This window comes from Colius striatus, chromosome 2 (genome assembly GCF_028858725.1).
Source record: "Colius striatus isolate bColStr4 chromosome 2, bColStr4.1.hap1, whole genome shotgun sequence".
Taxonomy (NCBI): domain Eukaryota; kingdom Metazoa; phylum Chordata; class Aves; order Coliiformes; family Coliidae; genus Colius; species Colius striatus.
Window position 1 is genome coordinate 78588777 of NC_084760.1, and position 140477 is coordinate 78729253.

The 140477-nt window shown below is 47.6% G+C and overlaps 4 protein-coding genes across 7 annotated transcripts; 2 read left to right on the forward strand and 2 right to left on the reverse strand.

The window, feature by feature from the left end:
* Nucleotides 1-9894: 9894 nt before the first annotated feature.
* AARS2 (alanyl-tRNA synthetase 2, mitochondrial) lies at nt 9895-29796 on the reverse strand. The gene is made up of 22 exons (XM_061991254.1): nt 29551-29796; nt 28587-28775; nt 27775-27920; nt 26847-27041; nt 26173-26317; nt 25575-25720; nt 25191-25299; nt 24556-24594; nt 23760-23871; nt 23117-23244; nt 22234-22384; nt 19551-19720; nt 18523-18636; nt 17712-17852; nt 16923-17060; nt 16406-16515; nt 15223-15331; nt 13671-13793; nt 12587-12697; nt 11036-11119; nt 10808-10918; nt 9895-10447 (listed from the first exon to the last, which is right to left on the reverse strand). Exons 1-22 carry the CDS (start codon nt 29779-29781, stop codon nt 10274-10276), a joined length of 2976 nt encoding a protein of 991 aa, XP_061847238.1. The 5' UTR covers nt 29782-29796; the 3' UTR covers nt 9895-10273.
* Nucleotides 29797-29814: 18 nt separating this feature from the next.
* Nucleotides 29815-43275, forward strand: RNF8 (ring finger protein 8). 2 transcript variants are annotated; one of them, XM_061991259.1, is made up of 8 exons: nt 29815-30105; nt 32833-32961; nt 34832-35572; nt 36386-36448; nt 37282-37371; nt 38366-38473; nt 39262-39473; nt 41290-41412. In XM_061991259.1, exons 1-8 carry the CDS (start codon nt 30016-30018, stop codon nt 41327-41329), a joined length of 1473 nt encoding a protein of 490 aa, XP_061847243.1. In that variant the 5' UTR covers nt 29815-30015; the 3' UTR covers nt 41330-41412. The 2 variants fall into 2 exon arrangements, with proteins under 2 accessions (XP_061847243.1, XP_061847242.1); XM_061991258.1 differs by having other exon boundaries at nt 29816-30105; nt 39262-39466; nt 41290-43275.
* Nucleotides 43276-44912: 1637 nt separating this feature from the next.
* CMTR1 (cap methyltransferase 1) lies at nt 44913-72933 on the forward strand. Of its 2 annotated transcripts, none has more exons than XM_061991255.1 (24): nt 44913-45058; nt 46618-46752; nt 49079-49221; nt 51246-51404; nt 52820-52912; nt 53586-53657; nt 54310-54404; nt 54509-54581; nt 54773-54971; nt 57426-57544; nt 57782-57878; nt 59061-59193; nt 59729-59908; nt 60306-60362; nt 61328-61385; nt 62843-62911; nt 63086-63217; nt 63707-63829; nt 64877-64968; nt 65591-65659; nt 67034-67081; nt 67666-67778; nt 68308-68416; nt 70119-72933. In XM_061991255.1, exons 2-24 carry the CDS (start codon nt 46623-46625, stop codon nt 70249-70251), a joined length of 2496 nt encoding a protein of 831 aa, XP_061847239.1. In that variant the 5' UTR covers nt 44913-45058; nt 46618-46622; the 3' UTR covers nt 70252-72933. The 2 variants fall into 2 exon arrangements, with proteins under 2 accessions (XP_061847239.1, XP_061847240.1); XM_061991256.1 differs by lacking the exon at nt 70119-72933 and adding an exon at nt 69253-69321.
* Nucleotides 72934-73366: 433 nt separating this feature from the next.
* On the reverse strand, nt 73367-85852 carry CCDC167 (coiled-coil domain containing 167). Of its 2 annotated transcripts, none has more exons than XM_061991261.1 (4): nt 85784-85852; nt 78623-78717; nt 76353-76405; nt 73367-74231 (listed from the first exon to the last, which is right to left on the reverse strand). In XM_061991261.1, the coding sequence occupies exons 1-4, from the start codon at nt 85820-85822 to the stop codon at nt 74128-74130; spliced, it is 291 nt and encodes a 96-aa protein (XP_061847245.1). In that variant the 5' UTR covers nt 85823-85852; the 3' UTR covers nt 73367-74127. The 2 variants fall into 2 exon arrangements, with proteins under 2 accessions (XP_061847245.1, XP_061847244.1); XM_061991260.1 differs by lacking the exon at nt 85784-85852 and adding an exon at nt 84847-85038.
* Nucleotides 85853-140477: the final 54625 nt, after the last annotated feature.

The window sequence follows — 140477 nt, forward strand, 5'->3', positions numbered from 1 at the left end:
CATCCAGGTTACTCAGATGCAAAAAATAGTGCAAGAGCTTTTCATCATCCACTGAGGCTGTGCCTCTCAGGAATCACATCCCAGGACACCGGAGACAAAGGTGGATGGCTGTTAAATCTGTCCGGTCCATCCCAGACTCTGGCTCAGGGACAGGGTATCCTCAGCCCTGCTGTTTGCCCCAGGTCCTTGTTTTCTTTTTTTGTTCCCCAGATGATATGTTTTCTTGCCTGAATGATGAAAACCTTCCTGTGGCAGGATCTCTGCCCGGGGATCTACTGGGTCCCGTTTGTAAACACCTCTCTCCGTGTTGCTGGGGGCCTCTCTCCTCCCCTCACTCGAGATCCCGCCAACGTCAGGCCAGAAGACTCAGGTCCCTCTGCTGCATCCCACTCAACTCTTTGCATTGCATCCAAGTGCCAGATGGCACACTAGGCTCAGGCAGGAGCTGTGCCAGGCTCCCCACCCTTTCTCTCCACCCTTCAATCTACAGAAACAAGCTGGAGAACCAGCACTGCCAGATTTCAGGCTGCCGTGTTTGCCACAGCTTTCCTGCTCTTCAGCCCCAGGCACAGTGGGATTGATGGGAGAGGCACTGGCAGAGCTCCAGACCAAGGGAAGAGAGAACCTGCTCTGAAGCTCTCCCCTGTGCCCAGCTGCCAGGCTATGCTAAAATTAACAAGCAATGCCCAGGACAGCCACTGCTTCCTCCATGCTCCTTCGCCCCACTTACTGTTCAGCCAGGGTTGCTCACTGCCACTGGGTAGTTCCCTGCCTGCAAAGCTCAGGTCTGAAGGTTCAGTGAGCTTTTCTAGGGCAGGACCCTCCCTCAGTGCCCCCTTATTGAAATGAGGAGGAGGCAAAGCAAAGGAATCATCCTGACAGAAAATGTGTCTCAGAGGCTGTGGGCAGCAGAAATGCCTTACTTGTTAGCCCTGCTGGGAGCATGGAGCAGTGCTTGTGCAGCAAAAGGGACCTGGGGAGGATTCATTCAGATATTCCTGGGCTTTCTGCTTCAGATGGCTGCATGAGCACAACGCCTGCTGCTTTTTGCTTCTGAAATGAGCAAACCTTCCTGTGCTGGAACGACACTTGCCGTGGCTTTTCTTGGTACCCGGGGATGGGCATCTCCATCCGCACTGCCTGAGCTCTGGGATCTCCACTGTCACTGAGACTGATTGTGTCACAGCAATCCCCACAGCTGCACGTGTCCTGGAGCACGTGTCCTCTCAGCTCCTTGGAGGGAATGGGGAAGGCATCTTGCTTAGAGTCCCAGAGGAGGCATGCTTCGAAGCAGGGTTAGCTGAGTAGGTCAGGCTGTGAAGGAGGTGACCAATGCAATCACGCTTGTCACCAAACGCTTCTGATAGCCCTCCTCCTCTGCACCTCTGTTGCTGGGAAATGGGGTGCTGTCTGGTTCTTGCCAAGGGTGCTGGATGTGGCCAACTCCCCTGGGCCACACTGGCCATATCCCTCTCTGCCCTGCAGATGGGGCCACCGGCTGCAAGGCTCTCTGGTGTGGATGGCATCACCTCAGTGGACAAACCTGGCAGCCCAGCTGAGGTGCCACGTGGGAGAGGAGAGCTGTCTGCCTTTTTGCTTGGAGGAGGGAAAGCATCTAGTTAGGGACTTCTATTCCTGTCTGGGTTTATTGCAGCCTTCATGACATTTAGAGCAGGTGTGAAGATTTTCCTTTCCCAGGCTGGGAATGAGAGTTAGTAGGAGGCTGTTTTCCAGCACTCTCATGGAGATGCTCCCCTGGTTTTGCATGGTCTCTTTTTTTCCCTGGGGTGGTCCGTGTTTTGCATTTTAGCTTGTGACTCTGCGTCATTGCCTTCCCTGTCCCAGTTTCCACTGCTCCCTGTTGTGCTCTGTTTTGATAAACCCAAGGTGCTTGCACAGGGGTAAGTGCTCTAGAGGGATGTGGAGGGTGATCCAGTCCTACAGCACAGGTGATGCACAGGTAGATTCTGAAAAGCCCAGGGCAGGCAGTGCAGCATCTTTCCTTTGTGTGGCCACCAGAAAGCAGTTCAGCGGTCCAGGGGCTTTGTTGTATTTCAAATGAGGGCATCACTCTTTCTTGCCTTACTTACCTGCGAGGCCACACTTGGCTGTGATACTCTTGCAGAGGAACACCTAATCCCCTTTACAGAGAACCTGTTCTTACCCTTGAAGGCACAGAGCCTGACCCCCAGAAGAGGGAGAGCAGTGGGCAGGGAGGTGAGCTCTTCCTGCACCGCTGGAACAGCGGGGCTGGGGAGGTGGCAGTGCCTGGGGAAGAAGGTGCCTTTTCCATCTCTCAGATCCTTCGTATCCCCCAGCAGCAGCTCTGCACACACTGTATCAGCAGTTGCAGGGTTTGGCATAAGGCAACTCGAAGCGGCAGAAGCGGTGGCCCCATCCAGTCCATTGCAGCAAGGACATTGTCAGGGCAATGGGACAGCCTGGGGGCTTGCTCACCAAGGGCTGCTGAGTTGACATTATCCTTTGGTGCCCTCTTCCCACCCAGCAGGGCCCAGCAGCGGCAGGGCTGGGGAGCTGCCAGCTGCCATCAGCTGTCCCTCAGAGCCGCACTTCGTGACAGATCCTGGCCTGCCACTGCTGTGTGCAGCTCCCGGGCACCCTCTGGCCTCACAGTGGGGTAAGGGGGCCATGGCAGGGTGCCAGCCACGTTCCTGTGCCCTGCCAGGGCTCCTCTGGTGGAGCAGAGGAGCCTGGGGAATCACGCTGCGTGCAGAGGGAGCTGGGAGCACGCTGCCCAGTGCAGCCATGTGCTGTGGCCCATCTGTCCATCTCTGCCATGCTGGCAGCATTGGAGAGCAGCCCAGGGACGACATCTGGGCTTCCCTTTGCCTCACGGCACCCCACCAGGACTGCACTGGTGAGGGGCCCTGGGCTCAGCCCTGGCACACTGCAGGGTCTGCCTGCAGCTGCTGAGCAGAGCTGCCTGGAAACCACAGACTTGGAAGCCAGAGCTTTCTTGCCTGATGCCCACAGGGTGCCTTTGAACATACCAGGAGTGACCTGGTGTGTTCCCGAGGACTTCTCAAGTGCCAGCAATGTGCCAGGCCTGCAGCTGGGTTCTGCCCTGCAATGCTTTCTCCAGCCTAGTGGAAAGCCTTCCATCCTGGATTTCTAAGCCCAGCTGTACTCCTTTGTTGTCAGGCCTCCCGCCCCGTCTGCTGGCCCAACTCATCAGGATCAGCTCTGCTTTTTGGCTGTCTCTCCTTCTTCAGTCTCCCTGGCTGTGTGGCCAGGATGATGCTGCTCCTCTCCAGGGCTGGGGACCTCAGCCACAGAGCCCTTTCCGGCTCTTTTCTCATCAAGGAACTGCTGGTGTTGGAGCAACCCAGCCTTCTGATGTGGATGGGAGGGTCACTTCTCCTAGAGTCTGGCTCTGGCAGGGAGTGGTGTGCCGATAGAAGCAACACCCCATACATCCTCTCCTGTGCTGCTGCAGCAGGGCTGTGAGAGCCAGCAGCTTTTGAGGCAACCAGAGCACTTCTTGGAGCTCTCCCGGCTCTCCAGTCCTCCAGTCTGTTCCAGGTGGGTGAGTCCTGCGTTTCTAACAAAGCAGGAGAGGAAAAGTAAAAGCTTAAGAGAGCAAAGCAGCCAGGCTGAGCCAGGCAACATCAGAGATGTCTCTGCCAACACCATAGCCGAGGCAAGCAGGCAGGCAGGCAGCTTCTTAATTATTGATGGTGCTTATAAATAAATGCTGGGGCAGGGAGGAGAAGGTCACAGTGGAGCAGAGGAGTTGCTTCGGTGTGGGGGAGGGAACCTGAGAGCTCACTTGTTTTAAAGGTCATTTAGTTTTGCATCTCTTTCCCCTTTTATCCACAAAACTCAGTGATATTTGAGTTGATGGATTATCTTCCTTGTGTGTCTTTTTCTTGCACCTGCCTAACCAGGCCAGACGGGGGGGGGGGGGGGAGGAGGGAGGAAAGTAGGGGCAGCAAGGGAAGGAAAGGGGAGGGAGGGAACACCGGCTGAAATGTGGGACAAATAGGCCAACGAGGAGACAACAAAATTAGTAGAGCAGCAAATCCCAACCCAAGTGTAAATAATTCCTCACCATGTGAAAAGAAGGTCTACGTAGGCTCAGATTTATCTTCCTGTTCCCAGAGCTCAAGCCCAGGTGACCTCTGATGCAAAGCAAGAGAGAAGTGTGTGTAATGAGGCTGGGCAAGGACAAGAAGGAGATGCAGAGATGTTTGGGGGAATAGTAACCCAGTGTCTGTGTAGCCTTAGGGACTTTCACAGCGGGCTCAGGGTAGAGCAACTCAGAAAGACCAGACTATCTGATGGCAGCAGGTCTTAGAGATCCCACAGCTGGATGAAAACATGGGAAGGGTTTTGGATTAGAATCGCAGCAGGACTTTGAGGTTGACGACCCCATGGGAGTCTTAAGTGATTGCAGATGGTAGGACTTCACAGCTCAAGTGAGAAGCTCTGCAGTGCCTGGCTCTCTGGATGATGGGTCTGGATGCAGATCGGGTAATGACACAACAGCCTCGCTGGCATGACCTCTGTGCTCACATCCTGGGCCCCCACCAGCCACCCTCTGCTAGCCTAAGACCCAGAATGTCATCAATCAATCAATCAATCAAAATTCACGCCTTGATTCCCCTTCAGCGTGTTGTGCCCCAGCCAGGAGGGTGAGCTCAGTAGCAGGGTGCTCCTGTCAACAGCTGGGATGGTGGTGAGGAGGACAGAGAGGGAGTGGTGCCTTTCTCCCAGCCCCATGGGTTTTCCTGGAGCTTTCTGGAGGAGACAGGAGCTTGGGATGCAGCTGAGCAAATGGTGCCTCTCAGCCAGTTGTGATGCAGGCTGAGGAGCTGCTGCCAGGCACCGGCACTGCAGCCTGAGGTGCACAAGGCAGAGGCCAGCTGCCATGCTCCCTGCCACACGCTGCTCCGGCCTCCTCACGCTCTCAGCCTGCCACTGCAGATGGCCCTCTGCTACTCTGGAAAGATGGCTTGTCCCTGGTACTGCTCCCCACGAGCTGGGGCCCCAAGGCTGCAGGGTCATTCCACCATGGGGCTGCTCCTGCCCTGCCCACAGGTCCTAACATGCTGCCTGATGCCTGTGCTGAGCACCTCTAGAGCATAGCCACCCCCTCCTTTCCCAGGCAGCTGGGATGCAGAAGGTAAACAGCAGCACGAGGTGGCCCTGAGCTGCTCCCAAGGGATAGCACATCCTGCCTTGCCACGGCTGCTCTGGGTCTACAGTTCACCACTGCAGCCTGTTGTGTGCTGTGTAGCAGCTGCTTGTCAGGGCACTGCTCAGTATGGGGAGCGACAGTGGGATGGTGAGAGTCTACCCAGAAACCTACACATGTGGGTGACACATGCTCACATGTGATCTGACTAGCCTGCTGCATGCTATCTCTAAGCAAATAGAACAACAGAATGCTTTGGAAAGAACCTTTAAAGGTCATCCAATCTGACCCTCTGCAATAAGCAGGGACACCTTCCACTAGATAAGGTTGCTTAAAGCCCCCATCCAACTTGACCTTGCATGTTAAATGGAAAAAAAAAAGAACATAAACGTAAGATCATAAATTTAAACATAAGAAAAAACTATTTCACTGTGAGGGTGACGCAGCCCTGGCACAGGCTGCCCAGGCAGGGTGTGGAGTCTCCTTCCTTGGAGGTCTTCAAGACCTGCCTGGACGTGTTCCTGTGCAACCTGATCCAGGCAGACCTGCTTCTGCAGGAGGGGTTGGACTAGATGATCTCTAAAGATCCCTTCCAACCCTACAATTCTGTGATTCTATGATTCCAGGGATGAGGCATCTATCATCCACCTCTCTGGACAATCTGTTCCAGTGTTTCCAGGTGACATGAGGGATACCACATGTGAAATCATGCAAAGGGAGATCTGTGTAAGTGCAGGTGCAGATCCTTACAGCAGGTGCTTGTGGGACTTGCTGGTGTCTGAGGGTGTTGCTGCTTATGTAGAGATTCTGCTGCTCCTGCCTGCTGGTAGGCTGGTCCCCAGGTGTACACCTCCACCTAGAGACTGGGAGGCTCAGTGCCATGCTCACCTGTGAGCCAGGAGTGCACAGGCTGCTGACCCTGGGGCAAAGGAAGGTACCAGTGGCCAATGAGGAGACCCCAGCTGCTCCTTGTGGCCTGCTGGCCAACTCCTGAAGACACCCATGGCAAGGATGAGGTGTCCCAGCAGGGAAGGAGCTGTGCTCTAGTTCCTTGAACCAACCCGAGTGGTTCCTCCTCCCTGCAGAGCTTGAAGTGGACATACTGTGTTACAGAGTGTCTCTGGGAGCTGTTCAGCTCCAGCCATGAGACCAAAGTGACTCAGCACACGTTTGGCATCCTCTGCATGCCTAGGCTCTGCTAGCACAGCTACAACCCCAGCACCCTCCTGCAGGGAGTCCCATGGAAACTGGGGTGCAGCAGCTCAGGTCCCTCTGGCAGCCTGCCCCAGGGCTGGGGGTGGTGGTGCCTAGGGAGAGCTGAGCTTCTTGCAGGTGCTGCATGCCGGTCTCTCGCCCCACAGCTCAGACTAATGAGAGTGAAGCTCCTGGAGCAAAGTAGGTGAGAAGAGACTAGCAAGTACTTTCTGCTCCCCTTTCGCCAAAGTCAGGTAGATGCTTGGGACTGGGGCTGGCAAGGCCTTGCATTGCACATGCCCTTAAGGGACCTGGGGGTCCATCTGGACTTATGGAGCTGTTGCCAACCTGACAGCACCTGTTCCCAGCAAAAAAACCCACCATCTCTTAATCAGTTTCCCGCTTCCCGCTGTCCCTTCTGTGTGCGTCTGCTGGAGTTGCAGACGTGTGCCCAAGGTACTGCTCACACCTTTGATCCTTGATGATCGTAAGGGAATGTAGGCTGCTATCTTGGCCTGAGAACTGCATTTAAAACTCATGTGTCACATCCACAGGCCCTCTCAGCATTGCTTGACTCAGTGCTGAAACACAGGATGTACCAGGCAGAAATGCAACAGTTACTGCAGCTGCAGCAGGGGATGTGAATGTGTTGTCCTGTGGCAAGGAAAGAGGACAGAGGTATGTCTGTGCGCTGGGGGTTTGCCAGGAGAACAGCAGGCTCTCTCCTAGGATCACTGATGGCCTGGTATGGTCATGGCTCAAACCCCAGCATTTCTACTGTAGCAAGCCACTTTACCAGCCGGAGGTAATGTAGGCACCACAGATGACTCCACAGAACTACTCTTCGGTGGGATAAAATCCTTTTACTCCTTCAGTTATAGAGCAGGTTTAGTGTTACTGAGCTTACAAGATCTAGTGAGATCATGACTTAGCTATGCTGAGACCTCATTGATGACCCACTTAAATCCTTACAGGCTCAGAAAGAAGAAATGTTGAATTTGATGTCCATAAAGGCCAAGAGCAGCAAAGGAGGAGAAAGGAAACAGACTCTAGTCTGGAAGGTTCCCCCAAGGTTGCTCTGGCTGAGGCAGGAGAATCAGCACCAGTGGTGGCTGTGGTAGCACTAGGATAATGGTTGGACTTCATGACCTTAAAGGTCTTTTCCAACCTAAATTATTCTATGATTCTTTCACAACAGGCTGCAGCCCTGCCCCACGATCAGGTGTTTTTAAAGGTTTATAGGAAGGTGGTGCAGGAGATGCAGCAGTCCTGGGCACAGGGGGTGCTGGGACTGCTAGAGATGCAGAGAAGGGGCTGTACTTCCAGCTGGAGGTACAGAAGTTGAGAAACATGGATACCAAAGCAGATGGTATAGGAATGGCTAGATCTCACATGATGCAGGTGGCTGCAGAGCAACACCACCCCCCTCAGGCTGAGCAGGCCTTTGGGCTGACCCCACAGGTAGCTGTGGGCATAGAGATGCTGAGGAGGACTTTGCAGGTGGTTGTATGCTCCCCAGTCAAAGATGTGAGGAGTGTCAGAGGGAGCTGGGGGTGTTTAGCCTGGAAGAAGCTGAGAAGACACATGATCATTCTCTACACTACCTGAAAGAGGGTTGTATTGGTGTGGAGGTTGGTCTGTCCTCCCCAGTTATGAAAAATAGGACAGAAGGAAATGAAGTTGCACCAGAGGAGGTTTAGGTTGGAGACTGGGAAGAACTTTTTCACTGAGAGGGTTGTTAGACACTGGCACAGGCTGCCCAGGGAGGTGGTGGAGTCACCATCCCCGGAGATATTTAAAAGCCGTGTAGCTGAGGTGCTGAGGGACCTGTCTTAGTGCTGGGCTTGGCAGTGGGAGCTGAGTGGTTGGACTCTATGATCTTAAAGGTCTTTTCCAACCAAAAAGACTCTATGATTCTTTGTGCTGATATCACCTTCAGAGCTTTCTGATGAGCTGTGGTGCTCATCAGCCTTCACTGCTCATCACTTGGTGCTCAGCAGCCTTCTGCCACACTGGGCCACTACTTGGAAAGCTTGGCTGTAGAGGCCATCCGAGACCACCTACAGACCCCTACAGACACAGAAGGGCCACACTGACACCCTGCTCTGCTTCAGGACCCCTGTAATGCTTGCTGGCTGGCACAAGTGCAGCATGAGACTGGTGGGCCTTCCCCATTGTCCACCTTCCCTCATCACTTGTCCAAGCTGTAACTATTGTCATGTAATTGACACCTTTCAGTTTCCCAAATGGCCTGGAGTTGGCTGCAGGATCATTAACCTTTTCCTAGTGCCCCTGCTTGGTGGGGCCAGGTCTGTCACCCTGACACCAGGCACTCTGAGAGCAGGGAGCCACTTTTCCCATGGGACATGGGAAGAGAAGAGCAGAGCTGGGGTGCTGAGCCATCGGGGCTTTGCTGCTCACTCACTGCAGAGTGCTGACAGCCCAGCAGCTCCCATGGCAGAGATGGGTCTCCTTCCAAAAGCCCCAAGGGCCACCACTTGAGGCGCCTCAGCAGCAGCAGCCTCTGGCCCTCCAAGGGAATGAGGATAGGGGCTCAACTTCCCCATCAGTAAAGGCATTACATTTAGGTTAGCACACAGACCCTCATCCCTTACCTTAAGGGGCTGGGTAAAAGTCTGCAAACGGTCAGTGGTTTTTAAGCTAAAAATCAGGCCAAGGGGTTAATTTTGTAAAGCTATTGCCTCCCAGCTCAGGCTCTGCTTTTGGAGCATGGTGCAGGAGCAGCTCAACCCAGCATTCTCCCAACTCTCCTCCTCCTCTTCACACCTACTCTCCAGTACTGAAAGCAGACATCATCTCCTGTAGCAGCTACTAATACAGTAACACTTAAGTACCCTGAGAAAGTGTTTTCCCAAAAGACAGAGCACTGTTTTCCCTCCCTGAACCTGGTACCACTGTAGCCCAAGTGAGATGCACGAGCTGTGCACCACCCTTCACTAACACTGCTTTCAACCCAACTGTCCCCTGGGACTCCCCACACCCTCTCCAGCACCCTACCAGCCTCTTCATGAGGTCCCTGGAGCACTGGGCTGGGTATTCCCAGCTCTCGCCTGTGCTCAGGTCCTTTGCAGAGATGTTTTGAGCACCAGCAGCACTTCTGCCTGCAGAAATGACAAGAAATCTGAGAAAGCACCAAGTTGTTCTGCTGCAACGTACGGGCTTACAGGAAAGGTTTGGAGTGTGGGAAGGAAGGAGGAAACAAGGCCGAGAACATTCATCCAAAGCAAAGAAGTAGAGGCTGGGATAATATCATTGCCTCTGTGCTGCAGTACTGAGGACTGGCTTCAGCCCTAGCCCTTGTACAGCCTGAAAGGATGAGTCTACAAGCAGGGTGGGACTTAGCATTTCTAAATTCCAGTAGCATTTGTAAGCAGAGGAGTGTCCTGCTTCTGCAGTAGGATGGGAATGCATAGACATGAGTGGGTGCAGACTTTCAGGGCTGAAGGGACAGAATGAGCCCCTCTCACCTCTGCCAGAGCAGAGTAGAAGAAAAGGTGGAATTAACAAGAAGCACTGGGGGATTACATATCTGTACCCTTTAATGGCTTTACGATAACACTGTGCCCTCTTTCCATGCTCTCACAGAGCCTCTGTGCTGGTCTTGTGGCAAAACTGTGTTGTTCCTGGAGAAGCAGGATCTGCTGCTGCAACTGGTGCTTTCTGAGGCTCAATCCCTACGTGTCTATGCTGATAACAGGCAGCATCATGCTGTCAGTGGGATCAGGAGTGGGGTCTCTGCTCATCCCTGATGTCCAGAAGCCAAATGCTCCAATGCAGTGGCTACAACAACGTTCAGTATGGGAGCTGCTAGACTGTTCAGATCAGAGTGTTAGACGTGCTCTGCATTGTGTCCATCGAGCGTGCAGCTGAACTGCATACAGCTGTCCTGTCATCAGAGCATCAGAGTTGGGTCAGTTTCCTCTGAGCGAACTGCAGGGCAGCAGTCAGGGCTCCCTGCATGCCCCTGGCACTCCCACTGCCCTTGGCGACCACGGGAGAGCCTCCTGCCTTCCCTTCCATCTGCGAGCACACAGCCACGGCCCAGTCGGCAGCTGATACCAGTGGGAGGCGGTTCTGGGGAGGAGACACACAGCAAAGTCATTTGGACTGCAGAGCACTCTGCAGCCTGTAGGAGGAAAGGTGGCTATGTTCCTTCCTCAGCCAGCCTGGGCCCTCACTGATCTGAAGCAGTCTGGACTGGGAGAAGCACAAAGGCTGACCTTACATGTTAATGCTGTGCCGTGCCCCTGGGCAAATGTGGCCTGGAGGATCCAGGGTTTCCTGTGCCCAAAGACTGAAAGTACACCTGGTCCCAGTTTGTTCATCTCAGGCATGATTAACCACCAACACTGGGTAGAATCCCAGGGAAAGTCTCACGTGGGACCTGCTGAGCAGTGGGTCCAGCCCCCCTTTGCAGGTCAGGGTTCTCCTTACCTTGGACACCTGACAGGCACAGAGCACCTCACCAGAAGCCTGAGGGCTGAGCAGCAGTACTGACGTGCCAGGAGACTTATCACACAGCTGGTTGACCACCTTCATTAGGATCTAGAATAGACAGGGAGAAAGATCAGGCTACAGCAAAGGAGACGTGCCCAGCAGCTCCCTCCCACTGTATGCGGCACCTGAGGCACCACTGGATCAACAGGTACGGGGGTTACTCACAGAGAGGGACTCAGCTGGGACAGTGTCAATGATGACAGGTTGATTGCAATGCTTTGCTAGCAGGCTTTGTGCCTTCACTTCAGCCTGGAAGAGGAAACACAGAGAGTTTATGGCGCTACAGTTGGCACAAGGTGGGCTGGATGAGGCTGGATGCATGCAACATCAGTACACAGGGAATGGAAGCGCTGCTCTGTGGGATGGAGCAGGGGCAGATGTTAGCAGAAGTGACCAGCAGACTGAAAACCTTCCTTCCTTAAAGCAAGTAGAGATGAACCCCTTTACAAAAGTGGAATAGACAGTGTGACCTGTTGGGTCTCCAGCCTCTCTCTTGGACCTGCACATCGCCACGTGTGTCAGGTAGACTCCTGAGGCAAGGTGCTCCTACTTAAAGAATTGTTCTTGCTGAGAACGCTAAGTCACGAGTAAGCATTTTCAATGGGCTTTCAATGTCATAACGTAAATAAGCAAGACACAAATAGAGTGGGAAGCCAGAGCAATATCCGTAAGGCTGGCAGAAAGGTTCTCTTCTGCCACTGACTTGCTGTGTGACTTGTGGAGCCTATTTTCAGGGACACCTCATCTTCCCCACTGAGCCAACAATGTGCCCTTGTGGCCAAGAAGGTCAATGGTATCCTGGGGTGCCTCAAGAAGAGTGTGGCCAGCAGGTCAAGGGAGGTTCTTTTCCCCCTCTACTCTGCCCTGGTGAGGCCTCATCTGGAGTCCTGTGTCCAGTTCTGGGCTCCTCAGCTCAAGAGGGACAGAGAACTTCTGGAGAGAGTCCAGCACAGGGCCACCAAGATGATCAGGGGATTGGAACATCTTTCATACAAGGAAAGGCTACAGGAACTGGGGCTGTTTAGTCTGGAGAAGAGGAGACTGACAAGGGATCTTATTAACACTTACAAATATCTAAATGGTGGGTTGGGACATCCCTATTTTCTATAGTAGCTAGTAACAGGACAAGGGGTAATGGGATGAAGCTGGAACATTCCATTTAAACATAAGAAAAACTATTTCACTGTGAGGGTGAGGGAGCCCTGGCACAGGCTGCCCAGAGGGGTTGTGGAGCCTCCTTCCTTGGAGGTCTTCAAGACCTGCCTGGACACGCTCCTGTGTGACCTTATCTTATTGGACCTGCTTCTGCAGTGGGGTTGGACTAGATGATCTCTAAAGGTCTTTTCCAACCCCTACCATTCTATGGTTCTATGATGTTATAAACAGCTATCTGACACCTATCCTCCACCTGTTAGTGTTTGCCAAAACTGCTGCTATAGGGCTCTCCATCCTCACAGGCAGATAGACATGGGGATTTTATAGGTGCCAAAAGCCCAGTCAGTCATTCATTGCATTTAAAAATTATGGTCCTGGTTATGCCAGTGAAATCAACCCAACGCAGGGCACTATGGTGCCTTTGTACTCATTTTCTTCTTTCTTCTAATGGTACCCCAGTGACTGAGTGGCTGTGAAGTGGGACAGAGATAGCAGCTCTGCTGATGTAGGTCACACAGTGCTATTAGCAGGCTGGAAGTGAGTGTGGGGCTACCACAGTACCTGCTGTATCTCCAGTTTTTTGACGGCTGTGTTAGCTGTTCGCTGTAGCGCTTTGAGGATGGTCTGTAGCTCTTTTCTTTGCCACTGGGGCATTGCAGTGTTAGCCACCACCTGCAACACAATTTGCTGTGTTAGGACACTGAAGTGTACATAAAGCTCTAGTTCTCTGGGAGATCAGCAGTTTGGCCTCTTCCTGTACGTCCATGTGATCAGGCCATCAAGTCACTGTGATGTGCAGCTTTCTCTTTTCAGCTGAGAATCTAAAGCCTGGAAATCCTTCTTCATTGCTTTACTTTCCCCACCACTCCTTTCTCTCACATTTGTTCTGGTAGCAGATTCTCTGCAACAGAGGCACCTAGACACTGGCAGAAATCTTTGTGATCAAAGAGGTAGCAGCGGGTAGCAACTTGCCCTTGCTGTTGACCAATATAAGATATTAACCCAGTAGCGAAGTCATGTGGCCAAGAAGGTGGCTTGTATCAGAAATAGTGTGACCAGCAGGACCAGGGAAGTGATTCTCCCCCAGTACTTGGTGCTGGTGAGGCCACACCCCAAGTGCTGTGTTCAGTTCTGGGCCTCTCACTACAAGGACATTGAGATGCTGTAGCCTGTCCAGAGATGGGCAAAGAAGCTGGTGAAGGGTCTGGAGAACAAGCCTGACAAGGAGCAGCTGAGGGAGCTGGGGATGTTTAGCCTGGAGGAGTCTGATAGGAGATATGATCACTCTCTACAACTACCTGAAAGGGTCTGTAACGAAGTGCAGGTCAGTCTCTTCTCCCATATAATGAGTGATAGGACAAGAGGAAATGGGCTCAAGTTGCACCAGGAGAGGTTTAGATTGGAGACTGGGAAGAACTTTTTCACTGAGAGTGTTGTTAGACACCAGCACAGGCTGCCCAGGGAAGTGGTGGAGTCACCTGTATAGCTGAGGTGCTGAGGGACATGGTTTAGTGGTGGGCTTGGCAGTGTGAGGTGAGTGATTGGACTCTATGATCTTAAAGGTCTTTTCCAACTGAAATGATTCTATGATTCAAGTGTCTAGAGCCCATGCTGGGATCTTTCTGTAGAGATGTATAATCCTTACTTTAGTCAGCTGGCCCACTTCTTTGGAGAGCTTCTGCATCTCAGGGATAGAGGTGCTCCCCTGCTTCATTCGTAGGGAGGCAGAGTCCACTTCCATAGCCAAGCACTGGCCCACTTCCCGGGCCTGGAGAGAAAGAGCAAGAGAATGCTTTGAATTTAGCAACAGAAAGAATGAGCAGTGATGGAGAAAGTGGAGAGGCAGCAGGGTTGTAACACTGAAGAACTGCTCAAGATCCAGTGGGAAGACACCTACAGAACCTTTAAGAACGAGTGTCCCCAAGAGACTTTGAAATAGAATGTTTTTCTCTAGATTTGCAGCCAACACTAGCTGGTCACACCCAAGGGACCAAGCTGTCACGCACTTGTTTCCTCAGTATCTCACACCAAATCATCAGGATTTCAACGAGGAAAAGCTTTGGAGCCCCATTTACTTCTTAATTTACTTTACTTCTACAGCTCTTTTCATTAGCCAAAGCAATATTGAAACTACTGCATGAAGAAACAAAAGAAATAGTAAAACTAAAGAAATGTTATCAGCTGTTCAAGCATATTTCCTGAGTTCAGCTGGCCTTGGTGTATTTCTTACTGTTTTCCCCTAGACCAAGTTAATATAGGCCTTCTTCTTCAGTGACAACCCTTATGATTTGTAGCATTTCCTTCCTGACAGATCTTCATGCCCATGATGGTCCTGCGAGACTTCAGCTCAGGTCAGCAGAGAGCATATAAGCAACCCTGTGGACAGTGAGGACTGCTGTGCCTAGCTAGGACACACATCCCTTGTGTGCAGCCTGCCTTGGCTGTTTGACACATGCACACAGCTCCTCTCAGGGGCTCCCCGGGTCAGCACTTCTAGCAAAGCGCACCCGTGTGCCCTGCAGCTTCCCACTCCTCTGCACAAAGAAAAGCCTCGCTAGGGACACAGATGCACAGGTGACAGCCAGTCAAAAAGCAATACGTTTGTAGGGGTGGGCTTTGCCTTCAGTCTTCCCAGGTCCACTGACAGTGCTCTCCTCTGACTGCAGCCGTAAAGGAAGCGGGCAAGCTTGCGGGGCCCTTGGCAATTTCAGATACGCAGAGGACAGAGCAACCTCATGGACACAGGAGGACGTTGTTTACTTTTTACACAGACCCAGCTAGACCAGAACCACAGATTAGCAGGAAAGAGACTACAGAAAAGAAGCAAAAGGGCTGTAAGAATGAGGCCAGGCCCTGTAGTCATAAAGTGTGAATCCAACTGTGAGAGGCAGGAGGCAAAACTGAAGCACAAAGGATCACACCTTTGAATACCTACCGAGGGACTGAAATCTATAGTCCAGAGGCTTCTTGATATTTTGCATCAAGTTCTTATCTTGGAAAAGGGGGTCTAAGGGGAGGAATGAAGGTCAAGGAGACAGGGGACTAGGACAGGGAGAGTGGGGGTGAACAGTGAGGCACAGCAATCCAGGAGTGAAGGAGAAAGCCAGAAGAGACAAAACTAATTGCAGGAACCTACAAAGTTGGGCCGTTCTGTCATTGCCTTAACACAGCAGAAGCCTTGGTTCTCCCGTTCTTACCTGTTTGGCTTGTGCCCCTGTCACTGCAATGACACGGCTAATCCCTTTAACAAGCTGACGCTCACCGATGATGGCCACATCTTCCACAGCTCCTGTTCGCAGAAGGTGCCTGCAAAGTCAGCAGAGAACAGAAAAGAAAACAAGATGCTCTCTGGGAACAGAAACCAGACTTTAGACAAGTCTCAAATCCAGCACCCCCTCCCCAGTACCAATAGCCTCAGTTCCTTCCCATCTCTAAAACTCTGATACCACCCTGTCTGCAGAGCTGAGGCTGCTCCAGCAGAACCTCTGTGCTATCTGCCCAACATGCTACTGTCAAATGGCACACAACAGCCTAGTTCTGCCTTGCTTTCCTCTCCTTTCCTTCAGCAGTGGGATGAAATGGCATTTTTCTCTTCTACTCAGCTACTACTGAGCCTCATATACAGCAATTTTTAGCTCCAACTCCCCTACTCGCCAGCAGACTCCAGCCACAGGGTAGCTGTGCAGTCACAAGACACCGACCACCTCTCCTTTCCTTCTTGGCTATCCAGCACTGGAGATGAAAATAACTACAGTGTTTTGAGTTCTATTACCACAAGTAATCACTTCAGAAAGCTTCACAAGAATTGATCATCTCCACTCCCATGCTGGTTTTTGTCCCACTACTCCCACAAGAATGTTCTCATGACTAGAAACTTGCTCATTTTCAGCAGTGTCTGCTCAAAGGCCAATTTGTTCCTCTTTGGGGTTTTTTTGTGTATCAGCATTGTCCTGTTTCTACTGTCACTACTGCCAGAAGCAGAAGAGGGTGAAGATAAAGAATTAGAATAATCAGAGTAGTCCCAAGGTCTCACAAGCATCTCAGAATCTCCTGCTGGGTCCCCAGCCCTCCTGCAATCCCAAGGCCAAAGCACTGTAACTGGTGTGACAGGCCACACGCTTCTTTCCCATACTCTGCTGGTGCTCTGTGGCTTCCAGGTTGTTTTCAGACCATGAACAAGAAAAAATGTTTTGCATGTCACTAAAGTTTCCTCATCTGAGACTTCCAAAGCTTCATAACTGGTCCATCCTGTCCTCACAAGATCTATCTGGTGAAGAAACCTATTTGTACAATGACAGGGAGTGGAGCTTGCATGAATGCCTCTACCTCAGCCACTAGTGCCCACAAACACACCTTCTCACTGCAAGTAAATTCACTTACGTCCCACAGCAGAGCTCCACAGAGGTCTGCATTGCAGCCTTAGAGTTGCGGGTCAGCACACTCTCCACAGGGACCCCCAGGGACACTATCCTCACTGGATCTGGATACTCCTGGCAGAGGAGACAGGGATCAGCAGCTAACAACATGGTCCTCCAGGGGCACTTGCAGACTCACTACATGGCTTTGGGTGCCTGCTTCAGTTTGCCAGTATTCCACAGTAGCCCCAGACTGAGGGACAGCGCGGCTTCTCCCCCACAAGCAGCCACCGTGGGGAGAAAGCACCAACTGGGTGACACCACAAACTTTTAATCCAAAGAAACAGCAGAAATCCTATGCACCACCAGCTGCCACGTTTTACAACACAGTGTCTCAGATCTCATCTCTGTCCTATTCTCCTTCCTGAGCTTTGAAAGTCAATTTCCTTGCAGAAACCTGTTGTGTCAACGTCTCTTGTGACACAGACGGTTCCTGCTGAAGGAGAAGGCTCACAGAGATGCACACTGCCACCCTGTCATACCTCATCCATCATGCGGAGTCCCTGAACTCTTCTCGCCAATGTGAGGGGGACCTCAGCCATGTGCACAACCTCATTTTGTTTGATCACATCCTGGACCACTTGCTCCACTTGCTGTAGCTGTTCCACAGTCACAGGGCCCTGAGGAAGTACATCAGACACCTTCAGGAGAAGCTTCCCGAGAGGTACAGAACAAAGGAGAGAGAACTGGGGCAGGGCCCTCATGTAACTCAGCTTGGGGAAGCCACTTGCCAACTGTGTCTCATCTTCTCTACTTGTAAAATGGAACTGTGAGTATCACGACCCTCGTGTCCCCTTCTCCCATGAGGGATGTGGATTTTTGATCCAAGAGCACCAATCAAACTCTTCAAGAGAAACACTGCAATGAGTGACAGGTTACCAGGGCCAGTGTTTAGCCTGACTCAACAGCATTTAGTTCCGAACCACTATCACCTAGGTGACCAGCACACACATCAGATATGTGCCATAGCCAAGCTGGGGAATAGCTCAGAAGGTCCCTTTACACTACTCAGGTGAGCCCAATGATCACTGGCCTTGCTAAGTCCTTTCCCTTCTGGCCTCCCATTCATGTCCTCAGCAAGTCCTGCTGAGAGTCAGGCGTATGGAAAGCAGAGCCAGTCACATCCAGAGGAGCTGGTTTCATTGCTCAGAGAAAACACCATCTCCCTCTAATGGAGTGATTACAGTGAGAGGAGAAAAATCTCTAGAGAGAAGGCCAGTAGTGGGGATGTAGGTACTGCTGAGAAGAAGAAAAGAGAAGTGCTGAGTCACCTTAGTGTCGAAGTCAAAACGCAGGTACTGTGGTGTCACGTGGGAGCCGCGCTGCTCGGTACTGTTGCCCAGGACGTGGCGCAGAGCAAAGTTGAGCAGGTGGGCTGCGGTGTGGTTGGTCATGCAGGCCAGCCGCTGCGCCTGCAGGCACACACAGATGCACCTGCTGCTGCGCCTGCAGGCACACAGATGCACTTGCTGCTGCGCCTGCAGGCACACAGATGCTCCTCCTGCTGATGCGCCTGCAGGCACTCAGATGCACCTGCAGGCACTCAGATGCACCTGCAGGCACTCAGATGCACCTGCTGCTGCACCTGCAGACGCAGACAGATGCACCTGCTAATGCACCTGCAGGCACACAGATGCACCTGCTGATGCACATGCTGCTATGCCTGCAGGCACACACAGATGCACCTGCTGCTGCACCTGCAGGCACACACAGCTGCCACACACCCCTTGGGGAGCAGAGGGGCACAGAGGGGTGGGGGAAGGCTGTCTGTGAGAGGAGGGGTTGGGAGAAGATGGGGGCAAAAACCAGCAGGTAGTACAGCTGTTAGATTAATTTATGTCACAGGGCAGATCTCACCGCTTTTCCCCTGGGACTACCTCTGCAAAACAGTGAAGGGCAGGATGGATACTTGTGGACAGACCAATGGCTGACAGAAGATTCCAGAGTCACTTGTGAGGTCTCCCTCCATAGCACTATGAAAGGTGGGCTCAGGTATACAAGAGACAAGGGTCTGCTGTGCCCAAGATATCACAAGACTCTCAAAGCAAGGCTGGCAAAAGATTAAGAGCAGCAAGTTATCACCTCATCCACAAAGAGCTGCACTTGGTCCCCAGCATGCAGGGCTTCCATAGCAGTGACCTCGTGGATCACGTAGCCACCACAGAGGCGAACTGACTCTATGGGGAAGAGCGTTTCCTGAGCAAAGAGACAAAAAAGATGAGTTAGGACACAAGGAGAATCCTGTGGTAGGTGCCTGCTTGAAACACAACCCCCAGTGATCCCTAAAAGCAGAGATGGAGTGGGAAAAGCAGGGAGAAACTTAGCATGAATGCAACCAGAGTGCCTCAGATCTTTCCTGCACTCAGCCAATGGCTGCACAACATGCTGAGGCTGTCAGTTTGCAGTAGAAGGACAGTAACACCACCCATGCTGATGAACTTTCCTAATCAAGGATGCTTGTCCATGAGAACATGGTCAGCAGCTGCCAAGGCACCTGTCTCAAGCATCTGAGGTGCCATCTCTGCCTCACTGGTCTGTCAATAGAAACTTGATCCCTACTTTGGCTTAGAGAGAAGTGCTGAGCAAGGCACTATCTCATTCTGCAAAGCTAAAAAGGCAGCATCAGTGCCCAGAGGTGGAATGCAGGAAAGAGAAAAAGCTGCACCGCATGTAACTTCCCAGGACAGAGCCCAAGCTCTCCCTCTGTTAAGGCTGAAGGAACATAGTGCAGAAACTGAGGTTCTCCCTGATGCTTTGAAGAGCAATAAGAGGTTTTGCATTGGGTCTCAAGCAGGGCAATGCTTGCAGTCATCCAGGACTGGCCACAAACAAGTTACTCAGCCCATGGACAATCAGATCATTGCTTTGTCTTCCCAGCAAGATGCAAAGGGCCGAGAGAGAAAACAAGAGCAGCAAGTACATCTCTGTGAAGTTACTGCTGCTTCTCCCTCTCCCCATTAACCCTGATGATGCGAAGCCTTGGGAACTGTCAAGAGTCAGCAGATTTAATATTAACACAGAAAAACAGCCTTTGGGGGATCCACTCAGGGAATTTTTGCCTGGCCTCAATACCCTGGGCAGCCCTGGGTTCAGGCAGCAAAGGGTCTTACCTGCTGTCCTAAACGTATCATATAGCCTTGGTCAGAGTCTTGCCCACCCTGCTCTGCATAGAAGTTAGTCCTGTCCAAGATGACACCACAGCGTTGCCCTGCCGCAACCTCCTGCTGTAGAGACTGATCTCTATACAGCATCAGGACAGTGGCCTGACACGGGCTGAACTCTGTCAGAGGGGAAGAAGATGGCAGTAATTAGTGCATGCACTCTGTCAGATTGCGACAGCGAAGGAGGAGTCACTTCCCCAGGCCAGTCCTGCCAACACCCAGTCTATACTGACGGCTGGCATTTTCCTTTGCCTGGGTAGGAGAGGAACAGCTGTTGGCAGAAAGGACGAAGGATCTGTTATTTGGAACTAAGTCAGCCCTCACTTCCCTAGTGACAGGCACGCTGAGTAGCAGGAAAGCAGTTGGATCGGGCTGCATGTGAGCCTGACAGAAGCAGATGTGGCACAGACAATATCTGCATCTTGCTACACTGCAAGCCTGGGAAACCAACTAACCTTCTATGAAGATATGACAGACTTGGTAGACAAGGGACTATGAGGATACCACCTTCCTTGACGCAGCAAGCTTTGATGCTCTCTTGTAGGCTCTTTGAAGCCAAATTTGGGCGATATGGACTGGACAGGGGGACCACAAGGTGGGTGTATATCCACCTTAGGTTGGGTGTCCTGGCTGGGCAGAAAGTGCCACAATAGTTCAAAGTTCAACTGCTATTCAGTTACTATCAGAGCTACCTGGTTGCTGGTATTAGGGCCAACACTATTTAACATCTTCACTAATGCCTATGCAGGTCAAGATGGGATGTAACCATATCCTGCTTGTGTATGGCAATGAACTGGTGGGAGCTGGAGCAAGCTAAATCTAAATCAGCAAGGTGCCTTCTCACATGGAAGGCTGCCTGTCTGCTGGGCTGCCTGTCTGCTGGGCCGCCTGTCTGCTGGGCTGAACATAGTCAACAGTTCAAAGAAAACTGTTACTTACCCCTATCTAGTATTTGTGAGATTACATCTAGAGTGCTGAAAATTCTGCAAAAAAAAGCTTTTCACACTAAGAGTGATAAAGAACAGGGAACAGAGAGGCTGTGGGATCTCTGTCCTTAAAGACACTGAAATGGATAAAGCTCTCAGCCACCTGATCTGACCGTGAAGTTGATGTTCCTTTGATCAAGAGACTGGACATCCAGAGATTCCCTCCAACCTTAATTATTCCATGATTCAGAGACTGAGGAGGTGGGACAGTTCCAACTTGGACATTTCAGCCAATGTCACTGTCGGGCTTTTTCCTCCATTGTGCTCTTGTCAGAGTAGAAATAGCTTGAATTGTCTCACTTTCTGCTTAGTGCAGGTTGCCACCAGCACACTGGGTAACAGGGAGCTGGTTGTACACAGCTATCTCTTAATGGTTTGTGGCAGCCACACCATCTCTTCCTCTCTGTGTTTTAGCTTTACACTCTCTCTAGAGCATCAGCAACTCATTACCCCAAATGGTAAGAAGCCTGCACTGGCATCTAGTGGCTTACCGCAAAATAGCAAGTGCACGGCTTTAGACATCTCCCTAAAACTTTTGCATAATTATTCTTCATTCTCTCTACCACTCACACTTAGAAGCCTAATTGCTGGGGACAAACTCATCTCTAGCAGAAATCAACGGTTCCTGCTTCACCACTGCACAGTAATACCAAAGCATAGCTCACAGTCTTGTCACTAGCCCAGAGCCTTCCTGTGGACACACCAACAGCAATTAGAGCACATACTTTGGGATGTGCTGTAAGAAAAGATGCAGCAGCAAGGTGGATGGTTTTGAACCACAAAGTACATGTTCTACATATGTGAGGTTAGATAGTAAAAGTTTCATAGAATCATAGAATCATTTTGGTTGGAAAAGACCTCTAAGATCATTAAATCCAACCACTAACCACACACTGGCATAAACCATGTCCCTCAGCACCTCACCTAAGCACCTTTTAATTATCTCCAGGGATGGTGACTCCACCACCTCCCTGGGCAGCCTGTGCCAGTGTCTGACAACTTGCTCAGTGAAAAAGTTCTTCCTAATCTGCAATCTAAACCTCTCCTGGCACAACTTGAGCCCATTTCCTCTGTCCTATCATTCATTACGGGGGAGGAGAGATCAACCCCAACTTAACTACAACCTCCTTTCAGATAGCTATAGAGAGTGATCATGTCTCCCCTCAGCCTCTTCTCCAGACTAAACATCCCCAGCTCCCTCAGCTCTTCATAAGACTTGCTCTCCAGACCCTTCACTAGCTTCGTTGCCCATCTCTAGACATGTTCCAGTACCTCAGTGTCTTGTAGTGAGGGCCCAGAACTGGACACAGTATTCAAGGTGCAACCTCACCAGTGCAAATTACAAGCGGACAGCCACTTCCCTGGCCCTGTTGGCCACACTATTTCTGGTACAAGCCAGGATGCCATTCGCCTTCTTGGCCACCTGGGCACACTGCTGGCTCATGTTCAGCTGCTGTCAATCAACACTCCCAGGTCCTTTCCCGTGGGCAGCTTTCCAGCCACTCTGCCCCAAGCCTGTAGCGTTGCCTGGGGTTGTTATGGCCCAAGTGTAGGACCCAGCACTTGGCCTTGTTAAACCTTGTTTGTGAGGGATTCCAGTGCCCTCAGGCAGAGCTTTGCCTTACAGAGAGGACATGGCCACTCACCGTACTGCCCGTGCTGCCCCAGCCTGTAAGCGTACTTCAGAGAGTCATCTGTAGCAGGCACGTTGTTGCTCTTCAGCTGAGCCAGTGAGTGCACATCCAGGTGTGTATTTGTGTCCTCCAGCTGTCCTGCCTGGGGGCCACCAGCCTTCCGCTACAGCAGAACAAAGGCAGAGGTCAGTGGGAGATACCTGGGGGCACTTGGATGATAACTGGAGCTAAAAGGCTAAGAACAACTTCTTGTACATTCCTGGAAAAGGCCTGTTTAGATCCACGCTGATGGAGGCTACTGCTAAACCAACCCCATTCCTTCAAACCCCACAAGCACTCAGTGACACCCTGTACTGGCCTTGAGGCAGGCCTTAAGTAACAGCTAACACAACCCTCTTGGCAGAGCTTGCTGTGTAGCTGTGAAACTTCCAGGCCACTAAAGTTCAGGAAAGCAAGGCCTCAAACTGATTACTGCATGGAGGGGATACTGAAAGTCTTCCAGCACTAGAGATCAAAATATTTTTCAGACTCTTCATAAACAACATGCTGTTTGGGCTAAGCTGACTGCTTTGTGTGAAAAGTTGGACTACACAGCTGACAGAGGACATTCCTAACCTGTATAGTTCTATGATAACTTCCACTCCAGCAACAGTCAGCACTACAAAGCACTTCTATCTGAAGAGAATCACCAGTCAATACTTCTCAGTCCCACATCCATAAGCCAGAGGCACTGTGACTCCACAGCTGTTTCAGATGCACCCCTCCTTTCAGAGAAAAGGCACGTGGCCACATGGTACATCCAAAGAGCCTCAGCAATGAAATGAGTTCTGTCTCCATGCTCATGGGAGACAGGGGAGGCTCTGAATTATTCTGACAAAGCAAGTCTCTCTCTTACCTTTGTGTCTTCCAAAGCAAGTTCATTAAAAGCAGCTGTATCCAAACTGATTCCCTTTTCTTCAAGCATCAAGTCAATCAGATCCAGAGGGAATCCCAAATTCCCATAGAGAGACCAGGCTACTTCAGCTGTAGGACAAAAAGGATGTGAACTCTGTGTGAGTACAGAAAGCAAAAGCATCTCAAGATCTGCTTGGACGGCACCAATCTAGCATGTGCCATGGTAACTGCATTCATCTGCGTTGTGTGCAGCTGCAGTGGTAATGGGAAAGGGAAAAAAGCCATGCAGTTGCTCTTGTACGGGACTGGGGAATTAATGATGTCTCACAGCCCCATCCCTGATAAAATTCTGGGCAGCACATCTAGACAGGCAGCTGTACTGGTTGGGTCCTCAGTTCCTGTGTCTTGTAAGGATCTATTTAATCAGTCAATAAAGCAGCAAGGAAATGTTTCTAACTTGCCCTGTGCCTAGTTTGTTGTGAGAACAAAGTGCTAGGAAACAACTGCAATCTGGAGAAAGGAGCAACATATGCTCCTCTGCTTGGGACTAAAAGCGTGGGGGAGGCAGACATCCACCAGTTTTGACTGTAATGCTTGTGAGGACCTGGATCAAACGATCAAATCATCAGAGGAGGGAAACTCACCTGGGAAATGTGTGGAGGGCTCCATCTGCTGCACTGTCTGCTCTATGATGTGCCTCCCACGCTTCAGGGTGGACAGAAAAGCTGCCTCGTTCTCATTGATGATATCCATGATCTGCCCAAGGATCAGAAGGGTTAGCCACAACAGCTCAGCTCAGAGCAAATCAAGCAAGTGTCTGACAGAGGTACTGTGTCTGCATGAACCAGCCTTTTTGTTTCTTAAGTATCCATCACAACATGGCTGTGATGCATTACTAAGCTGTGCCCAAGTCTTTGTGCCTCCTATCGCCAGTCCTGTCAAGGAAATATTGACCATTCACCTGGGGAAGGCTGGAGGCTAACAAACACTCAGACATCTGTGTCTGTGACCCAGTTAAAGTTGCACAAATGGACAGCGAGAGAAGTTGCTCAACGGTTGCTGTCAGCAGATGCAAGAGAGGAGTGGCCTTAAATCACCAATCCACCATGGACAAAGGGTACTCAGCCTAAGACAGGCTGTACTTGTACTGACAAAAGAGCTACTTTAGGTATTTTAGAGCAAGGGCTGCTTTATACTAGGACGAGCAGTCCCTGGTAAGGATCTAGTTGAGTTCCCACAAGGAAATCTGCCAGAGACACTTCTCATGCCCAGAATACATGTTCCCAGCACATCTCAGCCCACCCATGAGCACATGGTTATGGAGGAGGCTATACAAACCCCTCCAGCTAAGTCCCAAGGAAGGGCTGACTTCAGCCTTCAAGAGCTGTGCTACACAAATATGAAATAGGGTTTCTGTCCAGGGAATTCTACATTGCTCACCTGCTCTGTATTCTTCATCAGTTCTGGATAGGCATCTCCCTGTGGAGTGAGCTCAGTTAGTGATAATATCTTCAGCATCCTCTTCTGGGGATCTCATAGCATGCCACGAGCATTATAGGGGTTTATCACGCAGGTGAGTGGTGAAGCAAGCCTCAGCACATAGCTCCAGGGACAGCAGCACAGGGGAAGAATCACACATGGACTTAACAGCTGCTATCTTCCTGTGACCTGCCTCTGCTAGCCCCTACACAGCATCTATTGGCAAACACGCCCATTCACCACAGGAAGAAAGTACTGTCTTTAGGATGAGTACTGACTTACAAAGACCAATTTCAGATGGCTTTAACCAGTTACGACAGCTTGGAAGCCACTGCCCTCAGGAAACAACAACATGCACTTGCATACACTTCCACACACGCTTGTGCTGGCTGTACAGCTGGTCACACCAAGCCCTCCCATCACAAATGATCAAGAGATGAGAGATTTTCGCTGCTGCCATGCACAGCACCAGACACACCATCCCAGAGCTCCTTCGCACCCGAGACTCTCTCCTGACAGCACACAGGAAAGGGACTTCAGGCTGAATATGACATATATTATACTCTTTTTTCCTTATGGCAGTAGTTTTTACTCACCAGCACTTCCACAACAGTAGGCACCAGGGAGGCCAGGAGGCCAGGCGGAGCGTGAAGGACTTCAGAGCAAAAGCGAACAGCCCTGCGCAGGATGCGACGCAGCACCAGCCTGAAAGCAGGGCAGGACTGGCCAGGGAGCCATGGGAGCATCCCTGCCCAGCTCCCAACACACACAGCCTCTCTGGCCTGATCTAATGACACGGGCCAGCTGCACCCCACACTGTACACCAAGGATCCAAGGATGAGCCTGCAGACTGGAACCTCTCCCAGGCTCTCAGCTTCCTGCCTCCCCAAAGCTCACGGACTCCTCATCTCAGACTGTCGCCAGAAGCTCTCCCCTGGCTGTCCTTTCTGGACCCAACTTGCTCCACGCCATGCCCTTACTCTGCTCCAGAGATGCCTGGGTAGATGCCATCGGTGATGCAGACACACAAGGCGCGCACGTGATCTGCCACCACCCTGTAGGCCATATTCACATGCCCGATGTCAGCGGCCCCAACCAGGCCTTGGTACTTGGGCCCCCTGCAGCCCTGAAAGAGAAAGCAAGGAGACAGAACAGCAGAAATTAATGGCTGCAGAAAGGAAAGTTTTAATGCAAGAGGCAGACACTTAATAATTGACATTACGCTTCTCTGCTGCCTCTCAGCCTTGTGCACATAGGATGTACTCATTAAATCCTTCCAGAGTACTACAGACCAAGATGTCTGTACCTAAGGCAGGTCAGCCAATGCCCTGATGCTGAGGAATTTAAGAAACTTTGGAGGAAAAACATACCAGTAGTGCCAATAACCCAACAGATTTCTAACCTGGAATCTTCCCCCAGTTTCCCTGGAAGGCTGTTCTAGACTTGGCTGCACATACTTCCCGTATCAAAATACCACATAGCAATGTATGTGGAGAAGGCTGTACTATGGTACCAGGCAAGCAGGCTGCCTTCTAGGAGCTTTTGTTTAGCTTTAGCTCTGAGCAGAAGCAACATCACCTTGTGAATGGCATCCAAGATGGGAGTGAAGAGATCTGTGTCGTAGTTGGAACGTTTGTTCTGCAGGACTGTCACCAGCCTCTCCAGGCCCATTCCCGTATCCACATGGTGCTGCGGCAAGGGAAGCAGATTCCCCTCTACCTCTCTGTCAGCCAGCCAGGAAAAAGAAAAGGCAAAAGAGAAGCAAGAGTCAGTTGAGGGGGAAAGAAAAGGAGCATGTGAGTCAAAGAGAATGGGAGAGTGACAGGGGACAGAAACAGCAGGTGACCCAACAAAAAGCAGCTCAGAGACAAGACTAACAGCAATCTGCCATAGCACTGTCAGGCAGCCAGGATCTGACAATCAGATAGAATTGAGTGCAACACAGGGAAAAAGGCCCTCCCTGAGAGCGGCCCAAGGCCTCCTCCTCCTTCTGCAGGCTTCTCTGAGCCACTGCAGACCTGAAGAGACTGCTGGGATGCAGCAGTGAGGGAGAACAGGCGGCTGAGGTTAGTGGGACAGGACAAATAAAGCAAAGGGGATCAAGAAATGCACTGGACACATCTCCACAGCTTCCCGTGTGCTCTTGCACTGCCCCTCCTGGAAAGCAGGGAGATGGTCTGAGAATACAGACCTACAATTTTGGGATTGGACAAGGGGGAAAGGCTCTGGAGTTCAGACCAGATGCCTGGTACCTGTTATACTGCATGAAGACCAGGTTCCAGATCTCCACCACATCAGGGTTGCCCTGGTTCACCAGGGCTGCAGCATTTCTGCCACCGCCCACGTAGTCATAGTGAATCTCTGTGCAGGGACCGCAGGGACCCGTGTCTCCCATCTCCCAGAAGTTGTCCTTTGATGAGAAAGGAAGCACATGACTGGCAGGCACCCTGGAAAGGCGAACAGAGATAGCAGCGCTGGAGCATGAACACAAAGCACCTAACAGCCTGCATCACAGGAGCTGGAAGTAAGAATCCTTTCTGGCTACTACAAACTCAGTTAGCCAAACACATTAGGATTCCTTTGCTCTTGTCACACAATTACTCTCCTTAGCAGGAAAAAGATGGGCCAAACAGACAGGATCCTACCCAGCTTGGCAAACTCTGTCTCGTTCCTGCTGACAGGAACAGGGTCTCCACCAAGTTTGTGTAGCTTCCTTCCTCCTTGGAGGAAATTTTAGCAGAGCTCTGACCCGATCACAACAGGCAAAGCTGAACAACAGTGGCATAGAACCCACATACAGCATAGAACAAGCTCCCAAAGCACAGCAGTGCTCTCTACAACTGCTGCATCTTCACTCTGAAGTAGTCATTGCTAGTTGTCAGAAGAGAATGTACTCTCTGCAGCCCATGATGGAGAGGAAGCAAAGGATCAGAGAACCTTCACTCACTCCATCCAGGCCAGTCAGGTACATAGCCCTCCAGACTGACAACATCCGAGAAAGCTTAGATGTCAAATGCCCCAGAGTGCTCCCAGTCCAGATGACTTTTAACAGCCCAACCAGAAATTATCTTAAACCACAACTTTCGGCCCCTGTATCTGATTTCTAAAGAACAAAGGGGAGACTATAGAGACTGAAGTGTCATCATCTGCTGCTCAGCAGCTCTCCTCTGACACACTTACCCCAGGCGGAGCCACACGTCCCTGCACTCCTCATCTGCGCTCAGCCCCAGCGATGAGTCTCCATCAAAATAGGTGATGTAGAGACGATCTCTGGGGATCTTGTAGACCTCTGTCAAGAGCTCCCAGGCCATGCTACATGCCTCTTCCTGAGCAGGCAGGGAACACAAATGCAGCATAGTAATGCAGGATGCACAGTAATGCAGGAAGGCTTTTTAGAATGGAAGTCAAACACCAAAGTTGTTAATTTCAGCTGCTCTCTCCCTTTCCAGTGTTAAGGCATGTTGCAAAGAACAAGATGAGGGCCAGGCAAGTGAGACAGCTCACTGCTGCCTGTGGAAAACTGACATTACTAAATTGTGGGGAGATACTCGGGATCACAGCATGTTCTACATTCACGCACTTACTAGCAGAGTTACAGGGATTATTTTCTTTCCCAGGAAACATAATTATCCACTAGCAAAAGAAACTAGCATCCTTTATCCTTCTTTCCTTTTCACACTTTCTAGTAAAGTGCTTTTCCAGTACCATCACATGAACTGGTAATCTCTTTTCACCATGCTAAATGGTCAGCACTGTCATTCACACAGGGAACTTCGATTTGTATGTGTTGTTCACAGCTTTGAGCACTTGGAGAGCCTGGAGGGCCCATTCAGTGATTCAGCACTAAGGGCTGCCTGCCTCTGCTTTGAGCCACAGAGCTGCATGAAGCAATTTGGAGCTTATCAAAATGCCTTCTGCAGACAGCCCTACAGCACAGCTCTAAAAGAAAGGCCACATTTGCCCCTGCAGAGGCTTCACTCCTACAGCCTCACCTTAAAGTAATCCCCAAAGGACCAGTTGCCCAGCATCTCGAAGAATGTGTGATGGTAAGTATCTCGGCCCACGTCCTCCAGGTCGTTGTGCTTCCCTCCCGCACGCACGCACTTCTGGCTGTTCACCACGCGCCGGTGCCCGGCCAGCTCGCTCCGGGGGTGCACTGTGCCCAGGAAAATGGGCTTGAACTAGAAACCAAGGCAGAGAGACAGCTGCTATTGCTGTCGCAGACACATGGGAAAACACAAAAGACAAAAGGATACTGCTGTGGCTGGGTGAAGAAATGTAAAGGACAGAAAATGGAGAGAAAACAGGTGGTGTCTCTAGCCCATCTCTGGCCTACACTGGATAAGCTAAAAATTAACTTGAAAATAAGACACTAATATCTCATATGTACAGCCTAAAGGAAGTGTTTGGCCAAAGGATGCTCCAGAGATCACTATGAGCCACCAAAGACTCCCACGGAAACCCCTCAGCGACCTGAACCACATGTGTAATGATCATGCCAATACAATAACTAGTTCTAGGAAAAACAGTGACTATGTATAACTATTCTGGAAAGTTTGACACATATGTATGCAAGCGAACACCATAAGCTTTACCAAACGAAGTCCACAGTGTGCACGTTAGGAGGAGCTATCGCACCCGGACCCGAATAAAGTAATGCCCCCTTTACAACCCCAAACTAGCGCTGAGCAGTTTCTTCCCGCTTTCGGCGACATGGCCAGGTGCCAGGCAGCGCTGGAGGCTGTGCTGCGGCACAGGTCCTGACACACAGCCGCTGTGCAACGAGACGCGACGGGCAAAGCGGCGGCAGCGAGAGTCCCGACGGGAACCCACCGCAGCGCAGGAGGCCAGGGGTCACCCCGAGACGGGACGAAGGCGCGGAGGCCCCGGGAAGCCGGCGGAGGGAAAAGCCGGAGCCTCATGCGGCAGGCGGCCGGCGAGGGCGGGGGAAAGCACCTGGTTCATGCCCGCGTTGACGAAGAGCAGGCGCGGATCGCCGCGGGGCCGCACGGGGGCCGAGGGCAGGCGGCGGTGGCCGTGGCGCTCCTGGAAGAAGCGGAGGAAGGCAGCGCGGACCTGCCCCGCCGTCGGGCCGCCAGCAGCCCCGCGGCGAGGCCCGCAGGGCCAGCGCAGCGGCACCGCCAGCAGCAGCACCCAGCGCCGCAGCCGGCCGGCCACCGCCGCCATAGCGGTACGGGGCGGAAAGCGGCGCGGCGGCTTCCGGAAGGGGCGGAGGGAAAGGCACCGGGGGCCGGAGGGGCAACGGATGGCCCTTAGTGTGCGTGCGTAGCAGCTTCTCGCGCTCGGGGTTCGACTGGCTGGGCTGTCGGGCGGCCGCTGCGCCGCCTTCCGTCCCGTGGGAGCGCCCCTGCTGCCGCGGCGATTGCTCCTGCCTGGCGGGCCGGGGGGTCGGCTGGCGCCATGGCGGGCCACGGGGCCTCGCGGCTGGCCTGGTGCCTCCGCCGCGTCGGGGCCGGCGGCGACTGGCTCCTGCTGGAGCCCGGCACGCAGGTGAGCCGCGACGGGCCGGGCTCCCCGCACGCTCCGGTCCTTCGCCGGGGGTGGCCGTGGGTGCTGCCCGGGGGAACTGCAGCAGGGAGGCGCCGGCCGCGGAGCCCCGCAGGGCGGCTCGCTGGGGCTCCCGGAGGCAGAGGCGCCGCTAGAACCGGCGCGTCTCGGCACCGGTAACGGGAGCCGAGAGCGGGGCGCGGGCCCGAGAGTGGGCACCTGAGCACATCTGCCAAGCTCTCTGTTGTTAAGAAGAGGTGGTTTTGGGGTTGGAGTTGCTCGTGTGACACGGCAATGAAGAGGGAGAAAAGTCCTTGCCTAATTATTCGGGTGATGCTCTAGTGAGGTTAACGGTCTGTAACGTGCTTGAGTTTTGTGGTCTAAGTTACTCAAGTGTAAACGAGGTCATGTTTTAAATTTGCTCTAGTTGTGTTTCCTTATGATACAAGAATGAGCCTTTTTCAACAGTCATAGTTTTTAATAGAAAAGCCCAAATGAGTCCTTGTACTCTTCTTTTTAAACCCAGCAGAGCAAAGGTTTTTTGAGGCTGAGGTGCTGTAAGAGGACTACTGTTCTCTGGCTGCATCAGGCAGTGAGATGATGTGGGTTCGTGCTGTACCTCATTCCTATGGTACCTATGCACTGCAAAAAGTACCGCTCTTAACTCATCTTGTAATACTAGGCAACTCTTGAAGGAAATGTACCATTTCATTGCTCTTCTATCTCAGATTTGAAGCCTGAGGGTATGTGAGTTTACCCCGTGAAGGACTTGAGTTAGTACACCTGAAAAACAAGCAGCCAGGACCCCGTCAATTTTGCAGAGAATCTTGTTTAAGATGTTATTCCTCTGATTGTCTGCATGGTGCTACAGTCTTGTCACAGGCAGTGTGGAGACTGATGGCCTCCTGGCTCTGCAGGCTTGCCGGGCCTCAGGCTGGCACAGACCGTTTTCACCAGGGATTGAAATGTCAGTGGCAAACTGTACTGCCAAGGTGTGGGAATGTGCCGTGGCCTGCCAGTTCTGCTGTGGGCAGCAGCCTGCTCCAGCAGGCCAGTGGTAACGTCTCAGCCCTCCAATGTTTGGTGAACACTGATGTTTGGGAAAGCTTTATGACTGGCCCTACCTGGTCTTAATTGTATCAAGATGTGTGTAACTGTTAATAACAGCGGTCTTTGTCTACCTGAGTCTCTGTTCCTCTAACATATACAATCCAAGTTGAAACAACACTAATATATATGTGAAGCATTTAGGAGGTAGGGACCTACAATGGTTAAAACTGCTTTCACAATCTTAGTTTTCTTCCTTGCATTTAGTTATGAGAGTCTGAGTTCTTGCTTTAAACTTGGATGGGACCTGCTTAGGTAATGTGCAGCCAATGAACTTCCCTTGAGAGCAGCATCTTTCCATCTTGTAGGAATTGGAGAAAGGAGAAAGCAGATACTTCATACCTTGAAATTTCTGAGATGCCGTAGTTCAAACAAAAAGCAGAGACAGAAAGGTTCCTAGAGCTTCCCTGCATATGCAAAGGAGAAGACTTTGCAGTTTTAAGGAAATCTGATTAGTTGAGAACATTAGTGGAGGATGGTGAGGCACTGGAATGTGTTGCCCAGAGGTTATGGATGCCCCATTTCTGGAAGTGTTCAAGGCCAGGTTGGATGGGGCTTTGAGTAAAATGGTCAAGTGGAAAGTGTCCATGTCTATGGCAGGGGAGTTGGACTACATGATCTTTAAGGTTCCTTCCAACCCAAACCACTCATTTGTGCAAATGAGTTGGGATTGCAGGGGAAAAGAGACATAGTCTTCACCTAAAACATAAAAAGTAGAGTCCACCTTTATAATATTCTTCACCAGACTTAACTGTGGGCTTCTGCTAAAAGGTGTTTGTCCTGCTTTTTCTACTGTATTATGTTTGATCTGTGCAGTTGTCTAATTACATGGTAAGTTGACTGAAAACTTGTGCAACACAGGGAACAGTATGTATGGTTATTAGATGTTGCAGAGGAGGCAGCGGAGGGAAGGAGAACAGAGCTGTGCTTTAAATGGCAGCCTGCAATTTGATCAGGTTTAATAAGGTACTGTGAAACAGTACTATTAAATTGTGTCCTTTCTTCCCAAAGATGCTGTTAGAGCCTAATCAGATTATTAGATCACTTTCACTACTGAGTATGAACTGCCTGTAGCTTAGTTTCTGAGCTGTATGATTGGTGGTGTGACTTACAAAAGTATTACAGGTTTAAGGTACAGTTACATGGGCATTTGGGGCTATTTTTCCCATTCCTTTCTTGTTCAGACAGTTGAACAAATGCAACTAGGGAAAGAAGAGGGTAAGAGCTAATCTTGAGACCCACGAACAATTGTACTGGTTGGAAGCAATGGTGTTTAGTTAGGTAATGACTAAAGTGGGGCATGGATGGGTTGCAAGCAGCTTTGAGCAGCTTTGCTGCAGTGGAAGATTTCCACGAAACTGGGCTGTAACCTGCCTTAGAGCAATAAAATTTTCCTCAATGGGAGGAGAAGGAGAATACTTCAAACTTGACAGGTTTCTGTTTTCTATCTACTCTTTAATTTAAATACTAAAAAAAACCCCCAAACCACATTATCATTAACTGTTTGGAAATAGCTATAAGATGCTAATCTAGATAGATTCCTGCTGTACTTAAAATGAAATGACATAAATGGAATTTACCATGTTGTTGCTGATTGCAGTTACTAAACTACTTTATTTTTAGGTGACTATAGGCCGAGGATTAGATCTCACGTACCAGCTGGTGTCAAAAACCTGCCCCCTGATGATCTCTCGTAAGCACTGTATTTTCCAGCAGAATGCAGAAGGGCAGTGGACTGTCAAGGATAACAAGGTATAGAGACTGTTTAAAGACCTTGTACTCTAATACTCACTGAAGAGGATGCTCTGCTCAAACACGTATGGGCTGTGGTATAATATTGTGTAAGTGTGATACAAAGGCAAGGTGTCTTGCTTGTTGTGCACTTCCAGCAGTAGCTGCAATTTGGATGCAAACCAGCTTTCTTTATGTAGATGTGTCTCTGGGTTTAGCAATTTTCAGACAGTTGTGGTGTTGCCAAGGGCACTTTGCAGTCTGTGAACCTATTTTTTCTGTTGCTTTCCTTAAAAAATATCCTATTAATTTTGGCAGTATTCTAAAGGATAATGTTCTTGTGTTGTTAATGAAAAGATAAACTGATATTCCTTGTAGTGACACAATTGGTTTAATTATAATCAACTACAACAAGAATCTATTGTTAGAAAAAACATACTGCATGTTATGCTCAAATGAGTTTCTTCGGGGCTTGAACTGCTGAAGAGCAGCTCTACAGACAGAGAGCTGGGAGTCCTGATTGATAATAAATTAAACATGAGCCAGCAATGTGCCCTCGTGGCCAAGAAGGCCAATGGCATCCTGGGATGCATCAAGAAGAGTGTGGCCAGCAGGTCAAGGGAGGTTCTTCTCCCCCTCCACTATGCCCTGGTGAGGCCTCATCTGGAGTCCTGTGTCCAGTTCTGGGCTCCCCAGCTAGAGAGGGACAGAGAACTTCTGGAGAGGCTGCCCAGAGGGGTTGTGGAGTCTCCTTCCTTGGAGGTCTTCAAGACCTGCCTGGACATATTCCTATGCAACCTGATCTAGGTGAACCTGCTTTTGCAGAGGGGTTGGACTAGATGATTTGTGAAGGTCCCTTCCAACCCTACCATTTTATGATTCTGAAAGCCCTCAGCTGATAGAAGTGTTGACATCAGAGTCCTCAGCTAGCTCTCGCTTTGCCTTCAGTAACCTGATTTTTATACTATGATCTCTCCACTTTCTCATTCAGGCTGAAAACTGTAAAACCAGCAAATTGCTTTAAAGCAGCACTGGTAGAACAAAACTGTTCAACATGTCATGTAGATTTGAAAGATGTTTGGGGTCAGCAGAAAATGAGACGGAAGGAATGGAGTACCTACTATTAAAATTATACTATTAACCAAAGCTCTGTACTTATATAAACTTGAGAATTTACAGTTTTTAGATGACTGGAAACATCTATGATAGATGCAACTAATGCTTCTGTGTTATCACTACCACCATTTTGTCAAGTCATTTTATTGAATCTCTTTGAGATACACCAGTTGTCAGTGTTTCTGCAGTAACTTTTGCTGTTTTTCAAAACTCTTTCTTGAGCTAGTGTCCAACTTTAAACTCCTTTTTCTGCTTTGAATGTTATCTCTGGAAGAACATTTCCCTTCCAGTTTAAGTTTTCTCTGGATTTATGGAGAACTGTCTCGTTTGTCATTAGTCAGTATAAGCCATGCTCCTTCTTTTTCTTCTCTAGTTTCTTCCTGAATTTCAGGTTACATTAATTGTAAAGAATAATTACTGCAATGTTCTTGACAGTGATCTGTGGTGAAGTCTTGTTATTGACTAGTCCTTTTTTCTGAAGGTTTTGATCAGGTTTTTCTTCTCTTAGAGTTCATTCTTTTCCTTCTGCACAAGCACATATATTAATATTGGTCTGAGTGCTTGTGCACAAAATCTGTAATGCAGGAATAATGCAATAACTGTAATAAATGGGACACTAAGCTGAGAAATTGAGTATTGCAAGGTTTATTTAAAGAGGTGGCTTATTCTGATTGCAACACTGAAGAGGTTGGATATGTTTACAGTTGCCAGAAATAACTTGCAGAGGAGTGTGTAACTGCATATTAAATTTTGCTGATTCTCTGTTCATTTGCAGAGTCTAAATGGAGTCTGGCTTAACAAACAGCGCCTGGATCCCTCAAAAGCCTATCCTGTCACTGAAGGAGACCGGATCCAGTTGGGAGTGCCTTTGGAAAACAAAGAGACTGCTGAATATGAATATGAAGTAATTAAAGAGGAATGGGAGAAAATCAAACCCTTTTTAGCCCAAAGGAGTGACCTAGGGAAAGCTAAGAGTTCAAGAACTAAACGTAAATTTACTTTGGAGGAATTGGACACATCTGAATCAGAAGGCCCTTCAAACTCCAGATCCAAAAGAGACAGAGTGTCCTGTGACAGTGAACCCTTGGGTAGATCACGGGGAAGGGCAGAAGAGGCCAAACAGCTTACAGAGAAGATGGATGTCGAGCTGCCTTCTCCTGGACCAAGTGAGGAGGATAGTGGTGCAGTGCATAGCAGCCCTGCGCGCTCCGAGAAAGCACTGTCTGTCCCCCATAAGGACCAGAAAGCTTCTGGTCTTGCACAGTCATGGACTGGCTTAGAAATGGTGAAGAAAACTCTGGTAGATATAATGAAGTTAAAGGTGAAAGTGCAGGAGAAGCAGACAGCAGTTCTGCATGTGAAGCAGAAGCGCAGGAAGTGTGCTCAGAAGGAGGTCCTGGCAATGGAGCAGGAGCTGCGGGACTTGCAAAACCAGCTGTGTGTGGAACAAGAGCATCACCAGCAGCAGGTGGAAGAGCTGGAGAGGACGTTCTCTAAAGAGCAGCAGAAGCTAGAGGTATAATGGTGGTAATCTCTTAGGCATCTGTCTTGTCATGTTTCTGGAATGCCTAATCAAGACATTGATCCAAAATAAGATCTTGAACAACACAGTAACACAAATAATGTCTGTGTGAATTATTCTTGTTCAAACTGTCATGAAAGTATATCCTAGTATATCCAAAAGAAAGTGCAGAGACTGAAGGGATTGGGCTGTGTGGGGAATTAAGAAAAAGTTGCTGAATATTTTTAAAATTATTATTTATTGGCAAAAAGGTTCCCTACGGTGAGATAGTAAAGCATTTCAGTTAGTAAAAATTGTGGTTTTAAATGAATCAAAAGTCTCTGCCTGATCTCCTGTGGCTACAGAGAGGACTTGAGTGTGAATTTGTCTCGACATATTTCTCTATTCTTGCTCAGTTTGCATGGCAAATATCTTCCTTTTCCAAGCAAACAAATTACTGTTTGCCTTAATCCCTGGAGGGAGGGACAATTGTTTTTCATACTTTAAAAAATCCTTTCTTGTCTTCAAGAAGTACGTGTATGTTGATAACTAGCTTTTTTAGATAAACACTGAAGTCTTTCTATTTGACTTTGCTCAAAATCTGGCTTAAAGGAAATGAGAATTCATCTTGGAGTGCGTTTCATAATTTGTCAGTTATTTCCTTTAAAGTCTGCTGCTAAAGGCAATGTACCTCTGTCAGAAGTACAGAAAGTCTGGAGTTGTGTGTTTAGGCACAATGGGAAGTTCAGCTGGAGCTGTAGGTATGTCTGACCATAGAGTGTGCAAAGTAGTAATTTTCTATCCCTTACTTTCCTTCCCCCACCCCAGGGAGTTAAATGGCAACATGGAGAAGAGAATCTGAAGGAGCAGCTGGCCCAGGTCCTGCAGGAGGCAAGTAGTTAGGAGTCTATATTTGGTCTAACTGTGTAACTCAGATGTTTGAATCTTTCTTACTGCTTTGGTCTCTTGGTAGAAGACTTTGCCTTAGGTGCGGATTGTATGAAATCCACCTACAGACCAAATTTCTATCAGAAAGTGACAGACTTTGTGTGGTCACTACCATCCCAGACCCACTACACTTTGCTTTGTAGGAGTTGCCAGTTGCCTGCAGATATGATGAGAATATGCACTCAGATTGAAAGCATTAAGTAGCTTTTAAAATTTCATTTTATTTTCATTTGGTCCTTGGACTGATGGGCTTTTTTTGCAAGGTCTGTCTGCTATGGATCTGTTTTGGGGAAGTTGTTTTGGCAATTTTAAGCAGAGGAAAAAAAAAAAAAATCAGCAGTGTGATTGAAAGGAATTGCAACACACTTGGGTTTCATAAGCTTTTTCCAAAAGGCCTTTCCATATGGAAAGCTAGTCTGAAAACAGCTTCAGGTAATCCTGCAGATAGTGACAGGTTTTTGTGATCTTTGTGTGTCAAATACACCTTTATACTCAAATGTGTCAGATACATTCAAAATGGTGACAGTAAAACCTAACTGAAGTGGAATAGTGACAACGGAGAGGGACTGAGGAGTGCCATGGCCCTGGGAAGGTCATAAATAACTGGCCCTACATTCCAATTTTAACTGAAGGCTAAAATGCCTTAACACCTCAACTCATATAGACCTGTTTCTATTTTAGGAAATTAGGAGAAATGGGGATGATTATGGGCAAATACATTTAATAGGATAGTTTATAATGGAGCTCTTAAAATTTCTGTGATGGTATTGTTACAGCATCATGCTTTGATGGAAGAACTGAGCCGTAGTAAAAAAGATTTTGAGGAGATAATTCGAGCCAAGAACAGAGAACTGGAAGAAACCAAGGTAAGGAATAACTGAATTCTTGGTTTTGTCGGAAGTGAAGCATGATATGCTGCAGCAGAGGAAATGGTTTATTTAACATTTGTCTTGACTGTACTTTGCCTCCCATAGTGAAAAAAATTGATTTTGAGGTTGCAGCTGACTCTAGTTTCCAGGCCTGGGGAAGGAATCGCCTTGCTCTGTTCATAAACGAGCATTGAACAGTCATTACTAGACCTTTCTCGATCATAAAGAAAGCCCAGAGCACCTGAACTGTGTGTGTGCAGGAAAAGTGAGCCCAGTCCACCTTTTCTTTAAAAAAACCCTCAAAAATGAGGGGGGAAAAAGAAGAGTGTGTGTTTGAGAAGTGAGTTAACGTGCATTCAAGTAAAACTGCAGTGTTCCAGCAGTCCTACAAGGGAGTATGGGACTGAAACAACATGGAATTTGAATAATGGATGAGAGAAGCCACATTTCTTCTTGCCCTTGACACAAGATGATGAGTGGAAAATAATTAAGGAGATTCTTTCCTGTGCTCTACTCTTGGAAATTACTGGATTATCCACCTCTGTCTGTTTGTCTTTATGGGTTTTTTTGCTGTCGTCTTTGCAACTCAATTGCTGTTTCAAGTGTAGCTTCAATTGGAAGAATTTCTCTTTTATTTTGGGAAGATAGAGCAGATATCTCAAATCCTAATTTAACTCTGAACAAACAAACAAAATATCAGGCAGTTAAACCCAAGCTAATGCTGTAGTTTCTTATGCTTCCACTTTTTAATATTTGAGATACTTTCTTTTGGATATTTTGCTCTTTACATCAGACATCAAAAGAGGCAATCATTCCATTGACTTAAGCCAAACTCATGGCAGGAAGAGGCTGAGAGAGATTATAAAAAGACTGATCCAGCTGATAGTTTCTATTTGTATTACCTTCCCTTCCATACACCCGTCCTGACAATACTACACAGAGTAAAACCTTGTTCTTTTTTGATATGTGACCATATATTCTTTTCCATTAGGAGGAGAAGGAAAAGGTGAGAGCCCAAAAAGAGGAGGTGTTGAATCAGATGAATGATGTATTGGAGAATGAGTTACAGTGCACGATCTGTTCTGAGCACTTTATCGAGGTATGTTTAAACTGATATGGGTTTGGCAGTAAGGAAGAGACTTGAGAAGCTTTCCCTGGTTCTATTAAAGCAATAGTCTATTAGTCTATTATAGTCTATTAAAGCAAGTTTCTTTCTTGACTTTGTTAGTTTAACAATCCCAACAGACTCACAGTGAGTTGTGGCTAAGGGTTGGTCCAGAAATAACAGAATCACAGAATGGTAGGGGTTGGAATGGACCTCTAAAAATTATCTAGTCAACCTCCCTGATCAAGCAGGTCCACCTAGATCACGTTGCACAGGAATGCATCCAGGCGGGTTTTGAAAACCTCCAGAGAAGGAGACTCTAGAGCCTCCCTGGGCAGCCTGTGCCAGGGCACCCTCACAGGAAAAAAGTTTCTCCTTAAGTTTAAGTGGAACTTCTTGTATTCCAGCTTTTGTGCATTACCCAAGTCTTGTCACTGGACATTACAGAAAAAAGGGCTGCCCCAACCACTTGACATACACCTTTTAAATACTTGTCTGCCCTAGCTTTTCTGCTGCCCTGAAATCTTTTTATCTATGTTTCTGACTTGCTGTCATCTATGGTGAATCGATTAACCAACTTGTAAAACTAGTCTGCCCTCCAGTATTTGAAAGTTTTTGTGTATCCCCTAGCAAGGCTAAAGAAAAGGGGCTTTGGTCTTCCCCTCCACCCTCCTTCCCTTATAGGAAGTGTTGATCTAACGTTTTTCTGGCTTCAGTATATTTTCCTTGGCACTGCTTGTGTGAGCATGCTCTGATGGGTGTCCTTCCGTGTAATCCTGCAGGCTGTCACTCTGAACTGCGCACACAGCTTCTGCTCCTACTGCATCGACCAGTGGACAAAGCGTAAAGCTGAGTGCCCTATCTGCAGGCAGGAGATCACGTCAAAGACACGCTCTCTGGTGCTGGATAACTGCATTGACAGGATGGTAGAAAAACTGAATGTGGAAATGAAAGAGCATCGCCTGACCCTTATCAGAGAGCGGAAAGGTGAGAGGTGGGTGGATGTGGCATGATGAGTATAATCTCTCATTCCATCTATTTTGTACAATTTTCTTTGGCACCTATATACTCAGGAGGTGCTTGGGGAAGGCAGCAGAAACACTAGAAAATTATTTTAAGTTATGTTGTGTAACTAGCTTTACTGCACAGTAAAGTAAAATTAATAAAAAGTTTGGAAGAAGACTTCAGTATGAATTCCACAGCTGAGTGGGACAACTTAACCATGCTAGAGGTTAGGCCATTTCAAAGAGATACCGAAATAAAAACAAAACTAAATAGAATAGGCCTTGAAAAATTTCCCATCCACCTTTTTATTGAACTACTGACAACATCACTGCAAAAACTGAGCAGAGAAGTGCCTGATGAGAAACTCTGAATTCTCTTCTGTGTGCTAGACTTGTGTAGAAAGTCTCTAAAAGGAAAGCTTATGTGTCATGTAAGTATATGGCTGAACTGGCAGTTGCTCTGCTGTGTTAATTGAGGTGGAAATTAATTATTTACTAAGCACATTATTTATTTCTGAAGCATAAGGACTGTTTAAATGCATAACTTCTTCTCTAATTGTAGCTAAAAGACTGCATGACAGAGATGGCTCCAAGTAAAACTCTGATGTGGGGTATTGCTATTGTGCTTCCCTCTTCCAAATTTGTTTCTTAGAGCACTTGACACTGGTATCTAGGTGCAGAAATGTAGAAGTCTTTTCCTGATACCCCTTAATGAGGTAATTGTCCTGTTTTCCCCTCCTGGAACTGAGTGCACGCTCTTTCATTTTGCAGTGTGTCAAGCTTTTTACCTAATGAAAGGTGCATTTGAAATGTTTTGGATTCTTCATGGTGACATAGAATGGCATCGCTAAGCAGTGTTAGCTCAAACCTGAAATGATAGCCTATTTAACCAACTTGATATATTCCTTCAGGAAATGCTATACTGCTCAGAGGCTGCCAAGCTCTGCTTTGTGAATTACATTCACTTCTGCAGAAGTGATACTGCAGAGAATGACATAGTACTGTTGAAGTGTCTCATCAGCTAGCTGGTGGTGATTAGATGAAGTGGTGCCTTCACTGGAGCCCACTTCATTCCTCTATGGTAAACCCATGGTCTTCCTGGTTGGTTGAACAACAAGGAAATAAGTTCTTAGCTTGCCTTCACATGCAATAGATGCTCTAATTATGTAAATGATTAGTAGTAGGAAATCATATAGCTTCACCATGAAACACCTCAGGAGAAAGGATAAGTTGTTTCTGTGCAGTAATGGAAACATTGGATTGATACAAGTAACTAAGTATCTGGTTAAACGTGAATTCCTAAGAAAAAAACAGCTGAAAGAAAAATAAGGATGCAAGTGGCACTTGAAGCTCAGTCCCAAGAAGCCTTTCTACGGGCCTTGGTAGAACAGGCACAAACAGGACAGCTTGCACTCTTAAATGTGTGGAGGTTTTGTTGGGTAACAACCATTACTTCTTTGAATGCTCCTTACCATGTTTTGTTCTTTTCCCCTTCTTTACCTGGCAAGGCAATGTAATAGTTAACCACTTCCATTGCCAGTCGTGTGCCATTGAAGGGATGGAGAATGTCTCCATCTCATCTGTGGTATGGTAACAGGAAAAGGCATATAGGAAACTTAAGAAAACAAAGAAAAAATCCCAACCCTTTGTTCTTTTAATGCTGAAAATTGAAAAGAAAAAGGCCTGTGCCCTGCAGCTTGAAAGCCTTACAGTGAGAGGCTGTAAGTTTGAAAGACAGCAGTAATTTAGTTTCTGTGGGTACGGTGATTGCTGCTAACTTTTGGGTCTTTTGTGTTTTGAATGCAGAGAAACAGAATGTGTTGGTGAAACCAGCCACAGACAATGACGGCAGTGTCATTTCTTCCATCTACTCCATCTTGTCAATGAGCAGCTGTGACAGTGAGGACTCTGAGGAAGATGTTTAAACAAAAGCAACCACTTTATCTAAACACTGTTCCTGCAGACTCATTTGCCTGTGGGCTGCCCAGAGTCAACCTAATGGCGTTCGGTTGACTGCTGCTTGGATGACTGGGCATTTGGAAGGAGAGACTGTGAAGAGGCTGGAGCTGAGAATTAGCAGCATTCAGAAGAAAGACCTTATTTTTTTTAAAACTAATGTACAGAAGCTTGATCTCTGAAAGAAAACTGGGACTGCGAGAGAACAAACTGCCATTAGGCTAGATGGCTGACATCCAAAACCTAGGCTTCCATGATCGCTTGTGACCTGTTTGGTGTAACATAACAGTTTGTGTGCATCGCTGCCCTTTCCTTAGTGAACGACGTGCTTAAATGTGTACATCAGCTCCCTTATTTCAATCAGCACAGGGAATGGCCCAGGTTATTTGAGAACTTGGCCATCCCCACCAGCAGGCAGGAGAGGTGTGTCAACGTGAGTTTTGCTCTCGAATTTCATATGGCAGCTAGAGTCATCCCAGGCCTCTGGCAGTAAAGGTAACAAAGGGTGGGTTACAGACCCTGTCAGCCTTAACTGCTTGAAGGCAGTGTAAGATGAGCTGCTGGACATCAGCTGCAGTGCTCTGTTGATATTACTCATTTTCTGTTAGATAGGGATGAAGAAGATTAAACCTTCCAGAATTATGTAGCTAGTGCTCTTTTTCATAAAGTGTCTTTGGTTTCTTCCCACTTCAGGCTATTGCATAAAGGACTTTAGAATGGGAAGTAGTCCTTTGTCAGCAGCGGAGACAAACCTTTGCCTCTTCAAAGTGCTGCTACCTGAGTTAGTGAAATGTCCTGTTGGCAAGGATGAAAGCTGCATCTGTAGGCAACCACGAGGCACAGGAGGAAGCATTAGGTTTATTGTTTACAAAACACTGCTGTTGAGCCGTGGGTTATACTACCCTCACAGCAAATCAGTCATCCCCAAGAGACTGAGCACGTCTTGCCTCATCCCATCATGATTTAGCAATGAAGTTCCATTTCCAGTGGCGTATGCTTTTGACTTAGCTGTTACATGGAAAGAACTATTTTATACTGTGAGAAGAGGATGTGGGAAACCCTTCTCATATGTAATATTTCTATGGCTTTCTGTTATGTACTTTCTACATTTATTTTGTTTAAGAAGGAAAATGCAAATCCATTTCCGCATTACTCTTCCTTGGTGCAATCACTGAAATGAATGTCTTTCTCTTAGTTGTCTTATACTTTTTGAGAAAACACGGACTATCTCATTTTAATGACTTTGCTTCATGTTTTGGTTGCTGTAAGCAGTTGTGATTATTTTAAAGTTATTCGAAAGATTTATGTACTCAGGAATTGATAAAAGACAATCCAACTCTTCAAGCCTGTAGCTATCCTAAGGGTGGTTTAGTAGGTACAATCCATACCTCTTATCTTCTTCCATTAAAAAAAGACCCCATTAAAGAGGGGTGTGAATGCTGCTGCTGCCCTAAGGAAGCAGTGTATTCTGATTGATTTGATTGGTAGGACTTAAATAGGAGAGGTTGGTCTTACCCGTGAGCCAGGCAGCTTTCTTGAAAATCTTAGTGCAAGGTTTCTTTTGTGAAGTGGTCATTGCATCTTTAGCTTTCCTTTTTGCCTTTTAATGTTCATTTTCCGTATATGCTTTTAAAGGTTTCTTTGATGAATATATGCTCTCAAGGATGTCTGAGAAAAGAGGGTTTCTCAAAGTGCTTGTGAAATTCCTGGCTGAAGAGGAGGAAAAGTACTCTGGTTACCTAGGACTGCAAATTCTTCTACTGTGTATCACTTCCATGTTATTGTGCTTTTTTTGCTTGCTTCATTTTGCTAAATATATTTTTATCTTGATTTTTATGCATATTGCAGAGAAGGACAATGCTTCTCCTAGTAACAGAGTAGTTCTCTGATGTGATTTCTGCATGTGTCCTCACTTCACTACAATAATGAGAACATACAGGGTACTAAACCATTTCCATGGTTACCAGTAGGTGCATAGTGTGTGAAGTTCTGAGGAGGGATGTTAGGTAATAATACTGTTCACTTGCAAAAGCACTTCGCTGACAAAAGCAGACCTCTCCTCCCAGTTCACTGAGTTCCTCAGTGAAACTGCTGTCAGATACAGAGATGATGACTAGGCATATAGAAGCATCATGGAAACTTGAGCTTTTGGAAAAGCTGTCCATATTTCTGATAGTGTGCTCTCCTTCAGTTTAAGGTCCCGATCCTTTCTTCTGCTTGATTGTATGTCTGAATGTCCCTTTAGAGATGTCATGCCCTGAACTATTATCTGACTTGGGATGATATCAAGTCCTTCCAGTCCTGCATCCAGGATTTAAACAGCAGGTTTGATGTAAAGTTCAAAACTTGCTGCTTTCTGATGGAAGACAGCTGTCATGTAATGTGATAATCAAGCACTTCAGAGCAATATATTATTTATTACCATCAGTGGGAATAGCTGGGAAGGAGAGGTAATGGATCGTGGAAAGACCATCACAGAGGGATGTTGTGCTGTTTAACTCCTGCAGATCTATGGATTCAAAATCAGTCTGACAACTGCTTTTCTTTTGCATATGTAATCTACCATGTTAATGCCCAGTGAGCCTTAACAACAACTGTCATTTAACTTTGTAAAACATCTTAGGCAGTTTAATAATATAGCTGTGCCCCTCAACTTGGTTTTTTTTGAAGATATGGTATGACTAGTCAACACTTTGCTTCCTGCTCATCATCTTTTTTCCCTTCATCCAGTCCCTTTTACCACAACTTACATAATTTGGACCTGACAGCAACTTGATAACCATAAACTATCCTTCTCAACTAGTATGCTCGCATCCCTTGGTGTGAGTGTGTGGGTCAAGCATTCGTGCCTGGGAGCCAAATGCCCTTGGCTTTCAAGCTTAATGCAAAGTACAGGACACCTAAATTAGCATTTGAAATCCTCATGACCGAGAGGCGTTTGTTAGACTTTTATTGTGTGCAAAGCTTTATCCTCGCTGGCCTAACACGACTGATTCTGTCTCTGCTCAAGTTCCAGAGCCGTAGTTAGTTACTGAAGTGCCTGGCACGGAGCAGGCTCCAGGCTGTCCTCGAGGCAGACGGCGTTTAGGGGAACCTGCGCTGCCCGTAGGAGTAGCGGAATCTCCAGCCGGCACGTTTTATAGACATTTGTATATACAATACATTTACAAAAGTCATATACATATATATGACATCGGACGTAGAATTCCAGTATGTTTTTTACCCCTCGCTCACCTCCCGAGGTAAGGTCTGGCGCCGCCGGCTACTTGCTTCCTCTCCGCGCCGGGCCTTGCCCTGCGTGAGCGCGGCGGGACGGCCCCAGCCCGGCGGCGGGAGCCAGGGCCGCCATGCCGCCGCTCAGCTGCCCGTGGTCGCGTCACAGAACCCGCGGCCGGGTTGCGGGGACCGGGCGGCCGGGTGCCGGCGCGAGTGGCGCGTCACTGCCGCGCGCCGGAGGTCTGGGGAGGACCGGCGGGAAGGGGCGGAGCGGGGGTGGCGACGGCGGCGCCTCCGAGCTGGGAAACGAAACTGCTGGTGGCGGAGCAGGACCGGGCCCGCGAGCGTTGCGCCGGGCCTCGCCAGAGGGAGCCGGCCGGAGGAAGCCGCTCCGCCTGCCGCCGTGAGTGCTGCCCGCGCCGGCAGAGCGCTGCCCGCGGAGCCCGCGTGGGGGTCGGAGCGGGGCGCGCGCCGGCAGCTCCCGCGGGTCCCTGGCGGGGGAAGGAGGGGGTGGGCAGCGGCCCACCGGCGGCTTGCGTGGCCTCTGGCACCGGGAGCGAGGGGCTGCGGGACCCTCGGGGCGGGCAGCGCGACGGCCAGCCGAGGAGCGGCCCGCGGGGTCGGCCAGCGCCGGGCGGAGGGGTGCTGCGCGGCCGCGGAGCGCGGCGCACGGCGGCCCTGGCGGACCGTGTCGCGGGACGGATTCCGGAGGGCCCGGGTTCCGCCTCACGGGTGGCTAACGCGGCGGGGCTTGCTGTAGCGCATCTCTTTTCCTGCCGCAAGAGACCCTTGGTAGGGTCGCGAGGGTGGAAAGCTGGAGAGGAAGCGAGCAGTGGTGGAGTAACAGAGTGCTACGCTAGTAAGAAAATGCTACAGGAAAAAAAAATTGCTCGTAGTCTGTTAGAGATAAGCAAGCGGGGGGGGGGGGGGGAAACCCTCTCAAACCAACAACCTTAAATTGGTACAAGAGCAGATAAACGTGAGTTGGCTGTAAATGAACTTCTGAGGGAAGGGAAAAGACTTCTTAGCCATGCCGAACTGAAACTGGGAGATGACTTAGTGGTCACACTCGTGGATACTAATAAAGGAACTGATCTTAAGCTGCCGTTTATGTGTTTGGGGAAGTAAACGTGATAACGGAGAGTTCAATTCAGTGGGCTGGGGCAGCTCCTCTAGCCCAGCATTCCTTTGTAGGAATAGGCGTTTATTGCTTTTTATCAATAGCAAGGAGGTTTAGATAGTACTCCAAGTATCTGTAACTTTTGATTTTCATCTACTCTCCTGTTCCTTTGTTCTTGTCCTCTGCAGGCCTTAAGTGTTAGTCCTTTCTCTGGGTCTGGGCAAAATTTATCAGCCACGTTCAGAAGCTTGGTAACCTGCCAGTGAGTCCTGGTGAAAAACACAAACACCCCCAAACCCGAGCATATGTATTTAATGAAGTTCTGCTACAGGACATGTAGGAAAGCTCCTCTATTACTTAGCATTTGCAGAGGTGAAGTCAGAGGTGTTCCAGGTCTCCTGTGAGAAACTGTTTCCCCCTTTCATGTAGAAATAGTAGATTGATCTTACTTAATCTTTTTGTGTGTGTGTTTGGATGAAATGAGTCTTTCAGTAGTAGTAACCAACTGTAGTACATTGATCTAAGTGTGGATGTCTTGGTTGTCTTCATCTACTAGTGTTTAACGCTAAGTAGGTTGTTGAAATGATTTGAAATTCAAGTCATCAGCAACAGGACTGCTTCTGCTTAGATTTCATGTTTGTTTGGTTAGGATAGCTATTAAAAAAAAAAGATAGGTTCAAAAGAAGCCAATGCCTTTACCTAAAGCACACTCAGGTTGAAAAACAAAATACTGAATAGTCCATAACGCAGTCTCTACCTGCACACTGCTGCACCTTACCCCTCAGCATGCAGGAGAAAGTTAATTTGCTTTATGTTTACTGAGTGCAATCATTTTCTTTCAGCAAAAATGAAGAGAAGGACGGAAACTGAATTTAACAGCCCCCAAAAGAAGCAGAAGAGGAGGATAGAAGACTTGGGATTAACCCTCAGTTCTACTTCAGATGATGAAACTCAATTTAGTAATCACACGACGCGAGGTAAGGTTGGAGATAAGGTGTATGCTGCTGCAGGGGATCTAAACAATAACTAGGAACTGAACGCACATCTCCTAAATCCTAACTGATAGCCTAAACTTCAAGGGCATGCTCTCTGTTTAGGAGAAAAACTGTTTTATTTCTGTTTACAGCCTTGGATTGGTGTGAATTTTTTGAATAAAGCTCACGTAAACGAGTCTGGGAATTATATGAATTCAGATGTAGAAAATAGAACTTGAGGTAGATGATGAGTGTGTGGTCTAAAGTCATAAAGATTCTTGCAAGTAGCATTCATCTTTTCAGTCTCTGTGGTTATTTCATTTTTTGGAACTTTTAGTAGTGAGGGGTTGTGAGTGTTGTGCTGTAAAGAGGCATCATAGTCCCTCACTGTTTAAAAAATGATAAAAAGCACAGTAATCGGGACATTTTTGCAGATGGAAGAAACTGAGATGAATAAAAATGATAAGTTAATTGGGACTCCTCCATTGTAGCAACATATCTTTTGCTGACTCATTGTGATTTTGGGGGCATGGGGGAGTTGTGAGAGCTCCCAGGTGTTTGGTTTCTGAGAGAAGGACTGTTCCAGAGTTAAAGAAATACATTGCCTACTTTTTCCAAGTTGGAGTGTGGTTTTCTACGTGGAGCTAGGGATGTACCAAAGATGAGGCAAGTGCCCTACACAATTGGTATAGCTGTTGCAGAGTGCTTTAAATGGTACTTCAGGTTGCCTCATGCCTGCTACTTCCAAGTCTTAGGATTTTCTCTGGTCATGTAGTGTTAGTGAGAAAGGGCCTGAACCTTCACCTGAGGCCTTCATCTTATGAAAACGGAAGGCATGTGTATAGCAGATGAGTGGCCCACCTTGGGTTTGGGAGTAGTGGTAGTGACAGGCTATGGTGTGTGTGTGTCTGTCGAGGCTGGAGGTGAGTGAGGAGGTTAGAGCTGCAGGGTGTGAGAGCTGGGGCAGGGAGTGCTGTGTGCACTCAGGGATGAGCTAAGAACTTCAAAGCACTATTTCACTACTTTTAATTTTTATTTTCTCCTTTTGATGAGTGAGTTCATACATGGGTCAAAACAGGCTGTGAGCCTTATTGTTTAAGAAACAAGTTGATATAGTTCAAGGACATCTTTTTGGATAGAGTTAGGATTTAGTAGTCTGTTTCACTTGTTGTGGTTTCCCATGAATGAAAGAAGGTTGAGGGAGAGGTGTGATTTTGAGATCTGATCTCATAATAAATGTTAAAAGCAAGAAGAGTTGTGAAGGGATTTCCTTGAGGTTTATATAGTGGGTATTGTGTTTGAGGGACATCATGAGGCTCTGGAAAATAAGACACAGCTCAAAAGCAGGCAGCAAAATTAATTGAAGCTGTATATCAGGGAAGAAGAAAGCAGTAACTGACTCTAAAACAGAAGTCCTTTGTGATCCTGTTCATATCTATGAACTCTGTTGGGGGGAAATAGAAATGTAGCTTGTGCGACCAACATTTGAAGATTGAGATGGGTGTATAATATTGGAAACACAAGTTAAATCATAGCCTTCCATGTCTCAAACTGGAAGCCTCAGAGGTTGATACTGTAAAACTCTAGCATAGCAGTTATCTGGGGACACAAGTCCTGAATCTTGAAAGCTGATAGTTCAGCAGCAAGGATTGAGCACATGTTGAAGGGTTGTAACTGCAGTTGTACGTTTTACTGTGGTGCCTTTCATTTTCACTTCACTTTCTTTTAATGGGCTTTCTTTACTAATTCTCAAGTTCTCTCCTGATACTTCACTAATACTTAGTTTTCTGTGATAGGAAAATACAGATTTGTGAGTTGGGAGAGAGATAATCTGTGTTTAGTGGAGTTAAACTGAAGTTTAATAAGGGGACTGAGGGATTCAACTCTCTCTTCTTTCTACAGTGTTGACCATTGGTAGATGCCTGTGTACTTAGTGTGGATTTTTGGTTAAGTTAGTGATACCTATAGTCAGGTAGGAAATTGAAGAACATCCAGTATGTTTTATCAAGGTGTCAGTAATGGTCATTATTCCTGAGATGCATCTCTGGGGACTTTCTCAGCTCCTCGTTGCAAAAGTCAGGCACACCACAGTGTACTGTCATGGTCGTGCTGGGGTTTGCTCTGCTACTGTAACGGGGCCTTGTTCTGGGGCCTGGAATTGATTGACTCAGAGGGATTGTGTTGGTCCCTGGGACAAAGGGGCAGATAATCAGGTTAGTCCCAGGAGGTATTTTGTACTTCACCTACATACTTTCTGCAGCATTCTGAGATGTCTTTCTTCCAACTTCTACTCATACTCACTTTTCTCACTTCTTTTTATTTTTTTCAGAGTCTTCTAGTAGCAGCAGTGGGTCTGACAGTGAGAGTGATGAAAAAAGACCAGTCTTCAGCAATGAGTTCAAACAAGACTCTCTTGTGGAGGGTACTTCATCTCGCTACTCAATGTATAACAGTGTCTCCCAAAAGCTCATGGTAGGTCAAAGTAGTTTTGCACCAAGGAGGGAAAAGTGAAAAGAGCAGTCTGTTTTGAGAGATTTTGAATCTGATCCTCCTTGTAAGCAGGCTTCTCTGCTTCTTTGAGCCAGGTACTGAGCGATTGGAGGAGGCAGGAGAGCTTGGTTGAAGTGGATCTATTAAAACAGAAGTTTGATTCATATTTAAAGCCTGGGAGCAGGGAAACGAACGTGGAGGGAAGGATCTCTGGGTCAGGCAACTTACTGAGCTTGAAAAAAAGAAAGTGAGAATTTACTGTGTGTTATTTTGCAATGCTTGAATTAATGCCTTGTAAGAAAGGCCTTAACATGTTATGTGGTTGACATTGATTTGTTTGGTCTTGGAGGCTGGCTGACATACTCTTGTAGAATTATTACCTTAATTATTAAGCTGGGGTTTGGTTTCCTTTCTTTCAAGTAGTGCCACTCTGCTTTATGTAGAGCCATAAATTTCTTGGAAAGGCAGGGAGTTGTGAGCAATAGCAACTGTGACAACTAAACTTTGAAGGTGTTTGCCAGACCTTTCATTGCACAGTGTTGGTGTGGAGAGGAAGGTACTTTCTGGAAGTTCTAAGAAAATGGTTGGCTGTCTTAGTCTCGTAGTAGTCCCAAGTTCGACAACTTGCTCCTGAGTTTAGAGGTAACAGTAGAACGTAGAGAGGACTCTCAGTGAGTGCTGTTACACTTCTTTCCTGATGCAAACTTTCTGTGCTGGTGGGCCAGCTTGTGCCTGCCTTTGCCACATTAGAAATTCAATCTTCTGCTAGAAGCTGGGAAGTGCTAGCTGCGGTTAGGTGTGGGAACAGGGAGATGCTCCCTCTCCAGGAGGTGGAACACTGCTGACCAGCAGGATCATACCTCTGCATGAAAAAAGAACCTTCAGTTCTTGCTGAATTCAAAACTCAATGGGATCCAGAGGTTGTGAGTTGCTGATTATGCATCTCTGTAGCTGAATCCTGTTGCTGATCATTGAGAATTTGCCCACGTGCATTTTTGGCGCTGGGCTGCAGCTTACTGATTCCAGCACAAGACCATCTTCCACTTGGAGAGCTCTCTCCTGAGCCAGTTAGGATGTGTGCTTTCAGTTGCCACTGAATACAGGAGCTTTTACTACTGAATTCACAGAATCACAGAATTTGAGAAGCTTTTGTTTGTAAGGCCTCATAAATTTGAATATAAAGATTGATGTGATGTCCAGTCATGTTGAGTGATTTTTTTTTTAGTGTTAGGTAAGTAAAGGAAAATAGTCCTCAATAAGTAGATGTTCCAAATTCTCTCCTGTAAAACAGGCTTGGTGGCTGTCACATTTGGTGTACATATTTCAAGGTCTGGTTCAGAGCCAGGTAGCAAAAACAATGAAAAAACACTCTGTACCTTTGTGTAAAACCGATCAGATGTTCTTATGTTGTTTCTCACACAGATTGGTAATAAACAATGTTTTTGTTGGTTCTCCTGTGAAGGAGTATATAGAAAAGCTATCAGTTAATGAATATATTTCTTTTAACCTAAGAGATGAGAATGTGTTTCAGGACCAATTTGTCCTGCATTCCTCCTCTGAATTTTAGGTGAAGTTTTAACTGATGCTTGAGATGTATGTGGGTGCGTGTTCACAACAAAGAATATCATCACAACATGATTTTTTTTTCTTGTGCCAGTATCTTTTGTTTTATGAACCTTCTGTGCTTACTGAGCACTATTATGAATGGCTCCAGGCTCTTCACTGCTTCTCCCTCTGAGCAGGCTGTTCCTGCATTACCAAACCTTTTGTGATTTGCTTCTGTTTCAAAGATCATTCTTCAGATCTAATGTTTTTTGTGTCCTTCCTCAGCGAAGTAAACTCACTGTTAAGGCCCAAAAGCCCCAACTGGGATTAAAAATGCTTGATGCCTTCAAGTTGCTTCAGGGTGGTGTGCCATTTTCCCTGTTAACCTTTGACCTCAGTAGTAGCACATAAACTCGAGCCCACTTGCTTCACTCAGTGTGCTCCCTTTGCTTTCTTTATAGGCCAAGATGGGCTTCCGGGAAGGAGAAGGTCTGGGAAAATACGGCCAAGGCAGGAAGGATATTGTAGAGGCCTCCAATCAGAAGGGACGGAGAGGCTTTGGGCTGACCCTCAAAGGATTTGATGGGGAGCTCAATATTGATTGGCAGGATGAGCCAGAGGTAAGTACTTCCATTGTTGAATCCCTGTTGTGTGGCTGTGTTCAGAATTTCCCCTCTGGGAATGCTTTTTAAGTGTTGTTTGATGGTTACCATTAAGGCTATTTGCTGGGTAGACCCAGACCTTGCTTTGTCCCAGAACCATGTGGCAGAAGTGGTTTTCTGTCACAGGTATTCAGGCTCTCACACAAAATTGGTTTCAGATGGATTGTTGCTGTGGCCTGTAGTATTTGTTTCTGAGTTTGCAGTAGTGAATGTGATTGAAATTTGTTATCAAACTCTTTTGGGTTTACCATTTTTATTTTACATGTAATTTTTCCTGCCTGTATAGGTGATTTTAAAAACACCCCCAAAATTCTATGTGCCTTTAATAGTCCCAGGTAAAATGCTCAGATTTTCTATTGCTGGGTCTTGTCAAGCTCTTCAACAGGGAATAAAAATGTGGAATAGGAATAGGTATTGCTGTGAAAGTAAAGCCCAAGTTTGATATGATTTGGTGCAAAATAAGTGCTGTATGTTTGTATTAAAAAAAAAAACCCAACCAACCAAACTGCAGCACCGAATCCTAGAGATCTGACACTGTAGAGTTAGCCAGAGGGTTACTACTTAGCCTAAGCCAGAAGGTTACAGCCAGAAGCTGTGGGGTAAGCTGACACTGTTAGTCAAGGGCAGCAGTGCTTGCCAAGTTGTGGATGGTACTTTGCTCTCCATTCTTTGTTTTCAGCAATTGAAAATAGTATCAGATGGTATTCCTTAAGAGGCAGGAGTTGGAGACCTGCTGTGTATGCTTACTGGTTGAGGTCTCATTTTCCAGTGTGTTTCTACAGCTCACAGCAGTTAAGTGTTATGTACGATTAACCTTTGTGGATGATATTACTGTAACAAATACAAGAAGGTCAGTAGATGGTAGCAGCCTCCCTTTGTGGATGAGTGGCATCATTTTGATCTTAACTGCTAAAACAGTTCCTTCCCAAGATTATAAGAGTTGTTCAAGGTGTGAATGAAGTTGTGGAATGAGGGAGCTTTTCAGAAGGAACTGGGGATGGAATGTGCAAAGCACCATCAGGAAGTGTGGGTGTTTTGACAACTTTCTCTTTCACAGCGTCTTTAAAATGAGACTACTAGGCTTTTGCTCAGTCTTGATTTTTTATCAAGCTTTAATGAGAGGAAAGAGGTGTGGGGGTTTTTGTGGTGGAGGGTTTTTGAGGTGTGTTTTGGGAATTTTTTTATTCTTTAAAAAAAAAATGCATCCAGGCAAATCTAAACTATTTCAAACTGGGAGACAAAAACTATGGTTGCCCCTCAAGTTATGGTATAACCTTAACATTAGAACTGGGAGGTAAGCTGTTGAGAAGGAATGAGTAGTTGTATTTTGCTAACAAAATGGTTTTGGCTCTTCTTGTGTCTTGTCTTTTCAGCCCAGTGCCTACGAGGAGGTGGACTGGTGCCTTGAGTGTACCACAGAAATCCCTGACACCCAGGAGCTGAAGGAGTGGATGACTGTGGGGAAGGTAATTTTTCAGATTTTGGTACTTACCAGCCTAAGATGACACAGGACTACTTGGCCTGAAACAATTGCCTTATCAAAGAGTTGGAGAATAACCTAAACTGGAGGGAACCTCTGGGGATTGCTAGTGCAGCTTCCTGCCTAAAGGAAGTTGCTGAAGGCCTTGTTTAGTTGAGTTTTGAGTATCTCCAAGGATGGAAATTTCACAGCCTGTTTGTACCTCTGTTGCAACGTTTGACAACTCAGTTGCCAAAAGAAAAATTCAGTATGGCTAACTGGCATATTTTTGTTTCGTAGCAAATGCCCATTGTTTCTTGTCCCATTGCTGTCCATCTCTAAGAGTCTCAATCAGTCTTTCCTATTTCCTGACGTTAGATACTTGTAGGCAGCAGTGAGATCTCCTTGTACATCAGGTGCTTCTGCACCTTTGTCATCTTGGTAGCCCTTTTTCTGGGCTTGCTCCAGTATGTCCGTCTTGTACCGGGGAGTGCTAAACTGGATGCTGCATTCCACATGTGGTCTCAAGATGCCTAACAGGGGAATCATTCCTTAGATTATTGCTAATAACAGCCTAGTATGTGGTTGGCAGTCTTCATCCATTACTGGTACCTGTTGCAGTCTGAAATGACTGATAACACATTTGCTGATTGTTATCTGTGTTCTTGTCCTGTTTGCAGAGGAAGATGGTGATTGAAGATGAAACAGAGTTCTGTAACGAGGAGCTTTTACGTAATGTCCTGCAATGCAAGGTGAGTCCCTTTCTTTAGAGAGGAACTGAAGGTTTTGGGAAGCATGTGAAATAAGTAATTAAAGGGGATTGAGTAGTTTAGTTTGGTGATCAGCAGGAGCTCAGAATGTCCTGTTTTACCTCTGCCACTGGTATGACCTGGCATCCTGGTTGTTACTCTGTGCAGCAACCTATATTGCATCTCAGCTTTCAAAGAAATGAATGAAAGCAGTCTCCCTTTTTTAGTCCGACTGAAAGGCTGAAGACTTGAATAAGCTGAGGAAATAAACTCCTTTTCTTCCCTTGTGTGTTGCATCTTCCCTCCTACATTGTCTCATGCCCTTGTAAATTGCAGTAGAGTGTGTGTATATGTGTGAGCGAATTACTTTAGGCTGGGACTGCTTTTGAGATGAGTAACTACGTTACCAGGCTTTGGAGTTATCAGTACAGAATTTTTCACTGTCACTAAATTTACTTAAGAACTGGGCTGGCTTAGAAGAGAAATGAATATCATTGTGTGATGGATAACCACTATGTGTTGGTAAACCAAACCCTACACAGAGTTTGCTATGTAAGGAGAGAGGAGCATGAGGAATGCCTACTACACCTACTCATGCCCACCTATCCCTCAAGCCTGTGCCAGGTCCAGCTCAATTTTGTTCCTGTTTGTGCAGAGTGTATTTGATGAGTTGGATGGAGAAGAAATGCGTCGAGCCCGAACAAGGTCCAACCCCTATGAGATGATCCGTGGAGTTTTCTTCCTGAACAGGTTTGCAGAACTTGTGGTAGTGTAGCCCCTTTCCCATTTATGTCCACTTTCAGCCTTGGGAGACAAGGTTGAAACTTAATAGGTCCCTATTGATGTATTCACAGGGCTGCAATGAAGATGGCAAATATGGACCATGTCTTTGACTACATGTTTACAAACCCTAAGGGCTTCGATGGGGTGAGGGCCTCTATTTAACTTCCAAGTAGCTGTTCTTCCTCAGAGAATGGAGAAGGGGGACAAAGGAGAATCCTTAGGATTCTAGTGGGGAGAACATGGGTTTGAAAGAGACTTCTCTGAGTAGTACATCTGGTTTTGACTGATGGGAGCTGTTACTGGGTCAGTAGAATTCCCTCAGTTTCCTTTTGCAGACGCCTTTGTTAAAGGAGCGAGATGCAGAACTGCTCTACTTTGCTGATGTGTGTGCTGGTCCCGGTGGCTTCTCTGAGTATGTCTTGTGGAGGCGGAAGTGGCATGCGAAAGGATTTGGCATGACCTTGAAAGGACCAAATGACTTTAAACTAGAGGACTTCTATTCTGCTTCCAGTGAGCTCTTTGAACCTTATTATGGTATGTAGTACATGTGTGAGTATTAACTGATGCTTTTGCTGCAGTCCCTGTATCAGGAGCGGGGGCTGGTGTTGATACCAGCATGGAGATCTAAGAGAAGCCTGTTTATAGGGAACCATTTTGCAAGGTAGAAGAGGGCTGTCATCTGAGAAAAGGGGTTGAGGTTGGTGAGCTCTGTATCGAATCACATCCAGTCTACCGTAGGGATGCGTATCCCATCGTGATAGTTGATACTCGAGTGCTTTGTTTGTCAGAAAGTTGTAGAGTGCTTTAAGGTGGCTTGACAATATTTTTCCCACTTCACTGATGTTGCCCTAAAATAACAGTGAGTGAGATAACTTACCGTAGAATCATAGAATGGTTTGGATTGGAAGGGATCTTAAAGATCTAGTCTAACCCCCCTGCCATGGGCAGGGACACCTTCCACTAGACCAGATTGCTCGAAGCCCTGTCCAGCTTGTCACACAGAATCACAGAATACTTCCAGGGATGGGGCATCCACAGCCTCTCTGGGCAACTTGTTCCAGTACCTCACCACCCTCACAGTGAAAAACTTCCCAAGATCTGATCTTAAATCTATCTAAACAGTTACCTTCTCATCCTGCCGCTACACTCCCTGATAGGAAGTCTTTCCCAGTCTTTCCTGTAGGCCCCTTTTAGGTATTCAGAGGCTGCTATAAGGTCTCCCTGGAGCTTTCTCTAGGCTAAACAACCTCAGCTCTCAGCCTGTCCTCACAGGGTAGGTTCTCCAGCCCCGTGACTTGCCCAGAGGTCTATTAGCAGACCCAGAGATAGGAACCTTACTTGCCTGACTGGCAGTATGTTTCTGTGTCAGACGTTCCTATCTCTGCTTTCATGATTGATTGTGGATTCTTCAGAAAGATAAAGAAAAGAGGTTTGGGCTAGAGGCTATATCTGAATCACTGTGATTCAGTGACCTTCTTAGTCCAAAGAGGTTCAGGCTGACATGTTTTACATTGCTTTGAGAGACAGACTAAGCAGATGTACGCAGAAAATTGCTGCATCTCACCTTGATGGCAACTTGTTAAGCTTGCTGATGTTTGATCCCTCTATCTGCATAGCCTCTAGGAACAGGAAGGGAAATACAAGAATTGCTAGTATTTCTGCTTCTTATTAGGAAATTCGAATGTGACTTTCTTGTAGAGAAGAGAGTTTGCTTTTCCCTTGTGTTGTTTTGTTGGGTTTTTTTCCCTCCGGCACTCTGACTTGCTGATTGCCTGCCACTTTTGACACCTGATCGTGAACTCCTAGGGAATGGTTAGCACTTCAGGATTACATCTGTTAAAGAGAAGGTTCATGGCCAGGGCAGCAAGGCAGATAAGCATATTGCTCTAACAGTTGCAGCATTTGGATCTTCATAACTCACTGCAAGATGGTGTTCTTCTGGAGAGGAGATACCTAGAGAAATTAATAGTGCCATGATTTTGATGCATTTTCTGTGTCTGTTTCTGTCTATTACCCTATAAAGTCTAGTGAGATGTGTACAAACTCTCTTCTAGTGATGGGAAGGAAGTAGACTGCTGTGATATTTGTGTTGTGAGGAACAGTAACAAATTCCAGTGTCACCTCACTTACTGACAGGGTGATTGATGGGTAACTGAGCTATCAAAGCACTATCATGCATCCTGATCTCTGCTGCTTTCTAGTTCTTTGGTTCAGTTAATAGAAGCTGTAGTGGTAGAAGATTTATAGGGGTTAATATCAAATAGAAGTTCAGGCTTCTTCAAAGTTAGAATTGGTGAGCTCCAGAATACACCTTAGATCATCTTTCTAAAACGCCAACCTGGAGGGCAATGTACCTTTCTTTAACCATATGGGAAAACTGTATGAACATTTATACACAAACCCTATTTCCCTCTTCCTACTCCTGCTGTAAAGTTGTTTGCAAGGTTTTTTTGAAGGGTTGCTTTTTAAATTCCACGTTACGTTGTGTTTGGAAATTGTATTGTGTTTCTTTTGAATTATTTGAGTCCTTAGTAGGAGGTTGCTATTGCACAATGTAAATAATTTTGCCTTGCCTATAAACACTTGTTACTAACAGGTGAGCTGTGCAATGAGATTGAACGTTACATTTTTAATAGATTCAGCTATGTGCCATTCCTACTTGGATGAGAATATTGTGTTGTCTGGTAGTCAGCTCTCAGAGGAGGGCAGTGAATGATTTGTCTTTTGGTGAGGCTAATGTACAACTCATCATTTGAACACAGTTATTATGTGGCTTTGTTTGTCCCTGACCACACAATATGAGTAATTTTCCTAAACTAATGAGCACCTATGGCAGTGAACAAGGGAACGTGTTAATGCTTATTTGCCTATCAAGGCCGGTGTAATTTCTGATTATGTGTTGATTGAATACAGCAGATCACCTGCACATGCTGATATTTTGTCTGTGCTTGTAAACATGTTAGTAATTGTCTCCTCTTTTCCCTTTAGGAGAGGGAGGGATTGATGGAGATGGAGACATCACTCGCCCAGAGAACATTACTGCTTTCCGTAATTTTGTTTTGGACAATACTGATCACAAGGGAGTGCATTTCTTAATGGCTGATGGGGTTGGTTCATTTCTTTTTCTTCCTGCACTAATGACCGAAACAGACACCTCAGTCTTTATGGAGTAGGATATTTGACATGTGTCTGTAGTTACAATGTGAAATTCTTCCAGGTCTGCCATTAAAAGTGCTGGTGGCAGTCTTTTTTTTTATCTTAAGGAAACAAATTACCATGATTCCATGATTTACCTATACCAAAAGATTTGTGGAGATGCTGATCGTATGCTCTCTGCTTTTCAGGGTTTCTCAGTGGAGGGTCAGGAGAATCTGCAAGAAATCCTAAGCAAACAGCTCATGCTTTGCCAGTTCCTTACAGCACTGTCTGTTGTCCGGACAGGTATGTTTTATCTATTAATCTTCTTCCTCCTTTTCTAAGGTGTGGGTGACATTGCAGAAGGACACTGTACAGTTTTATTAACATGCCACAAACTCTGCTCTGTAGTGAGGCTAAGTTGCACAAAACGGAGTTGTCACAAAACTAAGAGAACTAGGGCAGAAAAGTAAGATTATCTATCTTCATTTTACTTTTAATTAAAAGCATGAAGTAAAATATATTAGATTAAACCTCTTACAGTGTGCTGCATTATGTAGCTGTCTTGGGTCACTAGTGTGGTAACTAGGCAGTGTATCTGAGTTTTATGGCACAAGCTGGACCAACTGCATCCTGAATATTCTGTCCAGCTGGTTGGAACAGAGAGTGGGGTTTATCCAGTTCATTCTTTCCTCTAACTTGTGGCTTTTCTCCTTTAAATCTGCAATCTCTGTGACCAGAAAAAGGTGATGTCTCACATGGGCTTAGCTGCGTGTTGTTGCTGAATGATGGACGTTACAGCTTTCTCTGGTTTTGATGGTTCCTTTCTTCCGCTAAGTGTAGTTAACATTTGGCACTGATGCAGAAGATAAATAATAACGTAATACGTGCTTTTATCTTGTGCCCTATGTTTAGAAGTACCTGAAGCAATGATCTCCTTAGCAGTAGTCTCAAATCTGATATGATGTAAGGAGCAACTTTCTTTGTCTTTTCTGCCTGGATAGGTAATAGCTCTGTAAGACTGACTGCTTTTTGCTTGGGCAAATTGTGAATCTTGTTTGACAGCAGGAGGCAACATAGACTCTTTTCTTTCTAGATGGTGAGTTATTCTGTTTTAGGTAGCGTTCATTAGTTTTCTCCTCCAGCATGAGGTTTCTTGTTGCACATTTTGAATCTTCTCTTCTGCTGTCATGCCATAGGGCACAGTTTGGACTTGGAAGAGGAGGATGGGGAGTGGATAGAAGTTTGGTAATGAGACAGCATGCATACTGATTTGATCCTGGTCAGGGAAATGCTTTATCTCTTTGCTGCTGGGAAGGTGTTTCATGGAGCTCTGTTGACCCACTTCATGAATATGTTTTTAGATGCTATTCAGGTGTACAGATACACTCTTACCACTTCTCCAGAGAGAAGGTTATTGGAGTGCCTGGTGTCTCATTGCTAGCTTATAATCTCCTGGTGTTGATGTACTTCCTCTCTTTTTTCCAGGGGGACATTTTGTCTGCAAAACCTTTGACCTGTTTACTCCATTCAGCGTGGGACTTATTTATCTGCTGTATTGCTGCTTTGAGCGAGTGTGCATCTTTAAACCTGTAACAAGCCGCCCTGCTAATTCGGAAAGGTGAGATTCTTGAGCGTAGGAGACTACTAAAGAAACCCTGTCCTCTAAATATAGTGGTGGATTAATTTGGGTAAGTCTAGTGGAAGATCGGTGATCTGCCTCAAGTGGCAAGAGTCTCACTGGAGGAAACATTTTAGATATTTAGCCAGTTATGGTTTGACAAGATATTTACCCTTCTGGGGATAAAGCAGTGGAACTGAGTATGCAATAAGTTTTGTTTTGCATGAAGCAACTACAGCAGCAGTGAAGCTAGAGCATATTACATGTGTTATCATTGTACCTGTCAAGTGTAGCAGAATTGATTAACTGCTAGAGGAAGGTCTGTGGGGTTTTCAATACAGTTTTTTCCCAGTCTTTCCAGAGCATAGAAAACGTATAATGACTTTATGATAGGTGAGATTGCACCTTCCTGAGGGATACCCAAGAGTAAAGAATTCCCGGGCTTTGGGAGAGTGTCCTGAAAAGGGGAGTGTGGCAGGAAGGTTGGCTGCATGGAGGAGCTGGCCACACGTGATGTCTGTGCCTTGTTGTGCAGGTACGTGATATGCAAAGGGCTGAAGCTGGGCATCGATGATGTGCGGGACTATCTCTTCACGGTGAACATCAAGCTCAACCAGCTGCGCAACTCTGACGTGGATGTCAACCTTGTTGTCCCCTTGAACGTAATCAAAGGCGACCAGGATTTCTACGATTACATTGTCCAGTCCAATGAAAAGTGAGTGCCCATAGGAAATGAGGGATGCTGGCTGGCAGCAGCTTAACCGACGTGGCTTTCAGCTGTAGCTTCTTCCACTCATGGAGATGCTTGTCGATGCTGCTACTCTGCTCTGCTGTTGCTCCCTGAGAGACTTAGCAGAGCAGAGGGACCCTGTGCAGAGAGAAATGCCGTGTACTGTTAGTAACTGTTTGACCTCCAAGTGCTGCATAGAAAAGAAAGGAGGCTACTGCCTAGTTCTTTCCATTGGTCTTCCTGTCACTTTCAATCATGTTGGCAGTGAGCCGTCACTGCTCTGAGGATCAGACTGTCTCCCCTCTGTTGTCTCAGCACTCTTTCTTGTTTTGCACAGTAAAGCAATCTTGGTCCCTGACTGAAACTTATCTCTTTCTTTCAGCCACTGCAAAGTTCAGATAAAGGCACTGGCCAAAATTCGTGCCTTTGTTCAAGACACGTGAGTACATTTCTCTGACTTTCTGTGAGGACTGAATTAACCTGCTATAAATGAATTGCTTTGCCCTTCCTGAATGCAGTGTTGGTTTGAGCTGGTGCTTGACTTGGCCATTGGAGCAACAAATGTGAATAGATTTTTTAGGTAGCTCAGTTTGTCTCTCTGCCTTATTTGCAGGAACGTATGGGTAGCTAGAAGAGTCCTGAAAGTTGATGCTATATTATCACCCTTGTTGAGGAGGCTTCCATGCAATGCATGATTTCCATTTCCTATAAATGGGCCTACTTCTTAGCAGTTACTTACAAAAGTAACTCCCAGCTGGTATGTTCAATTCCACAGTAACCATCTAAGCTGGATGTGGTTGTAGCTCTTCATTTTCCAGGGGCAATTCTAAGTGTCTAAATTACATACTTAGAATGGCCTAAAGCTTATGTTGTGAATATCTTGCATAGAACTAAAGCCATTGCAATGTGTAGCTTTTGCCCTGGCAAGACTTTTCTGTTCAGCTGTCATTCAGAGAGAAAATGTAGTAAAGCTGAATAAGTCTGGTAGCCTGGAATTATCTACAAGTTAATCCTAATTTTGACACTGTTTTTGAGTGGCCTTCAGCAGGTCTTCATAGCTACTGTAAACAGGGCTATGCACCCACCTCTTGGAGATTAGCATAAGTCAATACCAATACATAACTTCTTGAAAGTGTTGATGCCTCACAGGGCTTTCATGGGATGGAGTGGTGGCTGCTAATCAGTTGGGCAGACCACGAGACAACGGTTAACATGGGGACTGGAGATGAGCAGGGGCTGGGTAGGGAAGGCAGCATCCTCTTCTGTGTGACCTGTTGAGGAAGAGTGCATGTTTGTCACTCACAAGCTAGATGCTGAAAGATGCAAATGTTACAGAGCTGAGATATGGACTGCTGCAAGAGTGAGGAAGTTTCATCATCTTAACAATCTGCTACCTTTCTCTAGGACACTGATTGAGCCACGACAGGCTGAAATCCGAAAGGAGTGTCTCCAGCTATGGGGGGTAAGTAAGCTGTCAAATGGTGAGGTGAGAAGGTGCCCTTGCTCTGGTAAAACATGAATGGAGCTGCAGTACACACAGGACCTTGTGGACAGAGGTTTCATACATTGTCTTGTGGGAAAGTCAGAGACAGTTCTGTGCTCTTCATGTAAGTAAACAGTATGTTTCTGAATCTCCATTGAGAGCTGGGCAGAGAGGAACCTCATGAGGTTCAACAAGGGCAAGTGCAGAGTCCTGCACCTGTGGAGGAAGAACCCCATGCACCAGTACAGGCTGGGGGTCAAACTGCTGAAGAGCAGCTCTGTAGAGAGAGACCTGGGAGTCCTGGTTGATAATAAGCTAAACATGAGCCAGCAATGTGCCCTCATGGCCAAGAGGGCCAATGGCATCCTGGGATGCCTCAAGAAGAGTGTGGCCAGCAGGTTAAGGGAGGTTCTTCTCCCCCTCTCCTCTGCCCTGATGAGGCCTCATCTGGAGTCCTGTGTCCAGTTCTGGGCTCCTCAGCTCAAGAGGTACAGGGAACTTCTGGAGAGAGTCCAGTGCAGGGCCACCAAGATGATCAGGAGACTGGAACATCTTTCATATGAGGAAAGGCTGCGGGAACTGGGGCTGTTTAGTCTGGAGAAGAGGAGATTGAGGGAGATGTCATTAATATTTACAGATACCTAAATGGTGGATGTCAGGAGGTTGAGGCAGTGCTTTTTTCTGTTGTATGCAGTGTACAGGACAAGGGGTGATGGAATGAAACTGGAACACAAAAAGTTCTGCTTAAACATAAGGAAAAACTATTTCACTGTGAGGGTGATGGAGCGCTGGCACAGGCTGCCCAGGGAGGGCGTGGAGTCTCCTTTTCTGAAAGTTTCCAAAATTACTTGGATGCATTCCTGTGTGACGTGATCTAGGTGGACCTGCTTTATCAGTGGGGTTGGACTAGATGATCTCTAGAGGTCCTTTCCAATCCCTACCATTCTATGATTCTATGGTTATGTGTATGGTTCAACTGAGCAAGACTGCCTTACTGCAGTAGAGAGTTATTTCATCAAATAGAGAGGGAACTCAGTAACCTAGTTCCCAAGCAGCAGAGCTCTTCAAAAGCTTTTGTTTTTGAGCCTGCACTTTATCTTGGCTGAGCTTTTGACTGCAGTGGGGCCATAGATGTAGCAGTCAGTTTCACAGGCTAATTGTGTGTCTTCAGTGAAACAGTGTTTCATCAGAACATGCAGGAAACCAAAGCTTTAGCCTGAAACTTTTGGAAGTTCCCTGTTGTTTCTGGTGATACCTGCTATGCCTACATTAAATTTGCAAATTTAATGACCTCTGGAGTACCAAGAGTAGGACTTTCAGGGTGCAGATGTTCTGTCATGTATTGAAACCAGAAAGGTACCTATAAATGTGACAAAGTATGTGACATGTGACATGACAAATGTGACTGGTTATAAATAATTTGGATTTGTTTTCAGATTCCTGATCAGGCTCGTGTTGCTCCTTCTTCTTCAGATCCCAAGTCCAAGTTCTTTGAGCTGATCCAGGTGAGACCTTACCCTGAAGCTTTTTCTGAGTCCTTTCATACTAGTAGAACTTTTCCCTGTAGGAACTAAGAGATGAAGAAGCTAGTCCTTGATTACTGTTTCATGTAGAAGTTGCATTTACTCACCCCTTGGTGCATAGTGTCTAATTTGTCTTTTCCACGCTTTGCTCTGTAGGGCACAGACATTGATACCTTCAGTTATAAACCCACTCCTCTGAATCCCAGCACCCTGGAGAAGATTCGTCAAGTATTAGATTACCGCTGTATGGTGTCTGGAAGTGAGCAGAAGTTCCTCTTGGGGCTGGGGGTAAGTGCTGAGGACAGTTCAGGAGTTTAGCCGGTTTCTTTGAATGCTGCTATTCTGCTTTGCAGTTTTATCCCATCCTTTCCTGTCCTCAAAGGACAGAAGGGATCCCCGTCAGGAGTCTGTGAGACTGCTATTTATTTTAAGTTTCTTTCTCCTGACTTCATTCCTTTTCACACTAATTAACCCTGGTTTTGTAACCGCAGCCTACACAGAGACCTGTGCTCCTACTAGTATCTCTAATTATCTTCACTGTTCTTTTAAAGGTGTTCTATTTCTAGTTTTTGTGAGGGTATGAAAAGTCACTGGCAGATTAGAATCAGTGGTTTTGTTCCTTTGCTGTAGAGATTAAGGTTTTTCCTTAGAAACTGCCTGTGATAGACTAGGACCAACAGATTCTCTGAGGGCTGCTCTACAGTTAGTCAGATGTCTCTCCTCCACCTCTGCCCTCATGAAACTTTGGCTGAAGCTGACTCTGCCTTCTACATGCAGAAATCTCAGATCTACACCTGGGACGGCCGCCAGTCAGATCGTTGGACAAAGCTGGATTTGAAAACTGAGCTGCCACGAGATACCCTTCTCTCTGTGGAGATTGTTCATGAGCTGAAAGGAGAGGTAGGAGGCTATTCTCTCCCTTACCATGTGGCTGCAAATCTGATGAGCAGTTTTGCCTATTCTCCACAAGATATTGCAAAATAAATGTTGTCTTGCACTTGGCAGGTGCAGGGTTTTTTTATGTATCATGTTTAGAGAAACTATATTGGTTAAGTTCTTTCTTTCTGTCCAGTGCTAGATACACGAGCTTTTAACATAATTTTGAAAACACTTGATATGGTGCTGTCATCCTACATTTCAGCAGCAGCTGACACTGCCAACGTGACTTCACGTATTCTGTGGCTTTTTGGGTACATAACTGCTCAGTAGTGATTGCAGGGTTTGAGGGAGAAGGTTCTCAATGGTATATTTCCAGTGTAACGTATTGCTACTGTAGTGGGTCTGGGACGGTAGTGATTTTCCACAGCAGCTCCTGCAGTGCAGGAGCAGGAAGGGGAGGCGAGATTCATTTCTGGCCTTCCCAAAGCAACCGCTACGCGTACTGAAGCCCTGCTTCTCGGGAGGTGGCTGGACATCGCTGCTGATGGGAAGTACAGAGTAACAGCTTTATCTGCTTTTGCTTTGCTTCCCGCGTGCGCGGCTTTGCTGCTTATTTATTAAACTGCTTTTATCTCAACCCACGAGACTCCCATCTTATTTTCTCCCCTTCCCTGGCTTGCTGAGGAGGTGGGGGATAAAGTGGTGTGGTGGGCACCTGGCATCCAGCCAGGCTCAAACTACCACAGCTACCTGGGAGTTTGTCCTCTGGCATCTCAGATGAGGGTGCTGTAGTTACTGAGTTTTGTGCTGGGGCACCTGATAAGGCACAGAGCTGGTGATGGCAGCTGTGGTCCTGCCCTGTCTCCCTCCCCTGAGGTGGAACTGTGCAGTAGAGATACACCACTTCTTGCAGGTTGGCAGATGACTGTGCAATGGGCAGCAGGGAATTTGCGTGCTTCTGGTATCTCAAAAAGTGCTTTCTTGCTCAAATGATGTCCTGTCAAAAAAGGACTTATAAATCAAAGCTGAAATAGCAACAGTGTAAAGTCTCTGTGTTGCTCTTCCTAGGGGAAAGCCCAGCGAAAAATCAGTGCCATCCACATCCTTGATGTCCTGGTGCTGAATGGTAATGATGTTCGGAAGCAGCACTTCAACCAGAGGTATGTGGGATCTGGAGATGCTTCTCTCTTGTACATGATGAGGAGCGACTGGGAAACAGCATTCACACTAAAAGCAGAATGCTGAGCACAGGGAGACAAGTGCATTCAGCTGAAATGCTGCTATAAAGATCCAACTGTGAGTGAACCCACTCTGAAGTGAAGTGTGTGTGGCCTTTTCCAACTGTACCCTGTCTGTGTGTGAGGGCAGGATTGGCTCATTTCTTAGTCTGGGGTGAGCCAGGCATGGTCTGGGTAAACCGGGCATCCAGAGAATATGAATGAGCACAGCTGGTAACTGGCTGGAACTAGCCCCTCAGTTTCCTTTCTCAGAGACACGATGTCTCTACTAGTTCTGCTTTCCTCCTGATATATCAATGTGTTCAGCACCAAATGGGCTCACAGAGGAAGCTGTGGAGACCCATTGCTAATAATACCCAGTAATGCTGGGCACTGAGCTGGGAGGGTAGGGTGAAAAAAGTCTTGCTCAGTGTCTGTCTGACAATCAATGGATGCAGTCTGCATGTACTGAAGTGTCTAATCGGTTATTCAGCTGAAACAGTTAACTACTTGCTGTGCCAAAGATCTGGCTAAATTGCTAGAGTCTCTTTTAATTTCCATTCAGGATTCAGCTGGCAGAGAAGTTTGTCAAAGCTGTTTCTAAACCTAGCCGGCCAGATATGAACCCCATCCGGTGAGTGACAGCGCCCGGCCTGCTTTGGTTTTGGTGGGTTGGAGGGTGAAGGACCTGATAAGGAGCCGAGGGGGAGTTAAAGTTCAAGCCGAATTCATAGTTCTGTTATGTTGTATGGAAGGAAGCTAAAAGCCCTTTAAATATCTAAGATGAGGGGCAATAGCAGCGAAGTTATGTCGTCCTTTCACATATCAAACAGCCGTGTTTTTATCATAGGTTGATTGGCTTGTGCTGGTTTCAAATGTGCTAGAGTTGGTCCAGAACCCAGTTAGCTTAATCATTGCAAAGACTTAATATGTCCTTGTCTGCCTAAAGGGTCAGCAGCAGTACAGAGATGCCAAGTTAGTCAATACGTGAAGTGCTGACCAGCATTTACTGTCTCTTATAGCCTGAGGAGAAGGCTTTAGTTACAATCCCAAGAAAGTTCCTGACAAAGGGCTTCAGCTTGCTTTGCCTCCTGACCTTCCACTTCATTAATTCTGCTATGGTGAAGCATAAGAGCATTATCGTGCTGCATATTGGATAGATATTGTGGACAAAACAGCTGCTGTTTCAGAAGTCAAACTGTTGTGATGCTGTGAGAGAAGTTGGAGGAAGGGAAAGAGGATGTTCTTCTTGGTGGCATAATGAAAGATAATGAGTAGGAACTCAATTAAACTAAGACAGTTGCAATAATAGGAAAGTGAAGTGAGAATAGCTGTGGAAAAGGGTTATAGAGGAGAGGGTTCCTGTACTGCTCTTGTGAAACTGTGCTCTTTGAAAGCCTGGTGCTTGTAGCAGTGCACTGCAAACGAGTGGTTAGGGTGGCAGATCAAAGGGAGTGCTTTTGAAACTTTCTGATTGTCTTTGTCTCAGAACAACAAAATCAAAAGCAGTTTGACATAATGAGAATGATGACCCCAAATCATCTTTACTAATTAAAAAACAAAACAAAACAAAGCAAGGCCTTGTTTTTACCTCAGGGTAACTAATGAGTTTGTGGCTTCCCTGAGGATAATGTTGGGCAGTTCAGAACCTGCCTGGTGCTCACTTTGGTGAATTTACCCCATGGGAAAACCGAAGCACCTGACTTGGGTTCTTCCTTTTCTGTACACTCAGCCTAAGGTAAAAATGCCCAGCTTCCTTAGCAGCCAGGGTGCTCTTGTGCTGTGTACTGCAGCCCAGTCACGAGCATACAGCTGTCAGGTTTTCTCAAGCCAGGAGAGATAAGGCACTCAAGCATAAGATTGAGAAGAAGGGTGAACCTCATTCATGCCTGACCACCTACCTCATGCTCTACACAATGATCTGGTTGACTGCTCCCTGTAGCTGGGACGAAAAAGAGAGTGGTTTAAATTTATTTTTAATTGTATTTTTGTCTTTTTTTCCCTGCAGAGTGAAGGAAGTGTACAGATTGGAGGAAATGGAGAAGATCTTTGTGAGGTAAGAGACGAGTACAAATGAGAGGCTCCTTGGCCCACGGAGGTTACTAGCCGCCAGTGCGCAGGAATGGGAGGGATGTGCTGACCTATGCTTGAGGAGTCCTGGAGGAAGAGCTGTTAGAGCTGCTGCAACTGGTGGCTGCTGTTTCTGAAATGCTGATGGCTTGGAGCATCATCCTGCTGAGTTCTGATGCCATAGCTGTGGCCAATATGCTTTACAACCGTAGAAGTAGCAACAGCACTTGAATTTATGTGCAGAAGTGTCAGTGGCTTCTGGGTGGCTTGAGAAATTAAGAGTTCATATCTGAAATGGGAACCTCATTTGGATTAAGTATAGTACATCATCATAGATCCTTCACTGCAACACTCGGTTTGCTGCCTAACCCAGACGGCTCAGGCTGGTTTCTGTAGCCGTGTTGGGCAGGCAGGGTGGTGAATCCTCCAGGATGTCATGATCTTGTCCTGTCCTGTGTGGTGCTGTCAGTTTTCACTGTGACACCCTGGAGGAGGGTGCGCAGGTGGCTTGGTGTGTGCAAGAGGATGGGAACAGAGGAATCTCCATCACTGCCTTCTCTCAATGTTTAGGTTAGAGATGAAAGTCATCAAGAGCTCAAGGGGCATACCGCGGCTATCCTACACTGGCCGAGACGACCGGCACTTTGTGCCCACGGGACTCTACATCGTACGGACTGTGAATGGTAGGAAGAGAGTCTTTTCTCTTACTTAACTTTGTATCTTGGACTAAGAAGTATTGACTGGTCTCCTTCCCGCTATAACTTGGTAAAAAAAAATAATGGGAGTGGTCCAGTGGCTAGAGATTGACTGTTTGCATGTAAGATAAGGTTTTGGGTGTTGATATGAGAGAGGTTTTTCTGTTGTGAGTTGATTAGCTATTGTGTGAGCAATTCCATTTATTTACGAGACCGATGACTTACTATTTCTAATGAGACAGCTTTTTTATGAAAAATTACAATTTTCCAGAGGAACAGTACATGGAAATATCCTGTTTGGAGTGTCAGCTTTTAAATGCAAGAAGGGAGTTTTCTCAGTGAATAGAGAACAGCTCAGGAAGCAGGTTGTCGTAGGGAAGAAAGGAAAAAGGAGTAAGAGAAGAATCACAATTGTTCTTACAGATTCCTCTTCCCTGCTGGTACTATAAGTGTGTTTATACTGTGCTTTTTTCCCCCCTTTCTGTTTTCTCTCTGATCCCTCTGACTCTTCTGCAAGATCCTTGGACAATGGCATACAGCAAAAACTCCAAGAGGAAATTCTTCTTCAACAAAATGACCAAGCAATCTACCTACGACCTCCCATCTGACTCCATTGCACCCTTTCAGTGAGTACAAGGCAGAGCTGAGGCTATGGAAGGGTAGCTCTGTGTGAGTTTGTCTATGTGGGTGTTTGGAAGGGAGTTCAGGGGTGCTATGCTGTGTTCTTGCAGTTGTTTGCACTGCAAGCACAGCTGGGTCACGCCAGCAGGGTGTGCTGGAGAAGCTGGCACCTTCTCAGACTTTCAGGAAACAGATGATCTGGATTCGTGGGTGTTTTCAGTTAGTCACTATGAACAGTGCACACCTTGCAACTTTGTTGTCCTGTCTGCAACAGAGTACAAGCTACTGAACCTCCCTGCACACAGGGAAATGGCCCAGCAACTGTAATTTGCTGCACCTTCCTATTTTAAGATACTTGGAAGTTGCTATTTTAAAAGTACATCCCAGTTTTTTTAGCCCAGGCTCTGGAATAAGCTCTCGCTACCTGGGAGCTGTTTAAAAAGGGGGGGGGGGGGGGAAGCAGCAGCTCTATGGGAAAGGTTGGAGTGGTTTGTTATGGGACAGTCGTTAATACTGTGGCTGCTGAACCCATCTGTATTGACTACTAGGCTAAATACTTTTAAGTAGGTCCTAAGTACAGCAAATATGAGAGCTCAGGGACGGTGGGTAGAGGTGTTCTGCACACCCTGGCCTTGGTCTCCACTGCCACTACCCAGGACTGTGCCTCTGAGCAAAAGCTGATATGAAATGGGGCTCCTGCTCTCCTGCCTTTGAATCTCCTTACCTACCTTACAGCAGTGTTCCTAAGAAGTGCTTAATCAGTGTGCTTAAGCTTTCCTTAACCAGTTAAATGTAAGATAGGGCTTAAAAAAGCAGGGTTTTTTTTCCTTCCATGTGTCAGGGTGGCTGTAGTTCTGCCTAAGTACTCTGGAGTAGGAGGAATTGGCTGAGGTGGAAGGAGCTGGTGTGAGACTGCAGAAGGGATGTGTTGTGTTGGGGTGAGTGAGTACTAATGTGTCTATAATTAGCCATTGACATGTGCTCTAGTCTCTCTGCTAATACCCCTTTGTTAGAACAGCAGCACTAAATGAGCTATGAATATTAAGTGTCAGTAATTGTACAAAACTGGAGGCTGCTGTGTCGGCAGTAATTAGTGGCTCTGTTTTCATTATGGCTGGGACTATGTTGATGCAATGAGGGAGGCCTGTGCATGATGGATGGAGCTGAGAGATGCCACTGTAGGACCAGAGCTCTGGCAGCCAAGTGAAGCTGGGTTCTTTCTCAGGAGGGGAGAGGCAGGATGATCCTGGCTGCTTTGGTACAGTGTGAAGTGCTGTTGGTTTGCAAAGCTCCATAGGACAACTACTATTGATTCTGGTAGCTTTGTGGCAAGCGATTAGATTGCTGCTGCTGCTGGAAGACTTGTCTAAATTCTTCATTAAGGCCTTTCCATTGCCTGCAATGACAGTTTCATCCTCTCGAAAACTTGAGGGGAGCTATTTTTTCCCTAATGACCTGTCTCCTTTCAGCAAATAACTGAACCTTGAGTGAAGCTAGAATTAACAAGTTTGTTTCCATGGAAATCTCTTAGGCTTGGAAGTTGAGAAGTGAATGAATGCACTGGTCTTTTCCTAAGGCACCTCTTAGGAACCTCTCCCTGTGGCTCCCATTGCAAGGGCAGCTGTCTCTGTAGTGGCAAGGATAATGGTGTTTTCCTTCCTCACCCCTCCCCTGCCAAACTAATCTTGCTCTCCTGCTTGCCCACAGCGTCTGCCATTACAGCCGCCTCTTCTGGGAGTGGGAGGAAGGTGTCAAGGTTCACGACTCTCAGAAAAGGCAAGATCCAGAGAAGCTATCAAAGGAGGACGTCCTGTCTTTCATCCAAGCCCACTATCCCTAACCCTGCTCTCTTGAGGGGTGCAGGGGGGAGACTGAGCCCAGCTTGGATTCTTCAGGGACTGATGAGACTGGGGAGGCTCCACAGCTTCTATCCTTGTCTTCTCCAGAGCTGATTTCCCAGAGGTGCTGGAACCAGCAGGTGGTATGCAGAAGGCACAGGATGAGGCCCTGCCTTGGCAGCATATATAAGCATATGGCCTGGGTGGTGTTGCTGCTGGAGCACGGTGACTCCTGGAGCCAAGGCCTAACACCCTTCTGTCCTGGCCTGCTGCATGCCTGAGGCCAAGGGGCCAGCAGCTCTCATTCAAATGTTCAGCGAGGGCTGTGGACCTCTGTGTGCATCAGAACTCTCTGGGCTTGTGCTTCCCTGGCAGTGTGGGAGGAGCAGAGCTGTGTTGGTGGCAGAGCTGGGCAGCAGCTCACTGAGGCTGCCTGCATCATGGCTGTACCAGCTGTCTCCTTGCCCTTGGCCAAGGCCTACGCTACCCAGCAGAGTGTGTTCACTCATTGAGGAATGCTGGCTTTAGGATGCAAGTGTGTGTTCTTGTTTCCATCTTCAACACTTCTGCTTATCAAGGCACTTGGCTGACCACTGGCAATTCCTATGTGATGATATCCTGTTGGACAAAGGCTAACACAGGTGATGAGTAGAGTTCCTGGCACAGATTTGATGTGCCTGGTGCCAGGCCTTTCTCAGACCTCTGTGACAAGGATTTTTCCCCTTTCCAGGTCCTGAGCCACAGCCTGAGGTTAGTTTGTGAATGTGTGTATGCCTCCCAGTACCCTGAGGCCAGGGTGTTGGGTTTCTTGGTACTCGACATTATTGCCCAGATCTTCAGGGAGTAAAGGGGATGTGGGGAGGCCTTTGGAGGAAATGATGGGAACGTCTGACAGGGCTTCAGTGACAACAGGTCTTGACTTTGACAATGTTAGTTAATCAGAAGAAATCCTGTCGCCTGACTGTACTCACAGGAAAGATTACCAGATTTTCCTTTTTAAATGTCAGAGTGGGCTCTGAAACTCTCCTGTATTTCATTTGGCCCTGGAGCTGCATTGGGGGTGAAGGCACAGGGCAGGGAAACTCTCAGCATGGTATTTGTGTGTTGACAGACTTCTCCATGCACTTCTGTGCTGGGCTCAAAGTTGTCTTCTGTTGCATGTTTTACCTTCACTTCTGGCTTCCATGGCACGTTTGCCAGGTCTTCCACATAAATCGGACGATAACACACAGTTGACTGCTTTAGGCCAAGAAGTAAAATTACTTTTGTTCTTGGCTTGTTTTTAAACACAGATTGGCAGTAGGGAGGAAACTATTTAGGAGTTGTCTGAACTGTGCCTTAAAGAAAGCTATAGTTCTAGAATCTGTAGCAGTTGTTTAGATTCTTCCTTCCTTCTCTCCACACCTGTATGTATGATTTGAACAAGCTGTATGTAGCAAGGCGTGGAAATTGTCACTTGTAGGTGCAGAGTGCCCTGCACCCCATCTGAAGAAGCCAGGAGGAGGATGGCATGTTGTAGAAGTCCTCTTCTGCCCTCTACGAATGATATCCTATGAGCAGGCTGTGCTCACTGAGCTTGGAGCACTTCCATGTCCTCATGAGCAAATTGTCTCCATCTAGTATTAATTCTCTAGGATTTGGTGTAAATGAAGTTAGGAGCCACAACCCCTTGCAGCAGAGGCAATCATCACTGCAGCACGGCAGCGCTGGTGAAGGAGCCACACAGGCCTCAGCATGGTCAGTGTTGGCGGCCCCTGAAGAGCCCAAGCAGGGGAGTGGCTTGAGGTCAGCTGGCAACTAGGTAGCCCCTACTATCCTGCAGGGAAGCTGTTCTGTTTCTTCTCAAGCTCTGGCCAAAGGTATAGTGGGTCAAAGCTTTTTTTTCCACTTGGGTGATTATTAGGCCCCAACCACGGTGAGGCCTACCACAGCAGCTGAAGGACTGACATGCTGTTAACGCATCCCCTTGCTGACCTGTAGACCTGCTCTGCTCTCAAGCATCGGCAAAACATGTCTGAAAGACATGGTGGCCCTCCTCCCCCACCCCCAAAGAGCAAGAGGCCTACCACTGGCAGTTGTTTTGGCGAAGGCACTTCAATGAGGGACAAGGAGGAATCTCCCAGTGGACAGTTTCCAGGCCTGTGTGCAGTTGGCTTTTCACACCAACCAATAATGTGAGTTCTGGTGCTTCTTGGGCCTGCCAGTTCTGCTGCTCCCTCGGCCAGGCTCCTTGGGGAAGTGGTGTGCCCTCCACTGAGGGCCTTGGTGTCCTGCAGGCTGGCAGGCACAAAGGTGAGTAGAAGGAAGTACCCTGGGATGAGCATAGGCCTCTGAGGGTGCAATAAAACCTGGCTAGCATGCAGGCTGTCTTTTATGAAGATACTGTCCGCTTACCCAGTTGCCTCCAGCTCCTCCCCTCCCAATTTTAATTTGCTTTTATTTTTATTTTTGATGCACTGAACCTTGACTGACTCCCCCTTGGAGAAGCCAAGCGTGAGCCTCCATGTTGCTTGCTTCCCTGCTGCAAGGTGAATGCAGAGGACTCTGTTGGGAAGGGGGGTGAGGGAGGGAGTGTTTCTGTACATTTAATTGCACAGTGTACAGTTATGAAGCCATGTATCATCTTGTGTTGGCTTCTTTGTGTTCAACAGCTCTGGTACCAATACAGCCCCTTTAGCTCACAACTGTGCTCATTTACTTTGCTTCCCACAAATTTCTAGCCAGCAGTGTGTGTTAGTGTGGAGACAGAGAAATGCCTTGCACAGTTCAATTTCTAAAGCAGAGCCCTTTAAAAGGCTTTCCTCGCAAGTTAGAGCACACTGAGGGCTACCTAGTATATGTCATGGCCTCAGATGGAGAGGGGACTAGAGGGGATAGTCTCCAGCACTCCCCTCCAGCATGCTAGGCTGCTTTTCCACTCTAAGGAAGCAAATGCTCATGGAGATTCTAGGCCACACAAGAGTAGTAACTCTGCAGTGAGACCTGTCTGAGCAGGGTTAAGTGCCTAAGCCAGTCAAGGCTTACTGTGCTGCACTGTGTGCCAGCAGGGAGAGGGCGGGATGTCGGCAAAGCAGTGGCTGAGAGGCTGCTACACAATGGGGGAAAAATTAAAAATGGGAAGGTACAAGGTCTATTTATTTTATTGAAAGCCCTGCAGAAGCACTTCCAGCCCAGGGAGTTGAGAGTAAGTTGTCTTTTGCAAGTGGTGACTCAGAGGCGCAAAATGGCTACCAAGCTCTGCTGCACCTGAGGGGTATGTAGATCTCAAAGCCCAAGCACCCAGAGCCAAAGTTGGATGCTACTTGCATGCAGAAAAGAGATACCTACCTCCCCTCTAGTTTTGGGGAGCAGAGTTCCTTTGGTCCTGTAAATCAGTGGGGAGGAGGAAACATTTTTATTTAGCTCAGCTCTGGGAACCCATGGAGCTTTTAGGTCACAATACCCAAGTTGTTATTTGATTCAAAGAGCTTAGTGTCCCTTCAGCTTATGGCCGAGTCCCAGGAACCAAGAAGAGGGTAAGTATTCTGACTGGGCTGGGCAGAGAGCGTGGGGCCGTCCTTGTTTCCTCCTGATGAGGCAGAAGGTATTGCCTTCCTGCAGCAGGCTGGGTGGTCTTGAGCAGGTTCTGAGTAGGAGAGCACCACCTTGAGCTCTGCCTGACCTCATTTCCAACTGCAAGTGTGCTGTGAGTTCTGGTTTGTCTCCTGTCCCACTCAGTTCTCAAAGGAAAAAAATCTTTCCTACAACGAGGCTTGGAGAGGACAAACACATGTGAAATGCTGATCCTCATCCTTGAGGGAGGCACAGTGGAGAGAAGAGGAAGAGCTCCTCGCTTGCAGCAGAGTCATTTGGTCAGCAGAGAGAATTCTTGAGTGCAATCACATTGTCCAGCAGGTGTAAATAAGAGCAATCAGCAACCCCATGGCCACAGCAAGGGCAGCATTCTTTCGGTTTTCCTTTCGAAGCACACGAAGCTCTTTCTCTGGGAAACAAACAAAAGCCTGGTCTGTGAATGTTCTTTGTGTTGCAGCTCCCTCTCCATTCAAAACTGCCTGAGAAGCACAATGCTACTTCTGCCACAGGCAACTCTTTCAAGAGGAGTATGTAAAGCTGCCCATTGTCAAGTGTGCTGAACAAGAAGTACACTAGTAGGCACCCTTTCATTTGCTAACTCTCAGCCTGATGATCTCAGTGGCTGTGCTTGGGACTACTTCAGTGCCAGATCCCTTCTTGTTTGCAGATTACTTTGATCTGGGGACCCTACTGAGGACAGAACAGGTCATTAGAGTAATTGCTTGTTCCCTAAAAGAATGAAGAAGAAAGGGCAGTGAGCTATTTCTACCATCTTCTAGATGTAACAGCCTGGTACCTTTTCCTAATGCTTAAGTTTACCTCAATGCAACTGCAGCCACCTTTTAATGTTGCAGAATCTGGGTTTCCCTGTGTACCATAAGGATCTGACTGCAGAACAGGTCTGAACCTGAACACTGATTCTGGTAGGGTCTGCAGCTCTTTTAGAGACAGGTCACTCTCCTTGGCCCTGGTTTACAAAAGAATAAACACAGATGCAGAAGAGGAAGAAAGTGGCCACAAAAGGTATGGAGTCCTACTGATCTCCACTTCTGTTCCCTTTACCAAAGAGGAGAACCCCATTCTCACAAGTTCTGTTACATGAGACTTTGCTGATGGTAGAGCCAACAAGGGAAGCCTACAGCATTACACCTTGTCCTGCAAAATAATTACAGCTGTTTGGCTGTGGCAGGCTGGCTGCAGACTGTCTCCAGCATGAGAATGCTCTCACTGCTGAATTCAGCTGCAGTGATTGCACAGGTACTGCCTCTACTATTTGCACCAGCAGCCTCCAGCGGGAATGCCCTGGTGCTCCAGGTTCCCAAACTGGTGTTGGTATCAAAAGAGGCTTTTAGCTGCTCTTTCTCGCCCCACTCTTCACATCTTACATGCATTCTGAGAGTAAACTGCTTGATTCTGCAAGGCTAGAGAGGAGATGGTGGTGGCAGGTCCAATCACTTCAAACGCAGCAGTGCCAGCTTAAACCCATGGAGCAATGCCAGTGTCAGCAACTGCAGTTCATGGCCTCGAATGGGTCAGTTGGAATAAGCAGAGACTTCATCAGAGGCCGTAGCAGTGATCCAAAAAGCCCATGTGCACAATCACTGTTTTCCCCCTGGAGGAACAGTTGTCACCTTTAGGTGAGGCTGTTGCTGCTGGCAGTGATGACTGACTGCTGGTAAAAAGGTGGCAGCCATGTGTAGAGTCTGATGCCATCTCTAGTGGTAGGCCCTTAGGGAACAGCTTCAAGTCTCTTTAAAATAACCATTAGTCTTCTGGAAACAGTCACGGAATCATACTCATACTCTCTGGGACTAAAAGAACACATGTGCTTTTTTCTAGCCCCTGTGTGAGCTCTGGTGCTTGCACTGCTGCAGGGTGCTGCCAAGCAGTTAACATGCTGATCGACACCAGAAGCCTGAAGACACGCAAAGCGGCATCCCTAACAGCATGGAAGGGCTGTCAAGCGTGCTGTAGCTCAGAGGGACTCTCACTTTAGCTGTCCACAGGAGGACTTGCAGCAGGAAACACTCCCGCTCTCTGGAATTGCAGGGAGCACATGAGTGTGAATCCCTACACTCGTGTGCTCAACAGCCCCAGAAACCGATGCAGTGAAAACCTTCCCCAAGGGAAGCATATACTTTGCTACACTCCAACTAGCACTTGCCAGCTTGCTTAGCAAGCCTCTGTTAAATAGAGGAGAAAAAAAACCAACCCAAGGAATGTTAAAAGCCAGCAGATGGACTTGAGCTAAGATTAGCGAAGCCTGGGAATCTGGGGTGTGTGAAAGGGCCATCTTTCCCCCCTCATTAGCTGATGCTTATTTTTTTTTTTGCCATGATAGCACAGCTCAAGAGGGAGGATCCAGACTCCTATTATAATACGCTGACTAGATTTCCCCTCAGTCTAGCTCCCTTTGGTTGAACCTAAATTCAAAGGCAGAAGTCAGAGGTGACGGAAGCTTGAAGACAAAGCTAAGCTGCAGCACTGATCCCATCCAGCCCAGAGGGACCATTTTTAATGAAGCTCTTACCATAGTTGTCAGCTTTGGTCATTAGTAAGTTTCTCTCTCTCTCCAGTGACTTTCTGTAATGAGAAGAGGAGTTCATTACCTGCAAGGCACAACACAGCCTATTTCTTTGCTTATATGATGGAAGAGAGACTGTCCCACTCCCAGGGATATCTGCTCACAGAGTGAGTCCCTCGCCCTTTACTTGTGGAGAGGTGACAGTTTAGAAGCCCCTAGCTGTGCAAGAGAAGAGATAACTACAGTTTTAGATTATTTTTTCTTTCTCCCAAAGTTTCACATCTCTCCTTTTGGAACAGTGATGGGGCAGGGTCCCTACATGGTCTCTGCAGGATCCTGCCCCTCCAGCACATCTGCCTTAGTGCTGGAACACTTAATTCTTCTCACCAGTTGAACCTGGGATCCCTTTGTCAGAGGTATCCAATTTTCACGAATTAGGCAACTCAAGAAAGCAAGCTGAATCCAAGCCCAGTAACAACCAGTTAAACAACCTGTTCTTACAAGAGAAGACTCAGGATACTAACAACAAAGAGTAAGTCAGGCGAAGTGTCTTAAACTGCACAAGATGATTAATTAATAGACAGTTTAAAATATAAATGCAAACCAAACTGCCTGAAAGCAGCAGGGTTTCCATGACGGCAGTGAGGACGGGTCACTCCTTTCAGGCTGTGTGCATATAAACAAACATGCACTACCAAATTATCTCCTGGTTCAGAGCAGGCAGGAAGTGTAACAGGGTTTGTTGTTCCCCTTGGGGCAGAGCAAGAACCTGTAGCAGGAAAGAGATCCAAATCTCTCTGTACAGCTAGGGAGGGCAAGAAAGTGAGCTGCAGCAGCAGGAGGGGAAAGGGCTCTTAGAGGCGACGTGGGGTGCAGCCAGGAGGAAGCCAGAAGACATGACTGAGCTGCTACTTACAGACTTGCCTTGTGAAGATAGTCAAGGGAAGAGGCTTTGAGTATGAGACATGAAGAAACCATGACAACTGAACTTCAAAATGGGAAAGCCGAGCTCTCCTTTGTGTACTACTCACTGAATCAATAGTTTTGATGATAGTATCTTCCTCCAGGACTTCTCAAATGGTCTGGATACAAGCAACAGAGTATCTGTTTCCATCTCCACACAAGTTGTAAAATTCAGAAAAAGCCCCAGCAATCCCTACTCCTAATGCTTTGCTCTAAGCCCTGCACTTCAGAGAAACCATACAGATACATTCCATCCTGTCAAGTTACCACTACTGTAGGTTTGGCTGTTGGCCACCTAAGTACTAGATAAAGAATACAGACAGTAAACAAGAGAAGAATTTAGGCTTAGAAAAGGGCTAGAGGAGCGGCTAGACAGATGAGGGACAGGAGGAGATAGCACCTGGTCCAAATATGGGTGGGGATATGAAATCCCAGTAAGATGGGAAGGATGCAGAGGAGGAAAGAAGGAGTTAGGCTGAGGCTGATCAGTATCAGGCTGTGGAGATGTCACTGCTGCTAGGGTAATTTCTAACTGGGTTCTGTAGGACAGTACTGTAGAGCAGACACCACGAGCAAGCAACAGGACCGCTCTGGGCCTATGACTGAGCTTCTCAGCTTTTATTTAGTAAGGAGCAGAACAGCAGGATGCTTGTGATTGAAACAATGTCCTCAAGCAGAGGGATTTAGGAATCATCTGGGAGATCTCTTGCTTCACACTCTAGAGAAACAGCAGGTTCTACCTATGTCTGCTACAAAATCCATGTAAAAGTCCTTGCTCAAGTCCCAGCTCTAGAAGCCTACAGTCATCTCTTCTGTCAGTGACAGACTTCAGAATTGTCCCTCTTCCTTTTCCCAAGGAAAGACTGCATCACTGCATCCCTACCCTACATCCACACATGTCTGCAACACAGGCACAGGTAATTTCCCTCAGCTCCTTTTGCAGTAGGAGTTGCTGCACATCTGCCCCGACTGAACTTGGGCAGCTTCAGCAAGACCTGAGTAGCAGCATGCAGTGAGCCTTTGCTAGACTCATACAGCTGTTTGCCAGCCAGCCAGGAGGCAGCTCTGCAAATGAACTGCCAAGTTTTGGGCACTGCTTGGCTGGTTGGAGAGTGAGGTTGTTGATAAGAGCGCTCTCCATGTATCAATGAACTTCTCACCCTAGCAAGGAAGCTCCAAGCTGGGGGAACAGAGTCCTGTCATAGGGAACCACACACTCTCATCCTTTCAAGAACCCCTGCTCAGTGCCACAGCAGGATGAGGGCCAGCAGCAGTGCAGAGCCACAGCTGTGACAGGAGGCGGTTAGCAATACCTTCCTTCAGGGCTGAGTTGCTCCCTGCGCAGTTTCCGATCCACCTCCTCCATGCTCTGTCTGCAACGTGCCAGCTTCTCCTCCAGTCCATCGATCTGAAAAACACCACACCAGTCACATTTCTTCTCTCAGCTAACATGGATCCACATCCACTCAGATGGAAAGAGTGGCAGCTCTGCAGCTTCACCTCCTTCCTCCCCAAATGAAGGGAGGAACAGCCCCAGCTCTGTGCAGCACCAAGAGCCTGTTGCCTCCCAGATCAGCATGTGTCACAGCCCAGGCAGGTGTGACATTAACCCCAGACAGAGCCACTCCAGCTCTAATGCTCTCACATGTGTGGCTGGTGACCAGCACTGTTTTGCTAAGATCTCCTCCTCTTCCAGCCTGTTGTGGTTTCTTTGTTTGTGGCTCCACAAGCAAAGATGTGATCTAAGGCATCTTTGTGCAATTAAAAGAGGATAAAATGATAGAGACTGGCCTTGGCCAAAGCTGGAGGGACAAGGTCTTGATTTAGTGCTGTGAAGAGACACGTTCATAGGACATGACTACAAAGCACCCTCAGCAGTCTGCCTGGGTGAAGAGGGGACAAATGGGAACACTGATACTATCTCTTTTACCCAAGTAAATCTACAACAGCAGTCTGCACAGTTTGCTCAAGAGAGCTTTCACCGCTGCCTTCACACCTTTGACCCACACCAAGTTTTGCCAGGAACATGTTCCCATGTGCACAACCACTGGTCATCTCCTGTGTCTCCTTGTCAGGTTTTCCAGGTTTGCCACTCTCTCTCATATCTTCCTGCAGAGGGGAGTAAGTGTGGCAAAGTACAGGAGAGTTGATCTACTTGTGTGGAAATGGACTGCCTAGGGGGGAATCCTACCCATGTCTTCTGGGAATCATTCCTCTTCTCGGCCCAACAGCCAGAGCATAGATATCTTTAGAAAAAACTCTTTGTCTTTCAGGCTTGCTTCCAGTTGAAAGCAGTGGGATTAAACAGATAATATGAACACAACATCCTAGCCTGAAAGAAAACTGCCTCGGTGCCCTGAGGTGGCAACAACCTCTCTTTTTAGCTACTTAGCACAAGACTCCTGCTGTGCCTGGTTCTCCAAGCAAGGCCAAGGCCAGCTAGATGGCTGGCATTAAGGCCTCTCTGTGGCAGGAGGCTTCACAAACCAGAACCAAAGTGTCAGCACAGTCCTGAGCAAAGAACTAGGGTGGAATGAGACAATAGCTTCCTGGACATCAGCCTCAGAAGTGGCCCAGATCATAAATACTCCCAGAAACAGTGATATGGGAAATAAAATCAAACGTAGTGATGCCCAATTATTGCTGCTTTGGATCAGCTCTGTCCTGGGCTCATTAGCAATCTCACACCTTCTGCTCAGGAAAGGCAGGCAACCGTTACAAACAAGCAGGAGGGGAGAAGAGGCCTGACGTATAACAGGAAGAACAAAGCTGACTGTGAAAAGCAGTTCAGCCAGTCAGCTGAAGCATCCCACTGCAGGCAGCACAGTAGAGCTGGGGAGTGGGCTGCATGTTACAAGGCTCAAATAAATCTTTGCATCTTGCCAATTTCAAAGGCCCTTGTTTTTAGGCAACTCTACCAGGGCTGCTAAGATGCCAAACTCCGCAGAGGCACAGCTTCCCCGGAGCCTGAGGGGAGCACCAAGGCACATCACCTGATCCCAGAGCACAGGGACTGCCCTTCCCTGTTTGGCAATGCTCAGGCTTGCCTCCATAGGAAGATGGATATTTTTGAACCACATCAGCTGAAAATGCATTTGGTCAGGGGAGAAGTAATTGTCTGCCTCCACATCAGCCAGTTAAGAATGCTAACCCCAGCTGCTCTTCGCTGTCATCCACTACAGCTCAGTCAGAGAGTCTCCCAATCTGCTTCAAGGACAACCAAAGGCTTCACCCAAGTCAGCTCTGACCATGCTTATCAGCAAGTTAATTTCACAGCAGAGTGGAGTGGAGGTGGGGCCTCCATCCAGCCCAATTTAAGAAGGACCATCTCCCTCTCCAGTTCCTACCACTTGCAAATGATCGTCTCTGCTCCCTTATCTATTCGAAGTTCTCACCTACACACATAGCAAGAAGCACTTCAGCATGTGGTACCTGGCTCCTCCTTAGCCAGTAAACTTACTACAATGCACCACGCCTTCTATGGAAACCTGATTAAGAATCCTATTAAATACCACAAGAGCTTTGGTTGGGCACTGGCCAACCCCACCACTAAATTACCCACATCCCTGCACTCCCTACACTCTCCTCCAGAACAGCTCCCCCTGCTCAGCTTGCAGTTGCTCTCACTAGTATATTCTCTGCCTATACTTCTGTCATTTCACGAGACATAACAAGAGGATATTCTGCCCAACTCTGTCAATGCTTTTACTTTCTGCTGACTAAAAATCTCCAGATTCCACATCATACTTTAAAAGTTTCAATGGGGTTTTACTGCTCTTAAATCAAAACCAAAGTTTGGGTCCCCTGCTGGAGAGCAATAATTTGCTAATAAACCACATGCCCGAGAACTGCACCATCAGCTTTGCTGAGCTGGAGGCACAAGGGATGGAAAATAATGATAATAAAACAAAAGCAAAGGCAAGGAAGGAGGAACAGGCTGCTGAACAAAATACTTTTCCTCCAGAATCTGTTTTTTTTCTTCAGGCTAGTCTGGGGCATTAAGAGTTGTAAGGAAATACGAGAGTGAAGATTCCCAGACACTATCCATTTCCTGTGCCTCCTTTCCCTGTATATAAATTAGGATGGTACTATCTGCCTCCTGGAGGTGGCTCATTTCTGCAAGGAGTCTCAGACACTGACCCAAACGATGTGCTGAGCACTGTTTTGCTATATAAGTGCCACTGCTTCACTTGGGATTTGGGATCTCTTCCTGCAACTAGGAGTCTCTCAGCAGCTCAGCTATCCACGTCACTCTTCACTGTAGGTCAAAGACAAGAGAGAAATAGAAAATAAGCACAGCGAAAAATCAGAGCAATGCCTGGGAATTACTGATTACTCTCTGGGCTGCTGAAGAAACTCCCAGGGGGCCTGTAGCCTGTAAAGCACAAGAAAACCTGTAGAGCTCTGGCATAATTCCCTGCAGCAGCTCTCCAGGAGAGCAATCCTAGAAGCTGGTGCACACCCGAGCTTGTAGTGGACCGAAAGCTTTCTCTCCTACTAACTGCTACATGAGGAGGTCAGTTGGGGTGTGTACCTAGGCCTACTGGAGGCCTACATGAAAGCAAAGAGCCAAGCTCACTAGGCTGATCTATCACTGCACTTCTCACCGGCTCATCTTTCTAGTGGCAAGCTCAGCACGGTGGCTTAGGAATTGCAAAGATGAACCCTTGCACCTTTTGTTTCTCCCTTCCACAAAGAGGATCCTTTGGAACAGAGCTGAAGTGCAGCACGCTGCAAGCTCAGTTGACAGCTCCTCAGGTTCATGCAGCCTGTAGCAGGGACACTATTTTTAAGTAGACTCCATTAAAAGAGGCAAGTGAAACAGGCGCTTCACATCCAGGCAGCGGCTGGGGGCACACAGAGCTGCCCTTCTGCTCCTCAAGAGCCACTCCTGAAAGTCAAGGCCCAGCAGCTTTGGATGCACACAGGGATCTAAGACCAGATGCCTTCCTTGCTCCACAAGGTATGAAAAAGCACTGAGCCATTTCTGTTGAATTCTGGCAACACTTGCTCGCAATCTGGAGACCTTTTTAAACCAGAGAGACCTGGAGTGGATTTCAATCCAAACCGACTTAACATGCTTGTTACAAATCTCATTTGTTGGGACCTTCTTGAGCAGAGAGCCTCAAACGGCTCACATAAAAGCAGAGACAAAGACAGTTGAAAAAAAGCAGCAGCTCGGCTTACAGAGTTGAGCTGAATCCCTTTTAATACATTTTGTAATGAATTAATAAAAGCTTTCTTTCCAGCAGAAAGGCTAAAAGCACTGTTCAAGAACTGGCATCCACCCTCTGCTTTTATGAATTCCCTAATTAAGATACTGGCAAAGAGCCATATCACACATACGTCGACATCCAACAGCGTTAGCTAATGAGGTTTTCGTCTTCTGACCCTCATAAAACAGATCAAAGCCAACCGAAGAGGTGGGGGCAAAGAAAAAAATCCCCTTCCCTGAGCAGTCTTCTTGTGCCTTGTCACCTGACACACACTTGAGCCATTCTTTTCACAGAAGAATTAGTGGTTCCCGCACCCAGAAATTTGGCTGGATTATTAAAATCAGTCCAGCAGAGGTGAGTTTTGCTTAAATTCAAACATTAACTTGCGGTTCATGGACACACTTCCATTTTCACCACATTCTTGGAGCCATTTTGCACGCTGGCAAATCATTTTGCGGATGGCTGTGCCCACAGCGTGCTTGGAAGTATTTACCAGGCAAAGCTATACACAATAGAGGATGATTCACCAGCAAAGTCTAAGAAAAATCCTGCAGATCAACCTTCTGTCTTGGTAAAGGAAAAAGGGCTGGATCCTACCTGTGTCTCTGCCAGCCTTGCAGAGACTATCCAGTCAGTCAGCCCCCCTGTCTAAGCTCAGAGCGGTGGCTCAGAAGCAGGACAGCACACAGAAGTGAGCACATGGCACCACCCACAGCTTTTGAAATCCCACAAGAACAGCTCTCCTGAGTACAGGCAACATTGGCCTTTTCCCTGTTATCCTCTTAGGCAGACACGGAGCAGCCCCTGTCTGAAGCAGTAACACACGTTACAATGCTTTCTCCAAACACGTACTTGACATTTTGCAGCTGAGGCACTGCCTGAGCACAAGGTGTTCTCTTTTCATTTAATAGCCCCAATTTTTGCTCCATGAACTTTTTTTTTTTTCAGTTCTTGTCTGAGCCACAAGTATATTTTGAAGTGGTACAACATCTTCTGGCAACGAGTTACACAACACAGCCTCAGGTTACAGGAAGAACTCACCCCTCCTGTTTGTTCTGAGCTTGTCAGCTGCTAGTTTTGTTTGATAGCCCTAATTTTGTATTGACAGTAAACAATCATTCTTTGTTTAAAGTCACAAATTGCTTGCAGAGGATACAGACCTATATAATGGGTCCCCTTGCAGTCATGGTTTTAAGCTTTAAAGGACCTGGTATGCTTATTTGTTTATTTCATAGACGTTTTCCTCACCCTTGACGCTCTCTTAAGGTCATTTCCTTCTCCTGGTTTTGCTACAAGATGGACCACTCTTCCCAGTTATGTTTTTCCTGATAAGCTTCCTCAAGAAAGTTCTGGGCAGTTTGGCATTGCCAACAGGGATGCCTGTTGAAAGCCTACAGAGCTATAAGAAAGGAGAACGGACTCAAGTTTAAACCACAACATGATGGAGCCACATTTATATCAGTTTAAATCAGGTTATATCAATTACACCTGCAATTTCTAAGTGCAAGCTAATCTGATAAGTGTCCATATAGAAAATTGCATTCATTTAGCATCATGACTTCAGTTAAACAAGCATGACTCTGCCTAGATTAGGCCTTTCAAAGCTAGCCATGCATCATGTCATATTAAGACTCATTTGGAAAGTTTTCTTTACAATCATAACCGCTCAGAAGCTAATACTGAAACAAATAAAAGTTTAAATTATGAAATCAATAACTTGGTTGTCATGCGTTCAGACACCTGAAACACAGCCTTCTCTTAAGGCTTAAAGGGATTTTGTCTTCCTAACTTCTGTTCAGTACCTTTCTCATCACTGCAAGGTGAGAAGGATTTTATCTTCTAGTTTTATCTTTACGCTGAGAGATTAAGTAGTTCTACAGCCTTTTCAAAAGTAGTGTGTTCTATCACAACTACTTTTAAAAACATAAAATCTAAAGTTACCAGAGGTCCCCAAACACTTTCCAAGAATTTTCTGTGGCAGCTAAAATCACTCCCTTTTTATTGTGTGACTCATAGGACCTGGCTCACCCTTTCTACCACTTCTTTTTTCATAAGGTAGACCCTACCATTTCAGCTCATGTTTCAACCATGTCACATCTCAACCAACCACCAAAACTTCATTATTTCAACTCTCCCCGCTGAGGTCACTGAGAAGAAGCCTGGACAGTCAGCATGGTCCCCACTGGACTCCTTTTGGTTGCTGTATTTGGGTGAGAGTGCCCAGAAATGTCCATTTCTCCACTGAAAGCCTAACTAGACGAAACAGACCAGAAAACTACTAGAAACTGAACTCTCAATCACTGACACAGCAGGGCACTCACCTTTAAATTCCTGGCTGATGAAGCATCTATGACAAGCCCCCAAGTCCTTCCTCTGGCCTTTCTACCCTGGCTATCTTGGTCTGTTGTGTGTATGCTCATCTGGAAGACTTCAGGACAGAGAGATGACCAGTGAGACTCACTGGATTGATTCTGCCCTACTGCAGGCATTTGTCAGGAAGGTTCAGGCATTTGCTGTCCCCAGTGTATCCACAACCCACAAGTTTGAACTGTGGGCTCAACACTGCCTCCTCTTCCATGGTAGTCCAGACGGGGGGGGGCAGGGGGGGAGGGGGGGGCGGAGTCAGAATGAAAGGTGCTTCAGAGCGACCTTATCAGCTTGTTAATACAAATATAAGGCTTAAATAAGGCTTACCTACAGCCCTCCCACTGCTCAGATTACAGAACACCCAAGCATGACAACAGAAAGCCAGCTTTAGATGGAAGCTATGCTATCAAACTCCACTATTTTCCCCTTCTCCTTGCTGTGACTTACAGGCCCTCATGTGCTGGTTTTTCACCCATCTCCTCAAAAGCAGGTGCCCGTGCTCAGCTGACTTCCACTGCCTCACACCCAGGCTGGGCTTCACACAGATCTGCTGGCTAGGAGCAAGAGCTTGCAGCAACCCCCTGCCACGGGCAAACGCACCTACTGCCCCTTAACCTGGCTCAGAGGCTCAGCAGGAGCAAGGGCACCACGAACCATTGCCCTGAGGCCTCGGACGGAGGGCTGGGGCCCTCCCGCCTCAGCCTCCTCTGCTGACGTCGCACATGAAGATGGCGGCCGGCTGCGGCCCGGCACAGCGCAGCCTGCTCGGAGCGGTGGCTCCGACCCCTGCGGTCCCAGCCCTCCTCGCCACTCACCGCTCTCCAAGAGAGCGGCGGCAGCCGCCGTGCCCCCGTCAAAGCCGACCATACCCCTCGCCGCCACTGCCCTCACCTCCCGGGCCACGCTCAGCCCCTCTCGCCTCCGGCCCATGGTCCCCAGCCCGGCCGTGCCCGCGCCTGCGCTCGCTGCCGCTCTGTGCCACCGCCCAAGCGCGGCCACGTCCGCACCGCCGCCGCCACCTTGGTGAGGGGCTGCGCTATGGGGCGGCCGCCATCTTGGTGAGGGCGCTGCTGCCCGGCGCCTTTCGGTGGGAGTGCTCGGGGATGGTGGCGGATCTGGCCGTGTGGCGCCGTATTGGCGTAGTTAGAAGACAGCCGAGGACGTAGAGCAGGGCGGCTCATGGCAGTGTGAGCGGTGCCTGCCGCTTTGTGCCAGTGCTGCCCTCTCCAGTGGCAGCAGATGAAGGATGGTTGGGGAAGGATGAGGAGGCCAGGAGGCTGCATGTTACCTCTTGGTCCTTCTTAGGCCTGCCTTGTCTTGCCTCTTCACCCCTCAGAGACCCCTTCTCCCTCAGGGGAAGCATGGGCAGGGGCCTGCAGTGTGCTCCTGACTGGACATGCCTTCTGGGTCTGCTGGGGAAAATCCAGACTAATGAGTTGGTTTTCCCCCAATAGCAGCCAGCTCCATCTTGCTTCTGCTTCTTGCATCTGCACTGCTCAGGCCCCTCCAGCCCGGTCCTTGTATTGCTAGGGGTTAGGGCTCTCCTAGGAAGAAGGGGATCTCTCAGAAAAGCAAGGCACCAACAGGACCACTGTTTTGCTCTGTGTTACTGTCACCAAGAACTTTAGGGGCTTCCTTCCCTGCCATACACTAGCTAAAGCAGCTGCTGATTGATCTACCAGGAGACAGCACTGTGCACTCTAGCTGGTTCATTGCAAGATGCTAATCGCAGTGTTACATATGCATGGCAGCTTTTGTCCTGACCCAAGAAAGCTTTTTATGAAACACTACTATCTTGTATTTAAAAAAAATGAAGCAGCAAGAAACACCACTGAAAAGCGTCTGCCTTCAGAGTAGGACATGACTGCTACGTGGCAGAGAACAGCTCTTTGCTGACTGAAAAATGGAAGGCTGGGTAGATGCACAGACTGAATTTTCATTTTGGCTAAATACCCTCTGCTGACTGAAATTTTGCTGGGATGGCAGGAGTGCAGATGCCCATCATAGACAGTGATAATGCTAATATCTAATTAGTGTGGGTTTTTTTTTTTATTAAAAAAACCCCAACAAACAAAAGAAACCCATTTTTACTAGGGAAGGTGGCATGTGTTGTTAATAGCATCAGTCTCATTTTCTCTCTGGAGAAAGTGAGGGATAGCTGTACTCTTCTCTGCTTCCCAATCTGGTACTTGACTCTGTGTTACGGAGCCTGCACTGCTGAACACAAAGGAACCAGAACTCCTGCCTCCAAGGCGAGACATTGACAACTCCTTTCCAAGCAGAAGCAGCTCGGTCAGAATACAGTAATCAAGCTGAGTAGGACCCAGCCAGCCACCCCGGGAAAGCACAGGTCCAGGGGGAGGGAGAGAGAAAATGAAGCAGCAGAAGAATGTTACTTTTACCCCTCTTAGAAGACTTGCTTCGTGAGTGTAAATACAATCTTAAAATGCATAGAGGTTTGAAGAAAACCCATCTGTTATGGTTTGCTATGGGATGAAATAGCCATCAGTTCAGCAGAAAGCATTTTCTCCTTTACAAAGGTCGGTATTGATTCAGCAGAGGACTGTCAGTTCTCACATAAGCACTTCTCCAGAGAGAGACATACGTATAGCATTTTGTGTGCAGATGAGCGTGACCTTTGTTGTCACGTCTTTCAGGGAAGACAGAAAAGGGGAGCTGGTTTCTCCCTCACATACAAGCCACCATTCCCACCGCTGCAAGCAGCAGTTTCCAATTCATGTGTTACTCTTCCTGGCCCTCTTGAATCCATCAAGCTGATAACCTCATTATGTCTATCATCTGGTTTTGGGTCTCCTGGTTCTGCCCTCATCGGGCACCCTCTCTCCAGTCTTTCCTATGTTACATCTTCATTTCCTTTGTAGTGTCATTTAGGTCATCTGTGTGCTGATGCAAGACAGAAAAACTGTTCATTTTCCTCAGCAAATCTCTAATATTTTCCTTCTTGAAGGAGAGATCTGGAGTTTTTTACATGCAGTGACATCAGCTTCTGTAGTTTAGCATATCCACAGACATGAGAGTGAATTTGAACTGCTCTGTATCAAGGGGCTGCTGACTGTCCACAAGCACATTTAATCTAGAAATCAGAAACTTTCAGCTGTGAGAACAATCAGATTATTCTCTTGTTAGAGAGGTAAGAGGAAAATAATAGAACAGATTTTAGCAAGCTCTTGAATAGGATGTTCTAACACAAAGCCTGTAAGAGGAAGGCATGGCTATAATATGTATGGGTGAACACCAAATAACATGTGCAGTAATGAGACTGGACAAGACCCTGCTCAGAGTCTCTAGTAGACTGTCCCTACTGTGTTGGGAGTCACACCTCTGCAGCCAAAATGAGTGACCACGTGATGTTAGAAACTAAAGATTACACAAGTGTCAGTCTGAAAGGAACATTCAGAAGGCACTCCATCTCCATGCACAGAGGCAGGATCAGACACTCTGCTGCCATCCAAGCAGGTGTTTGCCTTACCTGCCCTTAACACACACCAGGGATGGTATCACCACATGTTACACTGCTCATTCACTGCTCATTCACTGATAGCTGGGAAAGATTCCCTCCTCTTTGTAACTCGATTTAGCTTGTCCCATCTTGACCTCTTCTCAGGAGACACAGGGAACAGTCTTTCTTGTAACAACCTTATATATTTCAAGTTCATTGTCATATTCCCTCTAATGGTTTTTTTCCCCTCCCTGCTAGACTCAATCCTTTCCTTTCAACCTAATGTGTTTTGCTCCTCTTATATTGTTTGTTACCTTCCTCCAGTCCAAACCTCCAGTCCAAAGCTCTTACTGAGCTTCTGTAACATGGAGGAATTGAGAAAGCAAAAAATTAGCTCCTTTGTCTTACAGACAGTATGCCCTGGTAATACAGCCAAGATGAAAATTGCCTTTTTATGCAATACCTTCACAATGGCAATTCATATTTGGTTCATGGTCCTGTAACTCCTCAATCCGTTTCCCTGCTGCTGTGATCTAGCCAGCTGTTCCCTCTTTCTTTACTGGTGCATTTAATTTTTTCCCCTTCTCAGTGCAGTATTTCACTCTGGTTTTATGGAATTTTAGCTGCCTGATTTTGAGCTGTTTCTCGAATTTGTCAAGATTGCTTTGTGTCTTTTTTCCCTGTCCTACTTTCAGTCTGCAAGCTCTTCTAGACAATGGATCCAGGCTCTCCTCAATGATGGCCAATGATAGGACAAGGGGCAACGAGTACAAGCTGAAACATAAGAGGTTCCAAAGAAACATAAGGAAAAGCTTCTTCACTGTGAGGGTGAGGGAGCACTGGAATGGGCTGTCCAGATGGGTTGTGGACTCTCCTTCTCTGGGGACATTCAAAACCCACCTGGATGAGTTCCTGTGTGACCTGATCTAGGTGGTCCTGTTTTTAGCAGAGGGGTTGGACTGGATGATCTTTCAAGGTCCCTTCCAACCCTTAAGATTCTGTGATTTTGTGATCTAAGTCAATAAGGAAACTGGTTGATAGATTTGGCCAGGCACACCTGGGACTGATCTCTCTAAGTTTTCCTTGTCTCATGCCAAATTACTGCTAACTAGTTTCAGAGCACATGTCCTTGACAAATACCATAGAGGATTGTTTCAAAAAGCCTTACTATGCATCAGGGTAGCTTGGATTGCTGGACCTCTTCTCTCCACTGTTCCAATTACTGTGGCAAAGAAAGTTAACCGGTTTGATGTGATTTGTTCTTGACTTTCTCCACACTTTTTCTTATCACCTGATTATCTTTCAGTGATAACAAATTGATTACTTAATAATTTGTCCCACATCCATTGAGGAGATGGAAAGGTAATGACTGAGGGCTGAGGGATCAACGTTTTCAAGAAGGTTTTGGGACACTTGCTGATTTTTATCAAGGCAGTACTGACTTTGAGGGTAATTTAATAGAACAGGCATTAGGTCTTCACTAGTAATTAAGTCTTTACTAGTAAATTAAACAACATCAGAAAACGTTCCTGGAATACAAACTCAATCATCAGAATTAAGTGTCAGGACACTCCTAGCATGGTTTGCCTTGGTCCCACTAGGACTGTCCCAGACAATTTCCTGTCATGATTTGGGAGTTATCATAGGCAGAGCACCATTCCCAATAGGTTTTTCACAGGGTCACTATGTTTCAGAGGTGAAGAGAGTTTAATAATATGGATGTGAGCCATTCAGTGCTAGTTTGTAGGATGTGTCTAGGAGAATGTTCCTCGGCACACCTGATTTACTACCTTCCTACCTTTTTTTGCCTTCTCCATCTGCAAGATTAACTGTGCTTTGTAAGCACAAATGAATCAGTCCTCTGACAAGTCTGAGAGGAAGCTGAGGCTAGACATCTCACTTTATAGATGTGAAGACTGAGGTAGTGTCTTACCCAGTCTCTGCAGCAAGCAAGTAGCTGGGCTAGCATTAAATCCAGGTTCCTGACCTCTTATCCTTGGCTATACCAAGAGGAGCAGTCCTTTGTCCCACATGCCTGTCCTTCCCCAGCTTGTCAGGTGATGCCTCATGAACCATGAGACAGGAGGCGACCTTCCAGAGGCCTTCTGTGGACAGGTTTCCTCAATGTAGCAGGTGTTCAGCTTAAGCCCATATCTCCCGTCTGCTCCCAGCCCTGCTGTACCAAGTGCAGCTGGTTACTGGGATCACAGAAGGAAGTCCGTGCCCCATGCCAAGGGAGAAGTCTGTGTACAGGTGAGAATCAAATTGAGAGCAGGCAGGGCAAGTCCTCCTCTGTCTGGGCACTTGTGAAGAAATGGAGGGGAACACCTTGCTAGCGTGGGCAGCCAAGGATGGACAATCCCCAGGACAGGATGACTCCCAGAACAAAAGAGTAAGTGTGAAAAGCCACCAGGGACAGAGGTTATGTGTTGACCTCCTGGAGGATGTAAAAGTTGAGTGCAAGGGAGGTAGGCAACAAGCTGAGAGGTGCTGTGAGCTAGAACTAAGCTGTGGAGCTTTGTTTTTCCCCCACTTCCCTCCTGTAGGACCAACACATAAATTCCTTGCTTTTCCCCTAGCCCTAGAGGCAAGGATGAAATTGCACCTGTGTGATGATGACCACAGGGCACAAATTTCAGTGCAAATGTCTGCCCTTACCGGGGACAATTGCAGAATTAAATGGAACCAGGGAACAGAAGAGCAGCAGAAGACATTGTCAGATTTCTGTAGGCTGAAAGATGTCTCTGTAGTTTGGGTGTTTTTTCCCTCTGGGAAGATGAAAATAGAGAAGCCAATGGACTACATCTTCCGTTTATGTGCATCATGTTCTCTGCTCCCACCTTGATAGGCTCCACACAGATTCTGGGAACAGCTTGAGATATTAGAATTGATTAAATGAAATTAATCAAAACAACCTACCTGGAGACACAGCTGGCATTGATGAAACATGAAGTTGGGCCAAGAAGGATTCTGGAGGGCTGATGCCTGCCTTTATCAATAGATTCTGTTTGGATGAAATCCCGTGTCCTACGCACCTTGCTCAAATAGGAGGGGCTCTGAGGAGTTGTGTGCCTCATGCAAGACCATGGCTGTCCGCATGGGGCAGTGATTGCAGTGGGAACAGATGGGGCCCTGTGTTTTGCAGAACCAGGCACAGCGTGTAACTGTAGACCAGGCTTTGATGGTGAATGGAGCTGAACTCCAAGTGGTGCCATGTCAGCGTGGAGGATGTGGGATAACTGGAGCAATGGCTTTAGAGATGTGATCTGAGAGGGATCTGTGGGTCCTGTGGAGACATCCCACTCCACAAACCTGGGAACAAGGGGACGGATTTGCCCAAATGAATTACTGAAAATTGGAGATTTGCTTTGGCTGCAGTCTCTGACCATTCCTCTGCCAGCCCAAGTTTTCTTATGCAAGTGGCAGTTTAGAGGCTTTTTTTTTTGACCTGTCCCAGCCATTTACGTTCTTTGTTTTATGAAAGCATTGCTGTCCTCCCAAAAACACACTGCATCACCTTGAGGTCCTAAGATGCTGTGTGGGCATAGTTCCTATCTATTGAGCAAGGCTAAAAGCACAGTTACAAGAAGAAATATCTGACTGAGTGTGAAGTGCTCAGATATATTGTGGGAAAATATATTGTGGGGATGGGCCACTTATAAATATCTGAGAACATAGAGAGAGACCCAAGCAGCTTTATGAAGTGCCGTGTTATTGAGGCCACAACCCTGTGGCTGAGTTTATTTGGCAGCCAGCAGAGGTGCATCCATCACAGAGACGGCTGTCGCGGTGCAGAGGCGGGAGGGTCCTGCTGGCCACCCCGCAGGTCAGGGACAACTGTGTGCTTCTGCATCACAGCTGAGTGGAACAACGTGCCCTGTTTTTAACACTTGGCAGCTATCAGGGGAGGGAAAATGTGTCTGTTGCGATGCTCGGGGACAAGTTTGTTTCTGACCTGTGTGTGGGGTCTTGGAGAGTCTCTTGAGGAGAATCCCTTGGGCTTCCATGCCACTTCAAAATTGGGTGACTAGCTTTATAGCCATGTTTTTAACTTGGAGTCTCCCAGCTACATTTGGAAGAGCCCAGACCCTTTCTTGGAGATTTAACCTCTTGAACAGGCTCCAAGGAACCAGAAAGTACTTATTTGGCAAATGGGCTGCAGAGATTTAGGGTGGAGAGGTTGGGCTGGTGAGACAGAGCTCACATACACATCTGTGCTGACATCGGAGTGGCAAATGCATCCAGTCCTGTGCTGGGCAGCTGATTTCCAGCTCAGTCATCTGGTGACCACAGTCCCTGTTCGTGCCCTAGTCACCCCATTCTCACCTGCTCTACTTCCTTTGCCTGGCAGTCATTAAGAGCTAGCAGGCCAGTGCCTGGTTTTGTTCTGTTTCCATCTTGACTTTCCCACTCATTTTATGTGTGGCATTTCCCTGTCTCCTTGTTCTAAGGGCAAGATCACCAGTTTCAGTTGATGGTGCTGCAAAAGGCACGAAGAAGCTGAACCACATCTGCTGATTGTCAAAAATGCCACGTTCTTTATCCAGATCCTATGAAGGACTTGTCCTGCAAGGTTCCAGGTGCTGTTAGAGCACTGAAGTGCTCAAGAATTTCATAGCCTTGAGGCAGGAGAAGCCAAATCTGTGCCTCTTTCTACACTGTCTCTTCAGCAGGTCTCTTATGTGGTGGACAGGCTACTGAGCGCTGTGACCAATCCAAACAGAGCTGTCATGTACAGACATGTACAGAATACATGTACATATACAGAATGGCCATGTACATGTGTTCCCTGGCTCAGACACCTCACTGCAAAGTGAGGCTAAGTCCTTCACTGTCTGCAGAGACAGTGAGCGACTTGCCCTCTAATGTGTCCTGTGGTTTTCTGGATGGTGGGATACTCTTTGAAAACAAAGTGCCTAGTATTTATGCTAAGCACTGTCCTTCCCAGTCACCCTCCTGCTTCAAAGCCCCTCTTGCTTAGCTTGGTGTTTGCTACTTGTGGGCAGGTCCCTGTTCTCCTAAGGAGGACATGGCCAACCTGTTGCTTGTTTTCGCTGAGCAATGGGAGAGAAACATGTGAAGATGAGGTACTCAGGGCTCTGCAAGCAGGGGAGAATTGAAAGGAATTTGCTTCTTCACCAAGATGTCTACAAGTGGAAGGCGATAGCTCTCTGAATCCCTGCATGCTCTTGTGTTGTTTAGGTGGAAAGGGAGTGATTATATCCTTCCAGGTCTCCGCTGAGCTCCCAGGGAATGTGCGTCTTGCTGCCTCTGATCGAGAGGCTACTAGGGAGCCTGAAAATAGTGTTATTGCTCTTGATATCATTTCTGCTTCCTCGAATGACTTCCTGTGTGATTGGTGGAGACAAATGCTCCATAAATGGCAATCTGGCAAGGAATCTGAATGCCTCCAAGTCCGAGATGGCCAAGGAGCTGAAATCAGACAGACAAACACACACACATCATTAGCCGCTAGCCTGCATGTGAAATGAATTGAGATTTCTTGAGTTGGGATCCAGCTGGTGCCCTAATGAAGATTTCCCTTCGTTCTTGCAAGCAGACAATAAAATACAACCCAGATACACCCCCAGTTTCCCCAGGCATTTTTGTTATATAACTAGTCTGGGTCTTGATCAGTGTTTCTTTGATTATCTCCGTGCGCCCACATAAATATACGGTGTGTGCGTACACACAAAATCCATCTATTTATCCACCCCACAAACCATTTTGCTGGGAGACAGCATGGTCTCCTGAATTTTTTATGGCTTCGCTTAGGTTGGAAGTTATCCAAGGGTCAAACACTGTGCTGTATCTCCAGTCACCTTGCCAGTCAGCGCAGAGCATGGGTCTCTGATACTTTCTGAATCTCCAATCGCCCACAGGGCACTAAATTACAGCTATTACACTGCAATTCGCTGTACAATTTTGTTCTTTGATACACTACCTGTCTTTGTCTGTCTGCATAGCAGCGAGAGTGGTATGCATTATTTACCAGGCTAAGTACACTGCTGCTGCTAGTGTTAGGGAAAAGAAAAAAAACCCACCAGATAAGAGAACTGGGACAGGCTTGAAATATAAAAAGATGGGACAAATACAGCTTCCTGGGAAAGGGTTTTGCAGTTACATAAAACTTTCCAAGATTTTGCAGTCTCTTTTTCCTCCCTGCACAGGGGTGCATCCCTGGCCTCCCAAAGCTCTCCAGGAAGAACAGATGTACTGGGGCTGACGGGGAGTCCAGTCTGACCAGTGCCCTAGCCTCAGGATGGCTCCATGGCAAGCACTATGCCTGATGGGGAAGAACAATGTAAGGCGTATGGTGAGGAGAGCAGGATGCTGCTCCTCTCCTGGTGGAATACTCCAGGGTCTGAAATTGGTCTGTGATCCTTCTGTTTCGGCCAGAAATCCTTCTGGGCAACAAGAAGTTACTTCAGTGGATATATTCCAGCCTGTCTCCAACCTAACCATGGTTTGTGATCTCTCCAGATTGTCCCTTGAACTTACTGGGGCAGGGATTTGGGGAATAAAATCAGTTGCAAGACATTTCTGTTTAGTGCAGAGATGATAAATAAAGCTCACTGTCCTCTACTTTGGCGACCTGAGAAAGGCAGGTGATAACTGGGCTTTGCTGCCTTGTGTTGACTGCTGTGTCCTTTGGGCTTTCTTCCAGGACAAGGGTCTGTCTGGGAAGGAGCTTTTGGAGCATGCTCAGGCAGAGCTGGCTGGGTGAGGCTGTCCCTGATTGACCTGCTGAGAGGAAACTCCAGGCCTCTCTGCAGTTTAGACAGCTGGTAGAGATGCCAAGGCAGAGCAGGCCAAATCCTGGCATGAAGGCAGGTGAGAGTGGCAAAGCCAAGGGCCAGCCCAGAGAGGGGGAGCCTGGGAGAAGCAAGCTTGCTGCTTCTCTCTGGTAAGAGGAGGTGGGATGTGCACAATGACCAAGTTGTTGTTTTCCTTCCCAAATGCCCCGTGGATGTTCTCTTTTCTTCCCCCTCATCAGCTGGACCATCCTGCCATGGCTCTATGCACAAGCTGCCTGTAGGCAGAGCTGAGCAGAGTCACGCACTCAGATCAGCTCCCGATCTTTATTTGTTGAGATAAGCTGCATACAAGGTGGTTATAAATCTAGTGTGTGGTCAGGAAAGTGTTTGCTCACTGGCTGAATGTCATGAGGCAAATGTGGAGGGGAGAGAGAGCCGGGGCTCTGTTTGTTGCAGAGCTAGTTGAAGTGGTATTGCAGCAGTCGGTGCTCTGATTGTTTCCACTCTCCCCAGTGTTTGGGGGCCTTATTCACTTTCTCCTGTCTACTTTCCATCTGAGCTGGCCCCATTATTGCTCAGCAATACGAAGTAGATTGCAGGTTGCTTTTTCTGTTCGGCCCCCAAAGCAGTCCTTACAGGAGATGGATTTCTGATTGAAATCCTCCCTGTCAATTGCTGCTGGGACTCTTCCAACACAGCATGAAGACACTTCTTGTGAAATTGCTAGCAAGAGAGAGCTGTGTTTCCACAAGGCTCAGGCTCCCACTTCCTTCCTTTTCCTGGCAATGCGACACTGTCCCCATTTAAGAGAAGATTCGCACCCTTCTCAGTTTTTGCAGGCCCCTAAAGTGGGAGCATCAGCCTGTAGAGGAATGCCTAAAATCCCCTCCCCTCAACAAGCGAGACTGGAGGCTGTGGGTCCCTAGCTAGGCATCTTCCTGAAATCAGGGTTGAGAACTGAGTCTTTTCCCTGTCCTGCTGAGGTGCACAGGCTCTGGGTGATCCCCAAAGACCGTGTTTCTGACACACAAAGTATCAACTGTCTCCCTGTCCCTTGCAGGGAGCTGGGTTTAGGCCACCAGCTGTAGGCTGTGCTGGGCAATGCTGTCTTTCCTTTTGCCTGAGCAGTCCTGGCTGTGAGAGCAGGCATTGAACCTACGCTTGGATGAGATGAGATGAGATGATGAGATACTCACAGGATCTCTGCCCTTACTGAGAGCCCATTCCAGCTCTCTTCTAACAGCCAGCCTTTCAACATTGCTACAAGGTCGACAATGGATTTTTTTTTAGCCCAGTTGAGTTGTGTTCCAATATGGGATGCCCTGGGAGGTCGGGTGAACCTGAACCTGTGCATACAGATTAAACATAGCTGAAAGATTGCATGGGGTCCTGTGTACAAGTTGTGCTAGGGGGATGCAGGAGCATCCTTTTCGTTGCTGGTCCCGGAGGCTGGTCTGACAGAGCTGTGTTGAAAAAGTCCAAGAGACTTTTTAGCTCACCTGGGAGGTGGTTCAGGCACAGTCTGGTGTGCTGCTGCCTTGTTTCAAGGGTGACACCTCAGCCATCATAATGCTAGATTGAAAAGGGAGTTCCCTTTGCTGCAAGGTTTTCCTTCTGTGGACAGCAGAGGCTGTGGCTATGTGAAGCAGGCTAATAGCCTTATTACCTTTTCCTCTCAGATTGTCTGTCTGATGAATGTAAAGAAGTTAAAAGCCAGCACTATTTTCTCCATTCTGTCCTTCACCTGACGTTCCTTACTTGTGTCTCGGACCTGTCCTAAAGCTCATCTGTCTTTTCCAGCTACAGCAGCTGAAAAAATGATTCTTCCGACTCACACATTAGGGATAAAGCACTACTCTGGATGGGCTCATTCCTCTCTCAAGAGGAATATGACCATTCTGTGCTCCTCTGATGGCTCTGAATCTGGTGCAGCTTGCACATCTCCAAGATGTAGCTGGCTGTGCTGCTACAGGTGCTCGTCTTGGCGGTGAGCGTGGGGCTGGCAGGCAGCAGGGAGACTGGGACATGGAAGGAAGCAGAAGGGCAAAGAGGATTCAGCACAAGGCATGTATTTTCTTTTCTAATTTGAGATTTGAACTGTGTGTGACACATGCAGGTAGGATTTGAATGGTTTTTGATTACTTTACAAAAGGTCTCTGTTCCCAGATTTCACAACCTGGAGAGAGAAGGAAATTAGTCAAACTACTTAGCTCAAACCTCCAATGGCCTGTCCTTGAAATGACATCAAGCATATTGCTTGAGAGATGCTGTCAGGGTTTGGAAAAGGCTGGATAAGTGCCATGAAACAGGGGAAAGCATCTATAGGGGAAACAAACAGACAGAGCCATTATGTGTACCAGCTGCTGCTAAGTCTGATAAGCATGGCTTATCCATATTTTGCTCTCAGGTAGAGAGTACTTGGGCGTTTTCCACACATGTTCATCTCTGCGGTTTGTCGCAGAGGGAAGTGCTTCATCTTGGTTGACATGCAACCCAGCAAACACTGTGCCTTACTGCCCTTCACTGGCACTGGCAGATGCTTTTTTGAGGGCTGTACAGATAAACCGACCGGTGTCTTACTGGAACATGTTGACACCTTGACCTGGAGCACCAGTCTCTAATGTGTTAAGGTTGCTGTACATTTTTGGAAAGAAAGACCCAGTCTGAAACTGAAGACATTGAAATACCAGTCTGCTCCTGTGAGGTAGGTTGCTTCTCATGCGGAGAAATTTGCAGATAGGAGGCATTTGGTTCCTTTCCTGAAAAAGCATGCCATCCCTTGCTTTGCTCTTTAGACTCTGGAGGTCTCTGCCACTTGCAGAGCTTGCAGTGGATTAGAGACAAGGCGTCCTGGAAGAGATCCCTCTTCTCCTGGGATTTCCCACATGCAGATCCGTGGGAATGCACCAAAAGCAGCACTTTCCTGTGCAGGTTGTCCTGACTTTGGGCAAGTCCTGGCCACTGACAGCTTTGTCTAAGTGCTCTGCATCCAGTGGTGCCCATCACATGGACAAGAAAGAGACAGTGTGATGAAGCTTGTGGCAGCCCTGACTTGGTGTTGAGCCTGCCTACTTGTCCCTGGCAGCCCTGAGGGACTGTGGGGAACAGTGGAGCGTGTGGGTGAACAGATGCCAGGGTGAAACAGAGGCAGGGGGAGCAGTGTCTGCCAACCCTTTGATTCTGTGCTTCCCTGCTGCAGGGGAAAAAGGGCCATGGAGAGCAGAGGGTCTACAGAGCCTAGCTGCAAGAGGAGTCTCCAACTCTCAGTCCTGGCCTATTGCCCTGGAGGAGCCTGGGGCATGGCTGAGGCCTACTCTGCCCTTGTCTCTGCTAAGAGAAATGCCTTTTCCCCAGCAGGCATATGTTTGGCATATGAAGGCACCAGGTATGCCAGCTGAGGTAAGACGCACTCTGTGAACTGTCTGTGTTGAAGCAACACTCCTTCCAGCTCAAATTGTGCTCAACGGGAGACCTGACTTTTAAATTCGCAAGAACAATTTTTTTTTATGCCTTCTCGTGCAGTCCCTGAGTGGCTGCCAGTCCTGCAAGCAGCAGGGCCCCAAAGTTACCATTTGAAAGCCCTGACAATGGGGAACTGGCAACAGAAACACTCTGGATGACCTGCTTGGAGAAGTCCTCAGAGCCATTCAGTTTGGAAGACTAGTATTAGCTTATTTCTGTTGTGCCTCCCTTTGCCATTTATTGTTAGGAACCTGGCAGCAGACACCTCAGCCCATTGAAATGTCTCGTGGCTCTCCCCACTTGGTCTTCATCCCCTGTCACCAGTGTCCCAGGCACTCCAGGGAAATGAAGGGAGAAGCTGTGTGTGGCAGATCCACAGGCCTTGGCAGCAGAGCAGGCACAGGAACTGGTGGCAGGTTGCTTCAGGGGATAAAGTCCCGAATGGTAGCGCTCCAGGAACATAGATGTGGGTAATACTTGCTATGAAAGCAAAATGTATTCAGCTGGATGGTGGTTGCAGTTCACAAGCAGCCAATACCTCATTAATTTCCTGCTGTGTATAAAATAAAGCTGTTAATGATATTTAGTCCTTCTTTTGCACCTTCCCTTTGAGGAGCTTGAAAGCATTTTGTAGACACTAATTACTAATGGGATGCCGCTCCTGGGAAAGAGCTAGAAAGTAATCGGTCTTTTATACCTGGGGAAACTGAGGCACGAGGACAACATGTTTCCAACATGATGCCAGGAGAGCACGAGGCAGCAGGTGAATAGGTTGGAGGCACTGGGGGGGGGAAACTCAAGCAGCCCTTTTTGCTCAGAACCGGCAAATGTGTGAAGGCAGGCAGCCCGGGAGGCTCTGCAGCCATTTCCTGAGACAACTGTCCCAGAATTTGTGAGAGCAGCTTGTGGGACTGTAGGAAATCCTAACCCTGTCTGTCTGCCTCTCTCAGCTTGAACTGTGTTAGCTCTGGCTGCCCTTTCCAGCAGAAAGCTGGAAGCAGAGATGAGTAAAACTGTTTTGTCTATTGAAAGACAGGCTGAACTGAGTACCTGCCAGAATGCTTTGAAAGCTCCTCTGCTGAGGGTCAAAGTAGGAAGGAGGAGTGAGGGCAGGAAGAAAACTCCCTATCACTGGGTGGCTGATGCCTTTCTAGAATTGCTTTGTGCAAGCTTCTCTCACTGCAAGCTGGAACTCACCTACATGCCTCTGTTTGGTGCGCTGCAGACCCAGCACGTTCAGCAGGAAACAAACAACACACAAATCCCCTCCCTGTCCTACCCAGTCCAGACACTGAATGGAGTGCTTTTAATTGGCAGAGTGATGGGAGTAGCAATGTGCTCTCCATATGACCACACACCCATCTTTAGGTCAGGCTGGGTGCCTCTGAGGTGGTTTTGACTCCCTGCCCATGGTTCAGCCTGGCTGTGAGAGAGATGTGCAGATGGGAGTCACGCAGTGTCTCTTTTGTTGGATACTCTGGAGGTTGCTTTTTCTGAGCTTTACTGGCACAGCCAGTGATTCATAGGTCAGACAAACCAGTATCTTGTCTCACCTGCATGAGACAGGCTGAAGGACTTCATGCTAGTCCCTTGTATTGTGCCCAGATGTGGAGACATCAGACTGCTTCCTCTGCTCCTCTGCACTGAGCTCTGTTCCTCACTGCTGACTGGGAGGATTTGTCTCTCTTGCAGAAATATTGCCAGCGTTTGATTCTTGGCTTCCTCGCCTCTGCAGCAACAGGCTCAGTGTTTCCCTCTTGGCCTTTCACCGAACAGTGCTTTCTCAGGATCTGTTCTCCAGAGGGTCTGCTTGGGTAGTCACCCCAAGACCCAGCATGGGCTCTGCCATGAAGGACAGTGGGGATTTAGTCATAGGAGAGACTCGGGAAGTTATTTACCTTTTTCCAGTCTTAGTTCAGTAAAGGAGAGCTTTCATGCAAGAAAAAGACTAATTGTCCTCTGCTTTATTCAGGTGAGAAGAGATTCTCTTGGAAGAGTCTATTTTCTATTTAGCTAAATCTTTATCAGCTAATGTTATTAAGACCTGGTGAGTGCATGGCAGCTTCTGTGTGAAATGAGTTTGGCAAGCTCATTTCACATCCTGAGCTTTAACTACAGGTGTCAGAAACCAGGAGCTTGTCTCTTGCCTAGTTGTGGTCAGTGAAGAATCCAGCAGCCTTTGAGATCCGAGGCCTTAAGAAGTGGGTCCCAGATCCACTGCAAGGGAAGGCAGAGGGAGGGAAGCAGGCAATGTTCTTCCTCAGGTTCTCTGGAGACAAATCACAGGCTTTCTGGAGGTTTCATCTGTCTGCCTTTGTCTGGGGCTACGCAAGAAAGCCCAAGAAGAGGCGTTGTGAGATGTGACAGGCTCAATTTGTAGTCAGTGTGATGACACCATGCCTTTGCTACCCATTTTAGAAAGGTTGACGAAGGGTTAACTGCTGCCGAAAGCCTCCTGCAGGTTAGCTCTTACCCTAATGTTACAACAGCAGGGCTTAGGTATCCTCTGATCCATTACAGCCTTATCTGGAGTTCTTTATTCACCTCTAAAATCCCTTTAATTCATGTCTTCCCAGAAGACGATCAACCCTCATCTGACTTCATCCTACTTAGCAGTGTATGTAATCGCCTAGAGTAATCCACAAAAATGGTCCTGATACCTTGCTGCTTGGGTTATAAAAAATCCACTTTATCCTCTGCAGGAAGAATATTTTTATCTCTTTCTTCCTTTTTCTTTAGACAGATTAATAATTTCCTGGGTTTATCACGGCCCCCATGGGTGCTGGACTATTTCCCATGCCTGGTAAATACTGTGCTGTTCTTTGATGCCAAGTGCAGCGTCTCTTCCAGTATTTTAATGACACTCCATCACAAACAGTTGGATTTTATTTGCTTTGCATCCTGCTCTTAATTTCTTCTCTTTTTTTTCCCCCTTTTAAATAGGTTTGGTTTGTTCCTTGTGGGTGATGTGACTTGGTGTGTGGCTAAAAAATACCTATGACCAAGGGTTACTGGGTTCAGTTGTGCTTGGTGTGTGGGAGTGAGCAAACATCTGCCACTCACCTGGACCTGTAAAGAGGAGTTGATTGGTGCCTCGCTAGAAGCACCTGGCCCCACAGAGCCCTGGATCAGGCACTGTGACTTTCTGATAGGCAAACATAAGGTCACAGCTAACCCAGCCTTTCTCTGAGACTCAGACGTCCACTTCAGCCTCTGCAATCCTCCCCTGAGAGCTGGAAGCAATGCCCAAAACACAGCCTTTCCTCCTCACACTGGCATTGCACTTCTCACCTGTCCAATGCAAGAGCTGGGAGCTCATCAAGACGTGCTGACAGCTAACGGGTTCAAAAGAGGAAACATCTGTTCTTCACACGTCATGCAGCTAAGCAGCAGAAGTCCTCAACACAGGGTGCTGTGTGTGCTTAAAATCTACTTATGTTCAAGGGGAAGTGGAGAAGTTCATGGAGAAGGAATCCAAATTAGTTCACTAAATATACAGAAACCAAAGTAGTTGGTTAGATGGGCTTTAGTGTGACCGAGACAGACTCAGAGTGTTTCTTACACTCCTCACCCCATATGGGGAAAACAGGTCGAGCTACCAGTGCTGAGGAGGAGTCAAGCCCAAGCTCTTCTCTGGGGTCAGAAGTAGAAGGCACACTTGGGCTTGCTGTGCCATGGCAGTGCCTCGTACCTGCGGAGCTGAGCTATGGTGTGATGGGGAAGGCAGCAGCACAGCTTCCCCTGGCTGTGCTTTCCATGGGGACTGGCTTTGACACTATGCTCTGAAAACGCCTGGCAGAGGCAGACAGGCAGGAAGAGGGTTGCCTGGTTGATGTGTTACAATGCCCTTAGCTGCTCATGGAGCAATAATTGTAGCTTATAGCCTCTGCAGGGATGTCTTAAGGATCTGCATTTTGTACTAGCATATGCTGCTTAATTCACATGTTAAATTTTCGGTTCCAAATGGAGATAGCATTCACCCTCTTGCTTCTTTGTTATGTTGGGCTGCCTAGGTAATTGTAATAAAATACTTTGCGTTCCTAGGATGGAGATGGTCCACAGAGGCAAGAGCTGAGGTAATCAGCCCTAGGTAGGGAAGACAGCCTCTGTGTGAAGGCCTGGGAGACCTGTTACAACTCTTCTCTTTGGGATAGATGGTGAACCACATCCCTTTGCCAGACTTTCTCCTTCTGGAAGGAAGGGATAGTGCAACATGTCTCATGGGGAACCATCAGTGCTGGTCACAGTGAGTAGCAGGAATGAGGCTGAACTCTTCTGAGGGAGGGTAAACACTGTAAATGTAAAATGGCACAGAAACAAGTCCATTAATGTAAATCCATTAAAGAGCTGTTAGCACCTAAGTATTCACTCTCCAGCTTCAGTTAACTGAAGTTATGAAATAACTTTGGCTTTCCTATGAGAATGCTAAAGGTGGGGTGTGGTCAAGATGCCTGGCTGAAAATTGGCCAGCTCTTCTGTACTTTGGTCAGACTTGCATGAGATAAAGCAACAGCCTCATCTGGCAGAAAGCAGGCTGAATTCTTCTATCCATCGGAGACATCAGACTTCTTAGGCCTTGGAAACTGGCAGATGGCTGAACAATGCAGAGATGGAAATGAAAAGCGATTAAAATCTCTCCTACCAGAATGCTGGTATTACCAGATGAGAGCAGCTCTGCCATCCCTCAGCCTTGTAGCAGTTCTCTTTTTCTCTCCAGCACCAAGAGCTGCAGAGAAGGAGGTGGCAGCCACCATGGTGAGCATCTACAGGCTAGAGGAGAACACATGCCTATCAGCCATCTACTCTATCCCCTCCTAGTGAAGCGGTGGAGGTCCTGCACTGGGCTGTGAGGAGTTAAAATCCCTTCCAGAGAGGTTTTATTCTATCAAGTGTAACAGTGGATATTTTCATTATTCATATGAATGCTGTTAAGCCTCTGTCCTTGGTAAAATCCCGTGGCAGTGAACCTTGCAGGTTAATTATTCATTGTGTAAAAGTAGCCTCTCCTTTTATCAGTCCAAAATGCATTGCCTTTCACTCTGCTTGCATATCGCCTGCTCTGGTATTATTGGGCTGTCTGAGTATGGGAATGATTTACTTTTGGCTGTCCAGATGTTATTTTCCACTTTTTTTTCCTGTCCTTTATATTCATCTTCCCTGCCTCAATCTCCCTATCTCTCCCCATTCAGAAGGCTTTACTGACTTCTAGTAACTACTCTCTCTGTTCCTACTATGTCATTTTGGAGGCAGAGCTACTGTAGTCAAATCCAGAAGATGGGGCTCACTCCTGTGTGTCCCAGGCTTTGGTCCCACAGCATCAATTAGCTTGGGTGACACCATCAGAGAGTAGGGACAGGCCATTATCAGTCTTTTGTCCTTTGTGTCTCATTCTTTTTCCACTCAGGTGCTGTGTTGACCTCCGCAACATGTAGCCCAGGTGGCATTTGCCTTGTGGACACCCTTTGGGTTGCCACATCTGGCAAGGAAAGGCATGTTTCCTATGAGCTTTACCTGCTGTGCCTCATGCAGATCTGTCATTAGAGTCCTGCATTGTCACAGCTGTGGTCCCGCAACACATTGCAAGTCAGGAGGCAGCTCCAAAGTGAAGCCAGCTTCAGAGTCGTGTTGCTGTAAAGACTTCTGTTTGAGTTTCCTTTCATCTGGGTTTTTAAAACACTTAACAAATGCAGTTTCCAGCTTTCTTTTCTGTAACCACATGGTCTGAAAATCTATGGGGAGAGGGCAAGCTGAGATGCTGAGGAAATAGAGTGTCTTCAGGAAATGAGTGTCTGAGACTCCCCCTTTTCCTATCCATTAAATAGTATTAGATTTACAGAGGAAAAGCAAAGACTAATAACACAGGCTTAACTGCTTTTGCACATTTTCCTCCAGAATTGATGAACACAGACACTCTTGCGTGATCCGAAGAGATGGCAGAGGTACTCTTGTAATGAAGCTACATAAAGAGAGGAGGAGTTTGCTAAAGTCTTCTTGTGGCTGTGATCACTTGTTAATTCTATTACCCATATGCTGCATTTGAAATCCCTCAGCAGATTGACCACTGATTGTGCTTTCACAGTACTTTGAACCTGCTTTTGATCTTCAATAGCTGCTTACATCTTACTTTTGACTGCTTTGCTCTCAAATGGTGCCAGTCAGTGTGAGAAGTGTGGATGGAGGCCTTTTGAAAGTCCAAATAAACCACCTCACTTTTCCTTTAGCTGCTGTTTTGCTGACATACACAAAGCATCCTAGTAGATGTGTGAGGCATGATAACTTTTGCTGAAGCAGTGTTGGTTTGTTCCTGTTTTATCACCACTGTCATCTAGATGTTTTATCCTTTGTGCTTTAATTATCTTTTCAGCTAATTTGCCTGGTTCTGAGTAAGGCTCATTGGTCTGTAATTCCCAGGATCACCACTAATGCCAATTTTAAAGATAGATATGCTTTTACTGCCCTCTAATCCTCCTTCACAGTAGCTTATTTTAATGAAATATCATAAGCATTAGAAGACCTGGATAAACCATTGAGACTCTGTGCCTTCCTGATCTGTGGATGCATTGCGTTGTTCCTGTACCAACCCTCTCAGTCTTTTGCAATCTCTTTTCCGCTTTGCTTAAAAAGAGTGATCCTGGACTAGCCTCGTCCTCCCCTGTCCCCCAAATGCATGCTGAGAGGGATGTTGAGGAGACATCACCTTCTTTCCTTGCAGCATCTTTCCTTGTTCCAGCAGTCCCTTGCAGTTGACTGGTGGCAATGCTTCCTGCTCCTGGTAATGCCAGAGATTTTCCAGCTGTTTTGATCTGTGGATCTAAAGTTGCAGAGCCCCAGTGGTGGTACAGGCCAATACCCACAAGATGTAAGCCCTCAGATGGCCAGTGTGCACTCTTTGCTCCTTTTTACATTCCCAAGCGGGGCATGAAGGCTCTGGAGGGAAACTGCCCCGTTGCAGAGCTCATTCCTTCAAGGCTGTCTCTGCTATCACTTTTGTGGTGCTCTACGAGGCTTTTGCTGCCAGCATTTCCCTATGTCAGCTCTCTCAGGGCAGCAGAAATGCTGCATGCTGGTGCCAAGGCAGGGCCCATGTTTCAGACAGTGGGAGCAAAGGATAGATAGAGTGAAATCACTTTCTGGATCAGCAGATGGCTGTTGTCTTGTTTCTTGCTTCCTTTAGCACTGCTGAGCTCTCACAAGGTGAAGGCAAGAGCCCCAGAGAAGAAAAGCTCTTCCAAGGGTTTGAAGACCTTGGCATCTGGTGGCTGGCTCATGTGGAGGGCTGAAGGGCTTGATGGGTGTCTAAGACAGGGGGAAGTCTGTGATGTGAAATGTGAAATGAATTGTGCTGGAGGGGGGTAAGACAGAAGTCTTTCCTGCTGGATGCTCAAGGTAGTCTGGTACCTCCAGGTCCAGGAGACTAAGGAAGCTTTGTGTGGGCTACATCAGGGACTAGCACAACAGCCTGTCCAGCTTCCCTGAACACCACAAAGGGGATGACACAGAAGGCAAGGGTCTTACAAGTGACCTTAGGGGTGAATAAGGCCTGTGCAGTTCCCTCAGTGAAACCAGATCCTTTATGAGGCATAAGAGGAGAAAGATACGTAGCCTTTCCATTCACCTCCTTCCATGCTGAACTGCTCTTTTCAACTAGGATTGATTTATCTACATAAGAATGACATTTAAGGGCAATCTGTTCACATTTGGTACATAGCAATTTATAATCCATATCTGCACCTTATTTAATCCTGCTACTCTAAAGCAAGTCTCTTTATCATCAGCTGGAAGGCTCAGTAAGTGGAATGATACATCTTTGCTCATTAAAGACACAACTCCCCTTCTCTGTGATGAGTATGTAGCGTAAAACATTTTAGCATCCCATTTGCTTTTCATTTTCTCATGCTCACTATCTGTCAAATGAGTCTTTTGCCTCTTAATATACTGTTTTTGTATGCGTGCATCTGCCTTCCAACAGTCTTCTCCATTCCTGTAGGCTGCTATGTCAGAAATCCAATGGTGGTTTCTAAACAGCAACTAAGATGACCTCCATCTGAATTTGCTCCTGCCTTTTCCTGTTGATGTCACACTTAGGGACTTTAATATATGTGTCTGAGATCTCTTAGTCTGACATTTAAACAAATACTCTGTCTTACTGTCACAAGATAATCTGTGGTGACTAATAACACATCCAAATTCCACCACGATCATCAGCAGTTTCATATCTGCCTACCTCTATGTCCAAACCTATCTGGAGATGGGACAAACATGGTTTATTACTATCTTCTGCTGTGCTCTGCCAGCTCATCCAGCTTGAATTGCCTCATGGTTAGAGGTGGGATGGAGATGGGATGGAGAAGGCACGGAACATTTGGTACCAAGCAGGGGCTCAGCGCTCCCACTTCAGCCTGCAGAGATGGAGTCAAGGCTGCCAACGTGGTCCGCATTAGAAAAGGTGGGATTTAATTGCTGAAGCACAGGTGCCTGTTCTGTTTGAGACTTCTTGGGGCAGCCAGTGTTCTCACTGGACTCACAACCCCTCTGAGGAGCAGCCCAGAGAGGCTGGGAGTCCTCAGAGCCATTGTACTAGAGTGGCAAATGACTTAACTATGTGAGAAACATGTTACTTTGAACTCATATGCTGAGTTCAGCCTGATTTTGAGATGGGAAAATGAACTATTAACATAAAGTATTAAATAGTCATTGATATGATGACAGAAGGCATTGATATAGTCTCAGGGTATAAATTCAGACAGTGATATCTGATCATCTTCACCCTGCTGCATGATGTCAAATTGGTTTGGATGTAGAGAGGAAAAGATTAAAAAAATGTAGAGAGCTGTCAAACTTGAAAATAAGAGTCCTTAGGAATGCTGTTAGAAATGCCCTTTTTTGTAGGCACTGAACAAGCACCAGAATCTGCTTCTTTGTTCAATAGGATTTCTAGTACAGAGATGGGAAAAAACCCATAAAATCAAGACATATCCTGATGTTGCCATCAAAGTGCCAGGTACCTCTTTTATACCCACCCACCTGATGCCTTCTCACAGTCACTGTACTGAGGACACACACACTGATGACACAACTTCTGGATTATTGCACGGACACTTTCCGGACTTTCTGTGTGTGCACAGAAAATAATCCAGCAGCAACATGTAAGAAATCTACATGGGTAGCTAAATGAGGACAGTGTGTTTAATTTTAACTATCGATGCTACGTGCTGTCCTTATTTGTTCCTTAGCCAAGCTACTAGCATGGTTTTCTCTTACTTTTATCTGCTACTCCTAACCTACTTTATTTCTAGCACAGCGTTTCTCCACAACAGTTACCCGTCTACCAGCTGAACAACCTTTCTTAATACAGGGAATAAAATAAAATATCTCTTCCATGCTGGAGTTCTCAAAAGCCCTAGACCAAACCTGTGGGTGATGCCTGTAGTAAAAGTGGTCTTGGTGTCACCTGGGAGAGTTTCTGAACATCCTGCACCTTCCAGGCATGAGCCACCGAAGACTGCTGCCTTCTCATTCCCATCCTGGCCCACTTCAATTTGCTTTTTGGCTAGAGGCAGCTGTATTACACTGTCAGCATGTTCTCCCTCTTCAGATGGCCAGCTGACAGCATCAGGTACCAGGCAGTCAAGTGATCACATCAATGTGGAAGCCGACTTCAAATGCTGGATGTGGTCAGTCTGGAAAGCAGGGGTAGTTTGCATTTGCAGACTCCACAAGACTTGCACACAAATGACAAGCAGCTGGCGTGGAGCTTTGATATACTCTACAAACTGCAAATAGCACCTGTTTAGAGATTAGCAAAGGTGCTATCTCTAGTTAATAAAGGTGATAAGTGTGCTCTGGGCATGTACATGGCCATGTCTGACCTCAGTAATATTTAAAGCTTTTGAGAAACTTGTGAAGGACGGATAAATGAATAGAGGTAAAGGGGAAAGGTCATACAATGAAGCTTGAGTTTTACCCCGGGCAGATGCTGGCAGAGCAATCCGGTATTTTTCTTTGAGGAGGCAACTGATTTTCTAGACGAAAGAGATTGTGGGATATCTATTTATACCTCATATATATTTCTGATAGGATGTCACTGAAAAACCGGTGGAGCTGAAGTATTTGGGGATGAGTAGAGCTGACAATTAGGGTAAAAAACTGTCTCAAGAGGAGATGCCAGAAGTGTGTTTCACAAGAGCGTACTGATTAGGCTTAAGGGTCGAGTGGTGTTTCTTAGGGATGACTCTTAGGACTGATCTAATGTTTTCATTAATGGAAGCATAGATGTCCTCTGGTAGAATTTGATATTCACACAAAGATGGGAGATATCAGCAGGACAGAAGAAGACCAGAATATAATGTGGCAGAAGTGGGGTCACTTTGAGGATTGAATTACTAGAAAGGTAATAAGGTCCGACACTACAAAATGCACTGTCAGAAAGTTTGAGAAGCAGCTTATTTTTATGTTTTTTTCCCAGCTGTAAACTGGAAATCCGCGTCTTTGAAGTAATTAGGAAGGCAAAGATCCTGGGAGTGCTACTGGATCATATTGGCTGGCAAAATGATGAATAGTTTCTCACCAGTGTGTACAAATACCTGAAGGGAGGGTACAAAGGCGGCAAAGCTGGGCTCTTCTCACTGTGCTCAGTGCAGTTCAAGAGGCAATGGTTGCCAACTGAAACACAGCAAGTTCTTGAGGGTGACCAAGCAGTAACACAGGTTGCTCAGAGAGGTGGTGGTGGATTCTCCATCCTTGGAGACATTCAGAAGCTGTCTGGACACAGTCCAGGGCCATGGGCTTGAGTAAGAGGGCTGCACAAGGTAATCTCCAGAGGTCCCTTCCAACTTCATCCATTCTGTGATTCTGTGTGAAAGTGATACAGTCTCATAAGGACAGCAAATGCCAGCCCTCTCAAATAGGGTATTTGCTTTAAAGAGGGGAAATTACTACTGCCATCAGAAGGGCTGCTTACAAACAAAAGTAATCTGGAAAAAGACTTTGTAAGCATCAGAAAGCAGTGAGGTTCTGCAATCGTTGCTCAGCAAGTGTAATGGGAGAAAAGGCTCCAGTGGGATTTAAGAAAGAGCTTGTCAACAAGGAAGTGGAATACTGTCATTTGCTTGCCAGAGGAAGAAGGAGATTGGAGTCAGGTATTTCACTTGAAAGCCTGTATTTTTAAACTGCCAAGAAGGGCAAATCCACCTTTTAGGGTATTTCTCCAACCCTGAAGCTTCAGAGAGGGTTCCTTGGCATCAGCAGGTCAGTGTTATATTTTATATTCTTTTTCTAGAGGATAATTTTTAAGCCCTTGCTGAAAGTTCACCTCTTCCTGTTGGCTTCCTAAATTGGGAAAAAGTACGGACATAGCAGACTTATAATGCAATCTTCCATGCTTTTCTAGCTTTTTGTAAGACTAGGTTTTGAGAAATCAAATGTGTCACTATAATAGGCCTGGACTGCATCCCTGATGCTCCCTGCCAGAGATTTGTACAGTATTTCCTGTTATCGGAGGTTTATCTTTTCCCATAATATACCAAATATCTTTAAGAGTGCTCTCTGGGAAGATATCTGCATTCAGCAGTTTCACACCTCTAGGTGAGCTGCTAAGAAATGTAGCACTGACAGTATGAGCAGGAAGCTGTGTTCTGCATGTTGCCCAAGAAATGTTTGTATTCCCACTTGGAATTTTCCTGCTCAGGCATGGTGGCTCACACCCTTCGTGAGTTGCTTTGCTTCCACCTTTACTGCCTTTGAGTTGTCGCTAGTCTACCTGGAGAAGAGACTGGAAGTGTGAGAGGTAGAGGCGTGCAGGTCCCTGTGTTACTTGGAGGTGGCAGGAGTTGGGTTTGAGGGCCAGGGACATCTAGATGGGGGCATTTAGACACTGGCACAGGCTGCCCAGGGCTGTGGTGGAGTCCCAGTCTCTGGAGATATTTAAAAGCCATGTAGCTGAGGTGCTGAGGGATATGGGCTAGTGGTGGGCTTGGCAGTGTGAGGTGATTGGTTGGACTCAATGATCTTAAAGGTCTTTTTAAGCTGACTCCAAGGTGTGGGCTCCATTGTCCCTTCCTCTGCTTGCCATACTTCTGCGTAAGACCTTGGTGTGTGGCTTGCAGTGCAGGGCCTCCTGAGCACCAGCCAGCTCGCTGCAGGACTTGGGGTGTTATGGAACTGAGGTTTTTAAGAGAGAAGCTTATTCCAGGCAGGTCTGAACATACCCACCACAGTCTCTGCCATGAACAGCAGCCAAACCCTTGTTTTAGAAGTTTATAAACACAGGAGGGATAGAGAGGAAACTGAGGTCCATCCAGGCAGGGATGTGACCAGTATGTCCTAGTGCCCAGCTCTGCACTCGGGTACTGGTCAATGTTACATCTTATTTTGGGCTAATGGAGGAGCTGTGGCATAGGGTTAACCACAAGCCAATGAAGCCAAAGAGAACAACAAAACACTGATATATCTGTCATTTGAGAAGGATAATATCTTTTTTCTTTTTCCTTTGGTACAAAGGTGTGTATTTTACTGACAGCTTCGGCTGTAAAAGAACAACTGAAAGATGTTTGCGCTGGGAGACAATAACCCGTGACACACTGGGGATCTGTGCTGCTCTGCTCTCTGCGTCATAGATAACAACAATGTCACAGTGCATCTCTCCAGATGAACAAAAATACCACCACAGCAGCAGCCCAGATGCTGCCGCTGGGAGTAATGATGCCATTGCACTCGTGACTATTACTCAGAGAAATTCTGCTTTCTGTGAATATGCTGCATGCATTCAGCTTTCCCAGCTGTGGCACATGGGCTGGTCAGCTGGCCAGGCAGGATTAGAGAAGCTGAGATGTCGGCTTTTGGTTCAGCTTTCTAGTGCTGCTGGGAATACATGGAATCTGAAACATGGGAAAGAATCCTGTTTGCATCACTCCTGATACTACTGGCATTTTGTGGCCGTGGCCAGTCTCACCTCATCAGGGCAGAGATGCAGCACCAGGGAGCCCTATGTGCAGCTGGCACTCAGAGCCATCTTGAGCCTTGCTTGCTCTGGGACCCTCATCAAAGCTCAGAGCTGCCAGCCCTCCCTGTACATCACAGGAGTAAAGAGGAAGTAGCCTTCGAGTCCAGCAGCATCTGCTTGCTGGAAAAGACTGGAGGAGCTTTTGGGGTCTTGTGATCCTGGGCTAACTTCTTTTCCTTGAGCAAGGGCTGACAGACATGTTTGTCGGGCCAGTCCTCCACTCGGTAAAAAGGGATAATGAGTCCACTAGCAAATACTTGATTCACCTCCTGTTTTCCCCCCACTGTTTCCTATTTGCAGAGCTCGCTCCTGGCTGTGTTGCTGGCTGACTTGTTCAAAGTGCAAGCAACAGGCAGTGACAGGTAGAGGATCATCCAGCAGATCCATCCAGTGATCTGTAGATTCCTCTTCAGTGGACTGTAATGTCAACATGGAACCCAGCACAGAGGTGTAGGGGTGGTTGTGGCAGGGTGCTCCTGTTATGTCCTCAGAAGATGGGTGCACAGCAGGGTCCTGGCCACGTCCTCGGCACTTCTCTGCAAGCTGCCTGAATCCCTGGCTGCCTAGGAATGCACAAAAGCTTCCCAGGTGAGGACTGTGGGATCAGCTTGGGATGCACCTCCTAGCTTAGCCCATAAAGGACTTAACTGAAGAACAAAGGTTCATCCGTGTGTCCCAAGGCTCATTGGTGCCTGCTAAGGTAACATCAATGGCAGTGCCTGGGCTTCTCATGTGCAGGTGTATTGTGTTTCAGTGGACCAGGTCTGGAGTTTATTTATGCCCACTTTTCACCAGTCCAGGCTTGCTTGCAACCTGCACTGTAAACTCCAGCATGGGCTGAGAGATTGACCCAGCATAGGCAACAGGCTGTTCTTATATGCTGGACGAATCGAGCCCAGACTGGATGAATCCAGGGTACATGGGATGTCCCAAACTTGGTACTTCCCACAGACATTGCAGGTGTTTAAAGCCTGAACTACAAGTAATACTGTGGACATAAACATGTGGATTACAGAGCCCTAGGGGCTCACGACCCTCACAAACCTCTTCTTGCTTTTCTCCCAGCATGTAATACAGGCTGACTGAATGTGGGAGAAACTTGCCCAGTGACAAGTTATACCTTCAGGTTTCTTTCTGTCTCCCTTGGAAGAGTCCAGCACCAGCCAGTGCCAAGGACTGAACCCATCAGTTCCTCCTTTCTTGGGGAAACAGGCTGAGCTGCTGCTGCTTCTTAAGACTCAGGAGATTGTAAAGAATATTTCAAGACTCATTGCACCAAAGCCTCCCGCACTTCAGAGCTTTGATACGCAAAATATGGTAACAAACCCGAGTTTTGCCTTTTCTAATTAATGCTCAGTGCTTGAGATATGTCTCTCACATTTCTGGCTGCCATGGGAAGGTGATGATGTGGAAAGCTGATGTATATTAAAAGAATGCTGATTTGGCTTCCTGTTGCTGCTAGCTCTCCTCTCTGTAGAGCCTGCAGTACACCCTGAATTTCTGTAGATGTTGCTGCATGCCTGCAGTCTCCCAGCAAGGTTTTTCACAGGGGGAAGCCCACAAGTCCAGAGCATCTGGAGAAAGCTGCACTTTCGGAGGGGCTTCTCTTTCAATCCTGGGCCTCAGAGAGCAAAGATGCAGGTGTGGAGGCTGATCTCTGCTATCTGACAGTGAGCCTTGAGGAAGCAGCTAGCTAAGATGGATTGGGATGCGTGTTGAAAGGTCACTCTAGGTAAACCTGGTAGAGTTCAGAGTTTGCTGAAATCCTTGGTGACCTGACATGTGGGCAATGTGTCCACGTTGCAGCGTCTGTGCCCCTGGGTTCCTCAGCACTGGCCTCACACTGTTGAGTTGTGCCTGGTCTGAAAACACATCTGTTCCTAATGGCATCCCTTCCCTCTTGGGACATCAAAGGGTTTGCAGATATTGCACTCCCCAGTGTGTCCCAGAGCATCCCACCAGTCTGAGCCTGGCCTTCCTCAGCATTGTGTGTGCCCACTCTTTTGGGCTGCAGGAGCTTCAAAGCATGAGGTCTAGGGGCTGAGGATACCTTTTATGACCTTAGAGCACTGTGGCTTCTGCAAAGCGATTTACAGTTACCAGCTGAAACTCAGGATGTGCAAACCCACACACTCCCTGCACAAGGTCCTGCCCTGGGGATATTAGCTGAAGCCAGGTTAGAGATGGATGTGACTGTTCTTGATTGAGGGCGGGTAGGCAGGAATCAGCTGGGGCTCGGGAACCCAGAGTAAATCCCAGCAGATGGGAAATACTCCTTGTGACAGATGCAAGACCTTAGAAGCAAGGAACCTTCAAAGATGATTACCCTGAGATGTGATCTGTGCCAAGCACACACAGAGCGACTGGAGAGACTCTTGCATCAGTGCTCTCAGTGCCATGTATCATTGGCCTCCTCAGCCCCATGGGATGGACACAGTGGAAGCAGAGAGAGGGAAGGGAGTGGGACAGCAGTCTGCAGCCAGGGAGGAAGTGAGGCTGCTGCACAGCTATTCTCCTACCACCTGCAGCAAGCAATGATGGAGACAATGGGGCTCTGCCTCCTTCTTTCTCCATGCCTCTCCAGAGAAGACCACCTTGTTTAATTAATACCATTAATTAATCTGCAAACACAGGAGAAATTTCTCATGGGAGAAATTGCTTACTCTGATTTAAGAAACTAGACAAAGAAAGATGGTGATGGGTTTAATTAAACAGCCTTGACTGAAAAACAAATGGTGAGAGCTGGAACAGAGGACTGACATTCGTGTCAGACCTCACCAGGATCTGCTGAGGCTGATCAACCTGACATGATGGGCTTGGCAAAAGTAACCGTTTATCATGTTTGTTTGCAGGTATTGTTTCTTTTCAATGCTAATGTGCTGAAATGAAGGGTATGGTGTTTGGAGAAGCTGGCATGTCACTGATTGTCACTGTCCTGGAGCATGGACAGAGCTGTAAGCCTTGAATTGAGGCTGATGGTGCTCAGAATAATCAAAGGCAAGTGCAATAGGGATGCTGTTATAAAACTATAGCCCTGTCCAAAAATGATAGTATCCAATGGTCTTAGTGCGGAGTGAAGTATTTGGCAAAGGTGAGGACAGAGGGGTTAGCCCTCTTCACCCTTACCTGTACGTGTCAAAGCAGCCAAGCCTGACTGCTAGAGGTAGGGTGTCAATATGTTGGAGTGCAAGGGTTACAAGGCCAGAGGAGTTGGCAGTGCCACCTGCAGTGAGCAGTGCATGGAGGAAACACACTCCTCTGCCCTTCACCGCATGCAGCTGTCACGATGCTCCCTGCCCCTGGCTGTCATGGATATCCAGCAGAATACAGAGAGGACCGTGAGGCTGTCAGACTGGGCTGCCCAGGAGGAGAACCAGTCTGGTTTGATGAACTTGCCACTTCTGCCTCAACTCATATTCTGAAGGCTTTTTGGTTGTCCTATGTCATGGTTTAGCAAGGAGCAGCTTTTGCTTGGTAACAGGGGGAGGGGGTTGCATTGAAGACTTGGTAAAGAGGTTTTGGACTCTTCCCCGGCTCCCAGGTTTAGACCCACCTCCAGCCTGACTGGGCCAATCTGGTGCCTCTGCCATCACTATTTAGGGATGGGAATTTGAAGTGCTGAGAGGAGGTGTAAGAGTGATACAAGATGGGGGCGACCACGTGGACCCCAGAGTCAGAGAAAGAGGAAGGAAGGAGGAGCACCAGACCAGAGACCCCTCTGCAAGCCGTGGTGAGAATGCAGGCTGTACCTCTGCAACCCATGCAGGGCCATGGCAGGACTGAGAGTCACCAGCAGCTCCATGGAAGTGCACCCGGATGGGCAAGAGACTGTGTGAGGAGGTGGCCATGGCGCAGGCCGTGCTGGAGAGCCTGTGCGCTGCAGAGCAGCCCCACACGAGAGGCAGAGAGGAGCTGCAGCCTTTGGGATAAATGCATGTCGGAGCAGCCTGTGCAGGGCTGCCATGTGTGTGAGGTACCCTGTGGAGGAGCAGGGAGGACTGGTGCAGAGCCCACCTACCCTGAGGAGAGGCAAGTGGCAGAAACTATCAGGAATAGACTGACTGAAACCCCCATTCCCTGTCCCCCTGGGCTGTTCAGTGGGGAAGGAGAAAAAGACACCAGGATAAGGGCTCTGAGCCTGGGAAGAGGGGAGGGCTGAGAAGAAGGTGGTCTGAAAGGGCTGGTTGTGCTCTTCATCATTGCACCACTCTGTGTTGTGTTACGTTTGTTATGTTTTGGGGTTTTATGGTTATGCTTTAGTTGATGTTGTATTAAATTATTTTCTGTTTTCTTCCCCAAGCCTGGTCTATTTTGTCCTGGACCCTAAGCGGCATTTAAGCTCTCCCTGCCCTTTGGCAATCCTCAGGTCTTTGGTACTTGAGGCTAATCGTGGTCTTTTGTCCCTGGATGGGCCTAAACCATGACATCCTGCCTGCCCCAGGCTGGCAAAGATGTGTGGCTTGCTCAGAGATTGAAGTGCAGAAGCAACCATCAGGACAGAGCTGATGGCATGTGCTCTAATGACAGTTGCTGTGGAGGAGTCACAACAGGACATTCGTGCCTTGCAAATATATGGGTTCATGTCCCTTACGGGTGTCCAGGATGCAGCCACTTGCCCCTCCAGCCCAGCATCTTGGTGGCTGGTGCTGTGTACTTGGTAAGAGTCCAAGAAGAGATCAAGTGTACACTGCAACTTCTCCAAAATGCTCTTCCAGCAACCTGCAGCTCAGAGACTCTTCCACCAGAGGTGTTTGGTTAAGTTGCCAATAAATGTATTGTCTGTGACTTTGGTCCACTGCCTTTTGAATCCCTGTTGATGCTGAGCATCCTCAATACACCGTGACAAGGAGCCCTACAACTTAAGGAAGCCTTGTATGAAGAACTGCTACTTCTTGTTTGCTTTGAACCAGCCACTTCCTACATGTTTGATGCTTCCTCACCTAGCTCTGATATCAGAAGAGGCAGCAAACACCTCTGGCTTTGCCAAATGCACTGAAATCTGCCTGGACTTGAATGTCACTCTACAGCTTTGTTTTCAGCAAAGAGAAGAACACTTGACCAGATACATCTCCTCTCCTGAAATGCCAGGCCATAGTCAAGGCACAAGCTGCTCAGGAGGTGCTTACTCTGCAGGCAGAACTCAAAGCAGGGCTGGGTTAGGCCCTGGCTGTGTTGGGCTCCTGGTGCCACAGCCCTCCATGTCCCTGTGGACTCTCTGCTCTGCTGGTGCCCAGCAAGGAGGTAGAACCTCAGTTGGCCATGCTGCTCAGGGAGCCTGAGTAGCTTACCCCAGTCTGGGATGAGATGGAGATAAGCCGATTCTCCCTTGCACATGCACGAGTGGAGAGATAAGGTGGTTGGTGGATGGGCTTGAGATGCTTTCTGAAGGCATCCATGCCCCACTCAGCATGCAGCAGTGGTGGAGGCACATGTTTCCTGGGCTCTCATGTCCTTTCAACATTAACAAAGGGAGGCTGCTCTGCACACCAGCAGAGTCACTCTGGTCTGGCACAGCCCTATGCCCCTTTTCACTGCTTTCAGCTGCCTTGCTCCTCTCTGGCACCCCCACACAGGGCAGAGTCTGAGGTGCTGGGACCCCAGGGATGGGGAGCCCTTGGCTGGGAGCTTGGCCACCCTGGTTATCCAAAGGATCTCCATAACTTGCTCATCTGCTTTCAGATCAACAGTTCTCCTTCCTACTAACAGATGCAGCACAGAAACAGTGATAATGGCTTCTGTGGCAGCTGGGGGAGAAATCTTGGCCCTGAGCAAGGGCATCATGAGCCACCATGTCCCCTAGCCAACACCTCCCTGTGTCAGTACGCAGAGTGGGAGGTGGTGTTCAGCAGCCTGGCCAAGCTGAAAGCACAGGTAATAACAGCAGTCAGGCTGCAGGATAGGCAGGTCTTGGGGGGGGGAAAGTAGTGGGATTGGATTATTTTCTGTTTTAAAGAATACCTTAGGACTCTAAATCCTGCTGAGAGATCCGCTTTCTCAAAGGCCAGCCCTGCCTCCTGGAGCCTGCTCCTTTTGCTTTCTTTGTGCTTCTGAGCAATCTGCTACTACACATGTTAAGAAGCACTTAGCGAGTGACTAAAACAAAGCCTCAGAAAAGGAATAACCTAAGGATTTAATAAACTGCAAACAAAATTATATAAAAAAATTTCCCAGGCAGTTGAGTTTTCAGTGATTAAGAAAATACAATTTCCTGTAATTAAATCTTAACAAGAAATGTTATTAAAAACACTCTGTCCCAGCTTTCGTAATAATTGCCCATTCCCCCAGAACAGTAAACAGAATTAGAGTCTGAAACACACACTGTAATCCATGTGTCATTTTGATCAAATTTGCCTTAATAACTTTATCTGGAGAGAAAAGTTGAATCACAGTGTCTGAAATGGAAACCCCTGCATGACAAATGTGACATGTGGCTGCTGTGGGGGCAGGGGACAGTCACAGCAGAGGGCATGCTGGCACTGGCCAGAGGTAGGTGATGCTGGCAGGACTGCCCTGTCCTTGCATGGGCTCTCTCCATGGCTGCTGCTGCACCCTAAGGGAACAGGGTCAGTGCTCTTCTCTGTGTCATGGAGCATGTACCCTGCTCACGGCTATACCCTTCAGCCATCCCAAATTTCTTTGGCTCCTCCTATGGCACCACAAACCTTCCTTCTGAGAAGTGGATCATTTGCCCACATGCATGGGGTTTCAGCCCCTTCCCTCCTGGTCTCTCCTGCCTGGTGAAGCACTCTGGGTGCTCCCTTCCATGCAGTGTTCAACAGCAACGCTCCTGCCTGCATTTTGGAGCTGGTGCTGGGCTTTGTGCTTTGGGTCTAGCTACTGGGGGGCTGTGGCTGTGCAGCTGCTCGTATGCAGCCTTGCCCATGCTGCTTAACTCCCTCTTCCCTCTGCTTGCACATGGCTACAGCCTGCTGAGCTGTTTCTGCCTGTGCCTCCTTTCAGCAGCAGCTCCCTTCTGAGAGCCCTCAGCTCTTCTGCTTTCAGGCTCCCCAGACCTTGGCTGCAGGCAGAAGGGAGGATTTTCTCCCTTCCCAGTTGCTCTCCCCAGCGTGGCTGGCATTTCCCCTCCGATCCTTTCCAAAATCTCCTCCCAGATGCCATGCCTGGGAATAAAAGTTGAGCGGAGTGCAGTGTGGAGAATGCTGGCAAACCCCTCCTGGGTGGCTGAGACTAACCAGGGGCTCTGTCAGCCAGATGACAATTTCCAGCCTAACCTGAAATCAGTTTGACAGCAGCCAGGCAGCCCACTCACCTGGGGGGTAATTTTTAAAGCTTGGTAATTGGCTGTCATTGCTGTTGTGTCAGGCTACACCACCCACCCTCCAGTAAGGCCTGGGAAGCGGATGGAGAACCTGATTGTGCAGAGAAGGAAGGTTTCTCACCTGTGCCAGGATGGCCATGGGTAGAGATGGAGCTGCACACGCTGGGCAGGGTTGTCCTGCATGCTCCTGCTCTGTGTTTGGCAGTATCAGGGAAAAAACAAGGCCCTGATTGAACAGGAGCTGTTTGCAGCCAACTTGAAAAGGGAAGGGATCTTGTGAGCAGCTTTGTTGCAGGGAGCTGCTGGCAGATTTTTCTAGGAAGAGCAGAGAGTCTTGGAAAGCTACTGTCTGGTACCAAAGGGAGGGGTGTGGGCTTGGGTTTGGGGTGGTCTTGGTTCAGATGCTCTTCTCAGCCATGGGAAGAGGCTGATTTCTCTTGGAAATGTTGTCCAGAAGTGCTACAGGGCTGCAGAGCAAATGTGGCACAGCAAAACCTGCACCTGCTATCTGCAGGGAATTCTGACATTTCAGCAGTTGCTTACATCCCCAGGTGCAGGTGAGATGTAGAAACTGTTGAGATTTGAGGGAAATGGAGAAGTCTTTAAATTATTATGCCTTTTTTTTTGGTCAAAGGGCAAACATCTAGACAAGATGTACTACTGTTGAGTAGGACATTGCATTTTCCCTCCCAGCTACATTGCTCCTTTGAACTGTAGTTTGCGAATACATTGTCCTTGCTCTCCTCTAGTGATCCAGCTTCCCAGCTTGGATTCCCCAAGCCTTGTACCTCCTATGAGACCCTGTAACCCATGGAGGCTCTCCTTGTTGCGTTGCAGGAAATAAAGGCCGACCCAAGCAGAGAGGACTCAGCTTCTCAAGGAGAACCTGAAGCTTGGACTATGAACCATGCAGGAAGCTTGGGTTCAAGCCAGAAAGACCTTATGGACCAATTGCACTCTGTCTTCTGCCTCTGTCAGTAGATACTTGGTTGTGAGAAGCGGACAGATCCTGCCTGATGCTGGCCAGGCAGGCATGGCAAATATGAGGAAAATAGATGATGGAACTTATCTATCTATCTATCTATCTATCTATCTATCTGTCTGTCTATCTTACCTACCTACCTAGCCATTTTTCACTCTAACCTCCTTTTTTTCCTACAGGTACACCAATCCATCCATCTCTCTCAAGCAGAGAAATGACCCATTACACTGCTTGATGGTAACACCTCCCACTCTGAGTAGTGTTTCTGTAGGGGCAATCATCACAGTATCAAGGCATCACCTGCCTACACGAGAAAAGGCTCCAAAAGTGCTCTGCACCTGTGAAATATGGTGATAAGCCATTTTCTAGCTTTGAAAACCCCAAACAAACATGCAGCAGATGCTTTCTTTCAAAACAATGGCTTCTTGCAAAAACTCTGTTATTGGCTGTACGGGATCCAGCGGCCCTGCTGCCCTGTAAAAGCCATGCACTCCCTCTGGACTCGGTCCTGCATTATTTCAGGGAGGTGGCAGGGCAGACTCCATCGCCCACATACTCCATCAATGCGTTTTGCTGGCCAATTTCTTATCTGTCAGAGTCTAAAATGCCTGCTGTTGTCAGAGTGTTTGAACCAACTGCCAAATCCTTGCTTTGTGTCACACTGCTGGCATCTGTTGCTTGTTCTGGCAATAAACCAGTTTATACTGTCACGATCCAACCCAATGGTTCTCCTGAGTCTGGGCAGGATGGCTTGGGAAGGCAGTTTCCTTCTCCTAAAGTTTTTATTAAAAACAATGTTGGAGAGAGGAGTTTCTGTGCTGAGATGGGGGAATCAGTCAGGGTATTGGGGTTTTTTTTTATAGCACATCATGCAGCCGGTATTTTATATGTGTTCTTCCTGAAGGGGATGGTCTCAATTCTTCTCTTCCTTCTGCAGGTGTAAATGAATACGGTTTGGGTTTTTTTAGTGGATTTACCCTGCTGTGAAGCAGGTGTAAGAGAGGAAAATCAAGCCCCTTCTAAAAGAACTGGCAAAGCTAAGGTCTTGGGAGCATGTCAGAGATTGCTGCCTCAGTAGGTACTTGAGGAATATTCTCTGTCGACCCAGACAGTGGGGGCCGTTGGCAATAGAAACCAAGTTTAAATAAAACCGTCCTCACTTATTCAGTGGAAAGTTGGGCTACAGCAAGGCCAGGCTTCAAATAGCAGGGCAGCCTCTGAGGGAGTCTGCTTACCTCTCAGGGGAGGTCTTTGTGCAATCGAGGAGCTCTGATGAGAAACTGGGGGATCCTGAGGCTGGTTTGAGTCCAGCATGGCCTTTGAAAACAGGCAGCTTTGAACCTTCCAGAAAAGGAGAAGTTATTTCAAACAAACCAGTGTCTCGAGTCAATCAGATATGCTGCTTTGAAACTGGGCTTCTTGGGGTGTCTCAGCACCTGAAATCTGCTGGGGGTTGGGATGTTTGACCCTTGATGTGTCCACAGCAGCATTTTTAGCTGTGAGCCTTCAGACATACAGTTGGGTGTTGCAGACCCTTGTCTGGAAGTTGGAGTCCAAAGGTCTGTGAAATGTCAGTGTAGGGCCATCTCAGCTGTTCCCTGCTAGGAGAGCTCAGGGAAGATGCTTCTGGTGTTTCATCTTGCACCTCAGTCTTTTGGAAGCCTGGTCTTATTGCCCACTGGGAAGAGGAGTGAAAGCCCATCTAACTGCGGCTACTGGAGTACAAGGGTTTATGTGAGCGAAGGATGGAGGTGTACAGCTGGGCCATAGGCAATGCTCTAGAAAACCCCTGGATGGGTTCTGAAAGCTGGAAGGTTTCAGAAAGTTTCAGAAGATTTCTCATACACTGAGATCTCAGGTAGTACTTGTGAAAGAGGCAGCTACTACACCTTGTGCACATTGTGCCTTTGCTGGAGCAGCCTAATGCTCACCTGCTGCCCTGATCTACCACCTCCAGCACTCCTGCCATTACTAAATAGGACAGTGAGCTTTTAGAAACTCATCTTAAAATATTGCCCATCTAGTGAACCCACTCCACTTCTAGGATATGTAACTGAGACCAGAGCTGTGCTGATACAAAGCTTTGGGGCTAGTCTTATTCAACAACTTGGTTAAAGGGACAATGTACTCTCAGCAAGATTGCTGATGAGACAAAACTGAGGGGTGGATGATTCGTTGGAAGGCTGTGCTGCAATACAGAGAAATCTGGACAGGTTTGAGAGCTGGGCAGAGAGGAACCTCATGAGGTTCAACAAGGACAAGTGCAGAGTCCTGCATCTGGGAAGGAACAACCCCATGCACCAGTACAGGCTGAGGGTCAAACTGCTGGAGAGCAGCTCTGCAGAGAGAGACCTGGGAGTCCTGGTTGATAACAAAGTAACCATGAGCCAGCAATGTGCCCTCCCAAGAAGGCCAACGGTATCCTGGAATGCATCAAGAAGAGTGTGGCCAGCAGGTCAAGGGAGATTCTGCTCCCTCTCTACTTTGCCCTGTCAGGGCCATATCTGGAGTCCTGTGTCCAGTTCTGGGCTCCTCAGCTCAAGAGTGAGAGAGAACTTCAGGAGAGAGTCCAGAGGAGGGCTACCAAGATGACTACAGGTCTGGAACATCTCTCTGATGAGGAAAGGCTGTGAGACCTGGGGCTGTTTAGGCTGGATAAGAGAAGACTGAAGGTGAATCTTATCAACACTTATAAGTACCTAAAGGGTGGATGTCAAGAGGTTGGAGAAACACTTGTTTCCGTAGCACCCAGTGACAGGACAAGGGATAATAGGTACAAGCTGGAGCACAGGAAGTTCCAGTTGAACATGAGGAGAAACTTCTTTCCTGTGAGGGTGAGAGAACCCTGGCACAGGCTGCCCAGGAAGGGTGTGGAGTCTCCTTCTCTGGAGGTTTGGACTAGATTGATCTCTAGAGCTCACTTCCATCCCCGACCATTCTGTGATTCTGTGGAAGCTGTAGCACTGGAGGTGTTTATCCATCAGGAGGCTGTCATGCTGATTTCTGCACCGAGGGTATTTAAAAACCACTGCTGTAGTCCTGCCCTTCATGCCTCAGCTCTTTCCCCTGGCCATGCAAACAGACAGTGTCTGAGCTCACTTGGCTTGTATCTTGCCTCCAAACTCCAGCATCCATTGCTCCTTCTTCTAGGCAACAGAGTCCCTTTGCTCTTCAAGAAAACCTACAGAGATCCTGTGCCTGGCTCCATTTCATTAAGTTTTTTTTAGCTTTTGGCTGATGACAGGTGTTGAGCTAAATGACTCATCTCAAGTTTTATAGTCATTAAAAAAAAAACAAAAAGAAAAAGTGAGAGATCATAAGCCATTTTCAGGAATTCCCCTCCCTTTGTGTTACTGCAAAAATTGAATTATCTCACTCCGCACTTTGCACTGATCTTTGGACATTAAAGCTGAGACCTTAAGCTAAGGATCATGCTCTAATTTGGCACGGCTCTTGCATAGTAATACAGCTCCCTTGGCACTTTTTGCAAACCTTGAATTCTCTTTCTAATCCTGCACTGGGCTGTAGGGGCAGCAGAGCTCTCTGCTTAGGCTGTGGGTTTTTGAACACCATTCACTGGATCCCTTCCTGTCCTGGGAGGCTGTGCAATCAAAGTGACACTCTTCAAAGTCAGCATGTCCTGCAGATGCATGCATGCAATTAGTAACCTTCCTAACCACCTGAATATTTCGTATCAACCTTTCCTTCCCTTTGAAAATATCTCAAGAACGATCCCCCTGTGGCCTTCATCGTTGATCAGAGGCCGAGTCAGAAGGAATGTGGAAATACCTGTTTTTCTCTGAGTGGACCCAATGCAATGAAGATCTGTGGGACTTTGAAGCTGAGGAGAGAATGTTAAGCTACCAAAGTTTCTATGGGTCCAAAAAGAGTCTGGAAGCAGAGGCAGCCCCCAAGGAATACCTGTGCTTCTCCTTGGCCTTGACACCCCTTCTTTTGGGCGGGCTGGGCTGATGCATGGCTTGCAGCCACACAAAATCAATGCCTGCACCCACGTCCTGCTTCTCTGCCCGTCTGAGGGTGATGCAGGCTCCTGCAAAGGGATGGGGAGAGCAGGCAGGTGCATGAATACATATAAAGTTGCTGCAGGTCAATGTTACAACTCTCGTTGTCTGGAAGTCACAGCAGCCTTTATAGCACAAAATGTGCCTGTCTGCTTCCGTTCATTTGAATTTTGCCTGGCTGTTTTTTGAAGGCTTTGAAAGGGCTCTAAGTTTGTACTGTGTTATGCATGTTCAATAATGCATTTCCTGCTCACAATGTTTAAATTGTTATCTTCATTGTTATTTATTAAAACATCTCCAAGAATGTCTGGACAGTCATGCCTCTGCATCTCAAGTGATTCATTAAAACACCCACTTTCCCTGTCAGAAACTCCACTCTTGCATTATATTCTGATCTCCATCACTGAGTGGGTGAGAGGTCCTATGTAAGGTGGGTTAAAATCTTTATCCCACCGCACACTCACAGGACAGGGGTGTCTGAAAAGTCTCTTTTGGATGGATATGAGCACAGACTTTCAGTTCTCCCCTCTTGGTTAAGCTTGAGCGAGGTCTCCCCTTGTTAACCCCTGCTAGCAGGGTGCTGCATTGCCTCTGTCTGAACAAAATGGAAACAATCAAGGAGAACATTTCTTCTTTTCCAGTGCCCAGCCTTACTAGTAGCCTTCCCTGCCTAAATTTTGCTTTCCCAAATGCAGACTCCACTTTGCTCGGCTGCCCTTCCTCACCCTAGCCAGGTGTCTCAGAAGTAATTTTGATGGTCTGGGTGTCAAGTCACAGATTTCCCCAAATTCCTGGGAGAATGACAATGCTACCAGATTTCGGCTTGTTCTCTCTATCCCGTAATTAAAGAGTGAGGAGCATCAAATAAAACTAGTGGGAGCGGTGCTTGAAAGAAGCAAAAAGAGACATCTCTTCAAAAAAAAAAAGGGGCAATTACTCTGCCTCACTCTTTACTGCAGGATATTTACTGCTAAAGTTTGCATTAAGTCCTTAAGAGGAACACCCACAGGTAGTTTCTAAGCATGAAGATGTCTCTGTGTTGAAAATGAAGTAGAGAGAAAAGGGATTAAGAGCAAGTTTTGTATTTGCCTGTCCTGCTCTGCTGCAGCCAATGTCAGGGACAAGACCCTTGGGATCCTGTGGGATCCTGTACATATGTTCTTATGGAGGGAATGGGATCTTCCTCACTGCAAAACTCACCCCATTGCAAAATGGCTAACAAAAGACCTACTAATTTGGCCAAGACAAGGAGCAGCCTGGGTTTCAGTGTTTCTTGGGAGAGTGTGTCACTTGTGTTCCCAGGAAGCTGTGGAGTTTCTTGCCCTTACCTGGTCAGGAGAGATTTTTGACAGAAGTGACATTTGGCTATAGCTGTGCAAATAAGCACTGCTTTGGTTTGTTACAAGAACAGCAGCATTAAAAAAAACCCCAAACCCACAACTGGGGGCCGTTGTGAAATTCATTATTTTTCAGCTTCCTGCTGAAATGAAAAGTAGAAAAATCATCTTGTTTTGAGTAAATGACTCAGTCTGAAAGCAAATGTTCCGCTTAGGAATCTAAAAAAATAAAAATCTAATGGGCTATTAGAAGTCTGTAAAAATAAATGGTTATTTCAACAACAAAATCTGAGACAGCTCATTCAGAAAACACTAAAATGGAGCCTTTGAACTTCTCCGTTTTCTTGCCGTCAGTTGAAATATTTTTCAAGGTTTTGCAGTAACCCGTGTGTTGTCTTGGTCAACCTAAAAATGTATCTTTCAGTGAGAAACAATCAGCCTGAAAATCAGCTTCTTCTCCTGCTCAGGACCACCCATAAAATGTACTCCTGCTCCTGCACGCTGATTTTCAATTGCTGCAGCTGCACTCCTGTCCTCGCCACTAATCGGCACTCCGGCACGTCCCTGAGACACTGCTTTCCTGATGAAGATCTAAAAAAACCCAGCTGTCACAGGGTTGTCTGCCTCATTTCAGCCTTCTCCTCCTCAAGGGTCTTTCTCACTTTGCTTCTGAAGTGCCTGGGTGGCTTTAGATATGCTTTCAGCTACGTGGCACGCAAGCATTTGCCACAGTCCCTGCCTTGCTGCCTGGCGTGGAAAGTGGCACTGTAAAAAAATCAAGAGTGACAAGGGCTGCAAAAGCTTTAGAGTCATAGAATTGTTTGGTTGGAAAAGACCTCTAAGACCATCAAGTTAAAACACTATCCTCACACTGCCTAACACTTCCACTGCCTTGTGGAGGCCTGTGTTGTTTAGGAGGGATTATGACATGTGCCTTGTTTGGTCAGAGGTCCTAGGATCCCACGGTGCTCATGCAGACCCCCAGATTGCTCCACATAGCCAGGCCCAGCTGCTTGAAGAGAAGGCAACATGGATCCCCAACATTTGTTTTTAATCTTGCAGTGCTAGGTGACAACAAGGCTGTGTAGCAGTGGGGTGCTGTGGATTTGGAGGTTCGCTCAACAGTGGCACGTTCCCAGCAGAGGTGGGAGCTCTGGGCTTGTCTGTGCCATCATGGTAGCTCAGGGTTTAACTCTGCGTGCTAACTCAGACTCCCTGGTTGCCCACACTGCGAGTCCTGCAGCTTAACCTTGAAGCCTGTACACAGATGGCATGGACTCAGCCAGCTCGGGTCTGTGTCACGGGGATGGTGGGCCCTGCTCTGCAGGCATGGGGACATGAGCCAGGTCATTGGGAGTTTTTGTGTGCTCTGCTGCACATGGATCATGTGTCCTTGGGAGAGTAATTTCTTCCATCTGTGTCTCAGCTCCATCCCCTGCAAGGGGAATGTGGGGAGGGTAACCCTTTTCCCTAAGGGCCACGAGGCTGAATTCATTATCAAGTGCAGCGGTGTCGGCGGGGAAGGCTCTGGGGAGGGTAAGGTGGTGATTAGTCACTTGTAAACACCACCCCCACGCTCACAGGGATCCAGGCGCTTGCTAAACCAGGTTCCAGGCAAGCAGAAAGAATCCCTTCTCTCAGCTGCTCTTCCTCTCAGCCCCCTCTCGACTCCCAGAGCTGAATGCAAAATGAACACATTTATCACACGCCATCTGAAAAAAAGAGAGAGATCAATTTAGAACAGGCTGTATTTGCAAACATCTGAGCCCAAAATAATGCAAACAAACAGTCGCATGACAACACCGCCGTTGCTTTCCATCCGAAGCCCTTCACTGTGGTGGAGCGTGCTGCCCCTTGCCTTGTTTTCCCCTGTCCTCTGGCAGGTGATGAAAAACACTTCCACACTCAAGTCTGAGGCTATCCCAGCAAAAGCTTTTTCAGAGTCACCAAATAGGATCTCATCCAATGTTCCATGGACATCACCTACTGCCCTAGCACCTCTGCCCTCTGCTTCCCAATTTTTTTAAAAAGGTTTTCTGTATACAGCATGTTTGGGTTGGTTTTGGTGCTCTTATCCTTGGGAGAAGACAATTCCTTCCACAGAGACTCTCGCTTCTAGAGCAGCTGCAGTCCTGGCAGTTAGGACACACACTTTCCTGTAGGAAAACGCAGAGCTCGGTTTTACCCATATTTCCTAATAACAATCAGAAAAAACAGGGAGGCAAACACCTCATCCCTGTGAAGCACATACAGTGCAACAGGAACAAGCTCTGCCTCCAAAATGGCACTGCTAGTGCCTCTGGCCTTATCCTTCTGAGGTCCTGGTGGGGACGAGGAGCAACCTGAGGTGCCGTGGCCCTCAGAGCTCCCAGCCAACACTGTTGAGAGGCTCTGCTTCCCAGTATATGTTGTGGCGGAGTTTGTTTTGCTATGGTGTGGGTCTGCCCCATGCGTCTGAGGCCCGGTGAGGTGTTTCCAGTGGAAGACACTCTGTGTATGGAGGTCTCAGGGGATCTGAGCCTGTGTGAGGGAAGGCGATGCCTTAGGAGGGAAGGAGACCTGTGAGGTGACTTGGTGGACAGTCTGTTAGACCCAGTGCCTGCTGTAACTGAGACCTGACACTCTCAGGTGGGTTATTTGTACTGGCAGAAGTGGATGTTAAGGTGCTGAGGCAAGCAGGAAGAGCTGTTTATTTTTAATCTATCCCAAGCATTCAGAGCCATCTCCCTTCACTGTGCTTCTTTCCCAGTTCTCCCTCTGTCTCATCCTCCCTCTTGTCATTGTCACAGGCTCACAAGGATGATGGATGAAAGGCTTTAAAAGCAGCTGGTTTCACGTTTCATCACTGTCACCTAGCTTGCTTTCCTCTTTGCCTGAAACTGCTCTTATTGCCAGGAATGCCCTTGGCATGCCAAGGTATGCTCTTCCCTCGACGGCCAGGGACAGACCATTGGAGTCAAGTGCCTCTGTAGTTTTGCAGAGCCTCCGGATGCCTTGAAAGGAGGGATTCATCACAGCCCTCTGCTTCTGACAGATGGAGATGACCGCGTTGACTTTCGTGGCAGGACGAAGCAGGGAATCTGGGTTTGTCAGGGGTGTCCATGAGCAGTGACTGAACAGCTCTGTCAAGAGAGCAAAGGGAGCTGGGCTGGGGGACCTTGGTGGCTTGGGGATATGGGGGAAACACCTTCAGGACCTGTGTAGCTCAGCCTCCTGCTAGCGGGGTGCTGGGCAGCTCTGCTCATGGGAAGAGGTGGCTGCTGTGCTGCTGGTGCAACAGGCAGGAAGGTGATTCCTTCAGGGCTTGCCACTGGGTGCCTGCGGTCCCCTGTGGCAGGAAAAAGGCTTCCTATCCTGGGCAGCGGCACCCTCGATGTAGGGGGCAGAAGAAGGCAAGTCCCTCAGGGACAGCAGTGCTGGCATCTCTAATACCCATGGATAACCACTGTCTCCCTGGCACCTCTGTGTGCCTGGGCATGGCCAGATCTCACTCTACATCCCATGCTGACAGACCCAGATGCAAACCATGCCTCCCAGGCAAGCCCCGATCCCCAGGAAGGATCTGGGAAGGGACTAGTCAGAAAATATTTCCACTGTTGCTTCTCAGGTTTCCTTTGCTTGCAGAGCAAGCCGATGAAAAGCTGGGTTGCAATCCCTTTGCAGACACCTGTGATTGAATGCCTAAGAAGGGGAGGGGAGGGAAGGGAGGAGAAGAAAGGAAATGATTGAATAAAAAACCCCTAAAGTAAAATAAGAATCAGTGTGAAGCAAGAGAAGTCATTGTAAATCAAATCCTGCAAAAGGAGGCAGAGAGCAAACGCTCCAGCCAGGTCTGAGCCACAACCAGTTATTTATTCAGATAACATATTATTAGTGAGGAGAGACACTCACATCTGATATATATCTCCCAGATATATTTCTCCCAGAGAAATATGAAAAGGTATCTGGCTCTGCTCCTATCAGAACCATTCCAGATGTTTTCAGCTGGTGTCAGACGTGCTGCTTGGCATGACAAAGCAAAGGCGAAAGAGAAAGACGTGAAAAGAAATGTCATCATCTTCTTTTTAAAGCACAAAAGGAACAACAGAAAAAAATCATGGCTTCTCATATTAAATGTTTCCCCTGGCAGCCCATGGTGTAGTTTTCATTAATAGCCGAAACAATGAGAGAGAGAGCAGAACACAGGGCTCCTATTTACCATTGTTAATCAAGCACTAATTGGTAGTTTAGACATCCTTAAATTATTGTGGGGAACAATTCAAAAGTGTCAAGAGCCCAAGATCCATTCTCAGAAGCACCTCCCAAATCTGATTGTAAGTCATTTAGATGCTTTTGAAATTCTTTACCTGAACAGTCACAGCTGAGATTGGAGCATAAATTTTGGTGCCAGGCCCTGCAGCACGAAGCAGCGGCCGTGCCCCAGAGGTCTTGATGGACGTGAGGGCAGGTGCAGGAGGAAGGGCTGTGCTGTGGCTGGGAAGTTATGCAGGGATTAAGGATGGCACCTCTGTTGCTTTGGTAGATAATTCTGGAAACTGGACACCCAGGCTGGTATGTGGCCACACACTAGTACTGAGCTTTCTGCCCCACCAGCCCATGCAGGTGTCTCTTGCTGGTGCCCGCTGGCACCTCCAGGCTCCTGCCAGGCCGTAGTCCCTCCTTTTGTGCTGTGGTGATTAACCAGCCCTGCTGTGAACACGTAGGGGCTCTCTGGTGATGAGCAGGGAAGGTGTTGAGTCTTACCTGTGGAGATCAGCTAGTCTGTGGTTAACCCTGTCTGTGAGGAAGCTGTTACAATGTACTGCTTTCTGCCTTTCACTGGGAGAAAGGAGTAAGCTGTGAAAGGAGCATCGAAGATAAACACAGGCAGTATTGAGGAGAGGCAAACACGAAGCTGGGATGCAGCTGGAGACAGTTACCATAGTTACTACCCATCCCTGCAAGGAGGAAGGCTGAGGCAGCTGCCCACTGCTTTGGCATGAAGAGCAAAGGTATCTCCCAGAGACTGGGGGTGCTGCTGGCAGTGGGAGGAAACTCCAGGGGATGTCAGCCTGCCTGCGCTGGGGTTTACTCCATAGCTGTGCCAACTTGGGCAAGGAATATATCCCCGCTACCCTGAAGCGAGCAGCTTTAGGGACAATGGGGTGCAGTCGGGCATGCAAGATTAGGAGGTTTTGTTAAAGGATGGGAAAAGCTGTAAGAGCGCACAGAGCATGCAAAGGTTGGTTGCAGACTTAGCTGGGTTGCTTGTGGTGTAGGTGTGGGCCTGGGAAGGTGAGAGGGGAAGAGGCCTTCCCTTGCGACTCCTTGATTGGGATCAAGTCCAGGATAATTGGCATGTCCATGAACAGTTGGGGAATTGAGCTTAGATCTGCTTAGGACTGCTGGAAGAAGTGTATGGAGTATTCCATAAACTGGTCACTTATCTTGATTATGAAGTTTTTTTCTCTGTTTTTGGGGTCCCTGGTGCCAAAGAACACAGCCAAGCTTGGGCTGTGCTTTGGGCCATCAATGGAATGACACACAGAACACTTTACCTGCACTCGGCATGAGTCAGAGCCCCATAAAAGCCAGATGGAAACTTGAGCTATGGTACTGGATAAGAAGGGACAGTAGCTTTTCCCTGGCAATAAAAGTCCTTTAGGCCACATCAGCTGATGTTCAGTGACACCTCTTTGGTCACTGGCTGCAAAGGGTAAGGAGAGAGGCATTAACATGTGAGCAAGAGATAAGCAAGCTACGAAATGAACCCCAAGGCCCTTCAAGTGGCCTGTTCAGCTCCAGCCACCCCCTGTATGCTGGCCTGGGACTTGTCTCCTGATGGGCAGCCTCAGCACGAGCCATACGTACTTGTGGCACCTGTGGGCAATGCTGCTGCTGTTTCCCTTGGGTGCAAGGCTTAGACTGATATGGTGGGTGCCTTGGTGCAACAGTGCCATGTGGAGCTCAAAGCCAGAAAGTTTGTGAATATAGAGATGCAATGCAGGGGTGGCCAGAGAAGCTGTCAGCTGGGGAGGGTGCAGCCCTGTCCCATGGAAAGGGTGTCAGTATAGTGCATGGGGTCCCAGGGTTCAGCATCTTGCAGAGGCTGGAGCTGAGAGCTGGGTATCGGCTGGCTAGGAATGTAACCATGGCAGCAGCAGCTTCTGCATCAAAATATGGCTTGGGGACACTGAAAGAAAAAAAGAAAAAAGGACCAAAAAAAAACCCAGGAAAAAAAGAGAAATTCTAATAATTATATAAGCTTGCTGGCAGATAAGGTTTGCTGAACGCCTTTCACCTAGGCAGGGCCCACCCCTGGGCACCAGCTGAAGATGTGATTTCTAGAGGAAGCCAAGCATGTGCTCTGGGAAATCAGACCATGAGCACTGAGCTGTAACTGGGGAAGGGGCTCTGCTGGCTCCTGCACTCCTGCAAGCTCTCTCATTACACTAATAGGGAGCATGGGGCAGAGACATGGGTGCTGGCACCCTTGCTGTGAGCTTAATAAAGCGCCTGAAGCTCCTCCACGTATTTTTATTAAAAAAGTGTCAGTGGCTGAGCAGGAGGCAGGGGGGAATGACTAAATTGCTGTTAAGCGACATGTTGAGACATGAAATCAAGCGGAGAGCTACATTTTTAAATTAGTTTTTGACAGTCCTTTCCCCAGCATCTCACCAGGCTGCAGCTCCTGGGAGGATGCGTCCTCTCCCTCTCCCGTCCCCGCTGCAGCCCCCTTGGCTGTGAGCCGCAGTACCAGTTTTTCCTGTTGTGGAGGTGGGACGACCGCACTACCTGATGGACCTTCTAGTCCTGAAAGCTTAGGTACACGGTTAGAGCTGGGGAAAGCACAGCGGGTACATCAACATGTGTGGAAGCTCCTGTGGGCTTCACCAGCTCATGTGTGTGCAGAAGCGGCTGTGTGAATGGCTCGTGCCTGCTTCTCCCCAACATGCAGTTTGTGCTGGGGTGATGGGCTCTCTCTGAGGTGAGTGTGATGACCTTGACAAACTCCTGCTTCACCTAAGTGGCTTGATGATGATCCCAAGTTTCATGGCTCTCTGGGCTGTGGCCATCTCATTGCCAGAATCAACTCTTGGTCTGTGCCTACAGAGCAGACCCCTGCCCAGCTGCCCTTCACTTACCCCATCCACATTTTGCCATGCACCTCTTCTCCTGCACTACAGCAAAGGCTAGGGTGAGGGATGTGGTATTAGTGAGGGAGGAATATAGGTGTGTGGGACTCTTTTGCTGTTGCTGTAAGCAGAGTCAACTATGTCTGGAAAAGCAGGCTTGTTGCTCAGCACTTGCTGAGCATTCCCTCTACCACTCACCCTCCAGCAGAGATGAAGTCAGGGGTGAAAGATTCAGCCCAAAATCCCATGACTTGGTTTGATTCAGCTTGTCTGGGATTTTCACATAGGGGGATTAGTGCATAAAAATATGGCTTCACATGTTAAGAGTCAGTGTCAGGAGCCTCATTAGTTATCACAGAGGAGACAGAAGCAATGATGTGGGGAGGGGCAGGGGAATGAAGAGAAGTTCAGAGAGAATCTGGAGGCCTCAGCAAAGCACTGGATGTCTTGAGGGTCACTTTGTCCCTCCTTCCCCAACCTGGCACACTGCAGGAGCTGTGGTGATGCCTGTCCAGGGCTTGCATGTGAAGGGCTGGGGCTATGAGTGGAGGCTGCACTGCTCTGACACCATTGATGCATGTGGGGCCACGTACTGGAGCCCAGGGCACAGGAGGGGGTCTGTTGCTGGAGCTTCCAGCTCCATCTCAGGAGGGAGGTCTCAGGAAGGAGCAAAAGCATGGAGGAAGAGTGGGAAGCATCGTGGCTGTCCATCACTGGGACACAGCATGTTGAGCTGGGTGCACATGGGTGGGTGTGGGGAACCAGGCAGAGAGAAGCTCCCCGATGGACTGGTCTGTGGCAAAGCTGGTGGCCACTGCAGCAACACCCAGCGCACTTGCTAATCTGTCTGTGTCACATCAAAGTGTTGTTAATGTGTCCTGCCTCACTTGTGCTGATCTTGGATGGCATTTCCACTAGCTGCAAACAGAGGTGATAGCATTTCCCTCACACAGTGACAGCATGACCATTTCTCTGTCTCTTTGGCCTTGAAGTCCCATTTGCCCTCCTTCATCCCACATTTCTGGGTTAGGCAAGACAGTATTTTTCATCTTCACAGAGTGCAGGAGGAGAAAAGACTGGGGCATACCTAGAAAAACAACTGATGCAAATTCAGGGATATGCATGTACATGCCCAGCTAGGAGCCATTATGTGTGTCACAGGCCCTGACAGCACAGGCATGGCTATGGTACCTCTGCTGCTGCAAGGCAGCAGGATGAGGGGCCCAAGGCACACACACCTTCATCCCTGTGCAAGCAGAAATGTTATTGAGCTTAAACCTACCCAAAGCATCACGAGCTGAGATCCTCCTGCTCCCTGCCTCAGGGCTCTTGGCTGAATTTCTGGATGCAGGGAGCTCATATGTAAAACTTAAAACCCCATTTGCACTGCATCCCTTGAAAGCTTCTTGGGCCAGAGACATGAAGTTGGTCCCCGGTGGGGAGGGAGAGAGCAGGCTGTCATCTCTGATGAGGAGGGAGCTGTGAAGAAAGGAAGCATTTCCTGCCTGACACCCGCTTGCTTCTCCCATCCTTCCCTTCTGTTATGGACTATTAAAAATTAACCGAATCCTGTTCGTCATTAACACGGGTTGCCTTTGTTCTCCAGGCTCCCAGTACCCATTGGTGGGGCTTTTGTTATGTATTTTTCAGCGCTTTGTCTCTTTAATTGCTCACTTCTCTCTGATGTGCTTGCAAGTCAGCTGTAGGGAACAGAGGGGCATTTTTATTGCTCCAGACTGGAAGTCTGTGAAAGAAAAGGCTTGGCAAGACCCAGCTATTGCAGCCGAAGCAGGCCCTGCAGTCTCTGGTGTCTGTGATAGATGTTCCTCCTTGCCTACCAGCAGACAGACAGCTCTGGAGTCTTTAATCCATTGAGGGGGAGAGGGAGGGAGTCTTTCCTGGAACTTAGGCTGCCTTTGCTGCTTTTCACCCCTTTCCTCCCACATACAGTCCTACCGGTTTTCTCACTCTCCACTCATGAGCGATGGAGCTGGTTTCAGCATCCAGCATGGGTCTGGGCTGCGGGTGCTGCTATGCTGGAGGCCTTGGGCTCAGCTGCATGGGGAAGAGAAGCAGGAGCAGGCTGAAGGTACTCCCATGGCTCTTTCCCGACATTAGCCTCTTGCTTTGACTCTAAGAGCTGCCTTCACTGGTGCTTAGCTGGGCCAGGTCTTCTAGCAGCTTGTAAGGTCTGGTTGTGGTGTTGGCATCACTGTTGCTAGAGGGAGGAGGGTGCTCAAGACCATGGTGGTTGCAGGCCCTTGGATGCTTCCTGCTGCTGAGCACTGCAGAGGGACAGGGTGAAACCAGAGAGTGGGCACAGTAGGAGACACATAGGCTGCTCCTGTCACCAGGAGATCTTTGTTTCTTGTTGACTATGGAAGAAGCCAGGAGAAGAAGCTGTAGGATAGGGTAGCACCGCTGTGTCTCCTGAGGCACCCTGTCACATGAAGCCACCAGTCGCTCTGGCAGTCAGGTGTAGAGCATGCAGAGATGGGTCAGCTGTTTCGGTGCTGATGCAGAATGACTCAGGCCTCTGCCCACAGCCCTCTGGTGGGATGCTGAGCAGAGCTGACAGGCAAAAGGGAAACATCTGCTTCAAGCCCTTGTTCTTTGCAAGCTCAGCAAGTCACCAGCCAAGAGCTCACCTCTTGGAAGAGAGGTACCAAAGGGAGAAGTACCAGGAGCTGAGGTCTCTGTTTGGGGACCAAGGAAGCAGGAGGCTGTTTGGAACTCATTCCTGCCCTTTGTCGACTTGGACAGAGAAGAAAGAATTAGTTTCCCTCGGGGAATGGACGATTAGTAGTACTAAGGCTGGGACTCAGCTCTTTGATCAACAAAAAAAATGCCTAGACGTTGTGGTTTTGGGCTTAATTCAAGGGTTGCTGATTGCAATTCAACAAATCACGCTATTAGGAAGGGCAAAAATAATCATCTGTTTCTCCTGTCCTGAACCTCTGTGAATCACTCTGGTGGAGTGCCATGGTTCAGGCTCAGCCAGCAATGAAGCACAATGACAGTCTCTTGCTCGGTGCCCCTCATTAGGATGGTGGAGGCCCCAGCAAAATGGGAGTAAAAAGATAACCAAGGATGTTGTGGATTGAGACAAGGGCAGGGAGGGCTCGCTGACAATTATGGTTCTGGGAAAAACAGATTATAGTACTTGACTTAGAGAGGAAAGGAGGAAAGTTTATTCTACTGCCTATTAGAAACAGGACAGAAAGCAAAAAGAGAGCAGGGTGATGAGAAAATTACAACCAGCACTTTAAGATCTCCCTCCCCCATCCCTCTTTTCTTCCTAAGCCCAGCTCACTGCTCCCAATATCTCTACCTCCTCCCCGTCAATGGCTCAGGGGGGCAGGGAGTGGGGGATGTCACAGATGGGCTCTGCTGCTTCTCCCTTCTCAGAGGAGGACAACTCCTTGCATTCTTCCCCTGCTCTGATATGGGGTCCCTCCCATGGGACACAGTTCTTAACAAACCTCTTTTCCCCAACAGCTACAGCTTCTGCTCACAAACTCCTCCAGTGTGGGACTCCTCTGCAGCAGCATTCCAGGCACCTTCTGCTTGCAGTGCTGCCCTCTCACAAATTCATGGCCTCCTCCGGGCACAGTCACTGCCCCTGATGTGGGGTCCTCTATGAGCTGCTAACAAATCTCTGCAGGGGACAGCCTGCCATTTCCCCAGGGGATGTAGGGGGGATCTCTGCTCCAGCACACTTCCTCCTCTCTTCCTTTGCTGACCTTGGGGTCCACATGATCACTTCTGTCTCCTCCAACTCCTACTTCCACCAGCTGGAGAAAAAAGGAAGGACGGGATGAACAGGAAGAACCCTCCTCTTCTGGCTTCTTCTTAAAAAGTGATTGTGGAGGTGCCTAATTGGCTCAGCCCTAGAAGTGAGTCTGGCTCAGAGCTGGGGAGAGTTTTGAGCAACTTCTTAGAGGAGTCATCTTTACAGCCCCTTCCCCATTACCAGAAATTGCTCCACACAAACCTCCACATGAAGGAGGATCTTTGGTGAAGTGGTACAGTGATTAAAGCATCCAGGCAGGGACTTAGATGCACTGGTGATAGCAGGAAGTTTCAGGAGGGGAAAGGCTCCCTCTGAGAGCTTTAATGCCCAACATGTTGAAATTTAATATTTAAAGAGATGCTTTTGCATGTTGCTTTTTTTTGGTAACAGTCTAACAGCGTGAAATAATCCATTCAATAATTAATTGACAAAGTTGAACCACACATGCCAGCACCAGGGGCTGAGGGTGTGGGCTCAGCCTTTGCAGACAAATGAAGTGAGAAGTAATTGCTTGATGAAGAAAAAGAAGATATTAACATAAGGTTTGTCAGGTCTCTCATAGGAATTCATCATGGTGGGTCTGGGGCTTCGAATGGGATTTGTGCTGCTAATTCATCACTAATTAACACTCTAAATTGGCCCAGTGTGAGGGGAGGGAAGGAGGTGGGATGGCTCTAGACTTCAATGAGAACAAGAGGAGGGAAAGAGAGAGAAGTTTTTATTAGTAAGGGATGATTCAGAGGGAATAAGGAGGAGACAAAAATGGACTGCTTGTGCTGGACAACATCTGCACGTGTGTGTTTGTCATGGGGAAGTGTCTATCAGTGTTGACATCTACACTGAGGTCATCCCCAACATGAGAAGAGGAGACTGATCTCATTAATATTTACAAATATCTAAATGGTGGATGTTAGGAGGTTGGGACATCCCTTTTTTCCATGGTATCTAGCAACAGGACAAGGGGTAATGGGATGAAGCTGGAACACAAAAAGTTCTATTTAAACATAAGAAAAAACTGTTTTCCTGTGAGGGTGAGGGAGCCCTGGCACAGGCTGCCCAGGGAGGGTAGGGAGTCTCCTTCCTTGGAGGTCTTCAAGATCCTGGACATGTTCCTGTGTGACCTGATCTAGGTGGACCTGCTGCTGCAGGGGGGTTGGACTAGATGATCTCTAAAGGTCCCTTCAACCCCTACCATTCTGTGATTCTACATATGGATGCAGATTCGGTTGCAGGGAAAAGGATCTCAGCTTCTCTCTTGATCTATTCCAGTCTCTTTCCTTCTCATCATTCTCAGGATGTCTCTGCTGTTCTGAGTGAAACTGGCAGTTCAGCCTGACTCTGCTCCTCTGCTGCCCAAGCCTTACTTCACATATAGTCTGTATAAAGAACTAGGTGCCACAGTGAGGGTAGGCACCTCTTGTATGCAGGCTGAATGTGGCTCTGAGGTGCACTGTAATGTGTCAAATAAAAAAATCCTCCCACCTGCCACCTAGAAGTGGCAGCTCTATGTACAATAAGAAATGGCATCTCGAAGTTGTCTCAATAGTTTGTCTATCTTACCAGGTTATCTGTCTCTCGGTCCCTGTATGTGTGTTATGTGACCTGGATTTCTCCTAATTACTTCTTACCACTTGGGACAGCTCTACCAGGAGAGACAGCAAGGACTCAGTCAGTGTGCCCTAACCTGTCAGTTAGGGTACTAACTAAACTTGGGCCATGCTGTTCCTCTCCACATGCTCTGAATCCCTGGCAATTACAGTGTCACATTTCCCGTGATTTTTTTCCTTTGGGAGAAAGCTCAAAAGCCTGTTTCAGCATGATAAAACCACTAAAACCTTGAGAAACGTTCCTGAGAGGGCAACTTATTCCTTTACAGCTTCAAGTTTATTCCCAGGGCAACAGATTAGTAGTGTTTAGGGCTGGAAAGGATCACTAGTTTAATCAATAGATTTAAAAAGATCACAGCCATTAGTGCCAGACTTTGAGTTTTACACTGCCAGTACATTTTATGTGACTGCCTCCCCATCTGTGGCATTTTATGGCACTCAAGATACCTTTGTGTTACCCCAATCCGACCCCTTTGCTCTCCCTTATCTCCTAAGATGTTCCTGGATCCGTGTCCTGTTGGATTTCCATCACTCACAGGAGGTACCAGGTGGAGAGCGGACCCATGAGAGGCTGGCAGTGTTTGTGTGACATCTCCAAGGCAAAGCAAGGACAGTCACTGTGCTGCGTGCTCTTTACTTCAGGACCAACAGCTCTGAATTTTGGCTTGAGGCTGACCAGAGAGGGATGATTTGTCTCCTTGGACACTACAGCAGGATTCAACTTGAATTTCTGAGCTACTTCTCTCTCCTCACCTGATCTATTTTTGATCTTTGACTGGCTTGATGGTGATAAATCTGAAGCACTCTTACAAAGGACAAAGTCTCAGGCTTCGGGTGAAACTTACTACTGTCAGCTGCCACACAAAGGGTGGTGGCAAGAAGTATCTTTGTGTCTCCTCTTTGCAAAGAAAAGAAATGGATATAAAGAACAAACTTGTTTTCCCAGAAAGTCAGCTCCAAAAGTCGCCTGAACTGGTGTAATTTTTTTGCTGCCTCAATGTGACTAGATATGTGGATGCATGGATTGGGATGCTGCAGCAGGATAGGCTACAGAAAGAAATGAAGGCACTGACAAATTATAATGTTTCATTGCTGGTGTTTATTCCAGAGACCTTGCTGGAGCTTCTAGGAAAAGAGTTGCACTTGAAGGAAGGCAGCAAGTTTTTAAAGTCTGAGGAGGTAAAGTCTTTCATAAAAATGCAATTTGCTTCCAACTAGGACCCCTCTAAAGAGCGTCTTGGTGGGCTTTGGACTTTGGGTTATTTGTGGACTGTATGCACAAATATACCCCTTCTTTATGTCTTACTCATTGAAGGGGAAAATTTAGATGGCAGCTGTTTTTCTGACTTCTGGATTTTTTGAGAGATAGGAAAATGCAGGCAAACTTCACCTGGAGAGAGCCGTAAGTCCATTCTCTGGCTTCCCAATACAATTATCTGGATGAGTTTTCTCTAGTTCTGCTCAGATGGCTGGGGATTTCTGTCCCAGCCTTAAATTAATTGGTTTTGAGGTCCTTTCTGCTCTTATCTATTCAGATGGGAAAACAAAAAATCCACAGATGAGGTCTCTGGCTCCATATTTCTGTCTCTGGAGAATCAGTCTTCATGATGAGCTTACACTTTCCTGAGTGAAAAACTGGTTAGATGGTTGAGTCCAAAGAGTTGTTGTCAATAGAGTGAAATCCAATTGGCTGGTGGTCACATGTGGTCTCAGTACTGGGGCTACTCCTGTTTATTAATGAGGGGATAGAGTGCACCCTTGGTAAGTTTGCAGATGACACCAAGCTGGGTGGAAGTGTTGGTCTGCTTAAGAGTAGAGAAGCTTTACAGAGAGATCTAGATAGACTGGATGGCTCGATCAAGGCCAAAGCCATGAGTTTCAATAAGACCAAGTGCTGGGATCCTGCACTTGGGCCACAACAACCCCCAGCAGGGGTACAGGCTTGGGGAGGAGTGGCTGGAAAGCTGCCAGGCAGAGAGGGATCTGGGAGCGTTGATTGACAGCAGCTGAACATGAGCCAGCAGTGTGCCCAGGTGGCCAAGAAGGCCAATGGCATCCTGGCCTGTATCAGGAACAGTGTTGTCAGCAGGAGCACGGAGGTGATCATTCTCCTGTACTTGGCTTTGGTGAGGCAGCACCTTGAACACTGCGTCCAGTTTTGTGCCCCTCTCTACATGAAGGATGTTGAGGTGCTGGAGAGGATACAGAGGTGGGCTAGCAAGCTAGGAAAGGATTTGGAGCCCATCTCATATGAGGAACAGCTGAGGGATTTGGAGCTGTTTATCCTGGAGAAGGCCCAGGGGAGACCTTATCGCTGTCTACAACTACCTGAAAGGAAGCTGTAGCGAGGCAGGGGTCTGTCCTCCCTAGTAACAAGCAATAGAACAAGAGGAAATGGCCTCAAATTGCACCAGGGAAGGTTCAGGCTGGATATGAGGAGGAATTTCTTTACTGAAAGGGTTGTCAGGCATTGGAATGGGATGTCCAGGGAGGACATGTCACCGTCCATGTCACCGTCCCTGGAGGGGTTTAAGAGGAGGCTGGATGTTGCACTTAGGGAAATGGTCCAGTGATTGATAGGGCTGGGACAAAGGCTGCACTCAATGATTTTAAGGGTGTCTTACAACTGAAACTATTTCATGATTCTGGGCATTGCTGATCTAGTAGAAAGCCCCCACAAGACTTTTTTTTTTTCTTCTGATTAACAAAGTTTCTTCCAGGATGAGCTGGGAGTCTTAACAGGGTTTGGACATCATCTGTAAGCCCAGAG

Bases quoted from the DNA above. Each gene is read 5' to 3' on its own strand.
- AARS2 (XM_061991254.1), bottom strand. From the start codon at position 29,781: ATGGCGGCGGTGGCCGGCCGGCTGCGGCGCTGGGTGCTGCTGCTGGCG. The intron at 13,794-15,222 runs GTAAGAACGGGA...CTTTCTCTCCAG, and splicing joins CAGGGGCACAAGCCAAACAG to GCCCGGGAAGTGGGCCAGTG. The intron at 10,919-11,035 runs GTGAGTAACCCC...TGTCTATTCTAG, and splicing joins TCCCAGCTGAGTCCCTCTCT to ATCCTAATGAAGGTGGTCAA.
- CMTR1 (XM_061991255.1), top strand. From the start codon at position 46,623: ATGAAGAGAAGGACGGAAACTGAATTTAACAGCCCCCAAAAGAAGCAG. The intron at 53,658-54,309 runs GTGAGTCCCTTT...CTGTTTGTGCAG, and splicing joins GTAATGTCCTGCAATGCAAG to AGTGTATTTGATGAGTTGGA. The intron at 54,405-54,508 runs GTTTGCAGAACT...ATGTATTCACAG, and splicing joins GGAGTTTTCTTCCTGAACAG to GGCTGCAATGAAGATGGCAA.
- RNF8 (XM_061991258.1), top strand. From the start codon at position 30,016: ATGGCGGGCCACGGGGCCTCGCGGCTGGCCTGGTGCCTCCGCCGCGTC. The intron at 30,106-32,832 runs GTGAGCCGCGAC...CTTTATTTTTAG, and splicing joins TGCTGGAGCCCGGCACGCAG to GTGACTATAGGCCGAGGATT. The intron at 32,962-34,831 runs GTATAGAGACTG...GTTCATTTGCAG, and splicing joins GGACTGTCAAGGATAACAAG to AGTCTAAATGGAGTCTGGCT.
- CCDC167 (XM_061991260.1), bottom strand. From the start codon at position 85,014: ATGCCTGCAGTAGGGCAGAATCAATCCAGTGAGTCTCACTGGTCATCT. The intron at 76,406-78,622 runs GTATTGCTAACC...TTCTCATTACAG, and splicing joins CAACTCAGCCCTGAAGGAAG to AAAGTCACTGGAGAGAGAGA. The intron at 74,232-76,352 runs GTAAGAGCTTCA...TTTGTTTCCCAG, and splicing joins GACCAAAGCTGACAACTATG to AGAAAGAGCTTCGTGTGCTT.